General features: G+C 38.2%; 8 protein-coding genes across 13 annotated transcripts; 5 read left to right on the top strand and 3 right to left on the bottom strand.

The window, feature by feature from the left end:
* The first annotated feature begins 18,355 nt into the window (after positions 1 to 18,355).
* LOC136678435 (leucine-rich repeat-containing protein 70) lies at positions 18,356 to 19,273 on the top strand. Its single transcript, XM_066656487.1, has one exon. The coding sequence runs from the start codon at positions 18,356 to 18,358 to the stop codon at positions 19,271 to 19,273; it is 918 nt and encodes a 305-aa protein (XP_066512584.1).
* A 6,872-nt stretch (positions 19,274 to 26,145) lies between these two features.
* mfsd6a (major facilitator superfamily domain containing 6a) lies at positions 26,146 to 38,738 on the top strand. Of its 2 annotated transcripts, none has more exons than XM_066657223.1 (8): positions 26,146 to 26,335; positions 28,395 to 28,709; positions 29,288 to 29,877; positions 33,096 to 33,193; positions 33,804 to 33,965; positions 34,868 to 34,966; positions 36,632 to 36,915; positions 37,550 to 38,738. In XM_066657223.1, the coding sequence occupies exons 2-8, from the start codon at positions 28,446 to 28,448 to the stop codon at positions 37,658 to 37,660; spliced, it is 1,608 nt and encodes a 535-aa protein (XP_066513320.1). In that variant the 5' UTR covers positions 26,146 to 26,335; positions 28,395 to 28,445; the 3' UTR covers positions 37,661 to 38,738. The 2 variants fall into 2 exon arrangements, with proteins under 2 accessions (XP_066513320.1, XP_066513319.1); XM_066657222.1 differs by having other exon boundaries at positions 27,442 to 28,709.
* Positions 38,739 to 48,908: 10,170 nt separating this feature from the next.
* On the top strand, positions 48,909 to 56,103 carry LOC136679264 (NGFI-A-binding protein 1-like). Of its 2 annotated transcripts, XM_066657700.1 has the most exons (9): positions 48,909 to 48,997; positions 50,571 to 50,873; positions 51,006 to 51,421; positions 51,784 to 51,914; positions 52,301 to 52,355; positions 53,581 to 53,700; positions 53,970 to 54,069; positions 54,212 to 54,376; positions 54,794 to 56,103. In XM_066657700.1, exons 2-9 carry the CDS (start codon positions 50,573 to 50,575, stop codon positions 54,868 to 54,870), a joined length of 1,365 nt encoding a protein of 454 aa, XP_066513797.1. In that variant the 5' UTR covers positions 48,909 to 48,997; positions 50,571 to 50,572; the 3' UTR covers positions 54,871 to 56,103. The 2 variants fall into 2 exon arrangements, with proteins under 2 accessions (XP_066513797.1, XP_066513798.1); XM_066657701.1 differs by lacking the exons at positions 51,784 to 51,914; positions 52,301 to 52,355.
* A 3,589-nt stretch (positions 56,104 to 59,692) lies between these two features.
* Positions 59,693 to 63,645, top strand: LOC136679543 (zinc finger protein ZFP2-like). Of its 2 annotated transcripts, none has more exons than XM_066658136.1 (2): positions 59,693 to 59,748; positions 62,239 to 63,645. In XM_066658136.1, exon 2 carries the CDS (start codon positions 62,354 to 62,356, stop codon positions 63,413 to 63,415), a length of 1,062 nt encoding a protein of 353 aa, XP_066514233.1. In that variant the 5' UTR covers positions 59,693 to 59,748; positions 62,239 to 62,353; the 3' UTR covers positions 63,416 to 63,645. The 2 variants fall into 2 exon arrangements, with proteins under 2 accessions (XP_066514233.1, XP_066514234.1); XM_066658137.1 differs by lacking the exon at positions 59,693 to 59,748 and adding an exon at positions 59,760 to 59,917.
* A 486-nt stretch (positions 63,646 to 64,131) lies between these two features.
* Positions 64,132 to 86,892, top strand: LOC136678072 (glutaminase kidney isoform, mitochondrial-like). Of its 2 annotated transcripts, none has more exons than XM_066655894.1 (18): positions 64,132 to 64,382; positions 72,313 to 72,403; positions 72,753 to 72,871; positions 74,091 to 74,220; positions 74,756 to 74,835; positions 75,008 to 75,171; positions 75,507 to 75,565; positions 80,043 to 80,075; positions 80,317 to 80,375; positions 80,511 to 80,577; positions 80,747 to 80,797; positions 82,102 to 82,278; positions 83,344 to 83,475; positions 83,845 to 83,937; positions 84,450 to 84,511; positions 84,947 to 85,023; positions 85,117 to 85,180; positions 85,443 to 86,892. In XM_066655894.1, exons 1-18 carry the CDS (start codon positions 64,189 to 64,191, stop codon positions 85,594 to 85,596), a joined length of 1,806 nt encoding a protein of 601 aa, XP_066511991.1. In that variant the 5' UTR covers positions 64,132 to 64,188; the 3' UTR covers positions 85,597 to 86,892. The 2 variants fall into 2 exon arrangements, with proteins under 2 accessions (XP_066511991.1, XP_066511990.1); XM_066655893.1 differs by having other exon boundaries at positions 72,307 to 72,403.
* A 203-nt stretch (positions 86,893 to 87,095) lies between these two features.
* Positions 87,096 to 110,991, bottom strand: stat1a (signal transducer and activator of transcription 1a). 2 transcript variants are annotated; one of them, XM_066655890.1, is made up of 25 exons: positions 110,825 to 110,991; positions 109,463 to 109,614; positions 108,770 to 108,920; positions 108,217 to 108,312; positions 107,834 to 107,923; positions 107,599 to 107,677; positions 107,372 to 107,463; positions 106,026 to 106,177; positions 103,483 to 103,641; positions 103,079 to 103,171; positions 102,591 to 102,650; positions 102,320 to 102,343; positions 100,597 to 100,684; positions 100,456 to 100,497; positions 100,181 to 100,264; positions 99,171 to 99,269; positions 97,974 to 98,109; positions 97,226 to 97,281; positions 97,054 to 97,145; positions 95,123 to 95,262; positions 94,778 to 94,966; positions 92,947 to 93,022; positions 92,787 to 92,856; positions 91,940 to 91,972; positions 87,096 to 91,073 (listed from the first exon to the last, which is right to left on the bottom strand). In XM_066655890.1, the coding sequence occupies exons 2-25, from the start codon at positions 109,588 to 109,590 to the stop codon at positions 91,050 to 91,052; spliced, it is 2,253 nt and encodes a 750-aa protein (XP_066511987.1). In that variant the 5' UTR covers positions 109,591 to 109,614; positions 110,825 to 110,991; the 3' UTR covers positions 87,096 to 91,049. The 2 variants fall into 2 exon arrangements, with proteins under 2 accessions (XP_066511987.1, XP_066511988.1); XM_066655891.1 differs by having other exon boundaries at positions 110,836 to 110,980.
* A 7,122-nt stretch (positions 110,992 to 118,113) lies between these two features.
* On the bottom strand, positions 118,114 to 120,629 carry mstna (myostatin a). The gene is made up of 3 exons (XM_066655446.1): positions 120,299 to 120,629; positions 119,387 to 119,739; positions 118,114 to 118,830 (listed from the first exon to the last, which is right to left on the bottom strand). The coding sequence occupies exons 1-3, from the start codon at positions 120,627 to 120,629 to the stop codon at positions 118,450 to 118,452; spliced, it is 1,065 nt and encodes a 354-aa protein (XP_066511543.1). The 3' UTR covers positions 118,114 to 118,449.
* A 7,692-nt stretch (positions 120,630 to 128,321) lies between these two features.
* On the bottom strand, positions 128,322 to 136,465 carry LOC136679326 (formimidoyltransferase-cyclodeaminase-like). The gene is made up of 14 exons (XM_066657778.1): positions 136,322 to 136,465; positions 134,331 to 134,514; positions 134,012 to 134,140; positions 133,589 to 133,677; positions 133,209 to 133,388; positions 132,769 to 132,906; positions 131,505 to 131,636; positions 131,301 to 131,362; positions 130,898 to 131,027; positions 130,356 to 130,517; positions 130,221 to 130,264; positions 129,314 to 129,452; positions 128,862 to 128,957; positions 128,322 to 128,669 (listed from the first exon to the last, which is right to left on the bottom strand). Exons 1-14 carry the CDS (start codon positions 136,373 to 136,375, stop codon positions 128,586 to 128,588), a joined length of 1,623 nt encoding a protein of 540 aa, XP_066513875.1. The 5' UTR covers positions 136,376 to 136,465; the 3' UTR covers positions 128,322 to 128,585.
* Positions 136,466 to 144,179: the final 7,714 nt, after the last annotated feature.

Genomic DNA, 144,179 nt, shown 5'->3' with positions numbered 1-144,179 from the left:
AAAAACTGTAAATATATATCAGTTCAAGTGTTTATCTGTTTATTCTGGTTTTCTAGTACACATATGTAAAAAAATAAATATGTTTTGTTTGGGGGTTGTTTGTTTGTTTTTTCTCCCTGTTATGTCAAGAATAGAGTTTTTTACAATTTCCTTTGTATCATGTAAATAGTGTATATGCGGTGACTGGCTTGATGTGTTATCTGACTTTGTGTTTACTGTTTTGAGAAAAGGGGAAAAAATTTCAGGAAAAGTGCTTCATCAAATCTGAAAAATTCTGATGTGATCCAAAGCACACTAGCAAGGAGCGGGTGTGTGAAATAGGGAGCATGAGAGAGAGAGAGCGAAAGAGCTCTAGCCCAATTGGGCAGTGACCCCAACAATCCAAAGCCTATGGAACAAAAGGAGGAGCACGTGAGAGAGAGAGAGAGAGAGAGAGAGAGAGAGAGAGAGAGAGAGAGAGAGAGAGAGAGAGGGAGAGAGAGAGAAAGAGATAGGGAGAGGGAGGGAGAGAGATAGAGAGAGGGAGAGGGAGGTAGAGAGAGAGAGAAAGAGATGGAAAAATGGATGGGTTGATGGAAGATGGAAGAAAAAAATCAGAACAAGGTGAGACACAAGAACAAGATGAGACGTTTGATTACACAAAATAATAATTTATAGGGTGTACTTTTACTTATACTACGACCACATTATTCTGATAATATTAGCACAATATTGGTTCCCAGTCAAATCCTGATCAGATTAGAAACTGTGGTAATGACATACAAAGCTCTAAATGGCCTCCCCCCTCATTACTTGAGTTAACTTATTTTATATTATATTATTAGTTGGTGAACTTAGATCACAATATGTTGGCTGACTGTTTGTGCTTAGCATGATCTACTGCAAGGCAGTGGAGACTTTTGATATAAAGCCCCCATGTCCATGTTAAAACCTATTTAATAAAACACACACTAACACACCACAACCATGTCAGTGTCATTGCAGTACTGAGAATGAGCCATCACCCAATAATACCTGCTGTGTAGTCATCACTTAGGGATCCTGATCGTTAAAGAACGGGGAATTGATGCTAACAAAGTATGCAGAGCAACAGATGGACTACAGTCTGTAATTGTAGAACTACAACATACACTTATACCGTCAGTGGAGCTGATGTGTACAGAAACAAGGAGGTTATTTTAATGTTATGACTGATTATCCTCATTGCGGCAGTGCACAGCTGAAGAAGTAAAACTTCAGAGACGTCTTGGCTTGTCTCCTACTTTTGGACATAACGATGGAAAACTACCGAAATTTAGAGGATGAAAGATGAGAGAAAGAAAATGAGAACATAGAAGAAAGGCAAGGAGATGGAGTGATTCACAGGCAAATATTTATATGCTTTCCTCATCCTCACTTCAGCCTTCATCACAGCAAGGTCCTGACTCAGTCTGTTTGTGCTGAAAGAAGCAAGGACATAGGAAAGTAGAGAGAAGGATGTTTGTCCCAGACTTGAGAGGGACAAGAAAGGAAAGTCCACTCATCCTGTGATCCTCCCTCTCCCACTTATTCATCTGTTTTTCCCTTGTCATGTCTCAGGATTCTTATTTTAATGAATACCTAAATATATTTCTCCCTCATTTTTCCCCATTCACGTGTTTTTTTTGTTTGTTTTTTTTTATCCTTTTCAGCCTCATTTTGACTCATTTCTGATTCATTTTATGTGCCCTTTCCTTCCATTGTTGTTTGTCTCCTTCTCCCATTATTTTATACTCTGTGCTTTATCATGTCGTCTCATTGTTCCCTTGTCTTTTCATCTTGTTTTCTTCTTGTCCTCTTGTGACCATCTTTCTGTTGTCCCATTTCTGTGAGGACTTGATGGCACTCAACCGTGAAGTCTAGTGAAGTCCTAAGGTACTTATGTTGGATGATTGGTTCTGTATCCCATCTTAATTCAAAGCTGTTGGATGGAGATCCATCACTACAGAGAACACAGTTCCACTGCTCCAGTCCAATGCCTGGGGGCTTTATACTCCCTGTTCCAGGCTTGGCATTGAGTATGATGCTTTATTGCAGGAGAGCATCATATTCTATTGTTAATGCATTTCTATGGAGATAATACAAATAGGTAGTCATTAGAACTGAGTATTTTTTTTTAGTTGGCCCTAGAACAATCGTTTCCATTTACTCTAATCTCACCGTGAATGTTGATGGTGCTCCTGTTAAATCATTCATAAACATTAGGTTTAAATTCTTCACTTTTATTGAAGCCGGAGATCAAGATAAAGGCGATGTTTGCAATATTAATGTAAAACAGTATTTATAACATTCAGAGGATGTTTCTTCACAATTTGCTAGCTTAGTTTGTGTGCACACTGTATTGGTACACAACCCAGGCTTGGTAAATGGAGAAAAAGTATGGTTCTTGTTACAAAATGGCTCAGGAGTTCTCTCTCTGCTTTCCTGGCTGAGCCATGGATGAGAAACTACATCTGGAGTTTTTGAATTGTGGAGAGAATTTTGAAAAGCATGAAGAGAGATGAAGATATTGTTCTGTCTCTGCTCCATATGTGCATAATAGTGATTTTTTTTTTTTTCTGCTAACTGCATGTAAGTAAACACAGACCAAAAGTGTTATAAAACTAAACAGCTCAGGTTACAAAATGAGTTTGTGTGGTAATTCAAACACTGAATAAAAACTTACAGTCAAGTTCAGCTCAGTAGTAGCAATCCTGATGCCAATATGCTGGCAAATTCCTTGTTATTTTCGGACATTGACTACTGCAAGTTCCTTTTTAAGGGTCTCCTTGTCAAACTGCTCAAGTTCTGGCAAGCGCTCTCCACACCTCAACTTCAGTTGTTAACAGTATCCTCTATTGTCCTTCTTCTTCGTTTTTTGGCTGCTCCCGTCCGGGGTCGCGTCAGCGGACCAACCGTGATCCGCATACTCATCTAGCACAGTTTTTACATCGGATGCCCTCCCTGACACAACCCTCCCTCACCCACACCTATGGACAAACTTACGAGTCGCCAATCCACCTACCAATGTGTGTTTTTGGATTGTTGGAGGAAACCAGAGCAACCGGAAAGGAAACCCACGCGGACACGGGGAGAACACACCAAACTCCACACAGACTGTCACCCGGAGCGGGACTAGAACCCACAACCTCCAGGTCCCTGGAGATGTGTGACTGCGACACTAACCTGCTGCTCCACTGAGCTCCCTCAGATCTTCAGGTACTGGTCTTTGGGCAGTTGTAACACGCCCCTAAAGCTATATTCAATGAAATTATTTTTATTAATAACCCTGGTGTCCACAAATATTTGAACATATAGTGTAAATTATGCCTGATGCTGTATTCCTGAAGCATTTTAAAACTCTCTTGAGCTGTACAACAGCCACGTTTGAGCAATAACAATTTCCTGTGGTTGCTCTCAGGACATGCAGCTGTATGTGTGTGTGTGTGTGTGTGTGTGTGTGTGTGTGTGTGTGTGTGTGGTTTATACTGAGTGACCCTAAGACTAGCCACAGATCTGGGGACAGTCATGGTGTTTGGTCCAGTGAAACCTGAGAAATCACTCAGGCCCAAACAAGGTGGGGGGATAGATTCATAACGATACCTTCTGGACACACACTTAAGCGCCTCAGTGCAAGCCTCGTGTTTGTTTTACTGACAGGTTTTACTCACGTAATGAGGCTCAAAACCTGTCTACATGTTCACATTTTAGGATTTGAGTTCTAAACCACAAATCTTTCAAGTTAAAGACATGTTTTGAGGATAATGTAAGGTTAGTGTTAGGGGTTGGGGCTAGGGTAAGTGTTATGGAAGTCTGTGCAATGTCCCCAAAGTGAATGAAAACAACCGTGTGTGTATGTTCAAGCAGTGAGCACTGGAGAGAAAGTGTTTGACATTTTAAGGAGATTCATTCTGACATGCCTCCTCCATTTTCCCAGAATCCTTCCCAGCATTTGAGGTTTCTAGTAAAATTGTTTGGAAACATCAGTGACTCATCGGCCGAAAAGAGAGCGACGGCTCGTGTGTGTGTGTGTGTGTGTGTGTGTGTGGACGCCTGCTGAAGACTTTTTAACATTTTTGTTCATAAATACACACTGCATGGCCAAAAGTATTTAGACACACCTTTTAATAATATTTGTATTTTAATTTTAAGTTGCCCCAATTATGGACACAACTCTTTAGCTTTTATAACCTCCATAGGTATGCATGGAAATAAATGGAATGCTATAGAGCAACTGCACATGATCCTGAGATCAAAATGCTCAATGCCAAGTGTGGATTAGAGGGGTATGAAAGCCTACAGCTGTGGACCGATGGAACTTCCAAATGCCAAACCCATGCAGTGACGTTAAGGTCCTCTGACCACCAGCAGCTTCTGTGTTTACTTTTCGTCTTAAAGTGGAAGGATGGACATAAACAGCTGTGGATTTGTTCAGTTCCGAAGTACGAGTAGAGCTTGATTTTCCTCTCTCTCAAATATGAACATGTGAAGTGCTGTTTATCTGATGGGGGACAGTTTTAGTGGGACACCAAGTCCTGTGCTGGTGTTAGGAGTCCTACTTTGTGTCTTTTAGTTCGTCCTTCTCTACGTAGGTGGTACCAGTTCTACTCAGCTATGTATCCTGAAAAATGACTAACTTGACCTTAATGGCTGTTTACACTGGAAATAAATAAATGAAGTGTGGTCTATGCCTTTCCAAAGTACTGTACACTGTACACACAAACACACACACTCAAACTGCTTTGATGAGCTCCAGGCTTGGACTAGGGCCATGTCACTGGATCTAATTTTGAGGTATTAGGGAATTACTTACAGCCAGTCAAGATCAATGCACGACCAACCACAAGCCATGCTAAATTTAGGAGAAGCAAATTGCATGTGTATTTGTGGCTGTGTGTATGTGTGTTTATTAAAGTATGCACATTAGATGCACTACAGATAACACCCTTGGGGTGAAAAGAAGAAGTTCAAGTTCATTGTGCTTGAAAGTGTGTGTGTTGCATGTGGATGTTATGCCTATAATTGGCTCTCTGTGCCAGTCTTAAAAACACTTAGCTGTCACTCTTAATCTCCTCAACTCAGTGGAGAGGCTCTCTCCCTCCCCCACCCTCTCTCTCTCTCTCTCTCTCTCTCTCTCTCTCTCTCTCCTCTTCCCATCTGTATATCCTTTTTTTTTGCCCTCTTCCTCCTTTTTCATCAAGTAGAGTACAGAGAGATAGAGACACTACATTAGATGATGTTAAAAAAGTAAGTGGAACAAAACATAATTTTATCTGTAGAAAATGCACACCTTTTCCTACACAATCCACATTCCCCACAAGGGGGTGCTATTAGGAGTCACTTCTCAGCCACTGAGTGTGAGGTGACCCACACAAGCAGTAATGCTGTATTCAAAATATAAAATATTATTGAAATTGAAGTTGAAATTAAATATCACCTACATTTAAGACATTAGGATTTTTTTAATGCTGTTTGTTTAAAAAACAGCCCTATATAGATTATACAGTCTCCCTCTTTCTCCATGATTTCCCTCATGGATTGATGACAATGTGTGGTACTTCCTTTGCTCTGAAGTTCACCTTGGCCTCTGTGGACTGGCCATACACTCATGACATTCATGTGTTCTGGCAGAGGCTTCTACAGAGGCAAAAAAGAAATAAATAAATAAAAAAAAGCCTGATAGAAAATAACAGCTAACAGACTAATCGAAGCCACAACTCCGCAGAACATCTACTAAAGATTCAGCTCAAGGGAATCTGACAAACCAACTGTATGTTAAATCAAGGTTGAAAAGCGCAACTGACCTTTGATCCCTCAGACACCACTGCATTAAAAAAAACAGCTGCTTCTGTGATAAATGCAGCCACATGGTCCTGAGAATATTTTGGCAACTATCGCTGTCCAATGAAAAACATGTATCTCCAAAATAGCAATTTTATAGAAGAAGGAAAATCCTTCTTAACTTTTAATGGAAGTCAGTGTAAAAGGAATTTATTTCGAGTAATTTATGAGCTTTTTTTACTGGTTCGTTCATTATGACATTTTCACACAATGGGAACGCCTGCTGTGTTCCAATGATGTAGTAAACTTAAAGTCCACAGAAATGGAGATATGTGTCTTTCTTTGGACAGTGACAATATACAAATGCTTAATACACATAACAGAGGCCATATATCTGTAGTACATCAATACTGTCCAATAACATAAATGTACCTTATGCAATACATACAAAAAAAAGGGAATACATGCTCATCCAATATCTCATCCCGCACATATTGAATAGAGCTCGATAACTTCAGAAAACAGAGTTCCACTGCTCCATTACTGGGGGCTTATACCCCTGTAGCACACATTTAGCATTTAGCATGGCTCATGTGCAGCTGATCGTGAATGGCACATCACATTTCCCTTTTGTTTAAAAAATACACTATATGTGCAGATAAAGTCCCTTAAAATAAGTGTCTACAATTTTTAAACATAGAGATATCACCTTCTCCTACATGATCCACAAGCAAGTAATATTAGCCTGTGCTAATCTGGTATGACTTTTGGAGGGGACAGTGCACTCCTTACTCATATGAAGGATCAAAGTGCGGTATGCCAGGTTTACACACACACATACACAGTTGTGGCACTCTGGCTCCTCGGGACGCAGTGGAGGAACATGTTCATTGGAGCGTGAACGTCCAGAAGCTCTATCAAAATATTATGAGTGGCTTTCCCTCGCTCACTCATCATGTTTACCTTTCCTTCAAGCCACGGCCCAATCACAGCACATTTCCCCGGGCCCTGTCTGGTCAGTCTCAATGACTCCATTATGACGGAAAATGAGAGAAGAGTAAGAGATGGAGAGAGAGAGAGAGAGAGAGTGTTCTGAGAAAGGCAATGCTGCCCCTTATTTTAAATTCTAAGCTACAACCACATTTTTTTCCTGATCATAAGACAAAATAGGAAAAATCTTGGGTTGATACTGTATGTAATTAAATAAACCTCAAAACATATGTAAGAGACACTGCATTTATTTGTTTCTTTCTTTCTTTTTAGTTGCATTTACAATTTCCATTTTACTGTCCCAATTTTTTCTGTTTTGGGGCTGCAATTTTGTGAGGATTTTAGAAGAATGCTCCGTTCACCAAAAATATTCAAACAGAAATTCTGTGTTCAGAAACTGACCCCTCTTGGTTGCCAGAAGCACCTGATCCAAATGACAGTGGCATGCGGTCAGAGAGGACAAGCTAATGGCCAACACACAACTTCATACTCACAAAAACAACAGCAAATGAAGTCAGAGGTCAACTTGTATTCATGATGCCTTGGGAAATGACCTTGAAATCCAAACTGAGACCAAAACAAGTGGTCTGCTCCAAATCCTAGAGCTTAATAAGAGAAATACTGAACATGATGCCAGAATATATTTCTTAAGATATTTATTTTCAGCACGAGTATATTATTTAACTTTTAATTTCCTTCTAACCCTATCCCTTATATAATGCAACCTGGCATATTTCTGAATTTTCTGTACTAAGAAAAATACTTTACACTGGTAACAACTGACAGAAATATTAGTCATTCAGGAGGAGTTCACTTTTAAAACCTGTATTTTAAGTGCATGGGGTCTTTTAATGGGATTTTCTGGGTCATGTCTAGGTCCCACTTTACAGGAGGCCTGGACTAAGTGGTCAATTCGTCCTCGTCTGCCCTTGAGATGTGTCCTGCTTACACACACACACACACACACCAAGAGTCTGTACCCTCTTCTTCCCTTGTGAAAAGGAAGCTATAAAAGAGCACATCAGAAAGTGTGTGTGGGGGTGAGGGGAGGTAGATTTGTTACATGGTGCACACAAACATACACACCCAGAAACACATACACACACACAAAAGCACTAATGTGCTAGTGCAGTGCTTACTAGTGTGAGGTGTGCACCCCCAGTACTGCCAGTGAGGTATAGCAAGGCAAAGAATGAGAGGCAAAATGCATAACATAACAGTTCAAATATAAAGGTGATTTGTCGCTTTTTTATTATTATTATTATTATTATTATTATTTAAAAACATTAACTACAATGTTACAAATAATATCCAGTGAAGTCTGGAAGCAAAAGACCTATATGTATGTGTCGGAGTGGGTGGGCTTGAAAGTATTCTCACCTACAAGTGGACACTGGAGAAAATGTTTAGGAAAACTGTGTTTGTGTGCTGTGATTTATTCACACATTTTTTTCAATTCCCCCCATAATTCAATGGTTGAAAAGTAAACAATTTGCAGGGTGACCTGTTATGAAATTGCTCATTAAAAAAATTATATATATATATATATATATATATATATATATATATATATATAGTGCATTGTGTATATTAAATTGAGTAAATTGTCCCTGAGTCTCAGAGTGAGTCTCTCTATCTCTCTCTCTCTCTCTCTCACTCCCCCATCTTGGCCATCTCATCAGACGAATTGCTGTTACAGTTGCCAGTTTTTCTCTGGATGTGGGTTTGGGATGACGCCGTGGGCCTCCTCTCCCTTTCTCACACTTTCCCATAGCCTCCGCTGACCTAACTGATCCATCACACGCTCTCTGCCACTGTTTAACTGTGGCCAACCAGCCACAGCAGCGGTCAGCAACCTTCCTTTTGAACCAAAGAGCTCAGGATCATCATATAAACAACATTTCTGGGATGGCCTCACCCCTTACAATAAAAAAAGCATGCATGAAAAACAAGTTTTTATTTATTTATTTATTTATTTTTATTTATTTATTTATTTTGTATTTCTTCAAACTTTCTCTTTCTCCATAAACTCTCAGGGGCTGTCATTACCCGATTTGCCTGCCCTACGCAATTTGGATTGCAAATGTGCAGACCTTCATGCATGTAGCTTCTGAAAGAGGTATTCTAATTGTTTAAACACAGCATACCAAATAACAATGTGGGACTCACATGACGTACAACCAAACAGGGTCATGCCTATTTACAGTTTTGCTTGAAGAAGAAATTAGTACAATATCTCAGCAGAGTCTTCTCAAGCATGACGTTCTGCGAATTTGCAGTCCAAATCGGGCAGATGCACAAATCAGGTAGTGACAGGGGCTGATGAAACTAACTTAGCATAACATGCTTCTCTGTCTTATTTTAGCTTAGCACAGACATAAACTTATTCATTCATTATCTATAACCGCTCCAATTCAGGGTCGCAATGGGTCCAGAGCCTACCTGGAATCACTGGGCGCAAGGCAGGATTACACCCTGGAGGGGGCGCCAGTCATTCACAGGGCAACACACACACATTCACACCTATGGACACTTTTGAGTAGCCAATCCACCTGCCAAGATGTGTTTTTGGACTGTGGGAGGAGACTGGAGCACCTGGAGGAAACCCACACGGACACGGGGGAACATGACAAAAACTTATCCTACAATAAAATAATTGTAGTACTGCAATGTCCTTCAATATCAATAAGTTGTTCTCATGTGTCTTGTTTGGATCCAGGGCCACTTTGTTAGGTAAAAGCATGAGTAAGCTAATTTAGTTCTAAAAGTAAATCTGCTGACAGCTGGTTAACTAATTAGCTAATTGTCAAGTTCTCAATAAATATAAATGATACATTTCATAGAATACCCATAAGCTAAATAGGCTTGTGGGAAACTGCATGTTTTGTGTAGGTGTAGCTTTTAATATCAGTGGCTCTTCGCAGGGTATAGCAAGCTAACTTTTTAAAACCTGGTAAGTTAGCTAGCTATATAGTTACCTAGCTACCAAGAAAATGCACAGCTCCCATTTAACAATGTTAATTAAAAATGGTTATGCAATTCACAACTACATCAGTATAGCTTGTGGTACAAAACTCTCAAAATGAAAATAAATAAGCAACTTTCTCTTAAAAACTACCCAGTAAACATTTAGCTGTTGATTCAACGTTGAAATAACGTAATGACTGCCGTCTAATCAACGTTCTCTTAGGGTTGAAAATGAAAGTTGAAAAGACATCCAAACACAGACATTGAAGATGACTATTAGACGTATTTTGGACATCCATCGACGTTATTAATTGGTCCCGAAATAAATTACTTGTATAAAACGCATTTTGGACATCCACTGACGTTATCGATTGGTCACCACTTAACTAACTTATTAAGATGGATTTTGGATGTCCATTGACGTTTAAAATATGTCCTTGACGGACAGACTACTTTTAGACCTATTTTGAACGTCCAGGGACGTTCCTTGTTTACTGGGTAAGCTAAGGCCTCCTGGACTGTGCCTAATAGCAGGATCTCCACTAAAATGGATTGGAACCTTGGTTTGTTTCTCGGTTTTATCAGCGTCTCTCGTTCACACATTTGATTAAAAAACAATGAGTAGTTTTATTTAGCTGTTACCCACAATTAGCTGAACAGTAGCCCAGTAACAACACCAAAATACAAAAAAAAAAAAAAAAGGCCCAGCTGGATCTCATCTACATCATTGTTACAGCATCTCCACGTATTGCCATGCAGTTTTAAGCACTTTCAAAACAGAAATCCGTTCCTTGCTAACTGTGTGGCTGAAGGTTGGCGCCTTGACTGGAAAATACACTATAGGCAGCAGAAGGTTTTAAAATGGAAGGAAACAAGGCTCCACAGTTATCAGATAAAGAATGTATTTTGGTTTCATAGGCCAGGGTCTGGCTTCAGAAGCAATGCCTTGCGTGCAGCTCGCCTGGGAACGTTTCTGAATTTCTTGTGGTCAAAAAAAGATGGCGGAAGAAAAAAAGGACCTTGGACAGGCTTGGCTAACTTAAACAGCAGCTGTGGGGAGATAATGGGACAGCAAGTGATGGTGGTTTAAAGAGCTTTTGTCCAGTTAGTGGTTTTTCATGTCCGATCCCACACACAGATCCACTGGCACTCTGTCAGGATAATCAGCAATCAATCACATTGATCAGTCTTAACAAGCTCTCAAAAAAAAAAAAACACTCTCCCTTCTGTGTACACAGACCTCATAAACAAAATACCTTTCTGATCAATCATGGGCTCTCACGTAGCGTCTGGCACAATGTTGTTCTTCACTCCCACTAAGCGCTTTAAGCAGAAAAACGTGGTTTGGCAGCTACTTAGTATGCAGACAAATAATTATGGGATATACTTGGCGAAAGATTTGGCTTTTGTCGCCATCTACTGGTTGGACAAATGTATTAATGGTGAAAATTACAAAACATGTAAAAATTAGGGCAAGTTATATTTCCAGAATAATTGCCGTACGTCTTATTGCGGCCAACAGAATATTCTTCTCACTCACACTCTCTTAAACAAACATGGAACCAAAATGGTTCTGCTATGGCATCGCTTAAAGAAACTAATGTAGCTTTAAGAGTTTTGTGTTATTTAAGAATGTGCACTTTGTGCCGCTCATGTTTGGTGGCAGAGCTGTGAAAGGACTGTGATGAAGAAGGCGATGATGGACTCTAATGACAGTTTGCTGCTGCAGTTTGAACTCCTTTAGCTGTAAGAGGAAGAACAGACCCCAGCCATTATTGCCGTGTCAAGGGTGGTAAGATGTCAGGAGTGGGGGCTTTTCCTAAAAGAAGGTCTTTTTTATGACCATAGACATTAAGTTTGAAATAAAATTATTTTCCCTACAGCAGCTACCCCTGTTACACAGCTGGCACTATACAGTTACTGTCATAGCCTTGGCCAAAGAAGAGATATTCTGCTCGCTTATATTTATACTTCTTCAAACACAGTTTTGTGCTGTGTTCATGGTGCGTTGTGTAGGCCAGCACAAGAGAGTGTGCTGCCAGTACAACAATAATAATAATAATAATAATAATAATAATAATAATAATAATAATAATAATAATAATAATAATAATAATAATAATAATAATATTATTATTATTATTATTATTCAGTGCTCAGGACGGTACGGTGGCGCAGCAGGTTAGTGTCGCAGTCACACAGCTCCAGGGACCTGGAGGTTGTCGGTTCGAATCCCGCTCCAGGTGACTGTCTGTGAGGAGTTGGTGTGTTCTCCCCGTGTCTGCGTGGGTTTCCTCCGGGTGCTCCGGTTTCCTCTCACAGTCCAAAAACACACGTTGTGTGTGTCTGTGTTGCCCTGTGAAGGACTGGCGCCCCCTCCAGAGTGTATTCCCGCCTGAACTGAATAAGCGGTTACAGATAATGAATGAATGCAGATTCTGGTCATTTTCCTGAATAATTACCTATGAAACAAAACTTTACAAGAGTAATTGCGATTCATTATTTTAATCATCTGACAGCCCTAGAAAAATGTATACTAATTTTCAGTGTAAATGATTATATTCTCCCCGTCGGTGTGTTGCAGTTCCTGACAGATGCAAACACACAGCATTTAAGGTCGGATGTTTATTACCGTGTAATGCAGATGTCGGACTATTCCTGGTGTTGGACTGGAACTACTGTACTTCATGCTTCTGCCAGAAGCTCTTCAATGAGTTCCTAGTCACGCCCTCCTGCGCCAGGATTGGTTAATCCATCGACAGTGCGTATACTACTAGTCAATCCCTGTAGAATGAAGGCGGGATTAAAAACAACCTATTTGTATATGGACGGTGGGAAAACACATACAATATAGCGAATTGGCAGGTAAGTGCACATGTTTATCCAGTGTTCGATAAGTAATGATAAAACTGATAAAAAAGATGAAGCTTCAGTCGTGTCCAATATTTTATTTTTTGTAAATAAACAATGTGAACATGTGTTTTGGGGTAAATAATGGGTTACAAGTGTAATAAAAATTTGTGAAGTAGGTTGAGGTGTGAGGTGCTGATTGTAGATACATTTACGGACTTTCTTTTCAGTGCTTGTTAATGGATCCAGGCGTCTAAATTTCCAGAATACAAATACAGCATTTCATTTCCTCTCCAAAAGCAGCAGTGACCTCCACAAGTCTACAAAGCTGATGATGATGATGATGATGATTATGATGATGATGATGATGGTGAAAACTCTGAAAAAAAAATATATCTATTATTTGGGGGCTATTTTACCTAATATTTAATACATTTCCAAGATACATGTCATGTATATTTTAGGCCAAAAAAATGGACAGACATACCATACAATGTAATAGCTTTTTGTCAGGAGTTTTTAAATAAGGATGTCAGGTTCTAATGATCACCACTAGCAAAAATGACTCTGTTATTTCTAAGGAACAGAGCATTTTACACCAAACCACACAACATTTAATTACTTACTTATTTTGCATCTTAACCTAACAGAAGTTATTATAACAGAAGTTATTCCCTATACACTATATATATATATATATATATATATATATATATATATATATATATATATATATATATATATATATATATATATATATATATATATATATATGCTGTCATTTTATTTTGCTCTACATCGTTGATATTTGGTCAAGCAATTTTGGTCATCTGCTAGTTTTGTCTTCTGCTGAATGCCATATACATGGTGTATTATGTGTAAAACGAAACCTGTCTCTTTGATCTCCAGTGAAATCTGATCTCTCTGTATGAGAATGTGATGGGCATCAGTTCACCCATAGACAATAATATACAGAAAAGCAATGCTGAAATGTCAACATTACTATGTATGTAGACAATCGATTACATGACAGTATTCTGAGGACATTGTTTTTCCTGCTGAAACAAAGTGATCATGCTTAACTTGTGGCCAGTTCTGATTGTAAATCCCTACATTTTTTCTCTCCTCTCTCAGATGGACAGAGGTCAAAAAGGTCAGCACTTTAAACTGGATTCAATTCCCTCACTGTAGGGGAATGCTCTATGAAGCATTATCCAGTGTGGAATAGGGAAGTGTAGAGGGATTAGATCAGGAACACAGGTCATTACAATAATAGTAGAAGTCAAGTAGATTTGCATGAGATTAACAACTGGATTATTATCTTTGTAATGGTCGACTCTCAGCGACACATAATGGTTGATATAAGGCTTAGTATAAAATGCTTCATACATTTACATTAATGCCAGTTCATTTGTGCATTTTGGACATATATTAAAAATTTTATATTGTGTGAATATATCAGTTTGTTTGAACCAATAGAAATGATCCAAAATTATTCATATATTAAGCATGTTTTTCTTTACAGTTACAGTTTTGGACATACAAAGATTGGACATACAAACTGATTATTTAATTATTTTACATCTGTGGGTTTGGAGTTTAACACTGGCTCAGTGAAGATCCCTGGCACAGATGTGCCACTAAATAACTCACAGGACTAGTAGTTAGTGTAAGGGTGCTGAGCTCATGAACCAAAATATTCAGAGTTCTCTCTAATCATGTTAACCCTCCAATAGAATTATGTCAGCAGCTGTTCAATCAGAAGTAGTAGCTGGCTTCGTATGATTCAGAAGAGCCTTGTATTGTCTTCACAACTATACTGTACATGTGTTAGAGAATAGTGACCATTTTTATTTGTGCATACATAACATTAGCTGAATATAAAATACAGCTCGTGTTACTAATTTGCAACATTAATCTAATTACAGAAGCATGCATCATGACATTTAATGTATTAGTTATATGCAGTCAGATTAGGGCTGTTCCAAAGTTTAAATTTTGCTCTCTCCCTCTCTGTCTCTCTCTCGCTCTCTCATCACTCTGCTAGCTTCTCTCAAATATTAATGACACGGAGCTTTGGTCTATTCTCTGTCCTGCCACCAGCTGCCCTGTGTACAATAACATCTCTCCTCACTTCCCTGGGGCTCTACCCACACACACACAAATTCAAAGGTAAATGTATACACACATCAGTACAGACAGTTTTCAAATACACAGAAATCATATACAGACAAATTACTGGACACACACACAATTTAAATATTTATTTTTCAGTAAAAATATAATTAAGTAAGTCATTTTCTTTCAGACACAAGAATTATATATAATTAAACAAAAATTAGATATATTCTATAAAACATATCATTGTCATCATCATCTTCTTCTTTTCTGCCTCCCCATTTCAGGGTCGCGGTCTATAAAAAATATACATCAAAATAATATTCTTTGGTATTTATTGCTCCCATTTATTCTTATCATGTTCTGCTTCTCACAATCTAAGATATCCTACATATATTTATGAAATGATATGATGCAGCATAGCCTAAAAAATAGTTAAATAAACTAATCTTGTAATTATGTTAATTACATTACAAATTTAATACTTACTACTTATTACACAAACATTGTTTTGTCTGAAAGATTAGAACATATTTCCACCCAGTTTCTACACTTATTTTACAGTTTTTCTGATTTGCCATGACACATTTCTGGAAACCATCCTACAATTTCTCTAAACTATAAACATGAAACCCAATTTTCAAACTTCATTCACAAAACCTCTGACTCTTCCTGCAAAACCAGACTATTTTGGAAAAACACCACTGACCAGTCATTAAACACAACATAGAAAAAAAGAAAACACTTGATGATCACTTCATAAAGCTTTAGAAATAATCTTTATTGTCAACAAAGGAAAATGAATTTTCAGAACTCCTGTTTAGCACCCGTCGTAATATATAGTTTGGTTATGCAGGAAGAGTCAGAGGTTTTGTGAATGTAGTTTGAAATTTGGGTTTCATGTTTACAGTTTAGAGAATTGGTTTATAGAAATGTATTATTCATTCATTCATTATCTGTAACCGCTTATCCAATTCGGGGTCACGGTGGGTCCAGAGCCTACCTGGAATCATTGGGCGCAAGGCGGGGAAATACACCCCGGAGGGGGCGCCAGTCCTTCACAGGGCAACACAGACACACACACACACATTCACTCACACACTCACACCTATGGACATTTTGGAATCGCCAATCCACCTACCAACGTGTGGTTTTTTTTTTTTTTTTTTTGGACTGTGGGAGGAAACCCACGCGGACACAGGGAGAACACACCAACTCCTCACAGACAGTCACCTGGAGCGGGAATCGAACCCACAACCTCCAGGCCGTGCCTGGATTATTGTTTCACTTTTTTTTACAGAATTTTTTTTTAATGATTTTTTTTTATCTGTAGCAGTGATGATTTTGTGACTCATAATAATTCAAAAGGGACTTGCATCAATCTCAAGGATTCTCTGAAGAAAGTACAATGCTCACTGTAAAATCAGTAACCACATAAGTAGTGTTACTGTACTGTATTGTACATAGTACTGTAAAGCATTCACACTGCAGATACTTGTGAGCAAAAATTGCATCTCTTTTACATGTTCAGAGTTCCTCTCAAATGGAATGAGATATATTTGCTTCATTCGCACTCTGTGGCCTTTCAGCACACGATCAATGGTGGACAAGGCAACATTCTGTATGTTGTGGAATATACCATTGTCATCTATGATACATGTTTGGATTTCACAGAGTGTGTTTGCCAGCTGTTGTTTGCCAAAACCATGTCCACAATTGCATTTTCTTGGTCTTGGCTAAACAAGCATAGTCTCTCACCACCTGATGGTTTTGCCTCTACCCAGGAAGACAAAACTAGGTACAGTAAATATTGTAAACTTGGGCTTTTATGTCCTAACCCAGACAGAAAATTTGTAAATGCACATATCCTTATTGTACTGAGGCAAGATATGGTGCTGTACTCTAAAAGTAAACGGAGAGTTTATTTCATAAAGTTAACAGTTCCATTTGAGGATGTAGTAGTCAAAGCATTTGAAAGGAAGAAGCTGAAGTATGCAGACTTGGTGGCTGAGGTGAGGAAACGCAAGTGACATGCACATGTAAGACTAGTGGAGATATGTGTTAGGGGATTGTAGCCAAGTCTGACATATCCCTGCTTGTGCAGTTTGGCATCAGGAGCCAGAAACTAAGGGCAGCTGTGAAGGAGTTATCAGAAACTGCAAAAAACAGGTCTAGTCAGTGGTTGTGGATAAGGAGAACACAGACTAGTTGGGGAAATGCACTGTAGAGGTGCTGTTGTGGTGGTTGGTGATGTAGCATGTAAAGATCACATGGAACTGGTGGCACTGAGCATGCATTAACGGTGCCAGTGGGGCTAGGTACAGCCTTAGTCACCAGGGGATGCCAATGTGGATTTATGGTTGTTGATGCTTAAGGGTAATGTAGGACTGTAAAGCTGGCTTGGAGGGGGCTGGGGCTGGGACGCCAGACTACACTGTTGAGTTTTCTGGAGGTGTCGTGGTCTTAATTCAGCGAAACCCTGATGAGGGGAGGTGCCTACCTGATGACCCCTGTGAAGAGCTAGTGATGCAGTGGGTGGTTTGGGTACTCATGTGATGGGCTCAATGAGTAACCGTAGATGTAAGGGTAGCTGGTTGCTGACTGAATCATAAACAGCCACAGCAACCTTAGGGTGTAGATGTAGGATTGGAACAATAGAAGAGGGTGGGGTGAGCCCTATGTGAAGCTCTAATGGATTGGCATAGGATATTTTACATATTTTATCTTATCTTGTGTATGATTATAATTGCATGTTCTCAAGACGAAATGTCCTTATGACTCCAGCTACAGTGTAACAACTCAAATTTGGTTGCATTCTCTGCCCAGTTTCCCTCATGCTCATTCCAAGGTTTATGACACTGTCAATAAGAATCGCTCGAATGTCTTGGGAAATATTTCTTTGTCTTCCTCTGCATCAGCCTCTTGATGATCTTTCCTACTCTGGCTTTGTGAAGCTGAGTCAGTGTGTGGTTTAAATGCCCCAGGCAATTAGTAGAAGTGAGTAAATTATTCTGATTAATTGTGTTTTCACATGTGGGACGATGGTTAATTCATTGGCATACTGAGTTTTGTTGGCATTGGTGATGCCAGTGATTAAGAAAATGAGACAAATGTGTTCCCTCTGAAAACTGAGTAGTGTGCTCAGAGTTGTGTGCAGAGTTTTGCAAAATGAGTGCAGCAAGAACTGCAAACTGCAACCCTAGTGCATCACGTGTGTTTTAGTGGGTGAAAATAGGTTTGCGAGTTTAACAAGGTGAAAAGTGCTTAAGGTTCTGACAAAATGGTAACCATTTCAGTAAATGGGTTCAGGGCACTGAGCAAATGGTTCAGACAACAGGGTTTAGTGTTTAAGCAATTGAGAAAAACTGTAATGAGCTATGAGTTACATATATACTTCTTATAAAATTACAACATGCTTTTGCCAATTCCAGCTATAATTGCCTATTTTAACAGTTCAAAAGCTTCATCTGTCTGTCTTTGTGCCTTTGTATTTGTCTACAGGATGTATTTACAGCTGTTGCTACTGTTCCTGACACTGGGGGTGAAATTCATATCTTCAGATAACTGCTTCTCTAGCCTGGCCCATTGTACCTGTAACCTGGAGCTAAAATTTGTCACCTGTGCCAGCCAAAACCTCACTGTTATACCCACAATGTTCCCACCAGGCATAGAACACCTGAACTTGTCCTTTAACCAGCTGACTTTCATCCGAAACCAGGCATTCAGGTCCATGGGCCGTTTACGGACACTTCTTTTGAACAACAACCAGATTAGTACCATTTCGGACGGTGCTTTCTCATTACTGGATGCTCTGGTCAAGCTGGATCTGAGCCAAAACAACATTTCCACTTTGCCCGAAGGGTTTTCCCTGGGTTTGGGGTCTCTCCGGGAGTTGTCTCTGGCAAACAACCACTTGACAGGCATTAACGGTGTCAGCTTCAAGCACATGGATGCCCTGCAGAAGCTCAACCTGAGCCAAAATGCCATTAATTCCATCAAGATAAGAGCTTTTGGCTCATTGAGCACTCTGAGAAGGGTGTACCTAGATGGGAACAATATCAGTTCCCTCTCTAATGGGGTCTTCTCTATGCTGAGGAACCTGGAAGTTCTTGGGCTTAAAAATAATTCAATTGATCATCTAGATGTTGGGGTCCTTGCTCCCTTGACAAGCCTGACCATGCTTAATCTTGCCTATAACAAACTGCATGCAGTGGATTTCAAAGCATTCCTCAGCCTCCACACCCACAGTACCCACATCTTGCTGGAGGGTAACCCTTGGAAATGTGAGTGCGATCTGCAGAGAGACTTCCGAAAACTGCACAGCGTCCAGAGATTTATACTAGACGACTACGAGAATTTGACATGCTACAAACCTCTGCAACTTCAGGGAGATGCCCTCAGAGATGTTGATTCCCAGCTGTGTTTTGCAGAAACAGTTACTGTACTAATCATCACCATCACTGTGTTCATCACTGGGGTAGCAGCTATTGTCATGGCAGAGACTAAACGGAAGAAAAAGAATAAAGGGAAGCACTGGACAGAGGTGAATGACATGTCATGTGACTCATAAAATATTACTCACAAATAAGGACTGAAAAGCCAAGGAGAAATGAGATAACATTGACATGTACCATGACTTTGCATCCTAAAGGGAACATCTACAATTGTAATCGAAAAACACTTTATATAAAATTGATGTTTCCTCACCATTTCCTGCTCTCCAGTCTAGCTGTGCTCTGGAAACAGTCTGTGTTTATGAAGCCCCAGTGTTAGCAAGCAAGTTAAAAACAAAGTGGCTCGGTCAGAAATGCTAGGCTTCCTCTCTCTCTCTCTTGTTCCTCTGGCAAAAAACTGGCAAAGGGCCCTCGAAATACTCGAAAACAGTGCTTCATAGGTGGGTAATATTGACTTATTTTGGCTTTTTCTGATTATTTAAGTAGTAACAAACTCTAAATTCCAGAAGCAAATAACTTTATCAAAGTAAACACACCAACATGCTTCAGAACTAAAGAACATTCATTCATTATCTGTAACCGCTTATCCAATTCAGGGTCACAGTGGGTCCAGAGCCTACTTGGAATCATTGGGCGCAAGGCGGGGAATACACCCTGGAGGGGGCGCCAGTCCTTCACAGGGCAACACAGACACACACACACACATCTACACACACCTACCGACACTTGAGTCGCCAATCAACCTACCAACGTGTGCTTTTGGGAGGAAACCCACGTGGACACAGGGAGAACACACCAACTCCTCACAGACAGTCACCTGGAGTGGGAATCAAACCCACAACCTCCAGGCCCCTGGAGCTGTGTGACTACGACACTACCTGTTGCGCCACCGTGCCGCCCAGAACTAAAGAACTCGAGTTATAAATGAGTTTCTCCTCAAACACCCATTTTTCTCCTCAAACACAACATTCTACCTTAAAAGACTGAGCTTCTGGATGTAAGCAAACCAGAGAGAACTGCAGTTCCCCACAAACATAGATGTTCCCTCTAACACATTTAGTTTTATTTAACTGCATGCTGTTCCCCCCAAAATAAATTCACATTATTACTTTAATTCATCAGTAGCATTTCTCATTCATTCTTGCCACCACAGCCGAGTGACTCACACGTCCGTGACAATATCATTATATGGCTGGCAGAAGACAACTAAAATGCTACTGTTACTTGGCTTATACAGTAAACTAAACGTGGCTTCTGCATTAAATGCTTCAATTATAATCCATTGATTAATTCATTCATTATCTGTAACCACTTATCCAGTTCAGGGTCGCGGTGGGTCCAGAGCCTACCTGGAATCATTGGGCATAAGGCGGGAATACACCCTGGAGAGGGCGCCAATCCTTCACAGGGCAACACACACACACACTTTTGAGTCGCCTACCAACGTGTGTTTTTGGACTGTGGGAGGAAACCGGGGCACCCAGAGGAAACCCACGCGGACACGGGGAGAACACACCAACTCCTCACAGACAGTCACCCAGAGCGGGAATCGAACCAACAACCTCCAATTTTATAAAATTGTTACAACCGCATTGTAACTAATTTTATGTAGCAAAACTTGTTTTAACATATATACCATCTCAGTAGCTCAAGGTGTAAATTTTCATGTTAACTGGCATTTTTTTTATGAATTGGTGTTTATCTAATTGCTTTATTCTTCTCTGGCTGTGGATGTATTTTTGTGAAAATAAATGTATCTAAAATATTTATATTGTCATGTCATTTTCACATAAAAGTCACCCACGCTATTAACCATGTACATTGTATCATAGTCTGGGCATTGGAATAAAATATTTTGGATCTGGCTGCTGCTATCCTCCTCCAAAAGTTACATAATGCAGTTTCTGCAGTGCTGAGCTCAAAGTAGCAATGGCAGAGGCTCTATTCTCCTTGTTACAGGTCAGTGGAGCATCACAGTGATTTTGAAGCTGTAATTTTAATTTAAAAATATTTAATGAAGAACTTTTAAGACCTATGGCATGAAGATCAAACACATCAATCAGTGGATTCCCACCTTTACTTGCACTTCAGATTCTTTGAGATTTTTTCCATGTACCTAAAACATTTTACAAGTTTTATATTGTAGGTGGTGAAAGATCTATGTTTCTGCAGTTTTGTGTTGAGAAATGTCCTTCTTAAACTCTTTGGCAATTCTCTCACAATGTTTGTCAAACAGTGGCAAGCCATAACCATCTGAGCCTCTGGTGAATGCTTATTTTATACTTTTTGTATTCTCTTGTTAATATTTTTTTTAAAAATGTTTTAAAATTATGCAATTTGAATGTTTGTATAAAATAGATATAAATGTGCTACAGGCATGACATTCTAAATTAGGTTACATCTGGTTTACAAAATGTTGTTTATCAATTGGTCAAAAGAAATATTGTAAATGTTTTCATTTTGATTTCATCCATTAAATTAAATTAAATTAAATTAAATTAAATTAAATTAAATTAAATTAAATTAAATTAAAGAAAATTAACAAATCACTGATTATTTTTCAGTTTACAAAAAAAATTACTGCATTACTGGAGGAAAACAATTATTAAATGCATTAAATGTATATAATGATATTTTTAAAAATTGCTAAATAAATTATTTTATTTTTTCATTTGACTCGATAGCAAATATGTTCCGGATTCTACTCCTGAAGTACCTGTACCATACATATTTTTCCAACTCTTCCAATCTTGATCCACGTATTTGGCTGATTAACATCACTTGCTGAGCAGAGGTGATGTGTAAGAGCAACAACAAATACCTGAGGGCTTTATTGTGTTACATTTGAACTTGTTGGGTTAGTTAATCTTATAGTGATCTAATAGTTTTCATGGTGTTACGGTTGTTCTTTTAGTGGTGCAATAGTTTGTAGATGCCAAGGCCTCTGGAAATCACTCACTTACTTGTGAGTCGGGAGGTTTCTCAAAAAGGGGGCTATTACTCATGTACTCACTCACATTTAGGAAATGCTCCACAAGAGGTTGCTATTGTGAACTGCATCAATTATATTTTAATGTCCTTAATTTGTGGGGTTAAATTAGGTCATATAGTATTACATTTATCCTTATAGCAAACTAATACATTACCTGCTACTCAATTTGGTCCTATAGTGTAACAGTTATTGCAATATTGATCTTTTAATTTTATTGTTACACTTGATCCTGTGGTTAGAAACATTTTTGTTGTGGTCTTTGTGGTTTTTCATTTTAACCTGTTGTGTTACTCTCCACCCTACTGTGTAAGAATTGGTCTTATAGTATTCTTTCATTATTTTATGAGGTTGCATTTGGTCCTATGGTGTTACAGTTGGCTGTATTGCAGTACAGTTAGTCATAAAGATGTCTAATATTCTTTATGGTGTTGCACTTTGTCCTAATGTGATATAGCAAGTTTAACAGTGGTTTGCCAGTTTTAATAGGGTTGCATTTCACCCTATAATGTTACATGGCCATCCTCCTTAGTCTGAGTACTCCAGAGGTCCAATTTAAACCACATTTCCACAGTCTAGGCCACCTCATCTCATCTTGCAGTGTTTACCTCAGGCAATATTTATAAGCTAGGCCTAACGTATCATTCACTCAGTGTTGTGATGCAACATGTAAAGCCTATCTCGTCCTTCTCAACTCTATCTGCTTTTGTAAGGTATATAATTACATGAAAGTGAGAAGTGCTTTGTATCTGTTATAATTTGTTACAGTTAGGGGACAAACCAAAAAGCTGCTGTGATGATACAGTGGAGTTATAACTAGAAATAGGCATGCTGAGCAATTGATTAGATTGTCATAAATAGATTTAGGTTTCTCTCTCCACAGTCTCTTGGTCTTTTTCCCTCTACGCTGTGTCTTCTTGTCCAATCTGGCAACCCTGAGTAAAAGCACTAGAGGTGGGCGATACCGGGAATTTTGGTATTGATCCGATACCAAGTAAATGCAGTGCCAGTATCACCGATATTGATACAGATACTTTTTAACATTTAAGCTTCATAGATCAAAAGGATCCAAAAGACCTAGGATAGAATTTCACCAAACATTGTATGTGACAACAAAATACTTGATTATCACAATCAACATTTTTGTTTAGAAACAATGGAACACTAACAAAATAAAGTTTGCCTGAAAATTAGGAAAATAAATCTTTTTTGAGGTAGAAAAGGAGGAACCACACTACAAAAATTAAATAAAAATTCTCCCCTCACTAGACATCTTTTCTAGTTCTTTATTTGTTTCTTTTTTCAAATAGAATTGTTCTTAGGAAAAACAATAAAAAATAAGGAATGTTCTTCCTTTCAGTGAAATTCTGTTTTCTGTAAAATATATCACTCAACACAACTTAAAACAAAATCTCCTGAGGTAGAGGGCTGACAAACCACAATACAACAAAATTAACACACCACAACAAATACTGTAAACAGTTTCAAACTTGTTCTTTTTTCAAGTCGAACAATACAAGAAAATAATACAAAGAATAAGGAATTTGTTCCCTTCAGTGCACTTCTGGCTTTAAGCAAAATAAAAACAATAAGTGAAAATGAAATAAAGGATGTATAAATAAAGAAAGAATCTTACAGACAGAGAGTAGACTTTGATGAATCCGCGTGCGCAGCAGTCAGTGCGTGCGGGAGAAAAAAAACTTGAGTATTGATCTTTTTTACACAAGTATTGTTCAATATCAATACCAGCTTTGGTATCAATATTATCGATATTTGGATCAATCCGCCCACCTCTAAAAAGCACAGTATCTGTTTATGGCAGAAAGTGCACTTGCGTCAACAGAGAGTTGTGGGGAAAAAACTTATTTCATTCATCACCACTTTACATCCTGAGATTAAATATTCATAGGGTGCATAATATTATGAGTTATTACTGTGGTATTATAAGTCAATATTTTGAGCAAATATGTATTTACACAGCAAATACATCCGCGTTAAATCAACACTATTAGTGTTAAATTAATACTGAGAGTGTTGACAAGTTTACATTTTTACACTAATGGTGTTGATTTAACACTGGTGAACTTGCTGTGTAGGGTACAGTCCCTATCAAAGAATTCATTTTTATTGCCTTTCAGGATCTACTGAGGAGTTGCTCAGGCTCTTCCACCTTTTCAGTAAGGTCCCACATCTGACACTATTGCAGTATATGTTGAGGAAAACAACACAAATGGGAAAACTGCTCCTTATTGAACTGGCTGTCTTAAAGGCTTTAGAAAGACAGAGTGTAGGCAACCCAATGCTATTCTTACCAAAGTAGAAGGGGGATACTACTTGGGGAGTACTAGTCTTAGGGGGTGCCACAGTATTATTATATATTATCATTTTTGAGTCCATCAGCAAATTATTTTGGGCATCTGGAACTACTACCAAAAAATGATCTGCCTAAGTTATTAAACATGAAATAAAACAACATGTTCTGATTTTGTGCTGCATCTTACACAGTTAGCAAGCATTTCAGAACTGTCTTTCTGAGTCTCTGCATGCTTCTGCATGTCTTTCTGAGTCTCTTTAATCAGAGTACTGGACCATGTGGGAGCACAGAGCTAAAGTCAAAAAGAGCAAAACACAGACAATGAGCCTGGAGATACTGTAAGAGTACTAATTAAATATAATGAATATTAGAATGGGGAAGAAGAGAATGTGAAAAATGAAAATGGCATTTGGCGTAAACAGTGGCTCGTTCTTATTTAAAGGAAAATATGATGAATTTGGTCGTTCTGAAAATGGCCTTTAAGACAGGGTAAATAAAGTGCTGTTTTGATTAAGCCTTGCGGTATTCTGATCAAAGCATGACACAGATGATTATTAGGAGCCCAGGGAACTGAAAGCAGTGAATGCAGAGATAAGAAAACATTAATTCATTAATTCATTCATAATCTGTAACCTCTTATACAATTCAGGGTTGCAGTGGGTCCAGAGCCTACCTGGAATCATTGGGTGCAAGGCGGGAATACACCCTGGAGGGGGCGCCAGTCCTTCACAGGGCAACACAGACACACACACATTCCCTCACACACTCACACCTACGGACACTTTTGATTCGCCAATCCACCTACCAACGTGTGTTTTTGGACTGTGGGAGGAAACTGGAGCTGTGTGACTGCGACACTACCTGCTGCGCCACCGTGCCCCAGAAAACATTCATTCATTCATTCATTCATTCATTCATTCATTATCTGTAACCGCTTATCTAATTCAGGGTCACGGTGGGTCCAGAGCCTACCTGGAATCATTGGGCACAAGGCAGGGAATACACCCTGGAGGGGGCGCCAGTCCTTCAGAAAACATTCAGAAACACAGAATTTAAAACTAATTTTTCATGTCTCCTTTTTTCTAAGATTATGAAATAATAACATAAATGCAAATAGCATAGATGAAATGTATATTTATTAATATAGAGGGAATATATTCCATAACTAAAATGAATCATTAAAATCAATTATGATTTTTTCTGTATTAATTATAAATTATCCTATATATGATTTATTTACTTTTTCAATTATTTATTTATTTTATATGATTTTAGTTATGCATTATATCATCGTTCTATAACTACTTTTAACAATTCTTCGACCAATTAAGTAAAATTAAATATATAATACTACTGACTTTACTATAACAATCTTGTTATTAAATATAGTTAGAATAAGTTAATATGTAGTTTAAATTATCCAACTACTACTATGAACTACTACTATAACTACTATGAATTATCCAGTAATTATTCTGTTACTACAAATTATTCAGTAAATACTACGAATTGTTAAAATTATTTTAAATTATGATTTATTCTGTATGAAATATCTGAGTGGGCAGGTCTACATTGCTATATGCTGAATAGATATTTAGGGCGTGTACTTTTGTGCAATCTGGCAACCCGGCTGCCAGTTTACAGCTTCCGCAGGTGAATGCGGCGCTCGACTTTCGCCTCAAAACTGCCCTGTGTTGGCGGCTTTATTCCGGAGAACTTAGGACATTTTAGGCGGAAAACACCACAACAAACGCCTTCAACGCATATCTGCCAATTAGAAGAAAATAGAACAAGTGTAGGAGTCAAGGAACTAACCTTTAAGGAGGAAGGAATGTAAAAGAGCATGTAAGCCCTAAAAATTTGAAGGATATACAGGTAAGCCTCGGTTTAACCACTACAAGGTATATAAATAGTTTAATTACGTTTGCACTTCTTTATAATACTAAAACGTTGTTTTCTGGCCGTCTTATCGGCATACACCACTTTCTGTCACATATTTTGTTTTTCATTTCCTGTCTACCTGGCATAACAGAACTTAAAGCCCCTCCCTAACAACCAACCTAATATTCTATTTATTCCTTATTGGAATTTCCCGCTCCACCTTAAAGGGTGCAGCCGTTGCTGTTGAACCATTTAAGTTGGAGCGTAAAGTCTCCATAAGAACCAAGAAAATACGCGTCAGAAGGCGGCAACTTTGCCCTCGGGTAAATGGTGATGCTAATTTAAGGTGATTCCTGACTGACTGGTTTAAATGCCACTAAACTGCAAAAGAGCACTAGATTTATGATATCATGCTGTGTACTTCCGTAAATGATTCATTTGAGCTCAATGGTTCTCTTGTTTACCTAATCGTCCTAAGTATCTTCATATTTCTTTGGTTTTAAACACTACAAACAGGATCAAAGGTTATTTGCAGGGTTTATTTATTTTTCATTTATTTGATTGCTCTCATGAATCGATTTATACAATATACATATATGTAAGTAATCAGTAACTACAATGAATTATTCCGTATGTACTATTAAATGATCTGTAAATATCCATTAAATCATGAATCTTACAGATCATTAGAAGTTTCCTTTTGATATAATTGTAAAGGACTATTATTCATGTTTTTTCTGATGTCAGGTTCTTGTTTTTTTATGTACCTGTAAAAGTGTGTATTTTTATATATACATACATACATATATATATATATATATATATATATATATATATATATATATATATATATATATATATATATATCTTTTCTAGTTCTGTTTTGTGCCAAATTTAAAAAGCATTACACTCTGAACATGTCTTCACGTCTACACATCTTCAGTGTGAATGGCTGGGGCTGAACTACGCACTGTGCAATCACGAAAGCATAGAAGTTTAAAAGGCATGTTTTTGCAATTTGGTATTTTTGTAAAGTATTGCCAGTGTCATGTTTTATGTTTTAAACAATGTTTTATTTTTCTTATTCTTCCCTTCTGTAGGATTCCCGTATCCCCTAGCCATGGCACATGATGACCGCATGGCCATTCTGGCAGATGAAGAAGAAGAGGAGCAGAAAAGGAGCAATGCACTTTCTGAACGTTTTAATAGACTTTCTTTGGAGGTCCACAGTGACCCTGTAGACACAAAACTGGCAAATAAACCCAATACTAGTGACCCCGACACAGAAATACAAACCCCAGTGACTGCAGAGGAACTGAACTGTTGCAAACGCTTGTATCTCAGAGTAAATCACCATCTCCTGGTCTCAAAAGTATTTTACTTCTTCTTCTATGCTGCATATGGCTCACTACATCCTCTACTGCCTGTTTACTATAAACAGTTGGGCATAACTGCCACCTATAGTGGCTTGCTGGTGGGGATCAGGTACTTTATAGAGTTCTGTAGTGCTCCCTTCTGGGGAGTAGTTGCTGACCGCTACAAAAAGGGAAAAGCTGTGTTGTTGTTTTCAGTTTTCTGCTGGTTGATGTTCAACTGTGGGATTGGCTTTGTGAAACCAGCAGCTATGAGTTGTAGACTGGTTAACTCCATCACAACCACAACTTTAGCACCAACTGTAGCCTCCACCAATGAGACTTTAGCTGCACCCACTGCTACCACCAACTGGACTTTTGCCCTAACTGTACCTAGCACCAATTGGACTCTAGCTCCAACCAAAACTTATAGCAATGATACTTCAGCTGTAGCTTCCACAAATGATATTTTAGCTTCAACTGTAGCTTCCATCAATATTACTTTAGCTCCAACTGTAGCTTCCGATAAATCCAATTTAGCTTCAAATCTAGCCACCTCCAATGGAACTTTATCATTTTCTCCAAATTCCACTTATGGGAATGGAACATCTTTCCCAATTCACTCCTCAGTCAATCACACCAGGAAGCGCAGAGCTCTGAATGGACATCGCACCAATTTGTTTCTGCTTTTCTCCAATCAGAAACAAGGCTATATATTTCAACGCCGGTTCAGACGAGATGCTAACACTAGCATGACTCCATCTTCACAGAATGGGCAGAACTTGAGTTCTTCCATTTATCCTCAGCCCATTACCACTGTTCAAGTTGCCACCATAAGTTCTACAGACTCTACCACCAGCACACTTCCCACACCTGAGGATAGCACCACTTCTGAACCACCTGAATATAAGATTGACTACAACCAGGATCAGGTGGAGGCCATCTTCCTCCTCATTCTGCTTGTCGTCATCATCGGGGAGTTTTTCAGTGCACCTGCAGTAACCATTGTGGACACAGTAAGTGCCAAAAAACTCCCTGAAACCTAAGTTTATTATTTCAGGTATTCGACTTAATATCATATGCAGAAACCACAATAACATATACACTAACAAATGAGAAGAAAAACTGTGCCAGATTGATGGTGTGGATCTCAGTTGATTTGCTGTGGGGATCCTTGACAGGAGGGAGCAGCCGAAAGTAGAAGATTAAGATTAACACCATTTAGTTACTAGTTTTAGGTTTTGTAGTTATGAAAGTGAAGTATACATTTATAAATAATAGACATAAATAATAAACCAGTGCCATATAAGAAAGTTCATTCTCTTCATTAACTTCTTATTATGTTGTTTAATAGTGTTGAAGTTTAGAATTAGCCTTACATGCAGTATGGAGAAATGTCCAAGGAAAATGTATGTAGGACAAAACATTGTGCTAACAGCAATTATTTCAGGAAGTTGTTCATTTTTCCCATAGAGAAATTCAGCTTTAATCTAGCGCTCATTATATGGGCCTAACAAAGTTTACAAATACATGCATGACTTCAGCCCGTGTGCATGTGTAAGGATGTAGTGTTTATCTCTGGATGTTTTCACAGGTGACTCTGCAATACCTGGGCCCTCATCGAGACCGTTATGGCCTTCAAAGAATGTGGGGTTCTCTAGGCTGGGGTTTGGCCATGCTCTCCGTAGGGATCTGGATTGACCACACTCATGTTGTATACATCATCGATGGCATAGTGGGATGTGTTATGCCAGATTATAAAAACTACCAGATTGCGTTTATTGTCTTCGGCGTGCTAATGGCAACGGCTTTATTTGTTGCGACTCAGTTCCATTTTGACTTCCAGAGGTTGGAGGAGTTACAAAGGAACCAGAACCAGAGTGATGCCCAGAACGGTACCTCATCTTCAGGCACAGCAGAGAGCACAGAGCTCCCTGAGGGTCAGGAGTTCCGTTACTTGGAACTGCTGCGGCTTCTCTGTGAAGTTCGCTACAGCACAGTTTTGTTTGTGGCCTGGTTCATGGGTTTCGGTTATGGGTTCGTCTTCACCTTCCTCTACTGGCATCTGGAGGATCTGAATGGGACCCCCACTTTGTTTGGAGTGTGTTCCGTCCTGAGCCACATCTCTGAACTGGCTGCTTATTTCACCAGTCACAAGCTCATCGAACTGGTGGGTCACATCAGGTAAGACTAGACCTTTTTGTTACGTCTTTGGTGTCTTAACTGTAAGAGAGAATGTGAAGTATGGCACTTTGTCCCAAATCCTTCTGTATGTGTGTGTAAGGGGTCTGGTTTGCTGCGCTTCTGGGATTTTTCTCTTTACAGTCATTCAGTTCAACCCCACAACACAGTTCTGTAGCTAGCTTTCTCGCTCTCTCTCTCTCTCTCTCTCTCTCTCTCTCTCTCTCTCTCTGTCCTTCTGTCTTTTTCAGGGCAGGGTGTGATTCTGTAGATTCTGTAGATCATTACGTGTTAACCACATGATATCTGCTATCATCTCATAATAAAATAGGTCTTGGTGATAGGGTTAAAAATGTATGTTAATTTTTTGAAAATAAATAAAAATGTTTAGGCATGTGGCCCATTCCAGAATACATTTCAAGTATAGAATGTGAATATATATATATATATGTATGTATGTATGTATGTATCTGCTGATCTTAAACTTGTAACATTTAAAACATTTATTCAGAAAAACTAATTCCTAACAGAAAAATCTGTCAACTCTGTTACAGACAAATTGGATGAAATATACATAGTTAACATATATATAACATATATATACCCCGGTCTTCTTTAAAATAACTTTTCACATTTTTCATCTTTTGTGCTTTTTATTTATGCCTAAAATTAAGATCAAACATTATTATTATTGAAAGTTTAATATAATAAATATTAATACTTAAATGTGATTCAATAAAATTTTTTATGATAAATAACAAGATCTTTATCTGTGAGAGTCTAAATGTACCCGCAATTCTGGAATGACACATGTAGAGTTTGGCCTATTCCATCAGTTATATTATGAATAGTTCCAAAGATTGTCTAATCCACATTCAAATATATCGTTAAATACAGGCCCACACTGCTTTTGTTGTTTTTTTTGTTTGTAAAACATAATATGTGGGCAAGTTTTTAGTGTCATTTAGAAAGCTAGAACTGTATTCTGGGTTTGATTTGAGCAGGGATGCCAGTTTAATTCAGGGACTGCATATTTCGAAGGACACTTTTATAGGTTTATTACATCTTTCATTGAATTCTGGACGGTTGAATCAGGACAAGCAAGTAAAAAAATATGCATTAACAACGGCAATGGAAACATTTCCCAGATTCTTTAACTTTTCGTTCTTTTTTTTAAAATTGTCTTTATCATATATGTATACCAGAAAGTTTAAGTCTTCTCTACACAGGCAGACAAACTTCATGTGCAGTATATGTTTCTCTTATCTGTCTATTTGTCTCTCTCACTGCTGCGTGATTGGATGTGTGCGCAGCTGACGTCACCCGCACTACTCACTTGGACTTTTAGTTCTCAGCTTGGCTTCTTCGCTCTGGGGAGTCTGTTAAATTTTTTTAGGGTGACCAGATCTGAGATGGTGAAAAAGAGGACACGCCTCCGTCGGGAGCCGGTGGTGATGAGCTCTTGCCCCTCGTTGCCGTTGTGTGCTTATTGTTAGATCCTTTACACCTTTATTTACTACACAAAACATGGGAATTTCTTTTTTAATTCATCCGAGAACTTACATTTACTTTTCGTCATAGCTGCTCGAGATGAGGGTAGGTCCATGAGCTTTGGCTGACGTAAACAAGGACTACTGACGTGCAGACTGACCAATTAAATTTTTACAGAGAAGGTTATCAGCTCTACAGTCAGACCGTGCAATCCGAAGATTTTAGGCTATTTCACCACTCCCCCTTCTCACTCAAGCGAACCAATCGGAGTAGAGGAGGGCGGGACTAGTTTGTGGACGAAATGCTTCTCGAAATTCTATGTAAGCTCTAGAAAAACAAAATCACGGACGTTTGTGAAATTCCGCCCGAACATGTTTTAAGTCTAAAAAAGAGGACGTCTGGTCACCCTAATTTTTGTAAAAGTAAAAACAATATGCATGATGCACATACAGTATTTGTATATTAGCCCTCTTAGCCACAATGCTAATCTGGGCAGACACTTATACCTGCTAGCAACAAGCTAACAACTGAAGTGAAATATTTTCTCTCTCTCTGCGTATATATATACACACACACACACACACACACACACACACATATATATATATATATATATATATATAGCAAGTGAAAGAGAAAAAAACTCAGAGCATTAGAGACATATGAAGTGTGTAAATATATCTAATGCTCTGAGGTTTTTTTCTCTTGCTCATAAGCATTTTGGATGTCTTTCAACATTAACATTTCCACATAAATTCACCTGAGTTTTTCTTTTTAAAAAAAATCACCACACAGTATGATTCGGGGTTAAAAACCTTGAAAGAGTAGGGCAACATAATCCTCTTTTTAGACCGTCTGGACAGTTTAACAGCTTGCTAAACATAAAGCATCCTAATAAGTCGAGACTCAACACAGTCTCCTGAGGCAGCATAAAGTGAGGAAGCAAGGGATAAACTTTAATACTAGCTACATGTGCTTTAGAGAGGGGCTCGGACATACGGTGCTTAGTTCAACATGGGTTACATGTGGTACGTTTTTTTTTATCATTATAAGGTTATTAAATGTATAAGGAATGTGCATGAATTAAAACGTGAAAAAAATCAGTGTAGCTGACACTAGAAGCCAAAAAGATATTAAACGAACATCAAGCAAAAATGTCACCAAAAAATAAGCCAAATCTACCATAAGGATTTGAGCGTAAAGTCTAATCGCCCTTTTTAGATCACTACTTCGCCTTTTCACAGTGACAGGCCTGTCTGCTCTGCGTGAGCTGCATGAGCTGTCTGTATATTTTATATGACTCAAAGAGCCAAGCAGAAATTAAAAAAAGGAAAAGAGATAATTTTTGTTTGGTTGAGCTGGCTTTGAGTTTGGGTGGGCAAAGAAGAAATTTGGGTGGGCAATGCCCAACCCTGCCCCCCTCTAGAGCTATCCCTGGTTAAATATCACACACACAGACACTTATGATAAACACCCATCAACGGAAATCTATTTGAAAATGTGTAACTTGTAAGAACCATGGGACCTGGGACCCATAAATGAAACTTAGCATCAATAAACAATATCAGTAAAGATGTTGGCATGAATATTAGAACACAAGGTTTTGTTCTGATAGCAATTAAATAGGATTGAAAATTGTTACAGTGTTCAGCTGCAGTCACTTGCTATATATTCAAATGTGTGTGTGTGTGTGTGTGTGTGTGTGTGTGTGTGTGTGTTTGTGTCCACAGAGTTCTGTACATTGGTCTGGCGTGTAATACTGCCCGTTACCTTTACATCTCTTATCTTCAGAATGCCTGGACTGTTCTGCCCATGGAGGTGTTGCAAGGTAAAATAAATATCAGTAAGACATTTTTTCATTCAAATAAACTATTATTCCTAGTGACAGAGTCACAGTCAAAAGAAAGCTAATGTCACTGTCCCAATTCTCGGTATTCAGTAACTTAAAAGATGTGGAGCAGCTGAAGCTGTTTCCTCTAGAATAATGGAGCTTCAGCCTGTACAATTCAAATGATGTAGGATCCAAAATATATTGGTTTCTGTATTCAAGTATGAGACCTATTTTGTCTTCATAAAGATAATAATAATATTGTCTAATCACCCCGTCCTGTAAGGATATTTGCATATGCATCTGTGTGTGTGTATGTATGTTTTCTTTGACAAAAGACAGAAATGTCGATGTAGATTAAGATGGATAATATTCAGCAGAGATTTCACTGCCTTTCAGCACATTTCCCTCCAGCTCTTGCTCTCTTATGATTAGTGCTTCACTCTCTGTTTTCTTTGGAACAATCTGTACAAACACACACACACAAAACAAACACTCAGCCAGGTATCTGTTCTCACACAATAACCAGAGATGTGTAGACTGTCATAAACCAATCCTACAAGAATAAACTTGGAATGTGTATGTGTATCTGTGTGTGTGTGTATTAAAGGTGTAACCCATGCAGCTGTATGGGCAGCATGTATCTCGTACCTGAGTGCTGCTGTTCCTCCTGCTTTCCGGACCTCTGCCCAGGGGATTCTACAAGGACTTCACCTTGGTCTCGGCAGGGGCTGCGGTGCCATGGTGGGCGGAGTCTTTGTCAACTACTTTGGTGAGACCCCCAGAAAACATTCATTTATTCATTATCTGTAACCGCTTATCCAGTTCAGGGTCACGGTGGGTCCAGAGGCTACCTGGAATCATTGGGCACAAGGGGGGAATACACCCTGGAGGGGGCGCCAGTCCTTCACAGGGCAACACACACACACACTCACACATTCACTCACACACTCACACCTACGGACACTTTTGAGCCGCAAATCCACCTACCAACGTGTGTTTTTGACACTACCTGCCATGTTTATCTTCCATGTTGTCATGTAAACAGCCATCCTGTCCAAAATGTAGCAAGGAGAAATTCAAATTTATAACATGGTGTTTTGTAATATTTGAATGTGATATCACAAATATCAAGACAAAAAAGTTACCTCAGCTCAACATACTTGAAAGAGAACACTGACAGTTGTATATGTGTTTAAATGTATACATAAATTCATACATACAAACATGTTTAGCTGATGTAACAGAACTAGAATTAAGTGTTCTCCTCCAAGAGTGTTGAGCTGCAATGGAGCAGTTTGAAAGGTTGTCGTGGAGTGTGGGGACTCCTGAAGCCATAAAGGAAAGCAGAAAGGAGTAAACCTTCTATAGTGTTACTTTAGGGTAAAAAGAAATGAAAACTATTCAAAGTAGATATGGTTTTCTCAAGATGGCGATGACGCAAATAGCTCAGTAGCTGATGTGTCATTATTTCCTGTCTAAGGTTTGTATTTGTGAACGTGTTAGTTTTGAATGTGCCTGTATGTGTGTAGGAGTTTGTGTTGATCATTTGAAGAAACACAAAATTTCTATTGCATTTTGCTGATGATTGTGCATGACAGGAAGATTGATATATGTTGAACATATTTGGATGAGATTTGAAAGTGTAGATTTAACTGTGTTATGCACTTCCAGGCCCGGCAGAGACTTTCAGGGGGATTGGAATGACCTCTCTGGTCATTCTCCTACTATTTGCCCTCATCCAGCATGTCACTGAGAAGGACAAGCACACAGGTTAGTGAGAGAGAGAGAGAGAGAGAGAGAGAGAGAGAGAGAGAGAGAGAGAGAGAGAGAGAGAGAGAGAGACAGAGAGAGAGAGTATCTAAACACAAAACTCTGTCATAATTAAAATATCAATATGTAAATAGGCATAGTTCAAGGAAACTATATCATCACAAAACTAATAAAGAGAAAGAATGAAAAACAAGATTATCAGATATTATCTCTATAACATTTGGCCATGGTCTAATAGTTAGTGTAGAGGGCTTCAGACCAAAAGGTCGACTGATTGATCTACGCGACCTGGCTGAGGTGTCCTTGGGGAAGGAGCACCCTAAATGGTGTAGAGGCTGGTTGTCCACTCCTCTAGGTGCATGTGTTCATTTCATAAAGAAAAAAGAAACAATGTCTGCGCTAATCTTTACAGATAGTTCATAAATAAGTAATAACATGTTTAATAACGTGTTAATAATACAGTAACAATCTGCATTTACTCATAAATAAAATGTTGGTATCCTAATTGTTAATAAATAAGTATTCACCAATTGCATCTTTAACTCGTTTTGAAATATTCAGATTAACACCCCAAAAACGGTTAGTGCAATAGTTTTGCTGTAGCTATGTGTAAATAAATAGAAAGGATTGTAGGATTTATCTAATGCTGCAACCCTCAGACACAGGAGTAAGAGGCAAAAGAAGAGATTTTAACAGGGACTGTCATTTTCTGCATGCAGTGTCATAAGACAAGGCAGAGAAAAAATATAGAACAAAACAAAGTAATCAGGGATCAATACTGTTACAAGAGAGTGACAATAACATGCAAAAAGGCAGAGTGCAGGTCAGGGTACTTATTATTAAAGTTATTAAACTTATTAAAGGAAATGGTTCTATACAAAGCCATGGGCACATTTACCATGCAATTTAAGGGTTCTATGCATTGTTAAGGGATCCTTCAGATTGAAAAATGTGCTATAAATGATTTTATATAGCACCTTTCAGAAAATGCTTCTATATAGGACCAAAAAGGGATTTTCTATTGTTACACTGTCAAGCTTTTAACAGCACAAGGACTGGTTTTGGTTCCATATAGAACACTTCTCTAAAAGGTGTTATATTGAATCATCTATAGCACATTCAGAACCCCTTTACAATGCATATGCACACATGTGTATGTGTAACACAAAATAGTTCAATATTGAACCCTGGGTGTTCAGGTTTTAAATAAATAACCATTTTCTTTACTGAAAAACCCTTGTAGAACCATTATTTGTAAATGTGTGGGTATATAAAGGCTGGATAAAAGGCGATGACAAACAGGTGTGTAAGACAGGGAAGAGTCAGCTCTTTGAACTCCAAAGAAGCTGACTGAAGGGATGGCAAGTAGGTGTGACAAATTCTTTAAAAGAAACCACTGTGCTGATCTGATCTCTTTAAAATCCTTTTGGATCAGTCTTGTGAAGAATGAAATTGTGAGTTTTTTAGTGTGAATTTGATCTCTCAGTATTGGTGAAGATTATGTAGTTGGTCTGATATTTATTAAGAATGAAAAAGTAAAGGTTTAAGTAAATGGCTGCTCTTTGTTTTTCATCTGATTTTGTAAAGAAATAGCAGGTGTTTTAGTGGTGCTCTGATGAAGAGTCTAATTTTTTTCCATATTCCATTTTCTTTTTCACCCTACAGTGGACAAGATGCTTGCGGAGAACATCCCAGTTCCCTCAAGTCCAGTTCCCATAGCTACCATCGATCTGGTCCAGAACCAGGAGGTGGAAACCCCACCTGTGTGGAAGGAGCCCAAACTCCCTGCTAGGAAAACCCGGCACCAGGAGGAGCAGGAAGACGTCAGTAAACCAGCGTGGGCCCTCAGTGTTTCACCATGGGTTACCATCGCTTTTGCAATTGCCCAGATCAAAGAAGTGGTCGTCATGATGAAGAAACAACCACTCACTGAAGTCCAGTCCCTGCAGGTAACAAGCGGTTAAAGGTAAACCGAGGGTCAGGCGTATTAGAGATTCATGGATCAATGCAGTTGCTTGAGTGTGATAAATATTATGTTTTACATTGCATGCTTCTCTCAGAAGGAACAAGGTAAGTTTGTTTACTGATTAGAAACTTTAGAAATATTAAAATTGTTTCAGACACATACGATATGTACATGGTAACATTAAAAATGAAGAAAAAAAAACACTTACATATTGTGTATGTTAAATGTCAAAACAAAATGAATTTGGCTACTTCACGATGCACCCATTGTTCGAACAGAGCTTGTATAATCTCCATAGAATAAAAAACCTATAGACTAGCTGCACACAAGCTTAAATTCACATTCCCCATTTCAAACCTTTGGTTATTTATTGTAGCACAAATAGAGGAACAAGCTTCAGATACCAAATATGTTTTAGCAGGTTGATTGCATTTGAGGTGAGAAAGAAAACTATGTACATTTGATTTTTCACCAAAAGAGTTAATAGGTAATAGTGAGTCCCCACCTGTGCACAAATACCATTTGTGTGTGCACTTATTAATCCAGTAATTCCCCACAAATGTAGGAGAGCAGTAACAAGATTTTTTTTTCTGTGTATTATTTGTTGCTCATTTCAGGACTCGGAGCTTCCTCCTGATTCTCAGAGTGATAAAACTTCCTGCTCAAGTCCAGACTCTTCTCCCATCGGACCACACTCCCCGCGGGACGGGGGATCCCCAAAGGACTGAGCTCTGTAGCTAAATCCTCAAGAGCCCATCCAGAATACAGAGGAATCTGAGCTGGAATACAACTCCATAAACAAACTCTTTTAAGGATACATTTGATAAAATATAGACTATTAAGCCTATCTACAGCGAACGTGTACATGATCACATGTTTTCAACTTTTTTCTTGTGTGTGTGGTTAAATTATTTTCTATACTTTTACCATTTAAATTTACTTATACTGTCTTCAAGTTATGTCAGAAATGTCGTATTTATGATGAGTACTCATGAACACGAGAACAACATTGCAATGATTACTTGGAAAGTGATATTTTCATAAGCTCTAGGTATGTATAAAGCAGCATTAGCCACTGAATATTGGTTTGTGAATTGTGTTGTTTAGTTGTATAGTAGCTGCATATGAGCACAGCAGAATGAAGTCTGTCTGATGATTCTAAGTGGATTAAAAGCACTCATCTTATGTAAACGCCCTGCTCTTTATTTCACTGCAGTATTTCACAGTACATTCCAAAGTTCAATTTTACCAAAAGAACCAAGGTTTTGTGTTGGAAACTGCCAAGGAGGACTTCAAGGCAGCATTATTCATTCTTTCTCACAGATGTATTTCTGTATCATAGTTAATTTAATAGCTAAGTTGGATAAGATATATAGCATTGATAATATATACAGAATGTGGGCTGGTTCCACAAATTCAGCTATTCTTATTCACAGCAAGCTTCATTGAGGTCATAGCACCTTTCAGAGAAAATATCAAACTCTGAAAGTAAATACTGCTCTGATTATATTGTATTGTATTGCTGTATACACAGTGTTGCCTTTATATCTCTCAAACAGCAGTGGGCAGCACTGCAGTGGCAAATGTTGGCCAGCACTGAGTTCCATATGCGCCTAGACATAAGCCATAATCTTATAAATCCAGGGCTTATCTCACAAGGAATGATTTCTTGTGAAAAAAAAAAAAAGTTGTAATGATGTTTGACAAACTGTGCTTTGATATATACCTCTCTGTGTCATGTTCCAAAGAGGATTTTCAAGTCTACAGCCATGAAACCTCATAGAATGCCAGGACATATCCAGGTGAAAAAGCTTGGTCTGTAATGAACATTTGTTGCTGTTTTGAGTAAAACCAAATAGTAAATAAAAAAAAATACAGAGATGTTTAGTTTGTTTCTTCAGTGCAGAAGGAGAAGGAGGCTTGAGGGTGGATGGTTGTCAGTTCCACCCCCTGGATTGAGGAACGATGTGAGTGAAGGAACAGAGAATAAAGGTAGCCTTGAGCAAAGCACATAACCAACAAATGCTCCTGGGTACTGAGGTGGCTGCTTTCTGCTCCAGGTGTGTGTGTGTGTGTATGGTTGTCCTCAACTCTACTAGTCATCAGTGTGCTATAAATACAGAGACTAAATTTCAGTGTACTGCTGTGCAATGGCTCTGCTTCTTGCCAGCTTTAAGTTCTACTTTATAGAGTACGTCTACAATAGTGGGGAAACAATTTTCTCTCAAGTTTGTTTATGTTTACATCATGCTTTTCAAGATTTGGAGTTCTTTCCGTTGTCTAAAAACTCCAGATGCCTTTGCTCTGCCATGAGCAAAGAAAGGAAAAGCCTAGAGAGACAATAATTTTTTTTTTGACACTGGGGCTTGAGCTGTTTCAAGCATGCAAGTTTTGAGCATGCAAACAGATTGGAGAGCTGGCAAATGGTGAGAAAATCCTTAGAATTTTATATAAATAAAAATGTTGGGATTAAAATCGTTAATCCTTTGTCTGGTTTTGTGTGTAGATGTGTGTTTCAGTGTCTCAGTGGTTCACTCTGCGTCTACACTGGTTCACGGTTGTTATCTGTTTTGTTTCTGTTCTAGTTTGTTTCTAGTATCCTGGTTGTGTTTATTTTCTGCCTGTGCTTTTGTTCTGTTATTTGTCATAATAAAAGTGTTTCCTTGCATGTACGTCTGCTTCATCCTCCCTGCAGCCGACACTAGTGCATCTTTTAAGGTGGAACTTGGTAAACATGGAACTGACTTTAACCTTGTCTAACCAACCTATGCTTTTACATGTCCTTCTCTGCTTCTGTGAGTGTTTCTGTGAGTCACTAGGGGACTGTGCTTGAGCTCTCAACACATCACAGCTATGACCCTGTTCACCACTACCATTTTTTGTGTAATGATCTCCCTCTTGTGTTCTATTTTTGAAATAAAGCTTTCTGTGAAAATATGTCACCTAACCTTGCACTCTTCCAACATTGCACTCTTGCCAGCTCTTCCCTCTGCTTTACACTCGATTGTTCTCTTTCCAGATGTCATTATAGCTCATCATGCTTGGAGAACACAAATTGCTAATGATGTTCAGTTCATAATTTAAAAGAAATAATAATTAAAACCTTAGATGCATACTGAGAAATAGAGGAAGCCTTAGAGTAAGTTTAAGGCCCTTCAGCCCAAACAGGCCTGAAGTCATGAAGGACCATTTCATTTTCTCTTCCTCGTGTCATACAAGTACCACAGTTTACATGTTTCAGGTCACAAGGCCTTCCAGATGTTTATGCTGTAAATAATGCATTACGTAATTTTAAGGCAGAAGCACTTTTCTGAGAAATTGTGTTAGCTAGGGGCACATTTGGCTCTTGTCAGCAATAAAGGAGGCTGAGTTTTTCTGGGATTCACTGAGTCAGGGAGTTTATGGGGACGTGTAGGTGGGGCAGTAGGCGGAGCCTATTCTCCAGAGCCTTGTAGAGCTTAAACATCAAATACAATTCTTACAATAATTACCACATAAAGACTATTACTGCTTTTCCAAACAGGGTGGTCACGCATACCACCTACAAACAACTTACGAATGTTTGATCACTTCTGCAGCTTGTGAATAAAAGTTGGCTGGCTTTGTGAATGCCATGCTCCTTAGCTCTGGTAATGCCTGCAGTTGAAGAACTTACAATGCTTTGATTTACAATGCTTACATTTATTAATGTGGTCACTAAAGTCAGTAAGAGGTTGCAGGATTAATAGTTAATTTAATCATTAAATCAAGATTACTTTGATAGATTGATGCCCTGACCAAACTGTGATCATGCCTAGCACTGCAAACCCACCACTACCCTGACTAGGAGAATGATTACAGGAGATGAGTGAATAAATCAAGTCTTTTTGTTCTCTTTGATGTCTAGATAGATACTGTCAAGTGAGCACACTGCCCGTTAGTACTTCAGGGATTGAATTTAAGGCTTATTGACTTCAGTAACCACCAACATTTTTTACATTACCAAAGCACAATGGAATCAACCTATACCAGATTTCTTCAAATCCTGATCTTGAATCCAGTATCCATTTTAAAATGACCAACTGGTATTACACTCTACCTGGTCAGTCAGATAAATTCACAGTTAGAAATAGTGTCAAACCCTTTTAAAATATCGGCCTGGAACCTGGATCTAGGTGTTTGAAGTCCTACGCCATTAGCAATTTTAATACATGCCAAAAATATAACTTGCCTATTATATGTTTCAAATTTTGTTGTCTGATCTACAGCAGCCAAATTGTATTAAAATGACCCATGTCCTAAGTACCTACAGGCTATTAGATATCCCATAGGGTCACTAGCTAGAGACTAGAATAGGAACTGTTCAGCACTGCCAGATGTAAAGAGACTCTGTGACAAAAACGTATATTTAAGGACATTTTAAACTGAGACAGATAGGAAAAGTATGTATACTGCCACTGTGCCACTGCCAGGCTGTCATTGTAAATAAAACATTTGTTCTTAACAATTTGCCTGGTATTAACTAAAGGTTACAATATACTATCGTGCAAAATAAAGTACAGCTTCTTTTAATTCTATGGGTTTACGTATATGGATATTTTAAAAATAATTTTCAGGGCCCAATCAGATCTTAAATTTAAATAAAAACCACTTCGTATTCCACTTATCATCATTTATTTAACAGCAATGAAGCCAAAATTCAGAAGCCATGTGAGAAATACTAAGTACACTCTCTATCAATAGCTTGTTCCAGCTTTAGCAGCAACAACTTAAAGTTACCATATTTTTATCACTTTATCATTTTCTCACATCATAATGGAGGAATCTTGGTCTATTCTACAATGTTCCTTCAGTTCATAGAGGTTTGTTGGCATTCACCTTTCGCTTATGCACAGCTCTTTTAAGGTCCTGCCAGAGCCTTTCATTTAGGGTTAATGTATGGACATTGACTGGGTCATTGCAAAACATTCATTCTTTCCTTTTGCAGCCATTCTTGTTGTAGATTTGTTGGTATGATTAGGATCATTGTCCTGTTGCATGACCCAATTTTGGTCAAGCTTTAGCTGTCAGATTGATGCCTCACATTTCGTTTTAGAAAGATTTTGTGCACAGAGGTGTTCATGGTCAACTCGTTGACTGCAAGGTGCCCAGGAATTGTGTGCTAAATAATTAATAATTAGTTGCTTTTACTAATATGCTGTTTTTGGATTACCCCAAATTAGGTGCTATGTTGATGTTCATGTTCTTTTTAGGAAAAACAGGCCTTATTCTGTTAACCATTTTGAATAGGCCAAGTTGAAGATTTTGTGGTTTATTAAAATATATTATTATGTTATTGTGTATAATGTGAGTGTTCAGTGATATTTCAACAGTGAGCCTTCATTGCTATGCTGTCAGTCGTAATACCACGCCCTTCTCAGCTGATATCCCGCCTCCCATGGCAGAATAGGGCCAAGAGTCTGAAACTAAAAAACATGGATCCAAAAGTAAAAAAAGAAAATGAAAAAAGATCTATAAGTGAAAAAAAGATATGAAACTAAAACAATAAAATCTCAATCTGAAAACATGAAATCTGTTGATTGAAACAGACATGACAAACATGAAAACATATAAGACTTCAAGTATCAAAACATACAAACCCGATTCCATAAAAGTTGGGACACTAAACAAATTGTGAATAAAAACTGAAGGCAATGATGTGGAGGTGAGAACAACTAATATTATATTCAGAATTGAACACAAATCACAGATCAAAAGTTTAAACTTAGAGAATGCATAATTTTAAGGGAAAAAAATATTGTTTCAAAATTTCATGGCAACAACAAACCCTAAAAAAGTTGGGACAAGGCCATTTTTTACCACTGTGTGGCATCCCCCCCTCTTCTTACAACACTCAACAGACGTCTGGGGACAGAGGAGACCAGTTTCTCAAGTTTAGAAATAGGAATGCTCTCCCATTCATGTCTAATACAGGCCTCTAACTGTTCAATTGTCTTGGGCCTTCTTTGTTGCACCTTCCTCTTTATGATGTGCCAAATGTTCTCTATAGGTGAAAGATCTGGACTGCAGGCTGGCCATTTCAGTGCCCGGATCCTTCTCCTACGTAGCCATGACGTTGTGATTGCTGCAGAATGTGGTCTGGCATTATCTTGTTGAAAAATGCAGGGTCTTCCCTGAAAGAGATGACGTCTAGATGGGAGCATATGTTGTTCTAGAACCTGAACATAGTTCTCTGTATTAATGGTGCCTTTCCAGACATGCAAGCTGCCCATGCCACAAGCACTCATGCAACCCCATACCATCAGTGATGCAGGTTTCTGAACGGAGCGTTGATAACAACTTGGGTTATCCTTGTCCTCTCTGGTCCGGATGACATGGCGTCCCAGTGTTCCATAAAGAATTTCAAATCGTGACTCATCTGACCACAGAACAGTCTTCCATTTTGCCACACTCCATTTTAAAAGACCCCTGGCCCAGTGCAAAAAAATGGCTTCCTCTTTGCACTGTAGAGTTTCAGCTGGCAACGGCGGATGGCACGGTGGATTGTGTTCACTGACAATGCTTTCTGGAAGTATTCCAGAGCCCATTCTGTTATTTCCTTGATGGTGGCATTCCTGTTTGAGGTGCAGTGACGTTTAAGGGCCCGGAGATCACGAGCATCCAGTAGAGTTTTACGGCCTTGACCCTTACGCACAGCGATTGTTTCATATTCTCTGAATCTTTTGATGATGTTATGCACGGTTAATGATGATAAGTATTTTTTATGCTGGGTAACACCATTCTGGTATTGCTGCACTATCTTTCTGCACAACAATGGTGGAATTGGTGATCCTCTTACCATCTTGTCTTCAGAAAGACACTGACACTCTGAGAAGCTCTTTTTATACCCAATCATGTTGTCAATTGACCTAATTAGTGTTAATTGGTCTTCCAGCTGTTCGTTATATGCTCAATTTCCTTTTTCCAGCCACTTATTGCTACTTGTCCCAACTTTTTTGGGATTTGTTGACGCTGTGAAATTTTGAATCAATGTATTCTTCCTTTAAAATGTTACATTTACTCAGATTAAACTTTTGATCTGTCATCTATGTTCTATTATGAATAAAATATTGACATTTGCCCTCTCCACATCATTGCATTCAGTTTTTATTCACAATTTGTTTAGTGGAAAAAATTTTTGGAATCCGGTTTGTACATAAAGTGAAAAATCTGCTCCATAGGCCTATAGAGTCTGAGATGTAGTTCTTGGGTTTTTCTCTGAGCATTGCAGTCTGACTTTGTGAGAAATTTACTTGGAATTTCCTGGGAAGATTGGCAACCAATGTTCAGTGTTTTCCAATTGTAAATAATGTTTCCCACTTCAAATTGCTTGGAAATTGTCTTATAAACCTTACCTAACTGATGGGCAAGACCTTCTCTGAGATTACTGTTGATGTCTTTCAACATTGGAATTGTGTTAACAAACACATGAATGTCAAGACTTCTGCTTGTATAGAGGTAGTCACACTTGCAGATAATCAAAGGTATTAGATTAGTAAGAGCATAACTAATTTTTGACATACTGCTTCAGCATTTTGGCCTAGTGTTTAATAAATAATAACATTGTGTTATTTGTCATGTGTTGCTCACCAGGTATGTAAAATCATAGTATATATAGAGCGTGTACTTTGTTTTTCACATGACTTTATAAGCTAATCAAAGAAGGGTTGTTGTCAAGGCTGTGTATCTCTCTCTCTCTCTCTCTCTCTCTCTCTCTTTCTCTCTCTCCTTCTCTCTCTCGCCCACACACATAAGGAGCAGAGAAGGTCAGCAGCTGTGATCTAGCACAGAGCCACACAAGTTGGCTGGTAATCTAATTATTAGTTTCAAAAAACATGATTTTCCAGGAAGCAGTGAAGCTACCTGCTTATTATTTCAGTATAGTATATATAAACAGTATATTTTGAAATTAAGCCTATAGTAATATGTTTCAATGATTGCTAGTTCAGTCCCCAGTGAGGTATTACCTTTTATGGCATTTGTCATTGCTCTTATCCTGAGGGACTTACATATTTTTTGGTACTTTTTTTTTTTTTTTTGCAAATGTAGTATTTGGAGTTTTGCCCATGGGCTCTTACCCCTATTTTACACCAGGTGCTTTAACGATACCATGCCACATTGTGCCTTGTACAATGTGGTCTTATGTTAAAGCTGGAGAAGGTGATTGTGTAGGAACCAGTTAATCCAGTGTAAAAACTAGTGTAATCCAGTTTATGAAAATAAAAATAAATAAATCCAATTGAAAATGTCCCATTTCCTACATTCAGCTCTCCTTCAAAAGCCACTTCTCTAAACTTCGGAAATGCCACTGCTTAATAAGATATTTTTTTCACACACGTTCCACTTGCTGCATGTCTTATTGACATGTAAGAAAACTCCCAACAGCTACATCTATCATCATTCTCCAATGAAAAACATGTTCAGTGAAACCTTGACTAATGGCCTTGTGTTAGCAGTGGTTCAAAAGATTCAAGAAGTTGCTGGTTTCATAAGTTAAAGAGGAAACGTGTGGCTTCCCAACAGATAATAAAATAATAAATAAAAGGGCCTGTGTGTGGTTGTGACTAAATTAAAACCATTTCATTCATGAGAAAATTTTCTCTTCAATATTGTGCAGCTCTGACTATGTTCCTTGAGAGTCTGGTGGTCTACGTCTCCTCAGTGGTCTTTAGCTTCAAACTAACTACACAGCAAATTCACCAGTGTTAAATCAACACTGTTAATGTTAACACTGAGAGTGTTAAATTATTACACCAACAGTGTTAATTTAACACTAATAGTGTTGATTTAACACTGGTGAATTTACTGTGTAGTTTTTTGGAGGTCTATTATCCTTCAGTATACCTTAATGTGCTTAATGTCCAATTATTTGTCATTGTACAAAATAAAACAAAATGGGTCTTTCATATTTAACCAGTCTGTGGCAGTGAACACACACACACACACACACACACTAGTGCAATGGTTCCCAAAGTTGGGGGGGCACAGCAAGGCAAATGAGCTACACACCTTTGAGCACTGCTAGCAAAAGATGGACAAGTTTGTGAAGGCTAAACATGCTGCAGCTAATGACTTTTCTCAAGCCACAAATTCCAAAGGAAAAACAAGAAAATATGTTGAGGCATGTCTCAAAGCAAGCTCATACCAATCACTGAGGAGATTAAATGTGTCATTTTTGCAGAGCAAATGTTTGTGAACCACTGCGCTAGTGCACTAGAGGCTATGAACACACACCCAGAGTGAGGGGCATCCATCCCTGGAGCCCAGGGAGCAGTTGTGGGTATTGTGCTTTGCTCAAGGGCACCATTACACCATTAGATCCATTAACCTTCAGCGAAAATTTAGGTCAAACCCATTTGTGCAGATCTACACGTCTACAAGATTTGCTCTAACTGACTCCTGGAAACTCTTCTATTTGCATATTCTGATTTGAATGAACAGTAGCCTCCACCTCCTCCACCCACACCAGGCCCAGATAAGGAAGTCAGATAAGAAGATAACTGACAATTGTCACATTTCCTGTGCTTTGTAGATAATTAGATTAGTCCTGAGACGTGTCTAAAAATGCATAGTTATTTAATGTTCAACCTTACTGAATTCACACTTACAACAGAAACACATTCCAAACATAAATGTCCAAAAAGCACATACCACAGCACCTAATATAAAGTTTCCAACTATTACTAAGTGTTAATAGACACGTTTATTACTGGTTAATAATGGTTATCTTGCAGCCTAAAAGAAATTCCAGCTTAGTGACATATGTATGCATATATAAATATAAATATAAATATGGCTAGAAAAACAGAAAATGGGAGGGAGCGAGAGAGAAAGAGAGGTGTGTGTGTGTGTGTGTGTGTTTGTGTGTATGTGTGTGTGTGTGTGTGTGTATGTGTGTGCGTGCATGCGTGGATACATGCGTGTGTGTGTGTGTGTGTAGGTGACAAGGTGTAGGAGGTGCGTGTGTGGGATGTTATGCCTGACTCACCCTGATAGGCTCAGAGTATTAGAAGAATCTCTTTCTCTCTCTCTCTCTCTCTCTCTCTCTCAGACACACACACACACATACACACACATTTTTTGTGTTCAAGATTGAGGTTACTCCCATCAGAAATCCTGTTCGGAAACAGACAATTTTGCTCTAACTAAATGATTCTGAATAATTCCCTTTTGGAATCTAACAACAGGAAACTGTATGTTAAAAAGGGCATGTTATGGAAAAAAATCACTTTGGGAGTGGAGCTCCTACCAAAGCCAAATTTGATCGAAGTGAGTTTTTTTTTTTTTTTTTTTTTTTTTCAAAAAACTTGGGCCGATCATTGGTTGGATCACTGAATCTTATGTACAGAGCAGGAGCTTCAGAGGTTTAAGGAGTAAAACAAAAGATAAACATAATACCAAGCTAAATAATATGATGAAAATGATTACAGAGAAGAAAGAGGACATAACAAAGATGACAAAAACAAGAGCATAGAGAAACTAGCCAAGCCTAGTTTTTTGCCGGACCGCTATTAGTCATATAGCCATTGTCACAGAGATGTAGAAAACAGAAAGCTCAAAGTACATACCCTTGTCACTGGAAGGTCTGGAGAAGCTTTGGTGCATCATATCAATGTCTTTGTTTACATGTGTTTTTATTATGTGAATGTGTTGTACATAATAAATGCAAAAATTAAAAAAGGAGCACAACGTTTTGTTCATAATATGTAACACTGGCATCAGTGTTTTTATTCTTAATTTTATTTAAATATAAATATAAGATGATCTACCACCAAGGAACAAAGAAGACCACGAGCACTGCGTTGATTTGAAGAATTACAACTACTTATTTATTCAGTGTAATGGGTTAAAGCATGTGTAGTTTAATGTGGCTCTGTGCAGCTATATAGAGTTTTATAAACACACTAACACCACAAAATGTCTCCCCACCCAAGACACTCACTCACGGGAAATATGACAAATTTGGCAGTCCTCCTCTCTCTCTGAGATATAATACGTGTGTTAATGTTGCAGAGCTCCGAGCCGTCCTACTGAGTTTGTGAACTAACCAACGCCGAGCCAAGGCTCTGGCCAACGTTTATGGTGTTGCGTCAAACACAGCCCCAGAAACACACACAAACATGTATTCCTGTGTTATTTCTTTTTATGCAGACACAGTTCACGCTGAAGTTCCTACTGTTCTTTGGTTCCAGCTGGGAACTAATTTTTCTGGTTTGCAAATGTCTGTGGAAATGCACCAAACGTCTCCAAACTAACTCACACATGCGTGTTTCCACATTGGGAGTCAGTCAGTCAAGCGAAAATGCCTCCTGTAGGCCAGTAGGCAGTCCTGCAAAATAATGATTTTCTGCTCCTCATGATTCACTGGGCTTTCTGGCATTTGGTGTAAACAGAGGCTTATGTTCATTTAAAGGAACAGGCACTGGAACTGCTTGTTCTGAACAGGGATGTTTAGGGAGAAATTGCTGTGTTGTTTAATCTTTGTGGTATTTTCAGGCATGTCACAGATATTTTATTCAGACCCCAGAGAACCGTGTAAACATGTATGTATACATGTACATAAATGTATGTCCCTTTTAAATTTAAAAAAACATACAATAGTACAATAGTTTATATTTTATATTTAATGTCAAAAATTGAGATCACAAATAAATAAAGATCTTCGTCAGAAAGAAACAATGTCCCAAACAGGTTTCTCACATAGCATGCTGTTAGTTTATTTATTTATTTATTTATTTAATTATTAAAAGTGGCGGGAAACGGCTTGTGTGTAAGAGAGCGCGGGGCCCCTCCTCGCGCTCGTTGTTGTCGCCTACGCGGGGATTTGCGTCAGGCAGCCAGCGTGGGAGTGACGAGGACGAGGCAGCGACCGAACGGAATATCCCTCATACACACGCACACACACACACACACACGCACACACACACACACACACACAGTGCAGTGTGGAGAAGGGGAGGGGACAGAAGGTGTGTAACACACGAACACACGCACGAATACACACACTCACAGATCTCGAGCTGAACGGAGGAGCGGAGCGCGAGCAGGTCAGTGTCAACAAAATATAATAAACAATATGACCATATGGAACGCGAACCCTGCACGAGCATGAGTGTGTGTGTGTGTTTGTGTGTGTGTGTGTGTGTGTGTGTGTGTGCGTGCGTGTTTGCGGGTGTGTGTGTGTGTCGTTCTGAAGGTGCAGTCCTGCATGCGCTGTTCTGTTGTAGACTGTTGCGATGTCTTTGTGATGATTGACTTTGTTTTGTACGTAAGCCTTAATAGAACAGGCATATACTTACATGGCAATTATGTGTATTTAAAAATGTAATTGCATAATAATTTAGCACATTAGAAGAGATAAAGATGTAAACATGTGACTGAGAGTTTGTTTGGTTTAATGTGAATACAGGTTCTAGAACAGAATTGTTGACAGTGGTCCTGAATGGAACCAGACGTCTGCCTCCTATGAACATACGGCCAATGTCCGAGACATTATTGTTTTACCATAGTTTTGTTTAGTGGTTAAAACTCCATTGCAAGTATTATTTAGTTAAAATAACAGAACTGAGCATCTATTGGACTCCTCTAAGCATGTTGAGGTCCAGTGACACTGTGTTAGCATTTTGAAAAGATGCGGTCTTCTCCGGAAACTGCCTTTTTAACCTAAAATTGTTATAAAATTGGCTTCCCAGGCGGTGGGAATGACTGCCTGCCACTCCGTGTGTGTGTGTGTGCTCTCTGCCCTAATGTCACTAGTGTGTGTGTGTGTGGACCTGCCACGATAGTCATTTTTATGTGGTTGATATATTGTACCAACCGCGACCCAGAACTGGACAAGCGATTAGACAATGAATGAATAAATATATTGTTCCAGAAATAAGTGTGATATTAATGACATTTTATTACACTGATATAATTATAGCAGCATAATAAGGCAGTTACTCCTTTAAAGAGGATTGAACTTTTTGCAAAAACTTAAAAATATTCAGATATTTTATTTGGAAATAAAATAATTTTGACATTATTTTTATTTAACAAACAAATACATCTGTCTACTTCACAACTGAGAGACAAGAGAAAAATTATCGACGTAATGTCCATATGTTGTACAATAAGTCAATAATATAATTATTGTGACATGCCTCTGTGTGTGTGTGTGCATGTGGGGATAAATTCAGAAATAATATTATGACTGTTCAAAGAAAACTATGTATCTCCAAAATAGTAACTTTTTAGACATGGAAAAAACTTAATTCTTATTGGAAGTCATTGTAAAACATAATTTTGGGGCATTTCAATTGGTCCTTTCATCATACAATTTTCACACAATGTAATGGACAGTGGCTGTACTGGCAAGGTACGCGAGCATCTTTGTAGATCCAAGTTGTTGGCAACCAATGAACTTCTAATAAAGAAGGACACAACATGTCCTTGATGCCAGGCAAAAGAGAAGCCCATTCTGGAGCCATCCCTTAATGTGTTAGTAAGCAATACGCATGTGGTGCAATTCCTACATGTCAGTGAGTGAGTGAGTTAGAAGACAGTTCCATGAGGTATTTTGCATCTAAATATATTATCCCCCACTCTGTTCATGCTCTGCCACTCTTTCTTTCCCTCTAGTGATGTCATTGATCCCTCGCTCCGTTGGAGAGCTGCAGCTCTACCGTGTTTTACAGAGGGCCAATCTGCTGAGTTATTATGCTGCGTTCGTCCAGCAGGGCGGCGATGATGTGCAGCAACTTTGTGAAGCAGCAGAGGAGGAGTTCCTGGAGATCATGTCACTTGTTGGCATGGCAACCAAACCACTGCATGTGCGTCGCCTGCAGAAGGCCCTACGAGATTGGGTCACTAACCCCACCCTCTTCGACCAGCCACTGACATCACTTCCTGCCTGCAGCATCCCTGTGTTTAAGCTGCAAGAAGGTATGTGTGTGTATGTATGTGTGTGTGTATGTGTGTGTGTGTGTGTGTGTGTGTGTGTGTGTGTGTGTGTATTTTATAAACTTATATATACACTTTTCAAGTCAACTGATTTAAATTGTTTTACACCTAAAGAGCCACAGACTGGGACCAGTGTGGGACAAAAATCACCGCTGTTGGAGCCCGGGACCTGGAGCGTGAGCCCCTGTGGTTTAGGGGATGGATCAGGTTCCCCGGTGTCTGAAAGTCCCTCCCCCACCTACTCCGGCTCCCCCTGCTGGAGTGGAGAGCCAACTGAGGCAATTGAACCCGGGATGCGGCGCTGTGTGTCAGAGTGTGTGCAGATTTTGGCATCTACTCTACCCAGGAGCAACCCGGCTGAGGTAAAGGGGCGTCTCCGTGGCAATAAGAAGCTCAGCCGAACCATCAGCCGTCTCTGCGACCTGCGTGAGGATGACCCACAGAGAGAGGAGGAGATTCGCAAATACAGCGCCATCTATGGACGCTTTGACTCCAAGAGACGAGACGGCAGACCACTGACCACTCATGAGGTGAGGTCTCGAAATCATCGTTGAAGAAATTAGAGCACCCTAGGGTGGATATGTGTGTATGTGCAGTAGTTTTAAGAAGCTAATAAATATGACTTCTGTCAGGTTTTTCCATTGACAATAAACATGTTTTTGAGCTGTTACTATGGCTTTTAATTTTAGGTTAAAATCTCCTGTCTTCTTTTAAAAAGGCAGTAGCTTGGTTTAGTATAAGTATGCAATGCTTTACAATGCTTCTGTCCAATTTGGTAGATAAATGTTTGTGATAGTTTAGTGCCTATGTTTTTTTTAAGTTTGTTTCTTTGTGTGTGTGTGTGTGTGTGTGTGTGTGTGTGTGTGTGTTGTATATGTATGTATGCGTGTAGCTGGTAGTAAACGAGGCTGCGGCTCAGTTGTGTTTGTGGGATGCAGGTTTGCTCACACACAGAGATCAGCTCTTCTCTTTGGCCAGAAACATCTCAAGAGAAGTCACCTACAGACACATCTTTAAGAACAGGTGCATGCACACACACACACACACACAGACACACACATAGCATGGTAAGACCAATAAGCATCCCTGGGCAAGACTCCACCTTCTGTCACAGTGGAGGAGAGTGTTTGAAATATGTCATAATTTTAATGTCTTTTTGAGGCTTGCCACCAGTCTACTATCTATTCATTTATTAATTAAGTGAATATTTGAACCATGAATGTTTTAACTTAATTGAAGCTCATTATGGGGGCTTTTATCACCCTCTACACTTCCTGTAGTGTATTACAATCTGCAAGAAAGTCATTGGCTCATACAAACATCAAGCCCACAACTAAGTATTTGGCCACTTAGTCTTTGCACACTTCTTTCTGGGTTTCTAACGTTAACCTTCGAAATTTGTTTTTTAGGCCTGGTGGAGAGGAAGAGGAGGAGTTAGTGTCGCCCAAACGAATTAAAATGGAGGTGAGGAGTGCCTCCAAATTGCAGAAAGTTTAGAAACTTAAAAGTAAACAACCCTTTTGGATATTTTATTTTGGTTTATGGCATATATAATAAGGAACATAATATATCCAAGCACTTATATATTATTCAGTGATTCTGATAAATATATTTAAATACAGTAAATTATCTCATTTGATGTCAGTTTGGGTCTCAGTGGGGGTTTTATAGCTCCCACTAGCACCTCTGAATCACAGTTCTGTGTGTGTGTGTGTGTGTGTGTGTGTGTGTGCGTTAATCTCAGGAGTGTTATCGTTGATGTCACTCACTGGTGCGCTCCTGGAAGTTGTATTGTTTTGATGAAACATAAGATTTGAACCAGAACTTACAGACTTGCCAAATATAGTCATGGTTTGTGTGTGAAATTTTGTTTAATTTTGCATTTCAGCTAGGGTTAGGCTAATATTACTACCAAGTTATCAAAGCTTTACAGAATGAATTAGCATCATGCTAACTGCATACACACCTGCCTAAAAACTTGCTGTTTAGTAATGTCTACTAGAATTCTGTGGTTTATGACAGTACGACATACAATTATCTGCATAAACAGGAAAAAGAATCTCAATGCAATAACATGCCAGTTGTTTGAGATTTTGCTGAAATATAACTTTAACTGTAGCTCAGCAAGGCTTGCTTGGGCAGAGGAGTGACTCAGCAGCTTTTACAGACTAGTGATGATGATGATGAAGGTGGTGATGACTCAGTGTGGAGTTTTTTTAAACTGCGTAAATGCCAGGGCCGTGAGTTAGCGCTCTACAGAAATTCAGACGTTAACACTCCTGCAGGGTGAATAATGAAGGGTTTTTCTTCATTTTCCATTGCGTTAGCTGCAGTATTTATCCAAAGGTTTTTGAATACATTCATCTACTTTATTTGGCCAGTTGTATACTCACAACAGGAAGGCAGTGAACAATAAAATGTGACACATTATCTCTATGTCTCCAAACCCAATGCCAAGTGCCAGCTAGAGGGGTAAAAATACCCCCAAGCTTGGGGCTGTGGATAAGTGGAACTGTGAAGCTTCAAACAGTAGGTCTGGGATAATTTTGATCCAGATGTACCTGACCTCACTAATGCCATCAAATCCTCAAAGCAGTGTTTCAACATCTGGTGGAAAAGCACAAACATCAGATTAACCTTATTTTCAAAAACTCTCTCTCTCTCTCTCTCTCTCTCTCTCGATCTCCAGGAAGGTGTTTATGGTCTACAGGACTCTCTGTATCTCCTCCACATGCAACAGAAAGCTCTGAGGGAGAGGTTAGCCTGTGTTAAAACTCAAGGAGAAGAGAGCATCACACAGGCTTTACAGGTACAGCACCTTTACTAGTAGTTCAGTAGGAACAAGAGAAGCTCCACTTAAAAATATGGTTAATCGTTACTGTTGCAAAGTTTGACAAGCTTCATGGCACAATGGTAATAGTCCCATTAAACATAATGAGAAACTAATATGCAAACCCTAACTTACAGGCTCTAGTATAACACTGTCAGGAGTTTATTTAACTTGAAATATTTAACACAGACACTTGGTTAAGGTCTGTCTTTCTCTATCTCTCTTTGTGTATGTGTGTGTGTGTGTAGATGCAATTAGACTCTGCGTTGCAGGACACTGCAGTTCATCCCCACAACATTCAAACACCTGCCCTCAGATTCTCTGACTCCAGAACCAGCCACACACCAGGTGCAATTCATACTGTACATACTTTCTCTCTCCCTCTCACACACACATATCTTTACCTTCCTCCCCTTTTTTCCTGTCTTTCTCCCTCACTTTTCCATCTCTTTTTTCTTTTTTTTTGACATATTTCTTTCTCTCTCTCCAGTTTCAGCAAACCAATCCGTAGGTCTGTATGTGATTGGTCGGAATGAGTCTAAAGGAGAAATCCCATTAGGCCGACAGTTAGCAAATGAACTGAAGCAACACCACAAACATCGCCATAAACAGAACTCTGAGTGGAACTCAGAAACAGACACAACTGAGAAAACAGGTCAGATATTTGCACTCTTAGCCAACCAGTTTATGAATTAAAAGTTAATATCCCCCAAAGGTGATGAGTTGATGTAACAGAATTATAACACTTAATGACCTTCTCCAAGTATGCTGAGTCCAATTATGTGGTTAACGGCAGTTTGAAAAGATGTACTGGTGCCTAATGTATCTGGAAGGCATGTATGCTAACATACATAGAGGAGAACACTAACTGCTAAATCTATGACATTCACATTTTAACTAGATTTGCAATTTAGCTAACTAGACTGAATTGTTTGTATTTCCTTATTTACTGTTAGTTCTTGCTTATTGATCTCTGTTAATCAATTAATTTATATTGGTCCTTCATTTTAACATTGTTATGATGTACATGTCAAGAGTTTTATTATAGTTTTGTATTCTCCTGTAAATACAGAAAACTGGATGTCCCAGAGAGAGCTCTGCCCTGTGGACTACACAAAGGTCAAATCAGAACCAGAAGAGTCTAGATAGCAGAAACTGCCATTAGTCTGGACTTTCCATTGCCCCTTCCTGCCTTAAAAGATACTGCTGGAAAAAATGTCCATCTGTCACATATGGTAGAATGGTAACATAACAAAGCCTCGAAACATTACAGGCGACAGAAAAAAACCTTCCTGAATTAATGTAAGGAGTTTTAATTCCTGGTCATTTTTGCTCTATTTCGATTTGTATATGTTTGCTGTTGAAAGAAAAACATGTATCTCCATTTTTGTAAATTTTTAGTTTACTAGTTTAGTTTTCACAATAAATTTGATGTTCAAATGGCATAAATGGTGTAAATATATATATATCGAAAAACATATATTATCTAGCTGGTCTAGTTATTATAGAATAGTATGTGTTTGTGGCCATACATTGTTGCACATTGTTGTGTTAGCATGTGTCTTTCTTCTTGTTTACTTTCTTCGCCAACTTCCGTAAATGAGTGAATATAGTCAAGTCCCTTTTATAAATATTCATTGAATAAAAGACAGAATTTACTGGTATGTGCGAGTTGTGAGCATAGTGACACACTGTTCAGTAAACGCTCCATGGCCACTTTACTGGAAACCCCTTCACACTGTTGTTGTTCAGGTAGAGACTTTAGTTCTTGTTTTGGTGTGTAGTGTTCTGTCCATTCTCTAGCCCTTCTTCAATGCTCAGGGTCTGACCAGTGATTTTTAGCTGATGGACTGCTCACAACAGACTGCGCACTGATGCTTAGGTGTTTATAAAAACCCCTATAATATCATTGTGTCCTCTGATAAATTGGACAGTGTGTGTAAGTAGAAGGTATACATATGTGGCAGTAGAAAGAGGGTCTTTCTAATGAAGTGGTTGTTGTGTGGTGGTACTAAGAGAAAAATATATAGTATAGAATCATAATTGAAGCTTTTAATCATCATTTTGTAATATTATGGGCATTCAAAACATTTTCAATATTGAGTAAAGACACATTTAAAGAGAACAACTTTGAGCGACTGTGTGTGTAAAGTGTTGTGTAAGCTGTGTATCACAGTTGTCAATGTAATGTGACGTTATAGTCAGTGTTGGATGTGACCTTTCCTAATGTCTATCAGGCCTCAGAGCTTACTAGAATTTATATATCTTTATTAGAAGACCAGATTACATAATTAAATCACTGGTCTGGTTTTGTATTTGTGTGGGTTTTATTTTTTCATTTCTGTAGTGTGGATTGTTATGTATACCCTTGTTTTGTACATTCAAGTTGATTTTAATCTGTACAAATAAATTTTTATCTTTTATAAAAGGTGAAGTCAAAACACAGTAAGCCTGTTTTTTCACACATCAGTTTCCATAGGACTATGTTTTATCATAAACCCTAATGGTCAGGAACAAAAAGAAGCCCTTACTAGGAAAAAGAAATAGACACAAAAGAAGAAAATAAAGCTGCCAGTGTTTTTCAGACATCCAGAGACCAGACCTTAATATTAATAAAGGGGCATGGGAAAAGCCCATGCAGGCAGTGCAAACATTTGATGTGTGGCTACAGATTTCTTAGAATAGAATGTCATCATATTTCATCATATATTTCCAGTTGGTCATTGATTAACCCCCTAAAACCCAACTCTATTCATCCAGTAACATATTTAGAAGTTACTGCTGCAGAACTGCAGATTGAAAGCCCTTTCTACAAGCTTATTTCTTTAGGTTTTGACAAAAGTAACCCTGCCAGTCACATTCAAGACTGTCTCTGAAATAGTGCAGTTTCTCTGCCAAAATGATTTGAGTCAATATTTTGCTATTGATGGGTCTCCTACCAAATAACACCACAGCCATGTTAAGAGTAAACACTTGATTTTCAGAGAAGGGGGTCTTTAATACTTATCTGGCTTTTGAACTGTGCTGTAGGTGTTCCCCAGCTTTTTGTACACATTAACTAATAAGCACTTCAGTAAAGTGTTACACTTTTTTTTACACAATATATTTTTTTAAAAGTGTGACCTAAAAGAGTATGTACTTCCTGTAGGACCAGATATGCCTAAATACAAACCACAGATGTTCACACATCATAAGAGCTTATATTCACACGCATGCACACACGTACACACACACACTGTGTAGGCGTATCAGTGAAGAGAAAACACGCTCGCACACACACACAGTCTCCTGTGGGCGAAGCAATGACATCTCCGCGGTAACCCTGCTGTGCGTGGGCGGGAATATGTATGAGAGAGTGGGAATCAACCACTGTGACGCACCTTCATCATCATCATCATCATGACAGATACAACAGCCTTTAAAGGACAATGCCACCTGTCTTTCAAAATTCCCTCTATTCAGATGTAAAAAAGTGATAGTTTAGGTTTGAAGTGGCTGATTGCACTGAAACTTGTGGACCATTATTACTTTACTATGGTGGTGAATGAAACTAGCCGTTTCCATGCTGCCAATACAGCACTGTATTTCTTCTCCATAAACAGCAGTGAACTCCACCCATCGAAACAGTTTTATATGAAATTATGTTGATGGTAGTCATCATCATAAAATATGTCTAAATCAGTTCTTTACCTCAAAAAGGGTTTTGCCCACCATGAATGGATTTTAAAATAGGTTTCAAACCAATTGTTTCTCAACCTGTTGATTTTAAGAGATTAGGTTTTAAGAGGTTTGGGCGTCTGGTTCCATTCACTGAACTGGTAAGTCTCTTATGAAAGGTACATTTTACAAAAAGTCTTGTCACATCTCAGTATTTAACAAAGGTTTTGTTCGATCGACTGCTTGAGGTGAAGAGGGATTTGATTTTTGCTGGACTATCACTTTAATCTCAGCAGCTGTGTACACCCACACTGACATCAATATCTCAGATAACATCTTACTTTTCAGACCAGCAGAACACAGTGTGGGTGTGGGTGTGTGAGTGAAGAAATGTCAGAGAAGTGATAAGAAAGTGAAGACGTTTTTAACTTCTTTACCACTGATTTAAATACAAAATACCAGTAAAATCCAACAGGTCACTAAAAGGAACAAATTCCTCTACATATACAGGAAGTGGGAGGAGTACAGAACAACATATTTATTCAAAAATAATCTTAATAGAGTTGCACCATTATGATACTCAATTTAAAGATGGAGTACGTCGTTTTGTTATATTTCCTGAAATCTTTAGATCCCAAAAGCAACCCAATATATACTTTTATATTTAGGCCACAAAACTGTAATTTTGGGATTAGTTTTTTAGTTATGCTTTTAATTTTTTTAACATTAGTGTTTTCTAAACTTGTACAGTAGCCAAGATCAAACATCTAAAGTAATGGATTTGTTTTTGGTTCTCAAACAATTTGGCCCTATTTTGATGCCATACTTTTCTTACATGTGAAGGAGACATGAGGTAAGGGGATTGTGTTTGAGTGTGACACGCTGTGCAACTTATCAAGCCTTGCCATTTCAGTTTAGATTTTTCAAGTGGGATTTTTTCAAAACTGGCTTACACTGGTTCCTATAAAAATCACATACTCCAGCTTTAATATTCAGCTCAGATAATATCGAGACCTAGAAAATCACAGTGTAACAGTATTCAGAAAGCAAACCATAAGACAAGAACACAATAACAATAAGGGAGAGAAGGCAAAAACACAGTTTTGATTTCATTCTCTGTGTATATCAAACATTTTAGCCTTTTTCAAGGCTTTATCAAGCATTAAACCGTTTAGGCCTGTACGACCCCTCTCTTTTAATAGAACAGTTGCTGTAACAGAAGTGACCACAAGGCAGAACTGTAGTGATGCACTTCTAGTGAACTTGCATGCTCACTTTCCTTTCACCTTAGCTGTTACAGTCCATGGAATGTGGACTACCAATTTGTCATTTAGAACCTACTCATATTAAAAACATTTTAAACATGTTAAGCAGTGATAAGTCTCTCATTTTGCTCATACTTCTTCAATTTTAGTGCTGGCTCTGCTGCCCCAGAATAAAACTAATATATGTTATTCATTGTTTTCACTGTTACAATACTGGTGACATGTGAAAATTTCACGTCACTGACAAAAAGAACGATAGAAATGACTCATAACAAAGTTCCCAGATCTGCAAACTTTAAATTGCAATCATGAAAACAAATCATGAAATCAAAATAATGAAATGTAATAGTAAATGTTATCTAAATTGTTGCTCAAAATTAAGTAAGAGCCTCATTTATCAATCAGTTCAGGTCCAAGAAGCATGCATTGTTTGTTTAGTTATCTGCTGTGCCTGGCTCACAGCAAATTCACCACTGTTAAATAAGCACAATAAAATTTGTAACACCCTTTAACATTCATTGTGTTGATTTATTTATGTGATATTAGGCATTTGTAATTTGTGGAACAAATTTTGTTCACATGCAGGTTTCAATGGGCCAGAAGTGCGACACCTTCACCAAAGTGTCTGACATCCACACGTGATGTGGTTTAGGCCGAGGACTGAAGCATCTTTCGTTTTATAAAACAACCATAATAATAATTCAGGCTTGTGAACTGCTAGCTTAGCAGCACCTCGGTGTGGAAAACATTTTTAATCACTGCACAAAACAATTACACATGAACCTTTCTCTCTGTTAGCGTGGTGCATGTGAATAAATATAACGTTCTTTGACAAACACAGATTATGCTAGCGCCTGTTCCTTAAAGATATAGTTTGTTCGAGCAGCAGTGCAGTGTAACCTGCTGCCCGCCTGCGCGGCAGTGGAAACGCCCTAATATCAACGAGACCCGTGTGTCAAAGGCAACAGCCCAATCAGAGAGAAGCCCCTTTGAACTTCCAGCCAATGGTAGCCCAGGTTGTGTGGGGCTAAACGGAGCGTGGACTGTGGCAGAGAGAGAATCAGGAGATCTGTGTCGGAGATGAAATCAGGATGTTTTATTAAAGGTAGAAAGAGTTTTTCCCCAGTAATTTACACTAATTAATTGACTGATTTTCACAGAAACGTGTGTATAAATGTTCTCTTTCTGAAAACTAATATGAAAATGATGGGAAACATGACTGAGATGCTATTTCAAATTCGAGTTTTATTGTAAAGAAACCGACAATTACACAGGTAACCGAATTTTTTTTCTGAAGTAGCTTCTAGAGTAAAACCTACTGTGCATACACTGTATACTAAGAAAGGAGGGTGTATTTGCAGCATTGCAGTTTTCTATGTGTCTTAGGGACAGAGGGCGACATTACTAATATTTATTAAACAGAACTATACACAAAATTCACACAAATGCTATGTCTAAGACAGAAAGTTGCAGCCTCGATGCCTTGCTGCCCATGCTGTATGATGACCCGCGTCTAAGAACCGCTTCAAAGGCCATACGTCACGGTGTTGCCAGGATACCGGTACGCTAACGTTTGCTAGTCAGAATAATTACAAATTTGGAGATGACAGAGCAAAAAGCAGTTTCAAACACAGCCAAACTCTTCTGCAGCACAAGATGTGTCTGGGGGACTATGGGGATATGGGGAGCCATGTTGGATGACTTCACACCCTTACCAACATTTCCTTGTGTGGGGCTATGATGAACCCCACACAGCCCACCTCCCTAAAAGCCAAAACATAATGTGGATTTAGCTCTGAAAATCTAAAGCACTTGGGTCTTACAGAGCAGAGATCTGAGGTCAGGAGTGTATGTTTCACCTCTGTGGTTACTTGAAACTCCACAAGCCTAACTTCACTCTGCCTCAGCTCATGTTGCCTTCTATTTACCTCTTAAATCAGTTGTCCTAACTGGGAATGAATTCACACCCGAACTGACTGTGTTCCAGTTAAACATTCAGAAAACCCTATGTCCTAGGTGTTCATTGTTTGTGAAATCAGTTGATAATAGTGCATCATGCAGTGTATTATGCCTTTAAACACCATGTACGCTCACGTAGATTGGTTGGATAGTACTGTGGACGACAAATTTAATGGCACACCAATAAACAGTAGTACTAATACACTTTAAAGGCTAAACACCATTTAATAGACCTCCATGAATATTTCACATTATTTTAGTTACTTACATATATAAGTATTAATTAAAATGAAAATAGCAGCTTAATTTGCTTTAAAACTGACAATTTTATTAAATTGACAGAAAAACCCGAGCTCGCTATGGAAATTCTTGAACGCAACCATGACGTCAACTGGTGGACAACAGCTGAACAACGCCGCGGTAAAACACCGTTATGATTGACTGTTATGACAGTATCTAGCTAGCTAAATAACAAACATTATTCATTACAATAGCCTAGCAATAAGCTAAACTCAAATTTAGAGGTACCATTATTCTTGTAAATGTGATCGAAGTCAAACTCGAATTCATCCGACACTATAAACCTCCGTAATGCAACTACGTAGCCGAATATAATCTGAGCCACCGAGTTTAGCAAGTCAAGCTAACGTTAACTAACACCAACTAAAACAGGCCAAGTAAGTGTACTTACCCTGTTTACCTCCATGTATACAGAGGCTCTTGAACACCTTTCGTTGGTTTCCTTACATGCCGATATTGTTGGAAAAGCGCCAGTGAAATGAGCTACAGATAACGGAGTGAGCGGATGGTCCTTTCCAAAGTGCCCATTTAAAGTTGACAAATTTAGTCCATTTTCTGGATATTTTGGGATCTTTGGGCCATTTGTGCACAGATGTCCCACTGTACATTTAACTATTGCAGCCAAAAACAACACACATTTTCGTCATTTTGCATTAAATTAAGTGCAACTTCTAGCTAGAGTTGTTGTCCACCATCTACGTCACATGCAAGACATCTATTAGAGTTTCTGAACACCGTTGGGGGGGGACCAACGGTCTTTTAAACCTTATTCGTTGAATTAGTAAGAAATAACATGTTTTATGACTATCAATAAACACAAGTTAGGAACTCAAATTCCACTGTATTTATTTGTTTGACACTTTCATATAGCTGGTGCTTAGCCTTTAAGATAATGCTGCTTTTACACACGGTTGATAAACAGGTAGCCATCTTAGATTGTGAATTACGGCCTGGTGATGCTACCCTAGCTTTCTGAGTAGGAAATCCGACATCGTTCACCACACCAAAAGCAGTTCCTTTCCTCAAGGTGTGACTTCTCAGACCTGCAAGCATCATCTTGCCTTAAACTACATACAGTTGTAAAATAATCAAAAAATATATTTAAAAAATTGCGGGTAGCAATCTTGTTCCACTGAAAAGTGCTACAGTTGCACATTAGATTCATTGAGTCATGGATTCTAATTGGTTTCACTTTACAAGTATGAAGCACTGAATACCTCCCAAAGCATGAATGAGAATGTAAAAGACTAGCATGACATATTTCTGACATATCAAAATCTCAATCATTACAATTTATTTTGTAATATTAACCTTTATTTTCCTTTTTCTCATCCAGAAAAGAAAATCATGTCAAATTTGCAAGTCTGTGGGTTTTCTCCTGCTCCTAGTGTCTGAGACAGTTCTACTTCCATAAATACTTCAAGAAACCCAATTAAGAGGAATATATCACAATGTTGAAATCAGGAGAGATTAAATGTGAGGATACAGTCTGTGAAAGCACTATTTCTCTGGAAACATCCACAGCTATTCCTAACTCAAACACATCTGGCCGAAAAACGCAGACAAATGCAGACAAAGGGAAAATGTATGACTGCTCAGACTGTGGGAAGTGTTTTACTCTGCAGAGTTCTCTCAAAAGACACCAGCGCATTCATACTGGAGAAAAACCTTACCAGTGCTCAGAGTGTGGGAAAAGTTTTACTCAAAAAAATTCTCTCCAACAACATCAATACGTTCATACAGGAGAGAAACCGTATTCCTGTACAGTGTGTGGACAAAGCTTTACTTTACGGCGCAATCGACTAACACACCAGAACATTCACACAGGAGAGAAACCGTATTACTGTTCAGAGTGTGGTAATAGTTTTAATCAGTTGACTAATCTTCAAAGACATTGCCGCATTCATACTGGAGAGAAGCCATATCAGTGCTTAGTGTGTGGGCAGGGTTTTACTACACAAAGTAACCTCCAAACACACCAGCGCATTCACACCGGAGAAAAACCGTATTCTTGCTCAGAGTGTGGTCAAAGTTTTACTACACAAAGTCATCTTCAGAGACACCAGCGAATTCACACAGGAGAGAAACCGTTTTCTTGTTCAGAATGTGAGCAAAGTTTTACTCAACAGAGTAATCTCCAAATACACCAGCGCATTCACACTGGATTGAAACCATATTCCTGTTCAGAATGCGGGCAAAGTTTTACTCAACAGAGTAATTTCCAAAGACATCAGCGCATTCACACTGGGGAGAAACCATATCATTGCACTGAATGTGGGAAAAGCTTTAATGATCAGAGTAGTTTTCAAAGACACAAACGTATTCACACAGAAGAGAAATCATATCAATGTTCAGTGTGTGGGAAGAGCTTTACTAAGCAAAGAAATCTTCAAAAACATCACTGCACTTATGCAGAACAAAAAAAATACCACTGCACACAGTGTGGAAGCACCTTTGGACGTTTGGATTTAAAGAAGCATAAATGCATTAAGAAGGAGCTAAGAACTCTCTGATGACTTGTTTGCTGCTGGTTGGGGAGTTCTACTGATTATCATGTTTGTTTTATTTTAATTTGGAAAATAGCAGAGTGTGCTTAGTCATCAACAAACAATAATATAAATAAGCTAATTACTTATTATTATCTAAGAACTAAATTGTCCTTAAATCTGTTTAATATTTGGGGATTTGGAGACCTCTTTGATGGACATGTGTACTTTGTATGCAGAGGAAAATTATGTAACATTTTGAGGGACTTGTCTTCCAATAAAGAAAGTGAATGAGCAGCTATGCTGTCATGTCTTCATCAGTGTAATGTTTATTTTATATGCAACATTAAAACTCCAGCCACATTCTAATGTGAGACTTTGGACCATTGCTATGGAGATGTCGCATTTGGAGAAAATTCTGTCAGATACTTTAAAAATTATGATTTGCTTTTCATTTTGAAAGCATATATTTCAAATTGCTTCCCAATCAAACACATACTGATAAATCTTCATTTTATCACTCCACTTCGTTTAGGAGGAATAAAGTGCGCGCTGGATTAGCGCTGATTGACATGATGTTTCTCCAATCAGCAATGACCATTGCACCGTTCTAACCAATAACGTTTGAGCAGGGGTGGTACCAGCTGCAATGTCAGCCAATCAGGAGCGCTCTGGCGTTGATCACGCTTTAAAACCGTAGAGGAGCATCCCAGTGCTATAACGGCTGCTGAAAGACAAGGATTGTTTAGGTTTTAGCGAGTTTGACATAGACGTATTAAAAACAATTGTGATAAATTAAAATGTTCCAGTTTAGGGGCTTTCACGCGTTAAGGGAGGCGTACCGAGGCGGTTTAAGACGTGTTATATGTGAGAGCACCGTTGCGGAAGAGCGGCGGCCCTCAGCGGCTGGATGCCGGCCTCTGAGGGTCTGTGGTCGTGCTTTCTGCTCCAAAACAGACGCTGGAGCAGCTCACAGCGCGAAAGACACGGATAAGTGAGTACATTCGCTATTTAAATGTTTAACTTTAATGTTATTAAAGGTAAGCACATTTGAGAGAGCCCGCCCTTCTTTCATTGGCTGGACACAGGCTCAGGTCACATTCATTCACTCATTTCTTCGTTTATGTATTATTATAGGCCTGTCCTGGGAGTGATCGATACAGAGTGACGTCACGTCAAATCGTAAAAGGCACCTCGATAAGATATATTAGGATTTCAAAGTGTATACATACATTTACTTTAAAACTGTCCTGTCCTAACACATATGCTATATGACTATGACAATTTAGGTTATAAAGCTTATATGAAACCATGTGGCACAGCTATATCATTTTTATGATTACATTTTAAAATTATATTTTAATTTGTATGTACATTGTTGATCAAATACATCACAGTATGATACAATATGTCATTGTTTTGGTATGAACATGTAATTACTAAATAATACCTACTTAACTACTTAATAACAGCTAGTAAACACAGCAGATATTAGCTAAGTGGAAATATAATCTTTTTAAAATAATTTTGAATATTATATAATGTTATAATGAGATGACAGGAGCGTGTTGGTGTGAGGCTTTAACATCCACCCCCCCCCCTCCTTTCTCAATGACTGGTGAAGGTCAGGTTTATCTGTATAATATTGCAGTATTAGTATGTCCTCCTGTTTATCTTGCTTTAATGGAAATTATGATATTCAGTAGCAGTTAGATAATTGGAGAAAGCACTCTGTTGATGCTGTATGGTATATTTAGTCACGGTCCAGATGTAGTACATTTCCTTAAGTGTTTGATGAATTTTGATGAATTACAAATACAAAAGAAATTTGTTGTAAACATTATGACTCATTTTGCCTAATGCAGGTTTTGATTTCTTTTATTTTCTTACAGTAAGAAACAGTTGAGGGCCACACTCGTTAATTAACATGAATTATTTCCCCCTGTATGTCAGTTCTGAGTTGTTGTTTTTTATTTGTTTGTGTCAAGTATTTCCAAGTGTTTTGAAATATTTTGTATTAAACCAGTTTGCTCCCAAATGTGATCATCCACTCAACACATAGCGCTCCACCCCAACTTTTCAAACTGTGACACATTGTCTCTGGAGCTCAAAAAAAGGAGAACACTAACGGCTCATTCTCTTAGATCAACTAGCAGATGCTTGTGCAATGTGTTGACTGATGGGTGGGAATGAGAGAGAGAGAGAGTAAGAGAGAGAGAGAGAAAGAAATTTTCTTCCACTTGTGTTTACAGCTCAACACACTTGGAAAATAACAATGAAAAATAAGTCTTTTTTGTGAGCTAACAGATATCCTCTTTGGTAACAATTACTGATATAATACTGATAAATACTGATAAAAGTAATAACCCTAATACTTTATATCAATAAAATTTCACACACAACTCTCTCTCTTTTCTCACAAGCGCACACACAGACCGTCTAAGCCAAGGAATATTCACATCAGTCACAAATGGCTCTCGAGGCGTCGAGTGATAAACACAATTGGGACATTTAGTGATACACTCTACCTCATTGTTGAGCCTGGGGAATGTGTGTAATTGAATAAAATGGTGTTGACTGCATAATAAAACATATACGTCGCTCATAATTTTCACTGGACCATGAAATTACAACCATAAAATGTAACGTTCGTATTACTCTAGTCGTTATAATCACAGCAACTGACAGAAAAGCATTTATCATAAGAATTGATGTCCAGTGCTAAAACGTGCACTAATTCGTGTAAAGTTAGCGGGTGCCACCACTGACCCTCATTCATCAGTAACTCTCAAAAACCTAATTCTAACACTTTGTCGTCAACAAAATGTGGGATTCACTGATGCAAAGTGTAACTGGCCATTGTAAACACACAGCAACCAGAAAAAAGAACTTACTACCAGAATCAATGGCTACCGTTAAAAAGTAAGCTCAAACGGCTAGCAGGTGCAAATTCTCTTTCTCTCTCTCTCTCTCTCTCTCTCTCTCTCTCTCTCTCTCTCTCTCTCTCACTGTCTCTCATGCTCACTTGTTCTCTTTATTCTCTTACTAATGTCTTTTGTTCTCTTCCTCCTTTCCCTCCTTTTTTCTCTTTTTGCCCTCCCTTCATCATCATTAGTATGGTTTGTAAATTGCTCTATGTTTTTGGGCTGGAGGTGAGAACAGCTGGTCTGATTTAAAACACAAAAGCACACATACACACACACAAACACACACAACCATGTATTTCAAAAAGTAGTGGACCTTTAAATGTTTTGTGGTACATGTGGCACTGCATTGCCGCCAGTACGGAAAGGTCACCAAAAAGCCTTCAGGACAGAAGAGCATCAGTCTGGCTGTCAATGAGCGAGATGTGTGTTTGTGTCGTTCTCATTGTTTGATGGTGAAATGAGGCCGTGGCACCAGTGGAAATTCACAGCTCACAGTGAGGACAGTCCACTCCAGGGCCAGTGAAAAAACACATCACAATCTGGAGCTCAGATTGCATCGGATATGGCAGCACCAGCTGACCAGCTGACTGCCAGAGGTGTATGTGTGCCTGTGTGTAATATATGTGTTTGTGTGTGTGTGAGAGTGTGAGAGTGTGAGTGCACATGTTCACACTGTTTCTTCATGATCCATGACTCTGGTTCTAATCATATGATGATGATTGTGGTAATGATAATGCCACCATGAAAGACTAATTTATGTGATTTATTTTTTCAATGTGTAAAGGTATTTCTGCTCTTACATATGTTGTTTTATGTGTATTAATGGAGTAGCTCAGGAAAAATTTAAAACATAACTCCACATTTGCTTCTTTAGTTAGAGCAAGGGCTAGGAGGCTGATGTCACTAAGCAGCAATGGGGTAACATTAATTCATTGTAACTACTTATCCAGTTCAGGGTCGAGGTGGGTCCGGACCCTACTCTGAATCACTGGAACACCTGGAGACAATGAGACAGAGGCGGGGACTAGGGCGGAGTCAAGAACAACAACAAACAGTCTTTTATTAGTATTAGCTTAGCCTCATAGCTCTAGCTCTATAATAAAGTAGCAAAATTTGGACCCTAAACAGTGCTTTGCCAGTTGGTTGCATTTGCAAAATTATTTTTAGCTGCATCATTTTATTTACTCTCAAAATTAATCACACCAACTATGATGTAAGTCACATGCTAATGATATTGATTGTTAATTTAACATGTAAGGCTTCCAGTGCAGCTCCCGAAGTTGAACATGTCTGTGTATTAAGATCATCAGATATTTATATGAAAAATACTGGATATCAGAATATGTTTGTGATTTCCAAATCAGGCCTTCCATTTGGTTAAGGACGATGAACTTTTCCAATTTAATTTGCTATAGCGATTGCTTATATTGTATGATATAGTCCAGCTCTGTACATGTAAATATGATTTATAAATGTGGATATGTCTGATACCCAACAAATCATGTTTCATTTTTATGAGCACATCTGGATAATCTCTCCCCTGGCAGGAACGAGAGGATAAAACATGAAGCCTGACCAGCCAAAGACCCAGGGCCCAGGGCTTTCCGTCACTACTTATTGTCATCCAGTTACCATTCACTTATCTTCCAGTTCTGATCTGTGTATGTAACACCATGCTGACCACTGGCATAGTTCCGCTACAGCAGGGGATCAGTGGCTGTCAATTTAGGGAAGTTGAGGCTTAGCAGAATGCTAGCATGCCCTGCTTTATAGTTTGCCAAAAGCAAATGTGTGACAACGACCTTTGCTGGTTACTAATACACACTTTACACCGGACTAATCTCTTCTAGATTGCTGATGAGCTTGTGGCCATATTTCATTCTATCTACTTCTCTCTACATCTAATCCTGGATGTAGAGCTTTAAAAAAGAGCCCAGCTCCAGGATTTCAGGGTACTGGGTTCATTCCCTGCCTCGGGTCATTGTCTGTAAGGGGTTTGCTGTGTTCTCTCCATCTCTGTGTGAGTTTCCTCTGCATGCTCCTGTCCAAAAAAATCACACATCAGTTGATTGTGTGTAATTGCCCATGGTATGAGTGCATGGGTGAGTGTGTGATAGATGGGCGCCCAGGATGAAGCACAGGATGCCCACAGGACGAAGCAGTTAAAGAAGATGAATGAATTACATCTAAACATTAATCATTTATTTATTATATACCATCAACATAGGATTGCCTCTTTTGCTAGCCACTATAAATAAGATTTTTTTATGAGTATCATTTTCATTAAATTAAAATGCTGTAGTACCAAACTTGGTCAGTGTTATGCTGAACCACTACAGCTGCACCACTTCAAGTTGGAAGAATGACATTCTTAACTGCTGTAACATCTTCCTGCTGATGTTTATATGTTGGCATTACACTAGTTCGATCTGTAGAGGGTTTTGTACACTCCTGCTGTGTGGATTAACTCAGCAGGAAGGAGTAAGAAGAAGTGAGTAATAGGTGAAGGGTTGGTGACAGAGCACATTGGCCTCAGTCACAATGGTAGAGTGGGCTCAAAGAGGAGGAAAGAGAAAAGCTTAACTGTACGACACCTAAGGGGATCTAGATTTATTCATAGTTTCTCTGTCACCCTGTGTGCTATATCAGTGGTTCTAAATCCTGGCCCTGAAGTACCACTGACCGGAATGATTTATTGTTCTCCTTGCTCTAAAACTCACAGTTCAACTCATTAAGGGGTTGGCAATTAGTTCATGAGTCGCCTTAGCTGTGTTTGAAGCAAGGGATTCTTTAAAATATGTAGGTCAGTGGTATACCAGGACCAGGATTGAGAACCACTGTGGTAGGTCATTGCTTTGAATTTTGGTCCTGGGGATCCAATCATTTCTCAGCACTTTTTAAGTGTCCATGAAGAGACTCTTAAAATGAATGTGTTAAAGCTTGTATTATATTAAGATTTAAAAATAGAAAACACTTTACCTTGCCCTGGGAAGGACTGGCGCCCCCTCCAGGGTGTTCCTGCCTTGCGCCCAGAGATTCCTGGTAGGCTCCGGACCCACCATGGCCCTGAACTGAATAAGCGGTTACAGATAATGAATGAATGAATGAAAAACTTTCACTGCATCATTTAAAAGCACTTATAGCTGCATTTTAAGCTTGAATACGGGTAATAAAATTAACATTTATACATTTAAAAAGTCTCACACTAAGGATCAACTTACAAGCCTCCAAAAAAATATATATTCTGGCAAAAAAAAATTAAAAATAAATAATAAGTTTTTAAAATTGAAATAATGGGCAGAAAAAAACACAATCAAATATTATTTTCCAAATCATTCAGCCCTACTGTTCATTGTCTCTAGGTGAAATCCTTACTGCATTATTTTAAGATCATGTAACCCATAGGCCTGACAGTCATATGATAGAATGAATGAATTTCTTTTTTTTTGAAAACATCTCCATAATGTGACTCTTCACCACAGTGTTTTTCACTAATCAGGGAATCGTTTAGGTTTTGTAGTTTTACCCTTCTGTTTTGTTGGATACTTCAATTCAGGAAATACTCAGTATTACGTACTTTACATTATTGTTTTGTTTTCTTTCTTTTCAGGGTTTTTTTTAACAACTTTTAACTTGTTTTCTGAGACTGGTTATTAATCATCATAATGAGAGCTATGACCATGATGAATGAGGTGGTATGTTGTCCTGATTTATGAGTGATTCTCTCATTCATTCTGTGTATTTTCTCTCCCTTTGATTGATCTGCTTGCTTTTGAATTTGTTGTGTAAGTATTAAATGTCGTTTTGTCTGTTTTCCTTTTAGTCACAGTAGTGTCTTGCAGCTTCTTTCCTCCAAAATCCCCTTTAACCAGCATTGGAACATTTTACACTCTAGAACCCTTCTCAATCTAGAATATTTATAACACCACTCTGACATTCCACATTTCAGAACTGTTCTCGTTCTTCACTGCTTTTGACATTTCTACCACTAGAACTCGTCAACACTGACATACATTTCTTGGACAAGAAGCTATCATTTCTGATATCTCAATCCATTTGTCCACACTCTAGAACTTTTGGCACCTGCTTCCACCCAGCCTATTGGCATGTCAGAAACTGCGCCCTATTCACTATATAGTGCAATTGATTTTGTGTTCCACCATTTTGTAAACCTAGTGCAGGATTTTCAGAGGACTCAAAAAATTCCACAATGCATCAAAAAAGTTAGTGTACCACCCATGTTCACTTGCTGACACTAGTGGAGAGTAGATACCCATAATGCACTGCGTTGTTTGGTAAAAACATGCATGAGTTAGTGTCCAAAACCGTTTACTATCCTCCTGAATTCAGTTCCATATAATAGTGCGCTGTATAATGAGTAATATGGAGAATAGTGAATAGGGAGCCATTTCAGACACATACTTGGCTCGAGAACCTCATTCATATTCAACATACAAAACTTCTAATACTTATATGCACCACTCTAGAACTATACTGACCCAGGTTTAAACATTCTGGAACAATTTTCACATGCTCCTGAGTCTTTCAGACATTCCAGAACTTCTTTCTTCTCCATTGTGATCTTCCACTTTAGAACTGTCTAACATCCAGTCCTCTGTTCCATTTCCTAGAGCCCCTCTGACTCCCACTTCAACACTAAAGATTCTAGAACTTTCTGATGTTCTGTGATGCTCTCAGCCATCCAGAGACCATGCTTAGAACTTAGTGACTCTAGCAGTTAGTTAGTCAAAAATACTGGCTACAGTTTTCTTTTGTTATAAGATCCTGAAGGATATTTCATTGTTATCTAGAAACCTTGGCTTAAACTGCAGACTTTTAACATTTAAAGCCTATAAGGCATTCTAATAGTTAACAGTGTTTAAATAAATGTTAAAATGTATATAATTGTGTCTCAAAATTTCAAATAATTTTAAATTGTGTTAACATATAAACTCTGACAAAAATAAATAAATAAAATAAAGTAGTTGTCCTCTGAGACTAATCTCTGGATGGTTAGACCCAGTCTTAGAAGCTGTACTGTGTTATGTTTTGCTCAGAAATCCCTCTCCAACATGGAGAAAGCTCCTCAGTTGTGAAGCCAAAGCTATCCCACAATCATCCTTCAGAACCTGATTTTGAATTTCTTGTAATGTTTGAATATATTTAAACACTATTTTTATTATACACCGTGTATATACACTGGGTTTGTGTGTATTGTGTGATCTTGGGCTTCTCTTACAACCTATAACACACTAACTCCTCTTTCTTTCCACATGAGAAAAGATTTCAACTCCATCACAATGTCAGTGAAATCTCATATGAAATAAAATTTGTAAACTATATTTGACCTGCACTATATTTCTAAAAATATCCAGTCACCTTAGTGAATCCACCAGTTTTAAGGTGCATTTATCTCCAAAGGATTGATTAAAAGAATGGCTTTGGAGCAGCTGCACATGAGCCTTTGTCACTATGCCCAAAGCCAAGAGTCTGTCCAGCAGTGGATCTGTGTTCTCTAGAGTTATGGAGCTTTTAACTGCGAATAGCTGTGATCCACAACTAATCATGTAACATCAGTACAATATATACAAAATGCTTGTGTTTGCTCTTCAGGTCCTCTCAAATTATTCCCAAAGACAGTTACCGTAGCAAGGAGCAAACCTCTAATTAATACACTTAATTTCAGACAAAACATTAACTTACAGGTGTCTACATGTTTTTGGTAACTAGCTAATAGCTGGAAATTCTTAGTTACAAGATTTATTCATATGCAGCCCTTCAGTTATTTTGTTATCTGATATTCAAGTATATAAAAAAATCTTTCTTGGCTGACATTTTGGTATTAAAGTTGAAATAAATCTCAGTTCTGTGCCAGTATTCTATGAAGTAATTGCTTCTTGTTGTTTTCAGTGCAGAGTGTCTTGTTTATAGTTACGTACATCCAGTCTAGAGCATGTGACCACTCTCTCACAGTGTGTATGTGTGTTACAGGAGAAGGAAGGCAGGGATTTTGCCCAGTCTAGAAGACTTGCTTTTCTACACAATTGCAGAAGGTCAAGAAAAAATCCCAGCACACAAATTCACCACGGTAAACACACCCACATATACTGTTTTTAATCATGTTGCATGTATTTCTGCAAATGGTAGGGCGCAAGCCATTAATTTCTCAGCAAAAACACTAATATTAAACACATAAATACACAGAAGTGTATAAATATAATGAGAACCATTTCTGTATTTATTATGCCCACACTTTATTACAGCTTTTGATCTTTCAGCAATATGTGCTTTAAGTTTCAGAGAAATCTTCAGCCAGACCTTCAGAGTTCATTCTTAGAAACGGGTTAAATATTCTCGTCCTATTCTCGTCTCGTGTATTCTCCTCAGGTAATTAACATGTTTTGGGTATGTGTGTGTGTGTGTGTGTGTGTGTGTAGGCACTGAAAGCAACTGGTCTCCGTACAGGTGATCCTCGTCTGAAGGAGTGTATGGAAATGCTGAAGGTTACTCTGAAGACCACATCAGACGGAGCCCTGGACAGACACCTATTTAAAAAGTAAGTGTGTGTGTGTTTGTGTTGTTGTTATTTGTTATTTATTTATTTAAAGAACAGGGACAATACGCATTATTCAACATCATCAATTCATAATGTAAATGTGCCAGATTTAGCCAAATGGCTAATTTTCATCTGCAGTCCCTGGGCAGGTTGATGTTATAAAAGAACAATCTCACAAAACATTAATAAACAAACATAAGTTATATATAATACAGCGCAAATTAAAGATCATGCTGACTTCATGTGTGTGTGAAGGTGTTTTATTTATTTATTTATTTATATTTGTCTGGAGTGGTCATGGATCATTAAAATACTCTGACGTTCCCCTTGAGCTTAAGATGTTACTTTGATGTTCTTTATTTCTGCACAACGTAAACAATTAAAGAGCTGATTCCAATGTTCTGATCTTTGATTGGTCACACAAAGCTGCTTATAAAAGATTAACAGCAGTTCTAGAATGTTCTCACTAATTCACAAAATTCTAAAATTTTCTGCCCTATTGAAACAATTTTAGGTTCACTATGTCATGGTTATGTAATTATATATAAACTGTATAGGAAATCATAAATGTATTTTGTTCATTTCTTACTTTTAAATAAATGTATCTTATGTTATTCTGATATTAGTGTTTATTTGATTTATTTTTAATTCATTTATTTATGCATTTTCCTTTTGCTTTCTAGTGTATTAAGATTGCAGTATCATTGTCAATATTCTGGGAACATGCAATACTTCAGAAATTCCTAAAAATACATTTAGCAAAACAATTAGTATATGAAAACACTGGCGGCATCTCCAGTTTTTACAAGTAGAATTACTCCTTGTTAAATATTTGGTGTAATAATGTACATCTGTTTCTAATTAAAATGTGTATATTTTGCATTTTACTCACATGCACATTTTTGCTTCTTTTAATATGTCACGCACAGTGTGTAGGAGGGATTTAAGTGTGTGTGTGTGTGTGTGTGTGTGTGTGTGTGTGTGTGTGTGTGTGTGTGTGTGTGTGTGTGCGCTAATACCAAATGGATATTTCCAGATGGAATTATTTCAATCTCAGGAAGACAGCAATAACAAGAGGGCTGAAATGAGATTGAGAGAAAGTGTGTTCCGTTATACTGAGAATGGAACATATTGAAATGTATTTATGTATAAATGTGTATCTGCTTTTCTTCAATAAATGTGTTAATATTCACTCTCTCACGTTTTATTTCTCTCTCAGGTGTGTTCAGAGTAATATTGTGCTGTTGACTCAGGCGTTCCGGAGGAAATTTGTTATTCCTGATTTCCAGTCATTTACATCACACATTGACGAGCTGTATGAGAATGCCAAGAAACTCTCTGGAGGACAGGTGCCTGAAGATTCCTGTTCTTTTTTTTTTTTCTTTTTTTTTTTGAGGAAATGCTGTTATTTTAAAAGCCAGAACAAACAGACACCTGCACACACCAGAAAACATCTAAACACAACCTGATACAAAACAACCACAGAACACATCAAAAATCTACAACAGACATCAGAGAGACACAGACATGAAAAAGACACTGCAAGATCTCTACAGATGTCAGTAGACACAACAGACACCAGCAAACACCAGTTAACTCAAAGACTGATAGACACCATCGAATGGAGAAATTCGAGTTTTACACAACATACTCGAGTATGTTTCACTTGAGTTTTACAAAACATACTTTAAAATGTATACACTTTTGTATATTTTATATTTTCTTTGCAAAATAAGCTGTTTGCATGGCATAAATATCATTTTACCAGCTAATATATATCAGAAGTCTTGCTAACTATAAAACAAAATCACACTTGTATACTTTTTTTCATTACAACCTGTGGGCATATTAAGCTGTGATTAATGCTGATATTAATTTGTGTAGGTAGCAGACTATATTCCTCAGCTGGCAAAGTTCAGTCCTGACCTATGGGCCGTTTCTCTGTGTACTGTGGATGGACAGAGGTACCAGCATTAGATTGGAGTGTGTTTTTATAAATAAATAGGATTCTATTACACTGTGAATCTTGTACATTTTATACTTATTCATTCTCATCTTTGCTCTTGCTCTCTCTCTCTCTCACTATCTATCTATCTATCTATCTATCTATCTATCTATCTATCTATCTTTTTACAGACACACAGTGGGGGATACTAAAGTGCCATTTTGTTTACAGTCATGTGTGAAACCTCTGAAATATGCTGTAGCTGTTCATGACCATGGCACAGAATATGTCCACCGCTTCATTGGGAAAGAGCCCAGTGGCCTGCGTTTCAACAAACTTTTCCTTGACGAAGACGGTGAGACACACACACACACACACACACACTCGTTTTGTAACATTCACTTCTCACTTTAATATTCATGTTCATGTTGGCTTCCTTCTCACTTTAATATTCATGTAAACCACTACAAAGCTTTAGGACTCAGGAAAGCATCATATACTTGTATTTGGACATAGAAAACATTCCATTTACACCAGCAATGGATGCATTTTTTGATCACAATGAATTTACATTTTTCACTTAATGTGATTAAGTAAAAATCTGAACATGATTCAATCACCAAACACACAATTAAATGCAAGTGTTAAATGTCTGTGTGTAAATGTTTTTACCCAATTTTCTATTTTTAGATAAGCCACACAATCCCATGGTAAACGCAGGAGCAATAGTATGTACATCACTTATCAAGGTAAATCTGTTTACAACTGCTTATAACAGTCTGTGGTTGAAATAAAACAAAACAAAACAAAACAAAAAAACATCTCTATGCCCATGTGGGATGTCCAACAGATATCTGATGGGTGATGGCAAAAACTTGCAGAGTGGGTGGTGGCGCCTTATTTTGTTCTCATAAAAATGATTAAGATTATGAATAATGATTCTGAGAGAGATTTTTTAGACATGGGTGAGTGGGGGGTGGAGAGAGAGACAGAGAGAGAATACATATAACAGGTGATGAAGAGCGAGCTGTGAATAGCACGTGCCATGGGTTCATTTCACAGTAATCTTCCATGGCATTTCTGCAGTTTTGTTACACACGCACATACTAGCTCTGGTTTCAATTTTAGACTCAAACATCTGCCTATATTTTTTTGTTTGGACTCAGACTCCTTTTGCCACAAAAAATATAATATAAATAGGATTCTTAGATTATGAAATCATATCTTATATTTACAGTCCACTCCATAATTATTGGCACCCTGGTAATGATGAGGGTTATAAAAATTCACATATTTGTGCATTTTATGAATTTCATGTCATTTTAATTTAATATATTTGGAGACATAAATGAAGATTGCATAATTATTTTTAGCAAAACCATGTGCTACACTTATTAGCAACCCTGCATTTGCATGTATCACTCTTGGGCAGTAAAACAGCAGTTAGGCTTTTCGTAATTTATAAAGTTTGGTTAATTTGAGGCAGGTCATTTGAGACCATTCCTCTTTACAGAATCTCTACAGATTATCCAGGCTCCTAGGTCTTCTCTTATGTACTCTCCTCTTAAGCTCACACCCCAAGTTTTCTATGGGATTTAGTTCAGAGGACTGTGATGGCTAAAGCAGAAGCTTGAATTTGTGTAACATTTTTTCTTCATCTGCACGTATTTTATTGTATCATTGTCCTGCTGGAACGTTCAGTGATTACCCAAATTTAATTTTATGTCAGAGAGGCACAGATTTTGATTTAAATTTCTAGGTATTTCATGAAATTCATGATAGAATATACCCTAAGGGTGCCCATACTTCAGCCTCAGGTTCTTCAGCCTCAGTTTTTTTTTTGTTTTGTTTTTTTCCAAGAAGGTTTTTTGTTTCATCTGACCATAGAACCTGATTCAGTGAAAGTTCCAGTAGTGTTTAGCAAACTCCAGGCAATTACTTTTTGGTTAGATGACAGGACCTCAGTAACTCTCCAAAGGTGATCCTTGTCTGAGGGGAGCAATCTTGCACAACCAAGCAGGTTTTCACAGTTCCAGTTGTGTGGAGTTTTGTGGAGTTTTAGCTGTTGTCTGACAAATGAAATAAACACACTTTTCCCTTATTTGAATTATGGATTCATTAGTCTTTCGCATACTGAAGATTGACTAAGTGAGTTTGATTTTTTCAGAAAAAATTAACTCCAATTAACAGTTAGATTTTTCTATTGTCTTTCAATACGAGATGAAAATAAAACACCAAGGGTTATTAACTCATCTTTACCAGGAGTACCAGCAATAGTGCAGGAGATAGGTCATGTGGAAATATAGTAGTCCAAAAAAAGACAAGGACAAGGAACAGACAAGTAACACCTGGGAAGGATAATGAGAGGGCAGGGCAACAAAGGAGACTGATTATAAGGTGTGGCTAGGGCGGAGCTAAGGGGAAGACCAGGACAAACAAAAGCAGAGCCATGTGCTCCTAGCACATGGCAAACAAGGGAGATACACAGCAGGAAAACACAAGACAGGGCCAGAGCATGACACAAAGTTCTCAAACAGTATTGCAAGGGAAATTGGTGTGCTACTGTGCTTGCTGTTGCAACATGGGCTTAAGTGTACTTTAGAAAAAACATTGTCAAATCTTTTGCTGTGTCATGAAATGCAATCTGAAACTATTACACAAGGAGAATGCCATAGATCAACTTTATGCAGAAGTACTCAGTAAGTACTCTGGGCCCAAGCTCATCTCAGGATCACAGACTACAACAATTAATATCCTCTATTCCCAAATGATTTAAAAGTCTAATTTAAAGGAATGGGCATTTAACACTGTGTTGAACATGCTGCTTTCCCAACCTATTTTTGGATGTACAGCAGGTATCAAAGTCAAAATGTATTTACAAAATACAATTTATTTTGTCAGTTAAAACACAGAAATCCTTTTTATTTTTGATTTTTTCAGCTAAATAAAAGTTCAAATCAGAGTTTCTTGTTTTTATTGTATTGCATATTTATAAACTGAATTAAATAATACTGAGTAATAACACTTAATCTATTATTAAGGTTATCTATTGATAAATGTAATTTGCCTACTCATATTAAGGTTGTGGCTGTTCTTAAAATATTGGCCACTGCTGTAGGCTCACATTAAAATTTTCCAGAAAAAATTGCATGTTCATCCAGGCTGGGATGGAAATGTGTAGTGTGTCTTTCAAGCATTTTTTGTGTTTTTTTCTATTGTTGTCTCATATTTTTCAGCATTATGAACTGTGGGAAATTATGACCACTCCAACAGGTCAATGGCGTCGGTAATTTTTCTTTCAGTATTTTTTCCTCATTGAACAAATTTCACAAATATTATTTATAAATCTGATGAACACCAACCTAAGCCACCTACATTGCAGTTAATATATATCCATTGATTATTATTTATTACCATTATTGATTATTAGCAATTATCAATGGTTATTATTATTCATGACTATTAATAATTATTAGTATTGATATTAATATTAATAGTTAATATTAATATCATATTCAACTTGGTATTAAAGCTGATTTTATTTCATAAAACAGGACACTTTTTATGTTTGATCATACTATTTCAATACGCTTATATCATCAGTGATTACACAACACATTTCTTCAATGTGGAAAAAATGTGCATAATTTTAAACTTTTTTGTTAGGTTTATTTTCCTTACACCCACAAGCCTAATGCAGTTCAACTCACCACATTGTTAAAATGCTCTACATACAAACATGTTTTTTCATGTAGTGTGGATTAAATCAATATTGTTGCCAAATACATATTAGGTACTTTCATTTAATAATCAGTAGGGGTGGGAAACAAAATTATACAAAAACGTAATAATTTGGATTTAGAAATAGTATAGATACAGGCCCAATGATAAAAAAAACAGAACCTATTATCAATGCTTTGCTATTAATATTTTTAACAAGTATTACACAGTTTATTTTGAAGAATTGGTCAGTAAAGTGGATAACATGCTCAATTCCAGTCTATCCATACAGACAGAAATGCCCACTTTAAATCACTAATAAATATCACTGAACAGGGTTAATAACATAGCATTACACTTGCCACTGTACATTTCTCTGAATAAAAGCAATTGTTAAAGGCACTGCTTATGATTCTGGAGGGCTAATGTTGATATTTACATTCAGCAAAATAAGCACACCCCTCCATTCAGTGCTGCTCAATTTCACACTCAAATTCATACACCCACATTGCCAAGGTAATGCCACTTGGGCTTGCAGGTACAGTCTCTGCATCTCCTATTCCCCTGTGCTGTGCACGCCCCCTGTTACTGATTGACTGGAATAGTGCTGTGTTTCTCCATCCAAGCTTTTTCTTTTAGTTTCCCATTTACTGGCCCAGGGCTGACTATCAAGACATGAATATTTTCCCTAGCACAAACAGCTGACTTTTACAGAAAATGTATCGGATTGAAATAATATATAGCACCTTTAAACATATTTGGATTAGAATTATGTGTAGGATGCAATTTCATTTAAATGTTCAGTGGTAGATGATGTCAGAAATGTGGCTGCTGGTAGGAAGACAGTGGGCTGGGCCCTATGTAAATTTCTAAAGGATTGGCATACAATAATTTTACATTTTATCCTGTGTATAATTAAAATGAGGATAAAACATGTTTTTCATTATTATTGCTTTTTGTTTGTTTGTTTTTTTGTTTAAATAACAAATAAAAAATTGTATTAGGAAAATATTAAATAGGATTATGTCACAATATGTCATACCACAACACTCATCACATCTCAAATCTTTAAATAGAGAAAACTTGCACATTTCCCACCCACACTGTTCAGAGCTCCAGATATTCACTTCATAACACAAACACACTTTAATTTAACCCATCTTTTCTGTAGAATAATATACTTATTAGGGTTTACCTACTACATTTGTCAATGTACAGTACTCAAATGTAGCTGTAATATGTAGCCTCTTGTTGGTTTTCTTTTTTTCTTGCTGTTTATAACCAACTACTCAACTTAAATGTCTTTATTCTGATTATAGTAATTTCCTAATATAAACATGTTTGACCTTCTACTACTTAGTGTATTAATCAGTTTGTAGTATTTTTATTTATTTTTGATGTATATTAATAGTTTGAATCTTTTTCCATTGTGTTGTTGCTCTTAAGTTGAATTTACATTAATGTTTTTACCAAGCTAATATTTAAAATCATCTATATGTGTTTTAGCAAGGAGCAAGTAATGCAGAAAAATTTGACTACGTAAGTAATGTTTTCATTTCTTTTTTATATATAAAGGGTTCTCAACTGAAAATTGATTTATTCAGTGACTGCAAAGTTTGATTGTTTGATTGATCCCATAGAAGTTGAACTTCACAGAAATATTGTAAAAATAAAACAATTGCCTTCATTAAAAATGTCTTTGTTTTGGTGATTAATGTCTTATTACTCTTTTAAAGTAGTCAGGGATATGACTACATTTGTTTTCTTTTTTAACTGGTAGGTGATGAACTTTATGAAGAAGCTGGCAGGGAATGAGTATGTGGGCTTTAGCAATGCTACGTGAGTCACCTTTAAATTCATAGCTTAAAGAAAGCTGTTTATGCTTCTAATTTATAAACTGGACAATCAGCAGCTCTTTTTTATTAGTTGCACATTTTTGTTGTTTATTTTATGTTTTTGCTTTGTCTGTTTCAGGTTTCAGTCTGAGAGGTTGTCTGGAGACAGAAACTTTGCCATTGGTTACTATCTGAAAGAGAAGAAGGTGAATAATATTTCAATATTTTATGTGTTCAAAATATCAAGACATTTTGAATGGTATTATATAACTAAATTCGAAATGATAAATGTATTGATACATAGGTATACTTTCATAGGTTTGTAGGTTTGTTTTATATATATATATATACCTCTGCTTTCTCATTTGTCTATAGTGTTTCCCAGAGGGTACTGACATGACTTCTATCTTGGACTTCTACTTTCAGGTTAGAAATCTTAAAAAATATGCATTCTCTGTTTAAGAAAGAAAAGAACTTGGGGATTTCCTAATCAGCATTACATAATATTATTATAAGTGTCAGAGAAGCTGGAGAATACTCTTTATATATAGAATAAGGCCCAAAAACTTATATTAACAGGACTTGAATATTAGACCATCAGGTGACACTGCATTCAAAACAGACACGATTCTGTAGTGGTAGTGGAAATTACCGCATGGCCTCAGAAACACAAAAAAACACTGTCTGTGAATACAGTTCGTTGCTGCATCCACAAATGTGAGTTAAAACATGCAAAGAAGAAACCACATATATACAAGATCCAGAATGCCACTGCCTTCTCTGGGCCCAAGCTCATTTAAGATGAACCTAGGTGAAGAAGAAAAGGTCATTTTAACTCATTTTGGGATTTATGGATGCTCTGTCTAGCTCTGGGCTAGAGAGGAAAGGAATCGTAAGCCCACAGTTCAAAAGTGGAACAATATATACAGGTTTTGGAGAAACATGCTGCCATCCAGACCTTGTCTTTTCAGGGAAGTCCTTGCTTATTTTAGCAAGACAGTGCCAATCCACATTCTGCATTACAGTATTACAACAGCATTGTCCCATAGTAAAACAGAGGTGCTGAAAACAGTTGGTACATTATGAAATGAAAAATAACATAATGAAGACCTGAACTGTTGAGTAGCTGAAATCCTCCAGCTAGAATGTAAAACGCCACTTTCAGAACCACAGTAATGGCTCTTCTCAGTGCCCAGATGTATACAGTGTGTTGTCAGAAGAAGAAGTGATGCAACACAGTAGTAAACATGCCCCTGCAACTTATCTTGAGATGTGTTGCTAGCATCCAATTTAAAATGGGCAAGTATTGTTTTCAAAACAATTACTCAGTTTCAGCTGTAGATATGTTGTCTTTGTTCTATATTCATGTAAGTATATGATTTAAATGATTAACACATTAGTGCATTCTGTTTTATTTACATTTTTCCAAAACCCCTAATTCTGGAAATGGGTTTGTGCACTGACCTTTTAATAAGTTCAGATCTAAATAGTTTTCATATTTCTTATATGAAAAGCGCTATATAAAATTGATGTATTATTATTATAGTCACCAATAATTTTATACGTTTGAGGTGATCAAAATACAGATCACAATATAGACTTGTCTCTTTAAATGATGTAGTATTTAAAACAATATAATTTCATTTGGACTTATGAAACTGATATAAAATTAGAATATTTGTGTGTTTAACTGTGTTTTTGTGTGTTTGTTTGCTTGTTCATTTGTTTAGCTGTGCTCTATTGAGGTGACGTGTGAGAGTGCTAGCGTGATGGCTGCTACACTAGCCAACGGCGGCTTCTGTCCAATTACAGGCGAGAGAGTGCTCAACCCAGAGGCTGTGAGGAACACACTCAGCCTCATGCACTCCTGTGGCATGTACGACTTCTCCGGACAATTTGCCTTCCATGTAAGTGTACAGGCACGCTATGCACACACATTACAATTATGACATTGGTTAAACCTTCTTATCCAGGGCAATTTATAGTTTAATCATGTTACAGAAGAGCTCTGGTTCTTAAATTGGGTCCATTCCTGATTCTTGGAACCTTGGTGTCCTTCAGTGGACTGGCACACATTTCCACCAGTGTAGATGGGAACCAAAAATATGACATCAGCGGGGGAGAGCTGCAAGTTCGCTCAGTTCTAGCGTCACCTTTTCTGAATACAGCACCATAAACAGAGATAAACAGAGTTATGACAGGGTCATTGTTTATTCTTTGTTTACAGCGAGGTCAGACCAGGGATGATACATGTGTAAATGTAAACGCTTGACATGCCCACAGACAACATAATGAATTTTCATGAATTTTTAAGATCTTTGGTTCCAGCTGGAAACTAACTTTTCTGGTTCTAATTTATTTTAGTGGAAACACACCTAACACTCCAGATTGGGTTCGGGTTCCTCATTGGTGGAAAAGCACTATGAAAGAAAATATAACATAAACATGGCAACGCAAAATTATGTTTCAGTCTATGTTAGTGCATGTGATATTGATTGACATGCGATTTTCACAGAGATTTGGTGTCCTGGAGTATGTGTTAAATTGTATTGAGATGGTTGTTGAAACTGATAATGTGGTGCAGACAACCTCACCTAGAATATTTTTTATCAGTAACCACTGGTTTACATTTACAACATTTACAGCTGCTTTTATCAAGAGCAACTTTAAAACGGGCTTTTAAAATCAGAGAATCCTAGGGAGTATAAATAGCTTTGAGTCAAAATACCCCTGAATCATGATCACACTAAATACAGGATTCATTGCTAATACCTAGAAGGCACAAATACAAAATGAAAAGATCTTAAATACCATACCAAATTAATACTAATGCTAATACTTAAAAAAGAGAGACTACAGTACATTTTAAAAATGAGTAATGGATTAAATGCTGATCATAGATTTGGGTCTACAGGTGAATTTGAAGGCTGTCAGAGACATTTTTGTGAGTGTTTGCGTGTCTGTGTGTGTAGGTGGGTTTACCTGCTAAATCAGGTGTAGCTGGTGGGATTTTGCTGGTGGTTCCTAATGTGATGGGAATAATGTGTTGGTCTCCACCTCTGGATAAACTGGGCAACAGTGTCCGTGGCATCAAGTTCTGCACGGTACAGACTTTCTCTTTCTCACTTTTTCTCACTATGTGTATACATAGAACAAAAGGACAGGCAAAGAGGTATAGCTGTGTATAGCTCTAGTATAGCTCTGCTCATTTACTTTATAAAGACTTTAATAATTTTAAGTGGTTAACGTCTGGTCTGCTATTTGATTGAACCAATTGAGCATCCTGTGTAATCCTAGAGTTTGGAAAATGGATATGTAAAAAACATATTATGATTGACCCAGGTTTACACTGGGACAGAGCCCTTTATGCTATCACTATTAGACTTGTTATGCAGTTTCTGACCCTGGACGACAAATATATAAGCTTGTATTTTTATTTATATGTCTGTATACATCTATTTCTCTTTCTGTAGGATCTGGTGCAATTGTTCAACTTCCACAACTACGATAACTTGCGTCATTTTGCTAAGAAGCTGGATCCTCGCAGAGAGGGAGGTGACGAAAGGGTGAGGCATTATTCCTCCTTCTTCTTCCCAGTGACTTGCATCCCTTTAAACACAAGTGCTTCTATGTGCCCAGAAAATATGTTTCTAGTTATAGTTAACTCATTCACTGAAGGTAAAATCAGCTCTACTGAATTTGCTGTTTACGCAGTGTCACAAAACACATATACATATGTTTGCTTTTTCGGCCTATAGCAGTATAGCCTCACCCATTTGTGCTGAAAAACTAAGAAGTGTTTCAACCCAGAGTGCTTTCTTTTTTAATGGAGCTATAAATACAATGCAGGTCAGCCAATCAGAACAGAGCCCCTTTATATGTAAATCAGTCCTAAAGGCACAGCCCATTTAATTCTAAGGGATACAAAGAAGTCGGAAATGATATATGGTTTTGGTATATAAACCAACATAAAAAGTAGAATATGAATTCAGGAAAATTCAAGAAACATGGGCTCTTTAAAGTGGAAAATTTTATTGCACATTGAGAAGAACTGAACCAAGATTTGTTTGATTCTCAGGTGAAGTCAGTTATAAATCTGCTGTTTGCTGCTTACACTGGAGATGTGTCTGCTCTGAGGAGGTATGCACACAAGCACAACATACACAGTATACATATAAGCACACACAACTGCATCAGCCTTATGTCCTGGGGTTGTGGGTTCAGTCCCCACCTCGGGTCACTGCCTGTGAGGAGTTTAGTGTGTTCTCTTTGTGTCTGCACGGGTTCCCTCCTGGTGCACTTGTTTCCTCCTACAGACCAAAAACACATGCTGGTAGGTGGATTGACCATGTGAAATTGTTTGCAGGTGTGAGTGTGTTGAGTGACTGGCTGAGTGTGTGTTGCCCTGTGATGGATCATTGCTCTGTCCATGGTCATGCCTAGGACCCACTGCGACCTTGATCAGGATTAAGAGATTATAAGCAATGACTGACTAACAACTGTAACACTGTTCATTTTTCTACCTGCAGTCTTTGGTCTAATGAACTTTGCTGCACTGTATGTGTGTGTGTCTAGGTTTGCTTTGTCTTCTATGGATATGGAACAAAGAGATTATGACTCAAGAACAGCTCTTCATGTGGCTGCGGCAGAAGGTACCAAGAGCTCTATTTCCAGCAACAGAAAATAAATATGATTTACAAAAAAGAAAAGCATATATCTGAACAAAACTTCATTTGTATTTTTAGGTCATGCTGAAGTGGTTTGTTTCCTCTTGGAAGCATGTAAAGTGAACCCAGTACCCAGAGACAGGTATAATCCTCCCAATATATGAAAGGTTTATGCTCCACAGCACATAGTGTGGCATCCAAAAAAACAGTTATGCACAGTGTTATTTCATTTAAATTTTCAAAATGGTTTTGTGGTTCCCAGTGTTTTCTTTACTGTGTGAAATGGGTCCAAATGGCTCTTTGAGTGGTAAAGGTTGCCGACCCCTGCTCTAAACCATTTATTACAGCAGATTGTAGATATGCTTGAGGTGATGTTTGTGTTTTATTTCTATGATAATATTAAGGTGGGGTAACACTCCAATGGACGAAGCCGTGCATTTCGGACATCATGATGTAGTGACCATCCTTCAGGATTATCACAACAAATACAGCCCTCAGGAGACCACCGCCGCTGGGGAGAAGGAAACAGCAGAAAAGAACCTGGACGGTATGCTGTAACTCAGCTCTGTCTTCATCAGGTCTTTACACACCAAACTTTATTTACTATTAATTCAGTGAGAGGGTAAATTTTTTATACTCCACAGAGGCCATGTTTAAAATGTGTTTGAACAGCATCTCTGATACATACAGGCTACTACATGTCAGTAAAACAACTGAAGAAGAATCATTTGAGAAGTTATTTATTTCATTTTCTCACGCTCGGTGTGTACCGGCTTCTTGTTGAAGGAGATTCTCTTGTTTGAAATTTTTTCTGTGTGTGTGTGTTTGTCTCTATTATGGAAAATGTAGATTAGCGACGTAATTTTGCAGCTGTATGTGTTTATAGGTTTCAGTTCTGAGCACTTCTGATCCAGTTCCCGCTGTGCTGGGTGCGTGAATGTTTGTGTTTGCAGGCTCATATTATCCTGGTCCGCAGTGATGTGTATGTAGCCTTCCCCTTTTACTGTGTGTGTTTTCACACATACACACACTGTAAATGTATTTTAAATAATTTACAATGTACATTTATGTATTGTTTTAATATGGAATATTTTTCGACTTTAATGATGTCGTTTATATCAATATAAAGATTGAGGGCTTCATAAAAAGAGCCTGAGGTGGAGAAAACTGCTGTTACTCAGTGGGATGTATCATTCTAAAAAAGATTATTTAATTTAATTTAATTTATTCACATATATATTCAGTGCTGCTCTGAAGTTTGGTAACAATGATTTTCCACACTATAAAACCAGGTTAGGTATGAACAAATTTATAAAATGCTTCCAGTAGAACTGTAAAACTAAGAATTGTCAGGAAACTGTAAGAAACTATGAAAGACAGAAAATCTTGATGAATGAAATCTAAAAAAGTGTCACAATATGTATACCCAGAAAGATGAAGGTACAGAATAAAATTATTATAAAATACACAAATAAATCATTCCAAAGGTGATGATCAAATCTTCAAATCTTGGATGGCTACATGGAAAAAGCAAAATAACTCATGGCTGTTTCTAAAATACTTCTACAATGGAAATAAATTTAATATGTGATATATTTCTGTGAAAAAAAAAATCTAAGATATGCCTATAATCCAAACTTCTGAATGGTAGGGAAAATATTTAAGTGGCATCTGCTTATTATTGCAGTGTGGGTGAGGGTTTTTTTTTTTTTTTGCCTTTTGAATAGTTTGTGATTTGTGATCTAATCCAAAAGAGAAATATTTTTGATTGTATGGAACCATTTGCACTAGTTTTGTGTGTATTTGTGGATATTTCAGAACAAAAAAGATGTTTTTAGGGACCAGCCATTTCTGCAGAACATTCCCAAAACTGATTTTTGTTGTTTCTTGATTAGTGTTTTTTTTTTTTTTTTTTTTTTTTTTTGTATTTGTTAAAAAAGACATTATTAATACCTAATAATTCAAATCCCACCACTGCACTGTGACGGCAGGAAGCAGTACAAAAAAGAAAATAAAATTTTCTTATTTGTTATTTATTTATTTATTTATTTTTACACATTTGCTGGACGTAGATAACAAGACAAACCAGAACTTATTCCTCATTTTTCTGAAAATTATTCATTTTTAAAGGCCAGGATGCACTGAAGAGATTTGCATTTAAAAACAAACAAACAAGAAAACAGAACACTAAAAATTAATAATAGTTAACAAATAATATGATTTCAAGATGAGTTTGTATTTTTAAGAACCTACTAAATATGTGTCCGTGTCCCAGGGTCCAGGAAAAAGAAGAAACAATTGAAAATGTGCCAAGGTTTTTATGAGTGGTTTAGTTTATAATTTTCTACAGAGAACACACTTCTGGATTTTTTAGTAGACAATTACTTTTCATTTACAGAAATTTTGGGGAAAAAGCACCCTTATAACAGCCTCTGCAAAAGTTATGGCACAATATGGTACCTCAAATACATAAAAGTAAGCAAATAAATATAAGTTGTGCACTATAATAGCAGAAAGGTGCCGTATTTTAGCGTTTATTTTATCAATGTTTTTTTCACCGAAAAATCAATTCAAACATGTAATTTGGCCAAATTTTTAATCTAAAGTTATTCAGCAAGTCAGTATTAAGTCTTTTTTTCAGTAGATTTTGTACTGTATTTTGACTTCTGTAAAAAATGTCAACTTTGTAGTTCTAAAAGCATGGAACTGTAGCAGAACAAGCAGGCAACTTTAAATTTTGTTTTAATGCAATATACAGTCAAATGATGCGCTCCAGTAAAATTACATTTATTTGTGCAAAATAAATGACAGCTCATCAAGTGTTTTCATGCATAGTTTCTATTTTTAACATATGATCAATAAAAATAAAGCATGAAAATATAAAATGTGGGTGACGCGGTGGCGCAGCAGGTAGTGTCGCAGTTACACAGTTCCAGCGACCTGGAGGTTGTGGGTTTGATTCCCGCTCCGGGTGACTGTCTGTGAGGAGTTGGTGTGTTCTCCCCGTGTCCGTGTGGGTGTCCTCCGGGTGCTCCGGTTTCCTCCCACGGTACAGAAACACATGTTGGTAGGTGGATTGGTGACTCAAAGTGTCGATAGGTGCGAGTGTGTGTCTGTGTTGCCCTGTGAAGGACTGGTGCCCCCTCCAGGGTGTATTCCTGTTTTGCGCCCAGTAATTCCGGTAGGCTTCGGACCCACCGCGACCCTGAACTAGAAAAGTGGTTACAGACAATGGATGAAGGAATGAAAGAATGAATGAATATAAAGTGTGTCATGATGTTCACTGCATATTTCTCTAATTATACATTTTAAATGCTTAAATTAACTAAACTGTGCAGTAATATTGCATATTTAATGTGTGTTCTCTGCAGAGAATTTATTCATTATTTTTCACTTGGAAAAGCGACCAATAAAATTTGTGAACAGGGGGCAGAGAAACATTTGCAAAAGAAGAGCTGTAGACTCTCAGAAGCTTCAAATCTCCTCAGTGTACCCAGGCATCCATCAGAAACAAAGAGCTGATAGTGAAGGTCCTCTGAAGAAATTTACAAGCAATTACGGATGGAGTTGCACACAAAAAAAACCCACTAAGAATAAAAATAAACTGAAGTAGATGGAGGCTCACAAAAAGCACAAGAAGCGTGTGTTCAACAGACTTTATATTTCCGGTAAAAACACTTAGAATGCTACTTCACTACTGTATGTTTGTGTGTGTGTGTGTTAAGCATGAGGGTCACATTGTGAACATTATTTAAAGCAAAACAATAAAACTGTAACCATTAAACAAAACAAAACAAAACAAAAAAAACTAAACAGGAGGTAAAAGTGTAGTACAGGCCGTAGTCTCTTCCCTTGGCTGTATCTACATTACATATATCCAAAAGTATTTAGACACAACTCATCCAATGTTACCTTTGTATATTACTATAGAGGTTTGTTTTTCCTTTGATGCAGCAATAGCTTCTAATCTCCTGGGAAGAATAGACTGTAGACATTTGCTATGATGCCACCAGAGCATAGGGAAATTATGATTCAGCATTGTTCACAGATCATCACAAAGGTATAGGATAGAGCTTCATCACTCCTGAGAAAAGAGTTTTGCTGCTCCATATGTCACTGCTGGGGGACTTTATGCCTCTCTTGTGTATTTCAGCTACTAGTATTTTTATCAGTGGAGATTTCACACTAGGGCTGAAAGATTGGAAAAGGAAGGAAAGTTTCCAAAATTGCAGGAGCTGCAATTTTATTTATAGCCTGCATTATCAAGAACATCTCTTCGAAAATGGTGACATCTAGCTTTAATGCGACAGAGATAAATTAATCATTCTGCTGTACACATGATAATGATTACAACTAAATGACTGTCTGACACTGTTCAAAATTTAAGCTAGATTGTTGTGGTCTTCTCAGTTATAAAATCAGGCTTGAAATAATAGCAGTGGATGCACACAAAATAAGTGTCCAGATACTTTTGTACATAAGGTGTATTTTAGTGATACCTCATGTTGAACCTATCTGCTAAAACCAAGAAAACAACAATTCACTGGGTGTGTTTAGCGCTGTTACGAATGTACTTTATTGTCTTTGTTTACCTGCTTTTTTTTTTTGCTGTATTAGGCTTTTGTCCTATTGTGTGTATACAAACTGCACTGAGTATTTCACCCATGTAAATCAATTAAAAAAATGGAAGCTTCAAAGTTGTCTGTGAATTTTTGCTGTTTAAAAATGTCCGATGAGCAAAATCCAGTTATTTTTTGTATAAACATTAAGTGCTAACTAACTATTCAGTTTTACTCAGCTACTGTTTTGGCATTTGGTGCCATTTCCCTGCATGCAAAGATACACGTTGATCAGCCAAAATAGTAAAATGACCTTTGATTGTTCCTACATTTGTCTATTTTATCAGCTCTATTTCTTCCTGTGCTCCTGGAGTGAACATCTCAGAGTCCACCTTGAACTAAGAATGTTCCACCAACTAAAACTATCCAGCCAACAGCATCCTGTCTCCTCTGAAGAAGGACAAGACAAACTCTTCAGCAACAAATGAGTTACTGTCTCTGAATTTACATCTACAGAGTGGACTAATAACGTAGGTGTGTCTAACACAAACACACCACCATCATGTTTGCATCAGTGCAGTGCTGAGAGAGAGCCTCCACCCAAATAATACTTGTGCTGTGGTGGTCCTCTCGGGGGCACTGAAGAACGGGGTGAAAGGGGCAAACACAGGATGCAGAAAAACAGATTAACTGAATTCTGCAATTGTAGAACTACAAAGGGCACCTATATGGTCAATGGAACGTTTAAAAAATGTATATATGTATATGACTATATGTGTAGAAGGAAAGTGATTTTAAAGTTATGGCTGACCAGTTTAAATAAAAAAAATTAAAATATAAAAAGTCAACTCTACTTAAGTACTTTTGATTATTACTTAAGATTATTTGATTCCAACTTTTGAAACTAAAATTCTTTTCTGCAACATTTCTATACTTTTAAATGAGGCTATATTTGTAAATATCCTGTGAGGCTATAAATAAGGCTTGCTTGCCAAATAAAGTAAAATATCTGAAGTGCCAGTTCACATAAATGTGGATAAAATTTCTCTTTACTTAATATCAGTAGACCAAGACAATATTGATAAAGTTTGCTTTCTTTCTAACACTCATTTACAGGTTATTCTGCCTTTAAAACTAAGGCCAAAAATTCAAATTGACAGTCACATTATCAGCTTTGTCCTTGAGCTTCAGGAAGATGGGGGATTTGGAGAAAAAGTGCTTATATTTTCTTTTTTTTTTTTTTTTTCTTTTTTTTTCTTTTTTTTTTTTAAACATCACAGAACTGCCACAGTTGCATAACAGTAAGAGTTTTTAAAACTCTCACGGTGTTTACACTTCAGCAAATGTTACAGCAGGTGAATCATGAAATGTTTTCTTTTTAACCAGCTGGAGCTCTGGATCATTTCCTCATGAATAAGTGGAGATTCTCTGTCAGGCCATCCACTGTTTCCTTCATTCTGGAAACCCTCGGTACAGCTAGACACCAAAAAGAAAAAGAATACATTTAATTGTGAGTTTACACTAGATGTTCTTTTTTGTAATTATGTTATAATGTAAAATATGTATTATAAAAAGCTCTGGCTTGTATCTGTTGATTTTCAAATTGAAAGTTAAGGTTTCTCTATGATGAACAAATCATTAAAAATACATTCATTTGCTAAGTAATATAGCTAAATATACAGTATAATTGCTGAGTCAACATAATGGAAAAACAACATACAATATAAATTTGGCCATAACCTCTGCACATTTGCTGGTATGGACCATGCATATGAAGCCAACACCCATCCCACACCGTTGGATAGACGAATACAAGAAAGATGGTGGATTTGGGAGCCAGTTTGTCCGACACCGAAATGAGGTGGGTTCACAGGGTATATATAGGGCTGAGGGGAGGAGTTTGGGCATGGTCCTACCTATTTTCAAATAAGTTAAATTAACAGTAAGTGGATATGAAAATGTGCAGAGGTTTGTTTTCTATAGCAGGTGTGTATCTAAGGGTATACAGCTGCCAAATAAACTAATCAAACTGCACTGTTCCCTAAAGTGTACTTTTATTTTAAAAATAATTCAAAGAAAATTTGATTAATTTGCATTTCCTTTGGCTTTTCAAACTTGTCCAAGATTAAAAACTTCCCATCCAGATTTAAATTTGGTGGTTGGAAAACCTTCCTCTTTACAACCTCAAGGTATCAACCAAACTGGAGTTAAAATGTGTCCTTGTTTGCATAATGATAAAAATTGAACATTTATTTGGGTTGATGTTCATATACCTTAGTATACTGTAATGGAAAAGCCTATGTTGAAAACATGTTTTTATAATTTATTAGGTTTATTTTTACCTCTCCAATATCACCAGTTGTCAGATCCCGAGTCTGTAACAGGACACAAATTGCACACATCAGTGTAACATCATCATCCGATAAACTGGTGAAATATACTATAAATATTTTTACACTACCATACTTTATCAGAGTAAATGCTAATCTCTAATTTAATCAGTGTAATTCATTAGAACAAGATCTAATGTTTACAGTACTGTATTTTACCATGCACTTTACACAGAGTACTCTAAGACTTTCTACTTACTCTGATAATTCACCATAAACTTGTTTTTAGAGCTGATTTTTACAGCACTATTATTATAGTACATAATAGTAGGTATAGCACTATTCTTAATCAGAATAAGACTTAATGTGAACTGTAATGTATATTAATATATACTTTACTGGAGTAAGAGCTAATTTTTAAAATAGTGTTCTTTTTTTGTGTATTTTACCATGATGATTATATGAGCCAGTGTTAATGTTTACAGTACTGTACTTTACGATGTACATAACATACCAGAATAGGCACTAGTCTTTGCTGTACTGTACTATGTATACTAATTATATCATATGTTCTTAATCACTGTAAGCAATAATCATTGCCATACTGTATTTTACCATGTATTTGCCCTGTACAACCTTTACAATACTGAAATTTTATGAGTGTAATCAGTAATCTATACAATATATAATCTATAACAATACTGTATCTGAGTAAGCATTAACCTTAACTTTACTGTACATTATCAGTGTCAATCCTTACATTGTTAAAGTGCACCAGAAAGATAGTATTTCATAAAGGTACTTAGGTATTGTAAGTTTTTTTTTTTTTTTTAAATTGTAATTTATCATTCACACTTACCATTCTCTCCAGTTCTCCATACACCTCTGGAGACAGGGGCATTATATTGTCATTGTATTCGGATGTTTTCCTGTCAGTAAAACACAGTGGAGTAAGATTTACATTTACATCCTGCTGAACTGTTATTAGGAAAAAATTAATATATTTGATAATGGCTTACATCTCAGAGACAGAGATGAGGGTTGTGCTGATGTAACCTTCATCTTGTTTCTTATCCACGTCCATAGGCTCATGTTCTACAAAATGAGAGAAATATAAAAAGGAAAATGAGCAGAAAATGTATATTAATAAATATTAAAACACAAAAGCCCTTGTTAAATATATATATATATATATATATATATATATATATATATATATATATATATATATATACACATATATATATATATATATATATATATATATATATACACACACACTCTATCTCCTCTAAATGCAAACCTTGCGATATTTAAAAGCTGCTTATGTCCATGTCCCTTTGTTTTAAGTTTGATTAAATAAGAGCCAATCACAAAGCAATGAACTGCTACCGTCTTATCTATGATGAAAAGAAGAGAGCCATTACCCAGACATTACTAAACCAGTTAAATAAGAAAGTGAATAAATCTAAGCCTTGCCAAAAATCTGAACTACTGCTAACATCATCAGGTGTTACATCTTGATCTCTGCCTCCTGTTGCTCATGACCCATCTCAACCATCTCCCAATACAACCTCGTCCTTCTTCACTCAGTAACCATTTTCTTCTTGCCACTCAAAGCTGGTCCCGTGTTTATTAGTTTACAGTGCTATTATGCCATATGCTAACAACAATGCTGGATGTCAGGCTAACTCTTTTGCACATGTGAACAAACAGAATTTGCAAACGATTGTAAAAACGTTTGTATTTAGGGGACTATCTCTATAATCATATCTTTAATAAAAATATAAAAACATAAGTGCTTTCAGGTTTTAAAATTTGATTTAGTAAAAAACCAAAATTATTATTATTAATGATTTGAGGCATTCGGCTATATGGTGCATTACTTGTTTATGTAGTTACGAATTATAGATTACATATATATTGTAATGACACACTACATGTAGGATTGTATACAAACTTTACAATTACATCTGCCATTTTAGAAATTCTAAGTTCATAATAAGAACAGCAGAAAACATCTGTATACAATTAGAGGAAGGGAAAGCAAGTGTTTGGAATATAGATAAATGTAAGATGCCAGAAGCTTTCTAGGAAGTGAGTTCCAAAGTTCTTGAGCTGTCATACTGAACCTCCTACCACCAACTAAAAGCAATCTAAAACAGGCAACTCTGAGCACACCAGTACCAGAGGACCTAAGTGAATGGGCTGGGGTACGGATATGAAGAAATCCATGTATGGCTTTATGGGTTATGGGGAATAGCTTGTATTGAATTCGAAAAGTGGCAGGTAACCAGTGATGTTTGTGTAGGTGTAATGTGGGCAGAGTGTTTAGTCTGAGTGAGGAATCTAGCTGCTAATATATGTGCATTTGAGTAATTTAGTGAAATGTTTAGTGGGGAGACTTTAAAAAGGGCTTTACAAAATTCCAATATGAGGTGGAGTTTAGAAATATTAGAGGTTGAAGAAGGCAGTCTAATGAGAATAGGTTATCAAATACGATACCAAGATCACAAAAAGGCTGTGAGGGTTTAACATACTCTATCAATGCTGAAGATTATCATCAGAGAGGATGACATCAAGTAATTTTTGTTGACATATTTGACGGCTTGTATAATCTCTATGGGAAAACATGAAATGTGGTACCGTATATGTGCCTGATGTCTACATGCTCAATTCCTAGTGTTGGTTATGAAAGGAAACAGCCATGAGGCACTGGAGTGTGGAGCAGTAGAACTGTGTTCTCTGGAGTGATGGCACTCCATCCAAAACCACTGAGATGCAAAACTAATCATCACAGCAATGTAATGTAGAGTGTCTGAATGTTGAGGGAGTGAGTAGAGCACTTACTCTCGGTGGGTTTGGAGTAGTATTTGCGAAAAGCCTCATCTTTGGGAGTGGAGGGATACAGGAAGCGTAAAGGATCTTCAGGAACATTATCAGTTGCCATCACTCTGTAATTTCGGAGGATATCTGGCAGAGAGACTGCAGACAGCTCTTTCTTTGTATAGGGCTCAACAGACCGAACCTGTGGCTCATCTACACAAAATAAAAAATAATTATAATTAAAAAATAAATAAATAAAAAATAGAAACAAACCACAAACTTAGTCTTCAATCCAAATTGCTCTGCATTTTGAATGTGTTTTTTATTAGAATTTTTTTTTTATAAGATCAAGAGCAAGTTTTGGCTCACCATTTAAAGTGTGTTCTACCCAGCTGAAGGTGATGGCTCCATCGCGGTTGCTTTCACTGAAACGCAGCAAAAATGTTCCTGGAGCCTTATCACTGAGAAGAGCTTTTGTTCGGTCCTTCGTCACAAAACCCATAATACACCTGGCACAGAGTGAGAATGACGCAAAGAGAGAGAGAGAGAGAGAGCGCAAGTAAACAAATTATACAGAGAATAAGAGAAAGGGAATACAGACAAGAAAATAGGGGTGGGGAATTCACTGAGGATCCTTAAATGGAAAAACTGAAAAATTTAATAAAATTAATTAACTGATTGATGTATAAAATTGTATTTATTTATTAATTTTCAAAAATGGTTTCTAGTTTCCTGCAGGGATGATTCAAAGGAAGCATGTCTGTAAGCCTAAAAACAAACTGAATCTTTTCTATATGTAGAATTTATGTTTGCTTTCTTATGTAGAATATTTCTATAGTAAGCTGCAGTATGTATTTTGGAGTGATTTCAATCCAGTATGAATCTGAAGCCTGTGTAATTTTGTTCTGCTGGTAATAAATGCAGACTGATACTAATTTCAGTAGGAATCCTAAGTGTTTGTAATTTTTACAATATGATGGTAATAGTTGTGAAGTGTGTAGTTTTTACAGTTTTCACAGTCTGATGGTACTAGTCATGGAGTGATTTCACTCCAGTATGAATCTGCAGTGTGTAGTTATTTTTAAAGTCTGAAATGACTCTGTATGAATATACAGGTGCATCTCAATTAATTAGAATATCAAAAAGTTAATTTATTTCACCAATTAAATTCAAAAAGTGAAACAGTGAAATAGATTCATTACAAACAGAATGTTTGTAACAGAATATAATCTATTTCAAGTGTTTAATTTTTCTTTTAAATATGGCTTGCAGCCAATGAAAACCCAAAAGTCATTATCTACATAAATTAGAATAATCAACACAAAACACCAGCAAAGGTTTCCCAAGCTTTTAAAACGGTCCCTTAGTCTGGTTCAGTAGGCTACACAATCATGGGGAAGACCGCTGACTTGACAGATGTCCAGAAGGCAGCCATTGACACCCTCCTGCTGTATCCAAGCATATTAATGGAAAGTTGAAGTGTGGTAGAAAAAGGTGAACAGGTAACAGGGATAACAACAGCCTTGAAAGGATTGTCAAGAAAAGGCCATTAAAAAATTAGGGGGAGATTCACAAGGAGTAGACTGCTTCTGGAGTCAAGAGCCAACACACAAAGGTGTATCCAGGACATAGGCTACAACTGTTCCATTCCTTGTGTCAAGCCACTCATGACCCAGAGACAACACCAGAAGCGTCTTACCTGTGCCCAGGAGAAAACTTGGCACTAGTCTACACTGCCAACAGTACCAATACCTGGTTTAATAACCACAGTATCATGTGCTTGATTGGCCAGCAAACTCGCCTGACCTAATTTTCAAGAGGAAAATGAGCTGAAGGACGCTATCAAAGCAACCTGGGCTTCCATAACACCTCAGCAGTGCCACAGGCTGATCGCCTCAATGCCATGCTGCATTGATGCAGTAATTAATGTAAAAGAAGCCGTATACTGTACATGCTTTTCAGTAGACAAACATTTCTGTATTAAAAATCATTTAAAATTGGTTTTATATAATATTCAAATTTTCTGAGACAATGAATTTTGGCTTTTCATTCGGGTGTTTAATCATCAACATTAAAATAAAATAAATACATATACAATAAATAAATACATCCTTTAAATAGATCATTTTTCATGATATTCTAATTTATTGAGATGCACCTGTATATTATATTCAGATTCTATCTTTAGATATCTGAAGTCCAACAGTAACTGTGCAGCAAACCAGTATATATCTTAACTGTGTGAAATAATACAGACAGTTTATACCAAACCAGTCAGCCAATAAAATCCTGATTATTACCCATCATCCCACAAGCTCAGCAGGTGCCGTTTTATCAAGTCCAGGATTCCCTCGATCCACAGCCAGAAGGTGAAGTTTCTCTCACTGCCGCCCTACACAAATATACACATCAGTCAAACAGCTCATTGGATAGAGAGATTGTTATGATTATGTATTTGCTTGTTGTACAAACCTTGCAAAATTTATTCCAGGGAATCTGAGCTTCTGGGTCTTTTGATGCTTTTGGGCCTGATGGGGTCAAAGCACAAAATTATTCAATCCAGTAAATGAAAACAGATTTTAACAACACACAAACAAAAACACACAAGCTTTGTTCAAAATGGCTCCCTACATTTTTCACTATATAGAGCAGTATTGTAGGGAAGTGAAATCAGTGGGTAGTACCTTGTGTTTTTTACCAATCAATACTGTTTATTGTTGTTATCTGCTATAGTGTATATACTACTTATTACAGTGCATTGTCGGGTTGCCTGAGTGCACTAAAAATTGTTCACTATGTTTTTTGGACACCACTACAAAATGGCAGAATCCCTAAATAGTGCACTATATAATGAATAGGGAACAATATCAGACACAGCAACAGTTACACAGAACTATTTGTGTAACAATTACAATCTGCACAAATATCGACAAAGAACTTACAAATGCTACATATATTTTTATATTATATTAAAAATATTTTTAGAACACATTCAAGCTGGGAAATATATACCCATATACAAAGTGTAAGGTCCTGCTTATAAAAAGAAATTTGTAAAATAGTTCCTATTTAACAAATTCCATATTAAAAAAAATAGTATATTATATGTATACATATAGCATATGTAAGTGAAGCTTACTGAAAAAAAACCTCAATCTAGTGTAGATTATAGTTAGTAAAACACAGCCATATATTAAAGGCTACAATTAAAAACATTCACCCAGAAGTTTATGTCCCAGCATGCTTAGCTGTTCCACATTGAGGCCTCTCTTCGTGATGGAGGAAAACTGCCAGCTCAAAACCTCAGACAGCTGACCCCAAGTGACCGAAGGAGGGTTGACAAAGAACGAGAGATTCTAGAGAGGGAGAGAGAGAGAGCAAGAGACACAGAGGGTTAACTGGTCGAATGGTTTGTATTATGTGATTCTTGCATTATTACGTAAAGTCAACCATCTTAAGGAAATGATTGGAAAAAAAAAAAGAGGAGCAACTCAAACAACAAATAACAACAAAACAATTTGTAAAAAAGTAGCTGCATTTCAAAGCTGAGACTGGAGCTTCAGAAAGACTCCTGAGGACCTGAAACATTCCACTGAAAAGAACAAGGTGGTTTCCAAAAGAGAAGCTGTTTCATAGGATCACTGAACAAATTCAACTGCATCAACAGCTTACTTTTAAAAAGACAAACTCTGATCTGGAGACTTCAGATTCCACCAAATTTTTATTTTTTTACATGGTGACATTCACCAATCAGCCATAAAATTATGATCACCTTGTTTTGTACTGACCAGACCTGAGCACTTTGTCGTTCTACAATTACAGACTGTAGCCCATCTGTTCCCGCATGCTTTGATTACCCACTTTCACCGTGTTCTTCAACGGTCTGGACCTTCACAGGACCACCACAGAGTTGGTATGATTTGGAATGGTGGATGATTCTCAGCTCTGCATTGACACTGATGTGGTGGTAGTGTGGTAGTGTGTGTTGGACTGGTATGAATAGATCAGACACAGTAGCCCCGCTGGAGTTAGAGCGACAAATGGACAACAGTCTGCTAATGTAGAACTACAAAGTGCTCCTGTATGGTCAGAGGAGCTGAGAGAATGGACAGTGAGTGTCAAAACAAGGAGGTTTTCATAATGTCATGATTGATCATGCATGCAGGAACTGTGGATAACTGAACAAAGTAACAGGTACATCATTGAATGCATGGGCACATCATCCAAATCTCTCAGAACAAAGCCTGCATTTCTTGGTAGTATTTGGAGGACCCTTCACACTGGAACAGCCTTCAGAGATGAAACTGCTTGACTGCAACCTGGACTTTGAGACTAGGCCAATATAGTGTGTGAAACTAAAACTGGACCTAGTGTCGCCTAAATTAAGAAATTATGGGGAAGAAATGCTTTGGTATACCTTGGGTTCCGGGGTCAGCATGTTGTACCACAGGATGGAAGCCCAGCCACAGGGCAACTGACTTACATTTGAGATCACTACAATGGGCAGAGAATGGGTCTACAGAGAGAGACAGAGACAGAGAGAGAGAAAGATTACTAGTCATCATTACTGTGGTAGTAGAAAAATCTTAACCCCTTGTGAATAGTAAACATGCTCTAGTAAGATGTGCACTGCAGACTGCCTCATGAAATATTCATATTATGGAAAATAGTGATTTTTTTCAGTGGATGCAGACTAATTTTGGATATAATCGACTGCCTATTAACACACAAACTGTGAAATAAAACATCCCAGTCCATTTTTAATAGGCTGACAATATCAGAAAACATATGCATTTGTATTACACCTCCAATTTACATAAAACCAGCCATTATGATTTTGCGCTGCTTTGTACATCAAGGGCAGAGACTTTAAACCTGTACCCAATGTTTAGTACTTACCTATTCAACTTTTTATAGTATAATACTTTTTTCCCCCCTCTCTCTTCCCTCCAGATGTGTATATATACATTATGCAATGGGTAGGATGTGGTGGGTTGGGTTGTTATTATGTTATGCTTACTGTAACATAACAAAGCTTTAAAAAAAAACACCTGTCTCCAATGACACTGTTGGACCTGCATTTACGTGAGTGCACAAAGATGAGGTTAAACTGAGTGCAGAAGTATAACAGTTCTGAGTAAAGGCGAAAATGAGAACTAAGAAGAAAAAGAACCAAGGGAAAATGACTAAAAACAAGCACTTTTTGCTCACTTGATTTTTACTATGGGTGTGGTTGTGTTGAACTGATATGTGATTCATTCTCATTTAAAAGGAACAGGCACTCAAACCAGCCTTTCTAAATAAGCGTGATTAAACTGTTAACTTGTGGAAAAGGGCCATGTTATGTCCCCTGTAATGCTAAAATCACTACACATCTATGAACTCAGCATCCAGTAGTATACTTATTAGTCAAATTTTTGATCTCACCTCAAAGTTGATTACGAGTCCGGACCAGCAGAGCTCTGCCTCAAAAGTGAAAGAGTGGAGCTCCTCAGTGACAATCAGTGGACCCTAGTGCGCACACACACACAAAAACACACTTAAAATGATCAATATTAATCAAGCAGGTAGTGTCTGCGACCAATATTTATTTATAATGTCTATATCTAACGTTACATCAAAACAGATTTTACAAGCATAAGATTACCAATAAATGAATTGTTCATAATATAATGTAAAATAAAAAAAATGTTATGCCCTACCTCGCTTGTTCTGCTTCCAGCCATCTTTCTTTCTTTCAGTTGCTGTTTTTGTGGGAAAAGAACATCAGAGCTTATACTTAGTGATAAGAAACTAATCAGAAGGATAACAAGGCATGTTATGAGTTTTTTCTCCTCTTTTACCAAATGTCTGAATTCTGCAGCCATCCCGATAGATTCCTCCATGTTCATCACTTTCATAGCGGTCCCCAGGATATTGAACTTACGGTAACTAAATACAAAAGCATGCATCAAAAAACAGGCTGTTTTAAAGTGATGGTTTATTATCATCATCACCACCATCATCATCTTTTCCATTTAATCCATTTCAGAATAACATCTCCAGTAACTAAAGACAGGCACAGAGTGCCCTAAACTACTTCATGTTGTCAATTAGCCAAGACATACTGGTTTTTGTTTATTTTTTAGCTTTACATTTGAGAAGCTTGTGGAAAAGTTATGAACATGAAAATCTCTCTTTGAGCAATATGGAGTTATTGGGTGATTTTTAATAGACGTCATTATATGATTTCTGTCAATTTTATTCATTGGACAACAGTGTACATCTATTTTCATCCTTTAAAGTAGAGATGCATGAGTACCGATACTGGTATCAGGTATTTGCCCGATACCATGTTCATTTGCTCGTAATCGTAATCACAAACAGGACTCCGATACCTTGTGCCTAGTGCGCGTTGCTGTGCTAATGAGCTAATGTGAATTATTTCACAAGTTCAATAAACCTTCCTTTCTATTCCTAGTAAACACAGCCACGCTGTCCGGTGTTTTGACGGGTTGTGCTACCTTGTCAAAATGTGCTACTTTGCAGCTCTGCACATGCTCAGACCCAATATTTTTCATGTTTTCATTTCTTTTTCGTGTTAAATCTGTTTTTTTTCCCTCCAGTGTATTACACAATATTAGTTTACTGTTATAATTTGCTTGAGTGTATCAAAACTGTAAATGACGAATTAAATGTAAAAAAAAAAAAAATATATATATATATATATACTATAAAACTTTATCATCGTAATAATCTCATAATTTCTTTAATAAAGGGGATTTGGACTGTGCATATCTCCTGCTTATACTTCTGTAGGCAGCATTTTCTGCTACATTTATCCCACCTAATGTTTTATTTAAACTACGTATAATAGTACTCTATGGCAGCACATCTCGAACACTGGCACGTATACTTATGCTATCATGCATATATTTTTTTTTTTGTTTTGTTTTTTTGTTTTTCTCTGTATTTTCCTCCCAGGAAATGTTCCAGGAAAATTCCCAGCTGTTATCATATAACAGAAACTGTCTTACCAAACTCTCTTACAGAGCAAATGCATATCCAGAACTTGTTGCTCATGTTACTAATTTATAGATCGGTACGTTATTGATCCCAGTGGGAAATTCAAATTATTGGTATAATGTGGGAAAATGCTAAATAAAAATGGACAGTTCCAGAAATTAACAATAAAGTTTTTAATTAAAAAAAAAAAAAGGTTTAATTAATAACTACACTAGTACACAATGCTCCTGATTGTTTAATTCTAAATCGGCAAGTACAAAAATGCACATACTTGGTTGGGGAAAAAAATTTTATTTATGCATCCCTATTTTTAAGTGTTTTGATGTGTAGTGAGACAGATAAGAATTAACACACAATATGGTATGTTATCTTTTACCTGGCTGGCCAACAAGTAAATGCAATTTCTAATTGTGAGAGGGCATTGTGGAAGCCAATATGTGGAGTTCAATATTCTCTATAAACATCCCAGATGCCACCCCGTCCTGAATGATTAAATTGGCTAACAATGTACTTACAACCACAAACAGGACTGTGGTGTAAACATTATACTCAGAATCTTACCCTTTCCGCTCCTCCGTTACATCTCTATAAAAACAAAGCAAAAATGACATCAGACGTTCATGTAAACATGCATTACAACAATGATTTAATATTATATAAGAGCATTTTATATGAGGAGTTGACTACATTAAAAATGAGCCTCTGTACGTAATTGTCAGAGGGAGAGACCAGTATCAAAGGTATTCTGGCTACTACTATTTTGCTCAAACCATCCTAACACAGAGCAGTGTTTTACATTTATAACTGGTTGCTAGCTGAAGGAGTCACTTACTTATCAAAGTTCACCTTGACTCTGACCATGTGATTGAATTCTTGAAGTCTCACCAGCAATCTGGAGAAGAAAGTCATAGACAAAGGTTACATCCTAAAAGGTATTAATGCATTTCTGGGGTATTTTGTGTGCGAATCTAAATGTGAGCTGGAAGATTTATCTAGTACTCTGAAAATCTTTCATATTTTAGCAATGTGGACCAGTTAGATTGTGTATGGATAGTATGTGTACTATGAGTGTTGGAGGTTGAATATATTTGGTGAGTGTGTGTATATGTAGAAGCAAGTGTGTTTATTGAGTGTGTGATGGCAGGCTGACTGTGTGTTTTGTAAGAAGGCTTTATTACTTGTTACTTGTACTTTGGAGAGCATGGTTAAGGAGGTTGAGTGTGTGTTTTGTAGTGTGTGTTTTGTAGTGTGTGTGTGTGTGTGTGTGTGTTGAGAGTGTGTGTTTGATTGGTATGTGCATGGAGTCTGGTGGGGTGTTACCTGACTTTGAGGGTAAATAGAACACCAGTCTTCAGTACTAGGGGCCTCTGCAGCTGTGTGGGCATGCATGGTTGTCTTTCCACCACCATGGAGCTTAAAAAAAAAAAAGTTCAGGTGTCAATTGCCTCCAATGTAAGTTAATTTAAAAATGTACGCAAATTCTAGTAACCACAAAACTTTAACACAATGTAATTATTGGTGGAAGGGGTATGAAATTGTGGTAAAATATGATACCACTGAACCAAAGACTATTCTATTGCATTTCTCAATATTTTACACTAACACACACTGCTATGGAGCTATGGACATATGACAGTTATATAACATTGCAGGGCCTCCAATAATGTAAAATAAATAAATAAATATATGCGTAAATAAACAGTGTTGTTGGTTTAAAGATTTACTTGGTGATTAATGTCTTTAGGAGTGTTAGTGCCCTCTCCTCCAGTGTGCCCCTGCTTAGTGCAATAGGATCATGCTGGTATGAATATTTCTGCTCCAGCTCCAGAAGCTTCTTCAGCTGCTGACGAACCTGTAGCAGGCACTCACCTACTGCCGTGAACCTGTCAGAAACAGAAATATAGAAATTTTAATTAACTCACTTGTTTGTGAGTGGGGCGGCACGGTGGCGCAACAGGTAGTGTCGCAGTCACACAGCTCCAGGGGCCTGGAGGTTGTGGGTTCGATTCCCGCTCCGGGTGACTGTCTGTGAGGAGTTGGTGTGTTCTCCCCGTGTCCGCGTGGGTTTCCTCTGGGTTCTCCGGTTTCCTCCCACAGTCCAAAAACACACGTTGCAGGTGGATTGGCGACTCGAAAGTGTCCGTAGGGTGTGAGTGAATGTGTGTGTGTCTGTGTTGCCCTGTGAAGGACTGGTGTCCCCTCCAGGGTGTATTCCCGCCTTGCGCCCGATGATTCCAGGTAGGCTCTGGACCCCCCGCTACCCTAAATTGGATAAGCGGTTACAGATAATGAATGAATGAATGTTTGTGAGTGGATGAGTTTTAAGTTCATTCATTATTTATCTTACATTTAAGGTAATGTTAATTACATTTTCATCTAACTACACATAACAAAATGGCCTTAAGACATATGCCACTATGAAACTCTGATTTTAATCCAGGATGAATCTGCAGTGTGTGTAGTTTGTACTGTCTGACAGCAATAACCATGGACTGTTTTGAACCTGCATAGTAAGTAATTTTACAGGAAACATTAATTCGTTTTAGAGTAACAATAAATGAGTGATTATAACCCAGCTTGAATTTGCAGTCCCTTAAGCCTCAAACTGGCATGAGAGACCTAGCTCCATATTGCATCACATAGTTGAGCAACTTCCTGTACACTTACACAATGCGTAGAAAAACTGTGGCAATGTGCTACAGACTCTGTAAAAAAGGCTAAAAATATTTATTCCAAACTGATGGCATACCCTTTTGACCCCTTAAAACGAACAACTATGACACACACATTAAGCTTAGAACTTGACATAAACTACTCAGTAACTAAAATGTATTAATTAATGTCATTATTATGTAATGTAATGATTAAGCGAATATTGTAAGTAATAGGGATGTTTCGTAATTTAAAAGTTTTAATGTATAAATATTTTAAAAATACTACAATAAACGTTCATACTAAAATGATTAAAATAGATTCCTCATCAGAGTGTGTGTCGCCCTGCTAAGGAACAACACACCCTCCGGGGAGGCTCCGGACCCACCGCTACCCCAAATTGGATAAGCGGTTACAGTCAATGAATGAATGTGATCACTGGTCAGTTCCCACTCTTGGGCTAATCCAGTTAACCTGTTGCAAGGGTGAAATATTTGATTCATGTGTGTTGGGACATTAACATACCTGACTCAGTTGTGTTAGGAATATAAGTTAATTGGGAATATTGGTGCACCTGACTTATACCTGACCCAGATGTATTGGGAATAATAACAGTAAAAATCTGTGACAAATATGTACAGCACTAGCACACCTAGCTCAAGCTTACATAGCTCAGGTGTGTTGGGAACACCTGCATAATTATTCAAGTATCTTTTGGTGGCTTACCTGGCTCAGATTTATTAGAAACATTAATCTACTTTGTTCATATCTGAATAAGATGCAATCAAAACAATAGTGTACCTTTTTCATTATTACGTACACTAGCTTACATATGTTTAGAACACCTACACACCTGGCTCAAACGCGTTGATTACACTAGTGTACCTAGCTCAGATGTGCTCAGAACACCAAGGTGTTCCTACCTTATATTCGTGTTCTGAGCGCAATTGAACATCTATTCAGAAAGACAGTGCAAGTAAATTTGGTGTTTTTAAACTTTGTAATTTTTTTTTTTTGGTATTACCCTGATATAAATGGATCAGATACAGCAGTGCTGCTGAAGTTTTCTAAGACCCCAGCATCAGTGTTGGACTGAAGGTCCATACAGCAACAGCATTGTGTGGGCAGTGCCAAGTGACTACAGATAAAGGACTAGAGAATGATAAACGAAAAATGTGTAGCACCTCATAAGCTACTGTCTCTGACTTTGTATAGAAGGTGGACCAACAAGCTTCATGTGTTTAATAGAGTCGACAGAGTTTTTAAAACTCATGTAGCACTAACACATCACCCCAGTGCTGAGAATGAGCCACCACTCAAACCATACTTGCTCTGTTATGGATCTGTGTCTTGACCATTAAAAACAGCATGACCAAGGGCTAACAAATTATGAAGATCAACAGATAGACTACCGTATTTAATTGTAGAATTATAAATTATATTTACATGGTGAGTGTAGCTGATAAAATGAAACGAGTGTAGAAATGACAACATAAATTTAATGTTTTAACTGCTTGGTGTGTATAGCATTGGCCTGTCCAGAAAATGATCATATCTAGCTCAGGTGTTTTGGAAGCTTATCACGTGAGACTCATTGTGCCAGGAAATGTCTTACCAGTTCTGCAGCTGATCAAGACAAACATTGGTGAGGCCTCCAATGCATGACATTTGCTGACGTCGTTTCCATTCACTTAGTTCCACAGTGATCAGCTCGTACTCCAACTGCTCCACCAGGTTCAGCACCTCTGACATCTGACTCACCACTCCCTAGATATACACCCAAATTCAGCGTGTCCATTAAAAAATTAAGCTTCCTGATATTCCAAAATATGGTCAAGCACATACTGTGTTTGGTATTTGAAGTTTGTTCAAGATGACCACTACTTCTGTTCTCAGCTACATACTTAGGTACTCTTCCCCCCACACATCTTCATGTGCCTCAACAGTTAAATCCATTTTAAGGCAAGTGAGTAAATCTAATTGCATTTATACAGCATCATAATTTGTTTCAAATGCTACACAGCAGGCAGGAGTGGCCCAAATCAGATTTCATGATCCAATCTGTTCTTTTTTCCCTGGCATTCCCATTATCTATATAATGTGACCTATATCTGACATCAGTCTGAACAGATCATGCTCCTAAACTGCCCCACATGTACAAATGACAATGCTTCAGGCTCAGATTACAAAAGTCAGCAATTATTCATTGGCCAAGCATATGAATATCTGTTACACTCTACGTGCAAATTTGCCAGGTCTGTCTCAAACGCAAGGTCTCCAAAAAAGAGAACAAGAGATTTAAAAAAAAAAAAAAAAAAAAGTATCCTTGACCCACATTTAAGCAGCCTTCCTATAGACATGAACAATATGAAATTGATAATGAACTGCTAAGAAATAGCTCTTCTTGTGTTTGTTTCATAAAACACTTAATACAAATTTTCATGAGATTTATTTTCTCACAAACGAGTGACAGGAACTTGGATTAAGAAATTTCACATGTTTTTCGTTGGCGAATATGCTCTACAAAAAGAAAATGTTTTAAATCGGTGAAAATGAAAATGCTTTGGACCCGAGTCTATAAATCATTCTTAACGGCCATGGAGTGAGATCACATGAATTCAGAGTCAAACAGATCGGAGATATATATATATATTCAATACCACATATTTCTGCTAATCATACAGCAACAAAATAAATACATCTGTCTCACTTATGAAGAAACACATAGAATCTGGCCACTTTTATCTGTTTTGTGAACAAGATAAGGATAAGAACAAGGATACTTTAAAATTTTTTACTTTAAAAAGTAACCTGTACCATAGGTTGAACTTCAAATTAAAACCACATGAAGGATCTTTTCTACTCTGTCACAGTTAATACAATGTCAATTATTTCCAGAAATATTCTACAGAGTTGACTTGTTGACTTATAATATATTTGCACCATACATCAGCCTCTTACCCCTCTCATGTCATTGAGCTTCATGAACATTGCTTTCAGGTAAAGCTTCTCACGATTCAGTTCCTCTCTCGATATTGTGCCATTGAGTTCCTCTGTTAAAAGCAAACATGTTCTCATAATCCAAAGAATCTCATAAAAGAGATCTAGAAAAAGAATCTCAAAAAGCTGTATATTAAAGTTGAAAACTGAGAGAAACAGTAAGAAAAACTGTAAAAATACACACTAACCTTGGCTCTGCAGTGTTTTGCTCTTAAAATCATGCTCATCTTGCAAATCCTCCAGATTTTTTATGTTCTGTTCAGTTTCCTGTGCAGATTGATGTAAAATGTTTACAAAATATTAAAATATTTATTCAAAAATGACTGCATGACTTAACTAAAAATAAACAACGGCATATAGATTATATATATTTTAGTGACTAATAACAGAATAGTTTTATTTTAGTAAATGACCAGTCCTCACCTGTACTTTAGTCTTAATGTCCTTCACCTTGCTATCCAGCTCTCTCTGTTTCTCCATCATCATGTCACTCTGAGTACTCTGTGTTGTGCTCTGCCACAGAAACATCAAGTTTGCATATATGTTTATGCATCAGAAACCCCCAACATATAGGACTGTAGTTACAATTTATCAGCACCCTTCTAAATCATCAATCAGTTTCTAACCTGAATTTACCACAACAAGCAGATGCATTTCACAACAGAAGGGTATCTGATGTCATTACTATTTTGTAACTCTGAAAAACACAATCTCATGAATTTCACTGTCCCTAATTGGCTGCAATTCATCTGAAGTACTGCACCATTTTATTCAGATATCTTTATGGTCAGACATTTGCAGCCTACCTCTGAAACTTGTGCAGCTGCCAGGATCTTCCTCTCCTCACTTAGGTTCTTGCTGATGATCATTGCCATAGAAACAGGGTTGTCTTGGAACAGAGTCTGCAAGATAAATAAGTATGTAATCATGTTATCTGGAATCCACATCACGTCTCTGACGTCGAAGAGGTTAGATGTTAACTCGTGTTCAAAGAGAACAAAGTACATGAATGGTTTTGGGAGCAACATGTAGTGCTACTAAGCATTTTCAAAGATTTCAGACCTTTGAAACGAAGTAGTGCATACATCTGAAAAAGGCATGTTGAAAAAAAGTGGACTGTGCGTCAATTTGTAACAAATCAAAGAATCTGTACCTTGATACTAAGTAACAGACACTGGGATTTTAGACATTATTAGTGTTTAGTTGCTGATATTTGTGATTCTCCCATTGTTCTCTCTTACAATAATAAAGAGAGCTGCATTTATACTTTTAAAAGAAATACAAAACATCATGTATGTGAGTGCATAGAGCAACATGTTGAGAAAAAGGATCTAAGAAACCACAAGCACTGTCTCTGACCTGCAGGTTGCGTTTGATCTTGCGGATGTTGTGCTGATTCAGGAAGTCCTTCTCCATTGCAAAGCGGCTGTGCTGATGGTCCAGCTGGGTCAGAAGATCATGGAACCTCACAGTTGCTAGAGACTCATTCTCAACATTTGCAACATGGTCCCTGGAGGAAGGGAGGAAATGATGGGAACAATAGGTATTAGCATTTCAGTTTTGCTCTATTCTACCTTCACAAGCCCATATATAAAATAAATATGCAGCACAAATGAAAGATGCAACTTCAGATGAGTTAAAACTAGAGCTAAGTGTTATAACCTATGTGATGGGGAAGCTACCATTATAGTTTTAAGATTCGTTCAATAATAGTAAGATTAACATTAATACATGAAGATATTCATTTGGAGTGTTGAAAAAAAATTCAATTCTACAAACATAAGAACAAACTCCAGATATTTGTTTTAATTGTCAAGTCATTGGCCGTGTATTAAGCCAAGCTGCACCCTTATATGCTTCCATTTAACATCCATCATTAAACAAACAACTCAGCTATTTAAAACTCAGGGTCTAAAAGATTGAAAATGAATGTGATCAATTCTCATGCATCACATTACCTGGAATAAAAAAGGGGGCTTAAAGAAGTAATTTTTTGTAAAATAAATGTAAATAAGTGTTTTAATTAATGCTGATGCCTGTTCTAGTTCTCACCAGTCATGACTTTCGATCCAGGTACTCAGGTATTGACGGATGGCCATGGGGAACGTGTCATCGTAGAGTTGATCCACCTGCTCCAAAAATTTTGAATCTAGCTGTTGCAGCTCCAGCCACTGACTCATCTCCACTTGTTACTCTGGGAGTCACTGGGGAGGAAAATATTTTAATAACTAGGTGGATCAGCATGTGTATAAGCCAACAGACATTCTTTATGCTGAAACTTTAACTAAAGATGCATGACTAATTGTAAGACATTTACATTCACATTTATGGCACTGAATATCGTTAGGATTCTTTTCGATGACTGCAACTGGTAGACAGCAATTTCACTGTCTGAGCTGGGAAAAGACCACTAGTCTGTTGTGTCTGGTAGCAACTATTTACCCAACAACCACTACTACAGAGACAGCAAAAAATATTTAACCCAAATGTGGCACATTTGCACGTCTTTTATAGCCCTGGAATGACAGCATTGACTCACAGTGAGCCTGGCTACCTTAACTCAGCCACAGGTCCACTTTACATGTGACAGAGGTTAACAGTTAGCCCACATCCGGCCCACACTGCATCTTCTATAAGCCACTGGCAACACTTGCCAGTAGTATAACTGAACCATAAGTGACAGATTTGACCCAAATGTGTCTGCTATCAGGGTATGAGTATCACAACAAAAAACTTCTTCAGTGTTGTATATTTAGTGAATGAAGCAGTAATGGCTGTCACAACAACTTGAGACACCACAAATACTTTTCAAGTAATTAAATACATATTTATTTGCTTTGAGGGACCAAATAAAAAATACACATATGCATTCACCTGTTACCTTTACCATTAACAAAAGTAAGCTGCATTCATTTCTGCACATAGGTATCTACAAGGTATCCAAGATAGACTCTGTTAAGTGGAGAGTTAAACATGGTGTAATTGTAAACGTTAGCTAGTTAACGCGACATTTAGACAGTAGTTATATAAAATGGCAGTTGTATGGACGTAGAGACGGGGGTTGTGTCCGATTTTTACTGCGTGTCCGATATACATCATCATCAGGTTTATATTGTGGCTGATATAAAAGACAAGTTTGAAGTTAACGCTAGTTACTCATTAGAATGTCATCGGAATTAGCCATTCCACCTTAAATTATACAGTAGCTATCTACATGTAACAACGGCGCTACTTAAGGTGGAAAAGACAATTCAAGTGAAAACAAGCTGTCGAAAAAGTAGCAACTGTCAGCCTTTTAAGTTACATGTCATAATTTAACGTTCACTACTGCACCATTTACGTTGGAATGAATAATTATAAGAAGCTAGCGACAAAGAATTTAACTTTATCTTAAATAGTTACATCTTAGCTTACCTGGCACGTACGAGAGTAAAAACGAATTTAGTTCCCTTCTGTTGATATAACAGCAGCTGCTGAGGTTTAATACAGCCTCTTATAATACCTTTGTCGCATTTAATTCCGTACAAAAACACACAAACTATGCTTTTCTATCTCCTCCAACGCAGTCCCATAGCAGAGGCAGGGAGGCGTGTGAGACACGTACACATTTCAGCCAATCAGAAACTATACATTTCTTGGTTTAGCCAATCGGCGCAAATAAATGGTACAAAGAGCCCGCCTCCTAATTTTTGTCACGTGGTTTACGGGAAACTGAAACCTAGGCTGCTGTGAATTTCCAGACGTTGAATTCAATCAGTTTAAGTACTTATATTTTTTATAACAAAGTTTAATGAACAACGCAATTGTTGTCGATATTATTAAATATACACGAGATACACTGTAAAAATATAAATTTTGTAAAACGCATAATTCTCATGTTTTAGGGCATAAAGTGAGTTTATATCCAATGTCGTTTAAGTGTGCTGAAGAAAACAAATGCCTTTGTTTTGTTCTTTATTCACATAATTTGTGTCAAATATAGATTCCAAGTGGCATTTAGTTCTTAATAGCTTGTAATTATAAATAATTATAATCAAAATATAAATATAATGAATGTATGCATTTGTATATATGTATATGTATGTATATATATAATCTACATACACTATGTAGATTATTAAATGTGTGACAAGACCGGGCTCATATTTATTTGACAGGGGAGAAACCCCAAGACAACGTTTAAAAATGCCGAAATGTCAGTGATTTCATGGCGTAACATGTATATGTTGTATCACACAGCTCCAGGGTCCTGGGGTTGTGGGTTCAGGCCCTGCTCCGGGCGTCTGTGAGGAGTTTGGTGTGTTCTTCCTATAGCGGAGTGAGCAATAGACTTTAGTTAATAATAATTTATTTGATTAATTTTATTATTTTGATTTATTTTATTATTATTGATCTGTTTAGTGTGTAATAAATACAATGTTATTTAAGAATAAATTTGCATGGTTTCAGAATGGGATCTTTTTCTCAGATTTACACTGGACATCAATGAGAAAATTCCACACATCTTTCAATTTAACACTCTCTCCTGCTGATTATCTTAAGGTGTGAAGTGGCGCTCTGTGTTGATACTCTTGTCGTGAATTTTGATTACAAAGGTGCCGACTGCAAGGTCGAGGGTGCCTGGATAGGTCCCCCAATCTTCCTTGTTCCTTAGAGAAACCAGACGCATGGCATAACAGAAGGGGTCTGTGTTGTGGCCTTGAGTAAACAAGAGATTTTAACTTGGGGCATCTGATTTACTTCAAAGAGATTTAATTTGAGATTCGTCCTGAGTCTACTACATCCCTGTGTGCTTTTGGGTTTCTTCTGGGTCATCAAAAAACACATGTTGGTAAGTAGATTGGTTACTCTAAAGTGTCCATAGGTGTGAGTGTGTTTCACCCGATGAAGCCTATGGTGCCTGCTACAGGGTGTGTTCCCACCTTGTTCCCACCAGTGATTCCAGGTAGGCTCCAGACCAACCACAACCCTGAACTGGATAAGTGGTTAAAGACGATGAATGTACTGGAATATTTTTTGTTTATATAACAAAACTGAACATAATCAATTTGAAGACTTAGAACTTCTCACTGTGCTTCGAATTAAACAGGGTGTTTCCTCCCCCAGGCAATGAACTAATTAATTTTTATAACCTCACCTTATAATTAAGAAGAACAGTTATACAATTGTGCGGCATAGTGGCACAGCAGGTATTGTCCAGAGACCTGGATGTTGTGGGTTCAAGTCCCGTTCCGGGTGACTGTCTGTGAGGAGTTAGGTGTGTTCTCCCCGTGTCCACAGTCCAAAAACACTTGTTGGTATGTGGATTGGCGAATCACTCCATAGGTGTGTGTGAGTGTGTGAGTGAATGTGTGAGTATGTGTGCCGCCCTGTGAAGGCCTTGCACCAAATGATTTCGGGTAGGCTTTGGACCCAATGCCACCCTGAACTGGACAAGCGGTTACAGACAATTAATGAATGAATGTTATACAATTACTCACTGTAGCCCATCTGTTGTTTTGTGTACTTAATTGTCCTCTCCTTTCATCCTGTTCTTCAATGCTCAGGACCATAACAGATCATAACAGATATGTTGACACTGGTGGGGGTGTGTTAATGTGTGTTGAAGCTGTGCTACTGCAATTTTTAAACCCCTCAGTGTCATTCTTGGATTGAGAATTGCCCACCAACCTAAAATATTCAGCCAACAGCATCCTGTAGCCAGTGACCTGAGACCACTGATGAAGGATTAGAGGACGACCAACAAAATGTGCCTTGGCCTAATGGTTAGAGGACTGGGCTTGGTACAAGAAGGTTGCCGTTTTGATCCCCAGGACCGACAGGGAACATCCATGGCTGAAGTGCCCTTGAGCAAGATACTGAACCCCCAAATGCTCCCCGGGTGCTGGGGATGGCTGCCCACCGCTCTGGATGTGTGTTCACAGCCCTTAGTGCACTAGTGTGTGTATGTGTTAACTGCCACAGATGGGTTAAATGCGAAAGACACATTTCCTTGTATGTTGTACAATAACAAATAATTGCACATTGCATTACATTACAACAGATGAAATATATCTACAAATTGGCCCAACAAGATGGGTACATCAGGTAGAGTGGACAGACACCACCACTGCTTTGTCTGATCCAATTTTATTGATGGGTATGAGTGGATCAGAGACACCACCAAAATAAATACATGCTTTATAGTGGTCCTGTGATTTGTGGTGGTCCTACCCGGAATTAATGGGCGCAAGGTGGGAACACACATCATGGAGTTGGCACCAGTCCTTTACAGTACGACACACACACATTCATTTACAACTATGGACACTTTAAGACAACAATCCATGTATTAACATGGGTTTTTGGATCGTGGGAATAAACCGGAGCACCCAGAGGAAACCTACGTGGACACGGGAAGGACACATCAAACTCCTCATGGAACGTGGCTCCGAAGCAGACCTCGAACCCACAACCCCAGGACACTGGGGCTGTGTGACAGCAACTCATGCTTTGCTGGTTTTTATAAATATGTTATATAAAGTGCATGATCACAGTGCAGCAGGTGTGCATTATATGCTTTGTGAATACCAAATGTTCATTCATTCATTATCTATAACCGCTTATCCAGTTCAGGGTCGCGGTGGGTCCAGAGCCTACCTGGTATCATTGGGCGCAAGGCAGGAATACACCCTGGAGGGTGCGCCAGTCCTTCACAGGGCAACACAGACACACACACCTACGGACACTTTTGAGTCACCAATCCACCTACCAATGTGTGTTTTTGGACTGTGGCAGGAAACCGGAGCACCCGGAGGAAACCCATGCGAACATGGGGAGAACACACCAACTACTCACAGACAGTCACCCGGAGCGGGAATCAAACCCACAACCTCCAGGTCCCTGGAGCTGTGTGACTGCGCCACCGTGCTGCCCAAGACTAAATGTTTCATTGATAAATATTTTATAGGCTGCAGTGTGCAACAGCTGTTCTGTTGTTTTGCAATCAATATATATAGCAATAATTAAATGCACATGTTATGTCTAAACATTTGTAGAAGTTAGTGAATTCAGCTAGGTTAAGGTGCACCCATTCTGATCATTTATAACATTCCGTTATTGTGACCAATTTGTATATCTACATTCACTCGTGTGCTCTTGAGTTTGCCATCAAGTTCTTGTAGCAATGTTCCAGCCATTTAAAGCTGATTTAATTCATAAGAAATTTTGGGTGATCCACTAACTTTTGATCTAAAAGTGTATGCTAATGTCTGTTTCAAACCTCACCTATAAAGAATGTGTTTAAAATATATATTTTTGTTTAACATACAAGGGTCAGAATGCATTCCCATGCACCAGGACTGACTTAAATCTCATCAGCGTGTCAGCAGAAATGTGACAGTTTTGATATTTGTGTCCTAAACTAGCCCAGCTCTAACACAGGTCACTAACACATAAATCATCTAGTAACACTAGTAAATTTGTATTTGTTAAGGAGCAGTTAAACATTAAGAAGTGAACCCTCTAATTTCACACTGATCTTCAGAGAGCCATTTAAGCAATAGGAATTAAGAGTAAAATGTTTACAGATTGGAAGAGATAGAAGGTATGATAAATATTTCCCAAACAGCATAAGACAGATTCATAAAAATATATAATTGATAAATATAGGAACCAAGACAATCTGAGGAATAAAATTAACATGAAAGAAGAGACAATGTCTCCAGTGAACTCAGTTTCATGGTTTATTGAGCGCTAACAGCTTTTATTTGTTATTGGATTGACATCAGAAGATTGCCAGACATCTGTGGCTAGTGTTGTGTGTGTGTGTGTGTGTGTAAAGACCACTCTGGAAATATGACTTCCTTTTTCTCAAGATCCTTCCAAATAAACAAAGTGCTAAAAAAGCAACAGATCTCATTTAACTTGTTTCAGACAACAGTGCTTTAGCCTGGCTGTACTGGCTATATTCAGTCAATTTCAAATCCAAGGGCCCAAATAACACTTCAGTACAAACATTAGGGGATATCCCTTTTAATTTGGCTTTTTTTTGGCTTATAGTTGTGCCTACTATAAACATAAACATTCAATTATGCATGCTCAGCTTCTATTAAAGACACCAGCAATATAAACGAGCTCACTTAGACAACTATACATGAGCCTAGGGTCACCATGCTCAATGCCTAGAGTCAGACAATGAGAAATAAAGCCTCCAGCATTGGGCTATGGAGCAATGGCACTGCATTCTTTGGAGTAATAGAGTTAAATCATATAAATTTGGGTTAAGTTAGAGCCATCCAACATTTTATCTGACCTCACCAATGCTCTTGAGGCTGAATGCCATCAAATACAGTACAATCTTGAAAATAACGGTGTTACAAAGGCTTCTTTGAGCGATTCCATAGAATAACCACCTTTGATTCCATAAAGAATTGTGTTTGTTAAGAGACGTTTAAGGTTTAAAATCACTCAGTCTGAAGGTTCTTCATCCATTTAAACAATTAAGCACAAATTGTTCTTTGTGGGACAACCAGAGGTTCTTCATCACTCAAAGAATCCTTTGTAGCAGCTTAATTTTAAGAGTGTAATGTCCCAAAATATTGTCTAAATAAGAAGTAGTTATTGTAGCTAACTGGGAAGCAATGTACATTGTCATTTTATTCTGCTCAAGTGAAAGGATCTTTGAAGACTTGCAGAGTACGAATTCTAGAATGAACAACAAGCACTGTGTATACAATCAATTTAGGATAGAAAACATATCTACTGACTTTTTAAAAATCATACTTTTTAACATTCACATATTGTCCTCTTTAGCTAAAATGTGTTAGATCCATCAAGGCACAAATGTTTTAATTCAAGCCCATTATTTTTATCCATGTCTATATATAACAGTATGTCATACAGTTTCAGAAACCATTTACGAGACAACACCACACAATTTGAGGTGAGTGTGTGATGACATTGGAATCGATGCTTGGTGGGTTATAAAACTTTCTTGTTAGCTACATTGCCCTAGTAGCTCCAGTGCCAACAGAAAAGACACAAACCTCAGACACTAGACATGTCTTGGTCAACACTATGTTCACATGTACATTTACACATGATAATTAATGGATTTTGGCAGTTAACTCATTATCATAATTGTCATGTATACAACAGATTGAACAAAATCTCCTATAAGATTTCAACAAATCATATAAAGAGCACAGTAATGGGATTTTGTCATCACATGTTTTCCCTTAATCTTATTTCTTTAAATTATTTACATCTGCACATGTGCAGTGACGAAAACAATTTAAAGAGGGGTTAACAAGAATCTGTAAACTCTTAATGCCTATATAAATGCTATAACTGTTAAATTGTAACAAATTACCTTATATAAGTTACCTTACATTAATGAGAAAACTGTGCCAAGATATTTTTAATATTTTCATTATGTGCTGTTGAATTTATTGGCATGTTGCTAAACAACAATAAAAATGAAATCTGATAACTGCCTGCCTGATGTAGACTGAGTTTCTCATTGATTGGTAAAGTGACAGAAAAGTTGCTGAATGGATTATTGTAAAAATCAGATTTTCTGAAGTTATCAAATGATTGTGTGCATGAAAACACAGTCATTCTTGGGTTCCAATTGTGCAAATCTCTTCTTTGACCATCTGCGGGCGTCCTTGTTGTCCTCAGGCCAAGGCCAGTGCTATTGTCACGACCCAGTGGGATATTTCCCAGCATGCAAAGTAAGCTGGGTGTTTGTTTATTTCTTTAAAGAGCCGTAATCCACTCCACATGCCCCAAGGCAGGGTTAGCGGGGCTGTTCGGTTACCAGAGGACGAGGTGCTTTCAGGTCGTCAAACAACTCATCAACAAGCATCCAGCAGCTTTTACAAAACAGCGTTTGCTTATATTCACCATGACTGGTCTTCTCCAACCAGTTCTGCTGATATTAACAACATAGTATTTGTAGTTCTGTTTCTTAACTATTTATACAGCTACAGAGATAGAAACATTTTTGTAAATTGAATTTACATTATCATTCTCACCGATCCTAAAATTATTTCATCATTTTTGCCTATGTATGTCATATCAGAAAGCAATGACGCACTATATGTCTGAGGGTTTACAGATTCCATTATACAGTGAGTGAAATTTAGATACACCTACTGTTGACACTGATTCAATCATACACCCTGGGTATAATATTTTTAGAAAAGCCTACATAAAACTTGTAATTTTAGAGCAGCTGCACATGAGCCTATGGTCATAATATCCAATGGATAGTGTGGGCAACAGGGGTCTAAAACCCCTGAGCTTTGAGCTGTGGAGGAGTGGAACTGCATGCTTTGGAGAGATGGATCTCCACTCAGTAAGTCTGTGATGTGCTGTTCTCACTATTGTTCTCATTGCTAAATGCTACCAACTCCACATAGCAATGGTTTAGTATAATGTCTAAAGCAAAGGTGGACAAATCTGCTTAATAATACTCATTTCAGAAAAAAATGTGGAATAAGTAGGTGTCCACAGTCCCTAGGCCATAGACATTAAATATTCGTAGAGACCACCATTTGGCCTAGATATTAAGACCAAAGTAGCTAAATAAAGCTAGGCAGCAACACTTAATAACTCAACCTCACAGCTTGCAGTGGGCCCTAACCTAGTCATAGTCAGTAAAAATAATAATAATAATAATAATAATAATTATTATGTAAATTGTCAAAACTGGTTTATACTTCATCATCCTAGTAGTCATTCACAATGACAAAATATTGTGTCATATTACAATATTTTTTTCCTATATTTATAATGTGCCTAAATTTAACGTGTTGTCTTCACGTCATGAATGTGGCACATTTGTTTTGAGGGGAGGTCCACAATTATTTAAGTCCTCAAAGATTTGATGTGATATTTTAACTTTTAGTGCCTTGGTCTGGGTTGAGGCACATGATTTTTGGGGAGAATCTGAACTTTTACTTTAGTCCTGGGCCCGGAGATTTGCCCTAAAAAGCTCAGCTATTGTTCAGCAAAGCACTGGCTATGAAATGCTCCTGGTAGCATGACTGGGCTCAGGAGCAGCCACAGAGGTCCACGACCATGGAAGGAATTTTCCCATAGATGATCTGCTCACGGTGGTTGAAGTAGAGCATGTTGATGGGGGACATCTTTGTTGGGGTGCAGCAGGGTCCTGCGGTGCCACGAGGGTTGGCCTTGTTCACCAGGTGAGTGTGTGGATACTTCTGCAGGTGAACCTGCTCACACTCACCCGAGCAGTAGTTGGCTTTGTAGCGTTTGGGTGCAATGATCCAATCCCAGCCGAAGTCCTCAAAGTCCACAGTAAGTGGATAACGACAGCAGCGAGACTCAGTTGAACGCTCGTCACAGTCCAGACCCGTGTCTCTCCTTGAACGCTTCAGACTCTCTGCAATCTTCACCTCCAAGAACGGCTGCTGTGAGAGCAAAGAACATAGTTATTTCCTCCAGTAAATCTTCTTCATGTTATGTAGCAGCCAGTTTGCTGACAACTACAGGCCTGTAGACGTATCAGATTTTATATTAACCCTGCTATAAAGCAACACTATGTAAGATTTGGTATGTTTGCTCCTTGGCTCCTCTAGACTCGCTTTTTCAGCACTGTCCTGCAGTCAAGAGAGACAGGGATGGAGGGGTGGATTCCTGCCCACCTCCAAAGGTTACATAATGCAGTGTCTGCAGTGCTGAGGCCAGAGAAGCAATGACCCTATTCTCCCTATAGTGGTACATAACAATTATTCTGAAGCTGTAATTCCAAGGTAAAAACACTACATATCATTATTTTAAACATGGCCACCTCCAAATGGAGCATGAACATGTAAAAAGGAATTTGTGTTTTCATCTAATACGACTTCAATTTCATAGAAAAAAAATAATTCATAAATATTGCTGGTAAAAAATGTCTGATTGTTCCATTAATGGCTGTTCTGATTTGAAATGTATAAAACATGCTCTAAGCAGGAAATGCCTTACAAGCCCCTCCTCTCCAGACTCAGCGGAGGTGATGGCCAGGTCCTTGCCATGTGTGTCCAGTGCCTTGATCTGGACACCGAAGCTGCTATTCGGCCGCTGCAGCCAAGCTTGGAGCGGCTGCTTCATGTCAACACTTTGCCATGGGCTAGTGTGAGAGTCCACATCCAGGCTCAGTGAGTGGATATTGGAGCTGCTGCTGAGGCCAGACAGCTGCATGGACACAGTGGTGGCCTCTCGTCCCAAGCGCAGGTGGAACCACAGCTGGGCCTTCACAACGTTGTCCGGCAGGATCTTGGGGCTTAGAGAGAACAGGCAGCAGCGTGGCGCTCCATTGCCCTGGACCATGCCTTGTGCTGAAACCAAATATAACCAACATCTTTCTTCACTGTGAAATTATGTACCTATGTTAAAAGCAATAAAAACACTAACTATTCCATCAAATCCGAACTTCAGAAGCATGTGTGTGTACAATTCGTGTGAAAACCATTCCATAATGTTGTCTATATACAAGCCTATAATAATTTTTTCATGACATCAGAAGCATGTTTTAATAAAAGCTTGCATGAACATTATATATACTAAGTGGCCTAAACTTTGGGGACAGCTGACGGGTATAAATCAGAAGTTTGTTTTTCTTTGCTACAGTAACAGTCTCTACCCTTCTGGGAAAGTTTATCCTATATTGTGGAACCTTATATGGAGCTCATTCTCTCCACTGCTCCACAGTCCAGTTCTTTTTGGGATTTAATAGCCCTCTAGCACACGCACTGGGCATGAAAGGCTCACATGCAGCTGTTCATTATAAGAGTATGCTAATTAGAATACATTAATTACGTGCGTCAGAGCTGTAGGCCCTGCCTGTGTATAAAATAATAGAATAATGAAATTATGCGTAAAAGCACGTGGTCTTACGTTCCGTGGCCACGACGATGATGGTCTCGGTGGTCGCCTGCTCTTCGTCGTGCTCCGCGCTCTCGCCGTTTTCGTATTGACTGAGCAGCTGCTGCAGAGGTGGCGCGCGCGGCAGCAGCTGCTTCACCGCCTCTCTGCTAATGTTAGGCGCGTGCTGCAGACGCAGTAAGCTCAGGATCTGCGCCTTGATGGAGTGCAGGCGCATCCGCTTGCTCTGCTGTCGGGACTCGCACGTGGCGCATTGCTCGCCTTCCTCTGTGGGCGCGGGGCTCTGAGCCTGTCCCGCGCGCAGCAGCGCCAGAGCCGAGAGCGCAAGAATGACAGCCTTCATCTTTAAATACGCGTCCAGGACACGTTAGGCCACGACTGTGCAGAATGTCTGAAAGGCGTTCAGTTCCCATCCACAGGGTTTTATAGTGCGTGCGTTCATCCCCCTAAGCCCCCCCCACCCCGCGAGCCATGATTGGCTCAGTGCACAAGGATGAAAGGAGGGAAAGTTGCCAAACTGTAACATGTGCAAGACTTTTAACACCACTGGTCAAATTACGTGCTGATTATTCACTGTTTTAATATACCCAGTAAACATTTAGACGTTGATTCAACGTTGAAATAACGTAATGACTGCCGTCTAATCAACGTTCTCTTAAGGTTGAAAATGAAAGTTGAAAAGACGTCCAAACACAGACATTGAAAAGACGACTATTAGACGTATTTTGGACGTTTTTTGGCGTTATTAATTGGTCCCGAAATAAATTACTTGTATATTACGCATTTTGGACGTCCAGATTACGTTATCGATTGGTCACCACTTAACCAACTTTTTAAAATGGATTTTGGACGTCCATTGACGTTTAAAATATGTCCCTGACAGACAGACTACTTTTAGACCTATTTTGAACGTCCAGGGACGTTCCTTGTTTACTGGGTATTAACTGGTTATACCTTGGCTATTCGGTGGCCCAGAGAGTCCAAACACAACAGGCATCATCCAATCATTATACCTCTAAAACTAATATTTGTAAATCAAAACCGCATATTTATATTTTACTGCGTCAAACCAATAAGCAACGTGTAGGTCCCGCATTGACACGCACCTCCCCCCAAAAGAAATCCTGTCATTGACACAGACTGCAGACAAAAGCAAATTTATTACAATAGATTTCCTCAGACATCAGATTGAACATCATGGAGTAAAAAATACATTCACCTCTGCTTTTGTTGCTTTCCTGGTACCGAATGTATTATGCTCTGTTCCAAATGGCACCCTATTCCCTAAACACAAAAAGTGTAAATACTCTGTCACAGGGGCGTCGCCTTGCCCGGGGCTTCCGGGGCTCTATAATGGCCTTTGGGGAATTTTTTTTTTCATCTCATGTATTTTTTTGTTTTTCTTGCAGAAAAAATGGTGATATGTAGAGGTTCTAATTGTACATAAATGTTCAAGTAAATAATTGAAAATAATTACTTATGAATGCATGTTTTGATTTGGTGGCCCACTTCTAAATACCCAAGCAGCAGAGTGGGTGGGGAAGTTGATGAAGAGTACGGTGGACAAGGGGTTTACAAAATTGCGGGGAAAAGGGCGAGGCACAATGATGTGATGAGCCTCGCGCCTGGATTTAAGGTGGAACACAGTGCACTTACTCTCTATGAAGTTTTAAGTTAGAATGTCGTATCTTAACTACTTAGGGTGACCAGACGTCCTCTTTTACCCGGACATGTCCTCTTTTTTAGACTTAAAAATATGCCCGGGCGGAATTTTACAAACGTCCGGGATTTTGTTTTTCTAGAGCTTACGTAGAATTTCGATAAGCGTTTCATTCACAAACTAGTCCCGCCCTCCTCCACTCCGATTGGTTCGCTTGAGTGAGAAGGGGGCGTGGTGAAGTAGCCTAAAATCTTCGGATTGCACGGTCTGACTGTAGAGCTACTGTTATTGGTCGATAACCTTCTCTGTAAACACTTAACTTGCTTAGCATACTTAACTGAATCTTAACTACTGACAACTCGAAGTTTCTCATTTGTGTTGTCTTATGGATTGTTAAGGCCTTAAGGTCTCAGGGACTGTTAAGGGCTGGGCGAACTGAGAGCGCCTTCGCAATCTTTGCACGGTCGCCTGCTTTCTGCGGTTTCGTTTTGCCTGTCGCGTACTCTCCTCTACTGCAAATGCTCCGAGAATTTCTCCTCAAAGTCGTCCATGTTGTCCAGCTACCGGAGGCACTCAGACTTCCTCTGACTATGTTGGACGAGACTCTGTCTGCATTCCCTATCCTTAACCCCTGCCCCACCAGCGAGGATTGAGTGTGTATTTTTTTTTTTTTTTTTTGGTGGGAGGGTGCTCAATAAAGAACGAAGCGGCCATTTTAGTTTATGGCCTTGCCGCACCCAATCCTCATGTGGCAAAGGAAAGAAAAAATATATATATAAAAGGGTGCCTAAGCGCTATGGTTGACAGCAACAAATCAGTGTTCTGATTGGTTAAACAAACCTCGCGATCTGATTGGTCCAGTTAAAGCTTTCCTATTGGTCCATCAATTGGCTAACAAAACGGTCATATATCCGCAACTGAAACATAGATTAACACAAGCAGCAGAGAAGTGGAATGTATGGATTTTTTCCCAAAACATTTAAAAACTCCCACTGACATATTTGGAACCTTAAAAATGTTGGCTCTTGCACATTTTAAGCCATATACCATTAAGAGGTATATGCAGTTATTTGATTGGGATATTTGATAGAAAAATCTTTTTACCAAAAGCCAATTAAAATTAGTAAACATCCCCTTTATTTTGACTTAATATTGGGTGTTTACTACTTTTTTTTTCGAAAAAAATTAGAGTTATTACAGCTGAAAGGGCCTGCTAATAATATTTGTTAGAATAAGTATAGAGAATGGGCCACTACATAACAGCGAATTGCATTGTGGGTAGTGTTCAACATTTTACAGGACAAACTCAGCAAAAGAACAAAACAAGGGACTGGGTGAAGAGCAAGCGCTCCCAGTATACTGAAAATAAGCAAAGGCTAGAGACAGGCGTGAATAATTCATATTTTATTGCAAAAACGGCAACGTGGAAACGAGAAAAACAAACCAACACCAGTGAAATACTCCTAAGCCCAGAAGGACTAAATGTAGAGGCATAAATAGAGAGAACACTTAACTGAAGGAAAACGACGTGGCAGATCTTCACATCATTAAGAGTCCTAAAACAGTTTAACAGCATCGCACCTCCTTTACTTACTGATACAAGTGCTGAGAGCCGCTGTGAGCACCTGCTCCAAGCATCACGATGTTCTCACCTATAGTCTATTAAAGCACATATTAAATTGAGCTCTCTTCATGTTGTTTCTTTAAATAAGCATATTTCCCCCAAAATTGTAAATTTTCTCATAAATGTGTAATTGTGTTTAAAGCATCATATTAGGCCTAATTATTATTATTCAGCATAAAAGAAACTGAATAGTTTAGGTAAAGTTATTTATGAATATGGAATGGCAAGGTTTGGTAGGTTGCATAAAAAAGTAAAGTGCACAAGATGTAGTGAAGTCAAGATGGTAAGTAGAAATAGATAAACTAATACAGGAGTTAAGGGCTCTTAGAAACAGTGGAGGCGAGTAGGGGAAGAGGAAAGAGGACTTGAGGAAAAAGAAGGAACATGCTAGGGCAGTGTTCTTTAGGAACCCTTTTAATTTTGTAAAGACCTTATATGTTAGAGAGAAATCTGGGGGTTTAAAAGTTGGAAAGAGGGAATTGGAGGAGCATTTCAATGATGTGTACTGATAAGGATAAAGCAAAGGAGCTAGAGTTGCCACAAGATATTTCACCAGTAGGTGTGCCGTATCGTGTGTACAAGTATGCACCTGAGGTCTTGAAGTTTTTGTGGAGGTTGATGGTTATAGTTTGGAAGAAAGGGATCATTCCAAAAGAGTGGAGAAGAGCAGGCAGTATCCTTATCCTTAAGGAGAAAGATGCTGTGGCTATAGAACAGTTTCGGCCTATAAGTCTTTTTAATGTGGAGGGTAAGATTTTCTTTAGTGTGATAACGAGGAGACTTGCTGCTTATTTGAAAGAAAAAAAAATTGATACGTCAGTACAAAAGGCAGTGTTTTCTGACTTTGCAGAATGTTTGGAAGATAGCCTTTGCCCTTGATTTTTTCCAGATGTCAGATAAGGTTACTAGGCTTGTTAAAGCATATTTTAAGAACATTCAGTTTTGCTTTTGTATGGGGGAATTTGTTACATCATGGCAGTGGTTAGAAATGGCTGAATGTTCAATTTCACCATTAGCATTTATGATGGCGGCTTCCCACAATCAGGGCTTACATGGGCGACATGACGACCCTGACGACTACTGCTCCTTGGACACGGCGGTTGCTGGGGAAGTTAAATGGTAATCTAAGGTTGGCTAGGCTGAAAGTTAAACTGAGCAAGTCTAGAAGCCTGTGGATTGTCAAAGGAAAACTTGTACAGGAAAATGTTTGGATGGAAGGAAACATTATCAGGTGCTAAGTGTTTTAGCATGTTCATTGCCAGTTCAATCATGGCGGGAACATCCATGACTGAAATGTCCTTGAGCAAGGCACTGAACCCCCAAATGCTCTCCGGGTGCCGCGGATGGCTGCCAGCTGCTCTGGGTGTGTGTTCACAGCCCCTAGTGCACTAGTGTGTGTGTGTGTTCACTGCCACAGATGGGTTAAATGCAGAAGACACATTTCATTGTACATTGTACAATGACAAATAATTGCACCTCAACAAATTATCAGATATAAGCCAGCCAGTTCCAATAGCAAACTCAAAACCAAGATTTGTATCTCAGGTGATAGCCCCAAGCTGCTCTGATCCAGAGGTGATTGTTTTAAAGAAACATGTAAAGAGGTTGCAACAGAAAATCACCACCAAAAAGGCTAATTCTGCCCCTATGTCTGCTGTTGCCGTTCTAGTGGAACATTCTGAACAAACAGAATTGGTGTTGTGAGATTGGACATTTCACAAAATGCAAAAAATCCTGAAAACCAGAGCAAAGTTATTCAAAAATGTATTCGGTCCAAAAGAAAATACAAAGAAGGGACCATCCTTAAGTGATGCAACCCAACCTGATGTCGTATGTTCTGTGAAAAAGAGTGCTGTAGAAGCTGTTGAACCTAAAAACATTCACAAAGTATTGATAGGGCCTCCTACAGTGGTACAGGTAAAGCGAATGGTCACTCATGTGACACTTTGCTAGATAGTGGCTCTCAAGTCACCATAATATTTGAATCCTGGTATAGAAAGCATCTGTCTGGGAGCAGGTGGTTCTCAGTCCTTGATTTATGCAGTGGTTACTACCAGATAGCAATGGTGGAAGAGGATAAGGAAAAGACTGCTTTATCTTCCCCCTGGAGTTCTGTCAGTTTGAACAGATGCCTCAGGGCATTGCTGGTGCCCTAGTGACATATCAGAGGCTTAGGAAAAGGCTGTGGGAGACATTAACCTTCTGCAGGTGATGGTGTATTTCGATGACCTAATAGTCTTTGTGAGGTCTTTGGAGAAGTATGAAGAAAGGCCTAAAACTTTCCCTTTATAAATGCCAGTTTTGTCAACCCAAGGTGAAATATGTGGGGTACATAATATCAGCGGAAGCCATCGCCAATTACCCTGCCAAAGCGGAGGCCATTACCAACTGGCCTCAGCCTACTGAACTGAAGTCATTGCAGTCCTTCCTGGGACTCTGTGGGTACTACCAGCACTTTATAGCTAGCTACTAGTTCATTATGAGTCCCTTGACTTACCTAACCAAAGGACATGCACTGAAACAGCAAGGTGGAGCATCAGACAGTCAGAGAGCTAAGATGTACCTGAGGGAGTAGGAGCCATTTGGTTATAAGTGGGACCAGGCATGCAGTAATGCATTCCATCACATTATTTAGTGTCTGACTAATGCCAAAGTACTGGCATTTGCTGATGTCAGCAAACCTTTATGTAGATGCAAGTTTGAAGTTGCTAGGGAGTGTGCTATATCAAGAGTACCCAGAGGGGTTAATTCCTGTAGCATTTGACAGCAGAAAGTTAAGCAAATCTGAACAGAACTATACCATACACCAGCTTGAATTTTTAGTCGTGGACAAGTTCCATGACTACTTTTACTGTGCACACTGATAATAACCCACTTATGTATATCCTTACCACAGCCAAGCTTAATGCCACGGGTCAGTGCAGGCTTGCAGCATTAGCCTGATATGATTTTGATATACACTATAGGCCTGGCAAGACCTGGCAGGGCAGGAGGAGGGTGCAGATAATGAGCATATCCCAAAAGCAGGCATAAGAGCAATGTGCCAACTCATTAGTAGTGATGAGCTACGTGACTCTTCTCTGAGATATATAGAGCAACTAAAAGCTACACTGTTCTGTATCCCAGATGTTTATGCCTACCCCACGTGCCTGAAGCATGATTCACTGGAGTAAATGTCAAAAGCAGAGTTGATAGAGGCCCAGAAAAAACACAGTCATAGATGGATTGAGAGAAGCTGTCATAACAGGGGAGTGGCCAGATGATAAGTCAGACCCAAACATGCAGCTAATGAAGTGAGACAGATGAAGGCTAGTGATGAGAGAGAAACTTCTATAGGACCAGTAAGAAACCTGATGGAGAGGTTTTCCAGCTTGTGTTGCTGGCTGAATTTAGGAAACTCACTTCATGATCAGATGGGACATATGGGGATGGAGCGAGTAAATGATCTCTTGAGGAGTAGGTTTTACTGGCCCAGGATGACATCTAAGGCTGTGGGTAGTGAGTGATTCACAAAACTCCTTGTAAAAAGGTAGCCCCGTCCACATCAGTGAGGATTTCACATTGACACTGAACACCACGAAGCTGGTCATAACAGCTCAACAGCGGCTGTAGTTCCTGAAGAGGCTGAGAAAGTTTGGGATGACTCCCAAAATCCTCAGCGATTTTTACAGCTGTGTCATCGAGAGCCTCCTGACTAGCTGCATCACTGTGTGGTACAGCAGCACGACTGTGATGGACCATAAGCGCCTGCAGAGAGTGTTGAAGACTGCTGAGAAGATCACCAGGACTCCACTGCTCTCTCTGCGGAGCATCTACCACAGGAGAGCCTCCTTTAAAGGCCCCACGCACCCCCAGCATATAATGTTCACACTTCTGCAAGAATGCAAGACCACCAGGTTAAAGAACTCTTTCTACCCTACTGCCTTCAGACTCCTGAACCTACCTCAGAAATAACCCTGCGTTTTACTGTCTACAGGTTTAAATGCCACTGTCACATTACCGTCATACAAAATGATTGTCAAGTTGTTTACATGCCAATGTCAATTTACTGTAGCACATGTTCACTTATGTATATATCTATAATTGAACTATTGTACTTTATACTAGTTATTATTTCTTGCTTCATTGTAATTTTCTTTTTCTATTTGGCATTCTTAGTGAGGAGCAAAGAAAGAATTTAATTGTAAACGGAAACCTGTCTCCTTACTGTGCAAATGACAAACTCTTTGACTTGACACTACTAAGGTATTGCTTAGCTGTTGATGTTTCATCAAAGGTGGTTGCTATGGCGCTTATGTTAGTTCAATGATTACTTATGTCCTCTTGAGCCATACTTATGTGATCCCAGTTGGTGGCTGAGGTGTGGCAAGACATTTGCTATGTTATCCAAGGCAGGTGTCATGTTACTAGTGTTATTCCAGTTGGTTGCTAGGGTCGTGTGATGAAATGTTGCCACCTGCTGACCAATCAGTGACTTTACAAGAAACGTGAACATGGTGATAAGGTTGGACAGAAAATGGCGCCATATCCTCACATCAAAACATTTGTGCTTTACATTTACTCATTTCAAATGTGACAGGGTGAGTGAGTGATGTGGACCCTGTCCAATGTGTGTCCCTACATTGAGCCTAAGGATTAAAGATAGGCTTCCACCATAGTCCTAATTATAATAAAATGTTTACAGAAGATAAAAAAAAATAATGAATTCATGCATACAACATTTCCATGGGTTGGTTATATTGTCTATATTAATTGCAGTGTGCAGATGCTTTTTAATTAAATGGTCAATTTATGTCTTTTTTGTACTTGTAAAAGACATATATTTGTCTTTTACAAATTTATTATAAGATATATTTGAACAAATAATGCATAATCAATGCAGAATATTCTGACCACACTGGAATACAGCAGTTTATCATTTTGTTTAAGATTTGATATAATACTGAAAAATGAAATATGAAAAGATTCTGGATCAAAATGCTTTGTTGTAGATTTGAAGGGAGAGAGGTGGGAATTCAGTGGCATTGATTGGCTGCCTCCAGCACTGCAGCAGCGCTCTCTCTTGCTTCCTGCAGTAGTGCGGATGCCCTTTCCTCTGTCTAATAAACACAAATAGAACGAAAAATAAATAATAATCAATTAATTAATTAATTAATTAAAAATATATTAATACATTAATTTAGAAAATATTTTTTTTCAGGAGGTGAAGAATCAAATGATTTAGAGGTTTGTTTGTGTATTGTTTTTTTAAGTTCCTGGATGAATGACGATGAATGAGTTTGTTTACTTACAGCCCTTCTGAAGGACTCATCGGTGATATTTTTTAGGTTGATGATGATATTGTAATAAGCTCCATACACAGCCGTCTCCAGAGCTTTAGCAGCTACCTGTTCATCAGGAGAAGAGTGCAATTGTCAGGTCTAGTTAATTAGTAGATCTTTAAGAAAACCAACTATTTTCACCAATTTTGGTGAATCACATTTCCCTATTTGTGTTAAAGTGAATCAGTTATATTATTGTGGTAAAAATATTTTTAATGTCAATGTACAGAATGTTTGAAGAAATTTGCATTTGTGTTGTCCATTTAATATCACAATTGCTTTGTAGAGAGGACAAAAATTGTTTTACAGCACTGGTTTTCACGGCTTACTGCTCGCTAACAGCTCAACTTACAGTCAATAACAACAATTTTCTTATTATAATAAGTTACTTTCAATACTCTCTGTGTGCCTTTCTCTCTCACCTGTGCGTCTGATTTGCAGGCCACATTGCCATGCTGGATGAGCTCTCTGAGTGCTGGCCACAGTGTGGTCACTTTCTCAGCAAGAGAAAGTGGAACACTCACAGCTTTCTTCAGGCCGTCCTGCATAGCCTGCTCCCTCCTGAAGAACAATAGAGATTAAAATTAATACAGACCACCTTCCATTATTTGCATTTGCAGCCATAAAGTAGATTATCCATAATGTACTCAGTGTTCATACTTGAAAACAATGTCTAGAGAGATAAAATCATGCTTGCTTTGTTTGAGCACCCACAGATGTGTTACTTATGTCCTCCGCTGTACTACAATTACATTTTAACAAAGTAAGCTTGGGGTGGTGTTATGCTTCTTTGTGCTAATTTGGTTGCAGAAATAACCTAGTGTTGTTTTAATAACGTAATAAGTTGAGCATGTCCCAGGCCAAGTTCACACCTGGCATTATCAAAGAACATAGTACAAATGTAAATGAGGTACAGTGCATGTCGTGGAATGGAATGGGTATATGTGAATGGAAGGGCGTTTTTCCGAAAAACCAGGACAATAGGAGTCCTGAAAAGGATGATTAATTTTCCAGGACAGACAGTAAAAAAAAAAGAACAGTCCCGGTAAAACCAGGACGTGTGGCCACACTAATGCCAGGTGCAGTGTGAAGGGGCCCCCAGTTCTTCTTTCAAGTTTCGGACACGTTCAATGTGTGCTGTGCATTGGAGGTTGAATCCACTAGATGGTGCTATAGCATGTAGTAGGTCTGATTGATAGCCGTATACAATTAAGTCCATTTCTCCCCTCCTATTGAGGATATTTATATTGAATTTGTGTGTTAATAATTTGAAATGTATATTTTTTTTAAAACACAGTTAATGACAAGTAAAGATGTGCATGAGCATACCTTTTAATTTCCTCTGGTGAGCTTTTGGACATTTTTAAAGCAGCCTGGAATTAAATAGAGATCATGGAATTCATGTTAATAAACAAGGAGTAAAAATATTACAACTTTATAATATGTTGGCGCACATGTGTTTACCATGTAGCTGTTAAAGGCTGTGCTGTCCGCATCTACAGTGAGCAGCAGCTCCTTCATGGCTTGATGAAATGGAGGGATGAGTTTCCTCATTACACCATCCACATCCTCAAACTGGCGCTTTCCATATGTCATCTGACCCACCATACAACCCAAAGCTGCTCCCTGAAAGAGGGAAAGAAAAAAACTAATCTGTAAAGGGAAAACAAGATAATATCACAGTATAAATAAAATTGTATAATGCTGTTAGTACTTGTTAGTAATACTTCATTACTCAGTTAAGTGTTGCTACAATGACCATGAAGGGATGTGATAGGCTTTGTTGCCACAGCACAGTACTGTTGTTACCGTGGTAAAGAGTATAGGGAACATGACAGCTAGTTTTAATCCCTTTCATTGTTACCATGGTAATTACTACTAATTGTGATGTACATTGATTGCAAGAGATACACCTAAATTTGTTACCATGGCAATAATTGTCACAGATGTGATAATCAGGCCTTAATGCAGCAATTGAGAGAGATGTGATAATTATTTCTCGTTACCATGGCAGCAATGGCTGCAGAAACAGATCCTCCCCCTGGAGCAGCTGTCCTGGCACCAACACTGCACACAAACTGCTGCAGGGACAGAGACACCAGTCGTCCCTCGTCCTGATTGGCTTCCACCATATATCTGTGCACAGCAGCAGCCAATCATGTAGAGAAGAGAGCATTCATGTCTTCACTGGAGAGATTATGTACACTGTACACTTTGGAATAAAAACTGTCCTAATCTTTACGTTAAAGCATGTAATAAAATAAGGAGTGGCTTACACTAGTCTACGATCACCATGCTCACTGCCAGACATGGGCAAGCCCCAGTTCAGTAGTGGAAATTTGATTTATAAAGAAATGTTAGATGAGCTGGTGTCTGCATACTTTTGGCAATAAAAAAGTAGAGACTTACTCTATGATTCTCTCTTTAGGAATGAAGGGACCCAGAGAATCTAAACCCAGTTTGCTGATGACCTAATAAAAGGGATTAGATCTTAAGGTGAAAAGTGTTCTACAAAACTATAATCCAAACAAAACTACACTGAATTAGTTGACAATGATATACGTTTTGTTTTCATTTTGCTTTAAGGATATTGCTGAATGAGCTTCTTCTCACCAGCCGAACTTTGTGTTCCTCTTCAAACACAAAGAGTTTATCTCTCTGGATGTAGAAATCAGCACAGTCCAGCACTGCTTTTAAGGGGATGAGTCCAACAATCTGAGAGCCAACCACTGGCAAATTCAGCTCCTGGACAATCAGACACCTTGTTAGCATTCACACTGAAGTCGCAATAAATCTGAACTGAAACTGTAATATAAACAAATCGTCACCATCCAAAGAATTCACTGTATTTCACTTTTTGTTGATTTTTAATTTACTATGTCATTTGTCACAGCACTTTCCTTCACACTGTATGAAACTTTCAAAATGAATAGATAAATAGTAATGCTCCAAAATTATGTGGAATAAAATCTTTTTATTTGCGTCACGGTAGTGTCACAGTCGCAAAGCTCCAGGGACCTGGAGGTTGTGGGTTGAAGTCCCGTTCCGGGTTGATTGTCTGTGAGGAGCTTGGTGTGTTCTCCCTGTGTCCACATGGGTTTCCTCCCACAATCCAAAAAAACACACATTGGTAGGTGGATTGGTGATTCAAAAGTGTCCATAGGTGTGAGTGAATGTGTGAGTGTGTGTGTGTGTGTCGCACTGTGAAGGACTGGCGCCCCCTCCAGGGTGTGTTCCTGCCTTGCGCCCAGTGATTCCGGGTAGGCTGTGGACACACCGCGACCCTGAATTGGATAAGCAGTTACACTGACCTCTGCTGACCGTTGAAAAAAGTTTTTTTTCCTTTTCCAATAAAGTTACTGCTTTGGAGATGTTTTATAAAGACACTAACTAAATAATTTATTTAATTACACACTAATTAAAGATGTGCACAGTTAAATATAAGCTATTTTGTGTTAACATGTAGCTAAAGGTACAGCAATGTTTAAAGGCCAGTTGTGGACATTAAGGTTTTAGGATACATTGCATTTATTGAAAGTGCAAACACTTGGCACATTTTTGTTTATATTGTTTATTATAGCCATAATATACAAACATGACACAGCATGTAGTGGGGAAAGAGGATTAATTAAAAAAAGTCATTATAATAAACAAAACAAACAAAAAAATTGAATACATCAATGACCACATGCAAATGAAAATTACTGACATACTTGCACATTTTAACAACCAAAATAAAGGTAGGTTAAAGTGGTGGAAATACAAGGTGGGTGTTTATGATAAAGTGGCCAGTGTGTATAGTATAGTGTAATAAAAATAGTGCTAATAAACTGACCACTGAGCAGAGATAAGTGTAAACTTAGGTGCAGAAACTCACTCTCGCATCCCTGCAGATCTCCTCATACACACTACTGAGAGGTGTCTGTTCGAAGTCTAAGATGTTGGTGGACACCTGAGCCAAGTTAGACTCCTCCAGGTACCAGCCCATCCCCTGCACCTTCTTCAGAGTACCTGGCTAAAAAAAACACACACACATACTACAATTATAAAAAGATACATGATGACACTGAGGCTAAGCACTGAATTGCACCTTTTTCTGAAAGAGTGTGAATGAATGAGTTACAAGCAAGTTAAATCCAGCTTCATATCTTAAATTGACATTCTGTGTGTGCTCAAGAATTCTACAGTGTACTATCAAAACCTCTTTATCAGGGAAATAACAATTTGAATAAAAGATTCATCCTGTTTCCACACCTCTTCTGTGTCGTTTGTCCAAAAGGACAAAAACCTAAACCTCAATCTGACACATGAGTATACCTGGTCTTTTCCTCTTCCCTGCTCACGTATGTCCAAAGCAATTCTGTGTGCCTGCTCTTTGGTGCTCAGCAGGTTCACGTTGTATGCGATGAGGAACTTGCGAGCTCCGGTAACTGTGGCCCCCCATGAAGGAACGAAGGTGGCAGGACCATAATCTGGAGCCCACTCATGCTTCTTTAGCTGTAGGAGAGACATCTTCCAGTTAGAGTTAGTACAAGCTTGGTGGGGTTTTTAAAATAAAATAAAGAACTGAGTGGAAAGTCAAGGCCTTTAAGAAAGTGGCCAGTGTGAAAAAGTAGTAGGTTTGGGTTTCTAACAAAGTAGCCAGGGTGTGAAAGTAAAATGGGATTGTTTCTATTAAAGTGAAACTAGAGTTAGACCTTCTCTGCTAAAGCTTCATATTCTCCCACTCGTATAGATGGTAGAGATCTTCTGCTCTCAGTCCGCGCTGCCTCTCCATAAAGATACACTAAGAGAGAGTGAGAGAGTGATTTGTGATCTCAAAAACGTGTTACATTCAAAACAGGAGGACAGTGCAATCATAGTTCCCATATATGGATTATAGACTATAGACTGACTAGGACGTCAATGTTTACATATCTACAGTAATGTATTTATGTATTTAAACAGCAACTCAATTATCTATAAGTTCACATTTCAGAATTGTATAAAGTATATAGAAATATTCTTAGAAATGACATAATGTTATAATAGCTTTAGAAAAACTGCACCTTTCTTTTAAGCAGTGCACTCATGAGACACAAATTCTATGCTCTACTGTCTTCCATTCTTGTGTATCTTACCTGGAACCTGCAGCAGGTCGGCTAGCCTCCGTCCAAACTCATTTGCACATTTCACACAGTCATCCATACTTGTGTTTTGCACAGGGATGAAGGGACATACATCCATAGCCCCTGTCCGAGGATGCTCACCTACACATAAAAACATGAGACTAATTCAATTAAATTCCTAACCTTGAGTGAGTGAGGGTTTTTGAATGAGTGAGAATTAAGCTAGTTCCATGAGGTTAGGAATATCAGCACAGTTGGGTGCTATTGTGTTTTATATCAATGAAACTTGTGGCCTAGGTTTTTTTTTCCAATTCAAGTTCATTTGTGTTACCAGAGTGTTTGGTCATGTCGATTATGGAGAAGGCAGTTTGGGCAGCATTTATCGCCCCCTCCACTACGGCCTGGGGGGATCCTACGAATGTGTACACTGTCCGGTTAGTGGATGACCCAGGGTCCACATCAAGCAGACTGCAGCCCTCTGTGGCTGAGATGGCATCAGCTATGGCATCAATCACCTGGATTGGAGCAGAACATCTTGAAACATATTTACACACACAAGTCATTCAAACAAACTTTAGCAATGAATATTCTTGGTATAATGCATCACTATAATTGTACCCTATCAATTTAAAGAAAGAATACATTTTTCTTTACAGTTTTCTGCAGTTTATACTCCAAAAAGTGTGTCCCAGTATAGCAACAGTCATGTATACAAAAATACATCCATGCTACTACGTCTCAGTGTAACAGCTGTTTGATGACAAAAGGTTGGAGAAAATGACTGGTAGTTCCTTTAATATATCTTTCGTGGGTATTTTGCTATACTTCATGTAAATTGTAAGTTAATTTGCATATATATTAAACTTTTAAATATATAGTATTCATTTTAACAAAGTAGCAGAAAAAAAATCTAATTGTGGGTGATTTTAAAGTAATGAAACTGGCAATAAAACTTATTCACAACTGTATAGTGCTCTTGAGTGGCACAGTATTTTTATCCTTGGCCTTCCCACCAGGAAATGAATTATTCATATTGATGATCCTTATTGTTACTAATCCTAGAGAGCACTCACTATCTGTGTAAAATAACGCCCCTCTCCCACCAGCAGTTTGAAAAGAAGCATGTGGTTGCCTCACTGTGCAATCAGGGAAGATGGAACTGAAAACTAATACTAATTTTGGAAAGAAATTGGCATTAGATTAAGATATCTAAATAAATAGAGAGAAAATGAATAAACAATAAAATAATTTGCAACTTTTGGTGGTAAAGATGATTATTGCTTCTTTAACAACTTGAGGTGAGTGTGTGATGATGCAGGTATGCCATTAGTACCATGTAAATTGGTCAGATTTGAGCTTTTATTACTTATTAGTAACTTTGGACTCCTAACTCCAGTGCAAAATCCAAGAAACAAACTTCAGAAACTAAAAATGCCTTGTCTTAAAAAATTGTAAATTAGAATTTCCAATGAAATATTACTTTAAATATTTAAATAAATAAATAAAACTTCTCAGGCCAGAAATTTGCAAATATTTACTTTCCAAATATACTTCAGGGTGGCACAACACGCACTAACACCACTACCACATCAGTGTCACTGTAGCACTAAGAATGATCCACCAGATCCATCATACCTGCTCTATGGTGGTCCTGACCAATGAAAATCATTGAAGGAGAAATGGGGATTTAAAAAAAGCATGCACAGAAACAGGAGGACTAGAGTATGTAAACGTAGAACTACAAAACTACAAAGTGCTTCTTTATGATCAGTGGAGCTGATAAAATGGACAATGAGTGTAGATACAAGGTAGGTGTTTCTAATCCAGTGATTGTTTAGTTGTTTACACCATACAAACACCTGCACATTTAATGTGGAATAATATGTATGCTAAATTTAACATAGTAGAAAAACACACACACACACACACACACACACACATATATATTTGCATGGTCGATGAAAAATGAAGTGAGGTTGTGGCACCTTTTGTTCTTCCTGATATGTTAATCTCATCAAATGAGCAGAGTGTACTAAAATATGCAGAAATGCCCGTTTCTTGTAGATGTTCTTGTCATGTTAATATAACATAACGCTGCTCTTTCTATAGCTTCTATGTTTGCAGTTATGGTTAAAAACACGGTCTAATTTTGTTAAAGAATTGGATATAAATATAAATAAAAGTCAGCCTTGCCTAGATTTGTAGCCCAATGTATATGCATGTAGACCAGTATGCAAGCATGAATTATGAAGCATTGTGGTTAATGGCATGCTCAATAACAAATCAATCCTTATTTTTCTTTCGGTTCACGGCTCCTTTTACCTCTTTATTTCGTCCCTCGGAGAAGTTGGGTACACACTCGATTAGCTTTGCCATGGTTGTGAGATCACACTTGGAATGAAACACTCACACAGATCCAAGCGCTGAGCCCTTAAAGCTCTTCGGACAAGTTTACACAGCCGTCACCAAGTCAGAGTTCCTCTGGAATGATTAACCTGCCCCACAGAGCATTATGTGGGTCAGCAGACAATGATTGTCCACTTTTTTATATAACACTGTAGTCTGTCCCTTTTAATCACTGAAATGAATGCTAATAATTAAAATGTGTATAACAAGAGTTACACACATTCACCACTTTATTAGAAAGTGCCTTCTATTTCTGTTCACTCACCATTTTATTAGGAACATACCTTCTGTTTCTACTCACTAGCCACTTTATTAGAAATCCCACCTTTTTAAATCTATTGTATGGATAGACCCCAATTCTAAGTCCTCTCAATGGCCACTTTGTTGGAAATATCCCTCTTCTACTTCCATATACTTGCCATTTTATTTGTTGTCTACTTACATTAAGGACTGCTGTTGTCCTAATATTATGTGGGTGGAGGACTATTCTCAGGATCCTGTGTCATTTAGGTTATAACTAAATAACCTTGCAGTAATTACTTGTCAGCTAAATCCATCTTGTAGCTCCAGTGCAAAAAGTGGCAAAATGTAGTTAAATAGCTACATACTTTATTTAATTATGTACTTTGAATAATGCTAACTGGAAGCACTGCACAGTACGAAATCACAAAGTAAAATATGGTTTGATTCCCAGCTTTGGCAAGACTCCGAATACTACATTAGCCCATACATCCGTAACCTTAATAAAACTGTAAATGGTTCAAGTTAAGTAATGGCATTATAAGCTTCTGTTACTTAGCTACATTACATTTGCAGATTCAGTTCAAAAGCTAAAAATAACATATCATGAGTCATTTCTATTTGACATTGTGGGACATTTGGAAATTGTGTGAATTAATGTTGGGATCAACTGACTGCTTTAATAAAAAAAACTTTAATGGAACATAGTAGGCATCTACACTCTCTAAGTAACAGAGCTGTGGATCAATCCCTCAGTTTAATAAATTACTCTTTCATCTTTCCAAAGCATTTCATCATAACCCAAAGCAAACACAATGTCTGCAGGGTCTTAGTTAATTAGTGATTCAGCGGTGGGCAAAAAGCTTGGAGGGGGGACTCTTTTTTGAGTGATGCAACTGATTTTCACTAAACATTGTCAACAGGCCAGCACTTCTTCCTACTTGACTTTTAGAGATGGGAAGTACCCTGATTTTCTTATTGATCCTAGTGAGTAACAGGAAATCTACTATCTTTACAGAGTTATTCTAAGAAAAAGAAAATGCAGTGAAACCCGGTAACTACAGATGTTATCCATTATCCATCCATCCATCCATTTTCCACCGCTTATCCGAGTCCGGGTCGCGGGGGAAGCAGTCCAAGTAAAGAAACCCAGACCTCCTTCTCCCCAGTCACTGCTTCCAGCTCCTCCGGGGGTATACTGAGGCGTTTCCAGGCCAGTCAAGACATATAGTCTCTCCAGCGTGTTCTTGGTCTGCCCCGGGGCCTCCTTCCCATTGGACATACGCAGAACACCTCACCAGGAAGGCGTCCAGGAGGCATCCGGATCAGATGCCCGAACCACCTCAACTGGCTCCTCTTGATGTGGAGGAGCAGCGGCTCTACTCCGAGTGTCTCCCGGATGTCCAAACTCCTAGCCCTGTCCCTAAGGGAGAGTCCAGAAACCCTGCAGAGAAAACAATCTCATTCTTTCAGTCACTACCCAAAGCTCATGACCATAGGTGAGGGTTGGGACTGTAGTGGAGTATGGGCCAAATATGAACACTGGACAATGAAGAAATAATGAAATGAAAGGCTTTGAATTAAACCTTTCTCACTCTGACCAGGACCCTGCACCCCCACAAACACCCACACACACACACCCAATCTAAAACATCAAAGAACCCTTTAAAGTAACACATGGCCCCAACAACCCCCTTCTCTCTTTTAACTAACAGGAACTGTCGAGATAACCAATTTTTATAATGCTCTTAAGAGACAGGAACCTCAAACAAAAGGAAGGATTATAATCCCGCTTGGGACAAAGTGGCACCTCGATGTCTCGTTATCTTCCACGGGAATCAACATATGTTCAGAGGGGGTGACCTCGAATTGAACCCCATTGACTCATCTAAGCGACAACCTACACATGGATCAACAGCGACCCCAAATGGACACTGGCGAAACTACGCCTCGCTCGGAGTCGCCGGAAACCATAGCGGAAAATAGTCGAACTCTGATTATTTGTGTATAAGCAGATGTATTAATGTCACTTTCTGTACCCTCAGATGAATGCCTACCTCCTAATGAAATGTTGTATATTGTGGATTGTTTCTATCATGAAAAGAAATCCTACCTCTGAATAAGAGAAAACGGATTAATATTCCTTTCTAGCGTATCGTCATAAATGGGACCTAAAAATGAAACCTTATGTAAATGTTTGATATTAATGATCCAGTGTACCCATTGTTATATGTTGATAACAGGTATAAGAATTTCAATACGCGAAATTCATATTCTTTATGTGTGAATCAATGATTCAAACCCCCTTCGACTCTCTCCCCCTCGCGAGAGTCACGTGAGACTGAATTTGTGTCCAATCAGAAAGAGGACTCCTCCCGTTAAGGCGTGACCGTGCCAGCCTTGAAAACACAGAGCAGCCCAACGCAGTTCAGTTCGAAGTTCAACAGAGTTACGAGAATTCAGTCCCGAGAGCTCGACAGAAGTAACGAACCACGAAAGAAAGCCAAGAAGAGTTCAACCGACGAGAAGAAACTTTGAACAACAAAGAAACACTTTCTTCTCCACGCCGACAACGAAACAAAGGAAAATCTCAGACTTCAGAAAAAGCTTACGAGAGACGTCTCGAAATTAGCTAAGAGTATGAAGTTTTACTAATACGTCGAGTAATTTGAATATCTTCTTTTCTTTTAATCTTGTTTATGTTTAATTACCCATCGAAGTGTGATCTCACAAGTGATCAAAGCGGGTGAAACTTATTTGTGGCCAAAGTAAGGTATCAACCGTTTGATTAGTCGATAACAGATATATTAACGTTATAACTGATTCCTGAAGACAGTACTCCTGGAAAACTGAACAACGAGACTAGCTAATACTCTGAAAAAGCCGCTCCATTCCGGTGGAAACCAGCCACGCCTGTGAAAATCCAAAGAAGAGAAATCTCGATCGACGCAGCTCAGCTTGGAATCGAAAGTCTTCAACTCAACCGGAAAGAGATCCTCCATAAGCGGGCCTGTTTCTCACCACGTGGGAACGACGAGAGCACCCCAGGACACGGAGATTAAACAGCAGGACGCGACGGCTCGGTGAAACGGCGAACGAGTAAGCTAGCGTATTTAACACCTTTTCCAGGAGCTGATGTCTAAATAAACCCTCTTTATAATTTATCATTTATTAACCTTAGTTAGCAACAATTTAATCACAAGACAGTAGTGCCTAGCCCACCTTAAGGTCAAAATCGGGTTTTTTCCCGCTGTGATACCGTGAGATTATAAGGCTACGCTATGTTAATTAAATATCTTCTCTTTATTAATAAACTCTCATTATTTGAAATCACAGTGTTTGCGATTTGTTCGTTATTCTCCTGAAAATCCTGACGTATCCTGACCTCATTTAGCATGATTATTATTCATTCTCAAACTAATTATTAATGTTTTAATTGCTTAAGCCAATTATAAATCTTAATTAATTTCATTAAGTCAAATATCAGAGGTTGGAGGAGTTTGAATAAGGTCAAGGCTATAAAACAAATTATAAAAATATATGTATATGTTACACTACAGGACGTAGATTGAATGGTAAATCGAGAGCTTTGCTTTTCTGCTCAGCTCTCTCTTTACCACCACGGACCGATACAGAGCCCGCATTACTGCTGACACTGCACCGATCCGCCTGTCAATCTCCCGCTTCATCTTTCCCTCACTCGTGAACAAGACCCCGAGGTACTTAAACTCATCCACTTGAGGCAGGATCTCACTTTCAACATGGAGAGAGCACTCCACCCTTTTCCGACTGAGTACCATGGACTCGGACTTGAAGGTGCAGATCCTCATCCCTACGGCTTCACACTCGGCTGCAAACTGGTCCAGCAAGAGGTCACCCTGGAGGTCCCGGCTCGATGAAGCCAGCAAGACCACATCATCCGCAAAAAGCAGACATGGTATCCTGAGACCACCAAACCAGACACCTTCTGCCACTTGGCTATGCCAAGAAATTTTGTCCATAAAAATTATGAACAGAACCGGTGACAACGGGCAGCCCTGACGGAGTCCAACCCTGACAGGAAACCAGTCGGACTTACTGCCAGCCATACGAACCAGACTCCTGCTCTGTTTTTACAGGGACTGGATGGCTCGTAGCAAAGAGCCCAGTACCCCATACCCCCAGAGCACCCCCCACAGAATATCCCGAGAGACACGGTTGAATGCCTTCTCCAGATCCACAAAACACATGTAGACTGGTTGAGAAAACTCTCATGCACCCTCCAGGACCCTAGCGAGGGTAAAGAGCTGGTCCGGTGTTCCACGACCAGAATCCACATTGTTCCTCCTTGATCTGAGGTTCAGTCGGGCTCTCTTCCCCAGTATCCCTGCATAGACCTAACCGGGGAGGCTGAGGAGTGTGATCCCCCTATAGTTGGAACACACCCTCCGATCTCCCTTCTTAAAAAGGGGGACCACCACCCCAGTCGGCCAGTCCAAAGTCACTGCCCCAGATGTCCACGCGATGTTGCAAAGACGTGTTAGCCAGGACAGACCCACAACATCCAGAGCCTTGAGGAACCCGGGGCGAACCTCTACCGCCAAGGAGTCAGCCCCAGTGGTAGATGAGCCCTCCCCAGGATCCCCAAACACTACTTCCTCTGTGGAAGACGTGCTGGTGAGATTGAGAAGATCCTCAAAGTATTTCTTCCACTGCCTAATGACGTCCCCAGTCGAGGTCAACAACTCCCCACCCCCACCATATACAATGTTGGTGGAAAACCGCTTTCCCCTCCTGAGTCGCCTGATGGTCCCACACCCGAGTTTTTGTCTTAGCGACAGCTAAAGCCGCGAGCCGGTTAGCTCTTTGGCACCTTTCAGCAGTCTCTGGAGTCCCCCAAGCCAACCAGGCTCGATAGGATTCTTTCTTCAGCTTGACAGCCCACCCGGCCAGTGCCACCCCGACAGGCACCGACAACCTTGCAATCACAGCTCCGTTCAGCCGCCTCAACAATGGAGGTCCAGAACATAGCCCATTCGGACTCAATGTCACCAGCCTCCCCCGGTATGCAGTCGAAGCTCTGCCAGATGTGGGAGTTTAAGATCTTTCTGACAGGTTCCTCTGCCAAACGTTCCCAGCAAACCCTCAGCACACATTTAGGCCTGCCAGGTCTGTCCAGCATCCTCCCCCGCCATCTGATCCAACACACCACCAGGTGGTGATCAGTTGACAGCTCAGCACCTCTCTTCACCTGAGTGTCCAGAACATATGGCCGCAGGTCCGATGATATGACTATAAAGTCAATTATCGAAATGCGGCCTAGGCTATCCTGATGTCACGTGTACTTGTGGACACCCTTATGCTCAAACATGGTGTTCGTAATGGATAAACTGTGACGGGCACAGAAATCCAATAACTGAACACACTCGGGTTCAGATCAGCGGGCCGTTCCTCCCAATCACGCCCCTCCACGTCTCACTGTCATTACCCATGTGAGCGTTGAAGTCCCCCAGCAGAAAAATTGAGTCCCCAGAATGAGTACTCTCCAGCACCCCCTCTAGGGTCCCCAAGTTTCAATAAGCGAGGATCAGAATGCCAAGGTCCCTACCCTCGGCTGACACCCGATCCACAAAGCACCAGACCCGGATTACTACCTCTCCCACATGTGGTGGGCCCATGGGAGAGTGGACCCATGTTGCTCCTTCGGGCTGAGCCCGGCCAGACCCCATGAGTGAAAGTCCGACCACCAGTTGCTGGCTCCAGGGTGGGGCCCCGGTAACCCTACTCTGGGCAAGGGAAGCTTTGTCTCTGTTTTTACTCTCTTCATCTGGGTCTTTATGGATCACTCTATGTCTGGCCAATCACCTAGGACCAATTTGCCTTGGGAGACTCTACCAGGGGCTATTGCCCCAGACAACATAGCTCCTAGGCTCACGCAGGCACGCAAACCCCTCCACCACATTAAGGTAGTGATACAGGGAGGGGTTTATTAAAAATTAATATTTTGTAAATGGTTGCTGGCTCTCATCTTTTTATATTTATTTCATCCTCTGAAAAATGTTTGCTATTTTTAATGTGAAATGTATTACAATGCCTCATAAAACACTTTGCTACCACTTTAAAATAAGAATACACTAATAAAGGTCAATTAAGAGATTAATATATGTTTATTACATGCTTATTAATTGGATTGTAAACACATTAAAATCAATAATCATTTTGTCACAACTCTTCTGACTTCTGTTTTGTCTAATAATAAAAGTCAGAGAACTTACTGAAAGCATCAAGGTAAAGATTAAACTAAGATCTGAGAGTGTGAATTTTGTCATTTCACATGTTAAGGTAGAGAACATAATCATCGGTGTCTAAAAAGGCATTCTTTTGGTGATTGGTTGATTAAACTTAGTTGTTAAATGGTTAAACATATTAACAATATGTGCTGAGGTTGACAGGCTTAATGCTGACTGATGGAGAAAACAAAGTAAGGTCAGTATCCGGCAAGATCTGAGGTTGGACAGTGTAGATGGATGTGGGTTCACTATTTGGCAAATAATATTACTGTTACACTTTTTATCTACATGTCATAAATAATTATATAATGTATATAAATTATATTTAATGTGTATAGAACCTTATTAATAACATAAATAGATTGTAAAACAATTGTAAAAACAGATTTTTAATAAAAATCTTCATAAGTGTAGTTTTATTCTAAAATCGTAACTTTTAATTTGGTTGGGAATAGCCATTTCTGCTGTAACCTGGTTGTTAAGGTGTTTCTAGGTCATTTCTGAGTTATCCCAAATTGTTGCTGAAGTGTAGCTATGCAGGGGTGACGTTAGCTAAAATGATAAACTTTGGATTATGAACTGTAAAACAATGTGTGAAAACAATAGGCAACATATATGTGACCATTTGTGCTTTGAGAAGTTTAAATGTTTCAGATGTCTGGTTCCTATCATCACCATGTTCAATAACTTCTGACATGTGAAGTATTTCCCACCAAACCACCCTCAGTCACTGTCCATGCATATTACTACATTTAGTATGTACAAAGTGTGACATATTATTGACATTTGGTGTTAAATATGACATTGATTAGGAAAGGTTGTGAACATAACATACTGCTAGTGGGTACAATATTGGACTATTTTGCTTTTTATGTACAAAACTATACTCAATGTTTAAAGCAATGTCTCTGCAACACTTTGATGAACACAATTATCACAGAATTATGTCACCTTTGCTAGAGAGAGAGAGAGAGCATTCTTGTCACCTGACATTTAACTATGAACCCATGCCCTCTTTAAAACACAAATAAATATACAGGTCAGTTGTGATCACTGGTTACGTGCTTTGATTTTTATTTTATTTTTTGTGGTGTTTTATTGGTTATTTCTTTGTCATTTAAAGATATTTTATATTTGATTTTTCATTTTGTTTAAATCTGGTATTTAATTAATTTATTAATTATATTGTCATAAAGCAATTTTCTGTTTGGTGACCTTGGCTTAGAAAAGCATGCAAAGCTGACCTAAATCACAAATTAAACCCA

The sequence above is a fragment of the Hoplias malabaricus genome, chromosome Y (assembly GCF_029633855.1).
Source record: "Hoplias malabaricus isolate fHopMal1 chromosome Y, fHopMal1.hap1, whole genome shotgun sequence".
Lineage (NCBI taxonomy): Eukaryota > Metazoa > Chordata > Actinopteri > Characiformes > Erythrinidae > Hoplias > Hoplias malabaricus.
Note: the sequence above shows the minus strand (reverse complement) of the source record. Positions and strands in the feature narration are given on the sequence as shown.

What these genes read in the sequence shown, in the direction of transcription:
- LOC136678435 (XM_066656487.1), top strand. Translation starts at nt 18,356, where the DNA reads ATGTTCCCACCAGGCATAGAACACCTGAACTTGTCCTTTAACCAGCTG.
- stat1a (XM_066655890.1), bottom strand. Translation starts at nt 109,590, where the DNA reads ATGAGTCAGTGGCTGGAGCTGCAACAGCTAGATTCAAAATTTTTGGAG. An exon ending in CAAAACACTGCAGAGCCAAG is followed by an intron (nt 107,464 to 107,598) that starts GTTAGTGTGTAT and finishes TGCTTTTAACAG; the next exon opens with AGGAACTCAATGGCACAATA. An exon ending in AGCTCAATGACATGAGAGGG is followed by an intron (nt 106,178 to 107,371) that starts GTAAGAGGCTGA and finishes GTGTATATCTAG; the next exon opens with GGAGTGGTGAGTCAGATGTC.
- LOC136678072 (XM_066655893.1), top strand. Translation starts at nt 64,189, where the DNA reads ATGTTCCAGTTTAGGGGCTTTCACGCGTTAAGGGAGGCGTACCGAGGC. An exon ending in TGTACTGTGGATGGACAGAG is followed by an intron (nt 74,836 to 75,007) that starts GTACCAGCATTA and finishes ATCTTTTTACAG; the next exon opens with ACACACAGTGGGGGATACTA. An exon ending in GTGGCATCAAGTTCTGCACG is followed by an intron (nt 83,476 to 83,844) that starts GTACAGACTTTC and finishes CTCTTTCTGTAG; the next exon opens with GATCTGGTGCAATTGTTCAA.
- mfsd6a (XM_066657222.1), top strand. Translation starts at nt 27,462, where the DNA reads ATGGCACATGATGACCGCATGGCCATTCTGGCAGATGAAGAAGAAGAG. An exon ending in GCCCATGGAGGTGTTGCAAG is followed by an intron (nt 33,194 to 33,803) that starts GTAAAATAAATA and finishes TGTGTATTAAAG; the next exon opens with GTGTAACCCATGCAGCTGTA. An exon ending in AGTCTTTGTCAACTACTTTG is followed by an intron (nt 33,966 to 34,867) that starts GTGAGACCCCCA and finishes ATGCACTTCCAG; the next exon opens with GCCCGGCAGAGACTTTCAGG.
- LOC136679326 (XM_066657778.1), bottom strand. Translation starts at nt 136,375, where the DNA reads ATGGCAAAGCTAATCGAGTGTGTACCCAACTTCTCCGAGGGACGAAAT. An exon ending in AGGAACACAAAGTTCGGCTG is followed by an intron (nt 131,363 to 131,504) that starts GTGAGAAGAAGC and finishes CCCTTTTATTAG; the next exon opens with GTCATCAGCAAACTGGGTTT. An exon ending in CAGCCTTTAACAGCTACATG is followed by an intron (nt 130,265 to 130,355) that starts GTAAACACATGT and finishes ATTTAATTCCAG; the next exon opens with GCTGCTTTAAAAATGTCCAA.
- mstna (XM_066655446.1), bottom strand. Translation starts at nt 120,629, where the DNA reads ATGAAGGCTGTCATTCTTGCGCTCTCGGCTCTGGCGCTGCTGCGCGCG. An exon ending in CATCGTCGTGGCCACGGAAC is followed by an intron (nt 119,740 to 120,298) that starts GTAAGACCACGT and finishes ATTTGGTTTCAG; the next exon opens with CACAAGGCATGGTCCAGGGC. An exon ending in AGTCTGGAGAGGAGGGGCTT is followed by an intron (nt 118,831 to 119,386) that starts GTAAGGCATTTC and finishes TTGCTCTCACAG; the next exon opens with CAGCCGTTCTTGGAGGTGAA.
- LOC136679543 (XM_066658136.1), top strand. Translation starts at nt 62,354, where the DNA reads ATGTTGAAATCAGGAGAGATTAAATGTGAGGATACAGTCTGTGAAAGC.
- LOC136679264 (XM_066657700.1), top strand. Translation starts at nt 50,573, where the DNA reads ATGTCATTGATCCCTCGCTCCGTTGGAGAGCTGCAGCTCTACCGTGTT. An exon ending in GACCACTGACCACTCATGAG is followed by an intron (nt 51,422 to 51,783) that starts GTGAGGTCTCGA and finishes GTATGCGTGTAG; the next exon opens with CTGGTAGTAAACGAGGCTGC. An exon ending in AGACACAACTGAGAAAACAG is followed by an intron (nt 54,377 to 54,793) that starts GTCAGATATTTG and finishes CTGTAAATACAG; the next exon opens with AAAACTGGATGTCCCAGAGA.